At 49.7% G+C, this 142,394-nt stretch overlaps 16 protein-coding genes across 16 annotated transcripts; 11 read left to right on the top strand and 5 right to left on the bottom strand.

The window, feature by feature from the left end:
- Window positions 1-43,278: 43,278 nt before the first annotated feature.
- On the top strand, window positions 43,279-44,768 carry MIND_01149900 (Aldo-keto reductase; the record flags this gene model as incomplete). The annotated part of the gene is made up of 5 exons (XM_037368030.1): window positions 43,279-43,572; window positions 44,095-44,256; window positions 44,424-44,495; window positions 44,541-44,641; window positions 44,690-44,768. The coding sequence occupies 5 exons, from the start codon at window positions 43,279-43,281 to the stop codon at window positions 44,766-44,768; spliced, it is 708 nt and encodes a 235-aa protein (XP_037215862.1).
- Window positions 44,769-49,439: 4,671 nt separating this feature from the next.
- On the top strand, window positions 49,440-50,012 carry MIND_01149800 (Aldo/keto reductase; the record flags this gene model as incomplete). Its single annotated transcript, XM_037368029.1, has 5 exons — window positions 49,440-49,461; window positions 49,550-49,565; window positions 49,611-49,650; window positions 49,693-49,734; window positions 49,785-50,012. 5 exons carry the CDS (start codon window positions 49,440-49,442, stop codon window positions 50,010-50,012), a joined length of 348 nt encoding a protein of 115 aa, XP_037215861.1.
- Window positions 50,013-54,355: 4,343 nt separating this feature from the next.
- On the bottom strand, window positions 54,356-57,033 carry MIND_01149700 (uncharacterized protein; the record flags this gene model as incomplete). Its single annotated transcript, XM_037368028.1, has 12 exons — window positions 54,356-54,588; window positions 54,635-54,745; window positions 54,795-55,048; window positions 55,096-55,206; window positions 55,256-55,294; window positions 55,549-55,686; window positions 55,736-56,008; window positions 56,055-56,168; window positions 56,216-56,290; window positions 56,337-56,447; window positions 56,498-56,853; window positions 56,911-57,033. The coding sequence occupies 12 exons, from the start codon at window positions 57,031-57,033 to the stop codon at window positions 54,356-54,358; spliced, it is 1,938 nt and encodes a 645-aa protein (XP_037215860.1).
- Window positions 57,034-57,806: 773 nt separating this feature from the next.
- MIND_01149600 (Aldo/keto reductase) lies at window positions 57,807-58,373 on the top strand (the record flags this gene model as incomplete). Its single annotated transcript, XM_037368027.1, has 5 exons — window positions 57,807-57,828; window positions 57,917-57,932; window positions 57,978-58,017; window positions 58,060-58,101; window positions 58,152-58,373. 5 exons carry the CDS (start codon window positions 57,807-57,809, stop codon window positions 58,371-58,373), a joined length of 342 nt encoding a protein of 113 aa, XP_037215859.1.
- A 28,622-nt stretch (window positions 58,374-86,995) lies between these two features.
- MIND_01149500 (uncharacterized protein) lies at window positions 86,996-89,812 on the bottom strand (the record flags this gene model as incomplete). The annotated part of the gene is made up of 6 exons (XM_037368026.1): window positions 86,996-87,024; window positions 87,070-87,109; window positions 87,617-88,660; window positions 88,719-88,727; window positions 88,778-89,521; window positions 89,573-89,812. The coding sequence occupies 6 exons, from the start codon at window positions 89,810-89,812 to the stop codon at window positions 86,996-86,998; spliced, it is 2,106 nt and encodes a 701-aa protein (XP_037215858.1).
- A 5,415-nt stretch (window positions 89,813-95,227) lies between these two features.
- On the top strand, window positions 95,228-96,688 carry MIND_01149400 (uncharacterized protein; the record flags this gene model as incomplete). The annotated part of the gene is made up of 8 exons (XM_037368025.1): window positions 95,228-95,429; window positions 95,486-95,600; window positions 95,647-95,734; window positions 95,782-96,039; window positions 96,089-96,164; window positions 96,215-96,291; window positions 96,341-96,537; window positions 96,598-96,688. Exons 1-8 carry the CDS (start codon window positions 95,243-95,245, stop codon window positions 96,686-96,688), a joined length of 1,089 nt encoding a protein of 362 aa, XP_037215857.1. The 5' UTR covers window positions 95,228-95,242.
- A 514-nt stretch (window positions 96,689-97,202) lies between these two features.
- MIND_01149300 (Ras guanyl-nucleotide exchange factor) lies at window positions 97,203-99,049 on the top strand (the record flags this gene model as incomplete). Its single annotated transcript, XM_037368024.1, has 5 exons — window positions 97,203-97,243; window positions 97,292-97,414; window positions 97,474-97,690; window positions 97,738-97,889; window positions 97,939-97,942. The coding sequence occupies 5 exons, from the start codon at window positions 97,203-97,205 to the stop codon at window positions 97,940-97,942; spliced, it is 537 nt and encodes a 178-aa protein (XP_037215856.1).
- Window positions 99,050-99,084: 35 nt separating this feature from the next.
- On the top strand, window positions 99,085-100,076 carry MIND_01149200 (Ras guanyl-nucleotide exchange factor; the record flags this gene model as incomplete). Its single annotated transcript, XM_037368023.1, has 5 exons — window positions 99,085-99,089; window positions 99,133-99,527; window positions 99,597-99,658; window positions 99,711-99,811; window positions 99,860-100,076. The coding sequence occupies 5 exons, from the start codon at window positions 99,085-99,087 to the stop codon at window positions 100,074-100,076; spliced, it is 780 nt and encodes a 259-aa protein (XP_037215855.1).
- Window positions 100,077-105,862: 5,786 nt separating this feature from the next.
- Window positions 105,863-107,490, top strand: MIND_01149100 (uncharacterized protein; the record flags this gene model as incomplete). The annotated part of the gene is made up of 2 exons (XM_037368022.1): window positions 105,863-106,722; window positions 106,779-107,490. The coding sequence occupies 2 exons, from the start codon at window positions 105,863-105,865 to the stop codon at window positions 107,488-107,490; spliced, it is 1,572 nt and encodes a 523-aa protein (XP_037215854.1).
- Window positions 107,491-108,293: 803 nt separating this feature from the next.
- Window positions 108,294-108,996, top strand: MIND_01149000 (uncharacterized protein; the record flags this gene model as incomplete). Its single annotated transcript, XM_037368021.1, has 5 exons — window positions 108,294-108,326; window positions 108,372-108,436; window positions 108,483-108,714; window positions 108,765-108,920; window positions 108,967-108,996. 5 exons carry the CDS (start codon window positions 108,294-108,296, stop codon window positions 108,994-108,996), a joined length of 516 nt encoding a protein of 171 aa, XP_037215853.1.
- Window positions 108,997-116,079: 7,083 nt separating this feature from the next.
- MIND_01148900 (uncharacterized protein) lies at window positions 116,080-119,462 on the bottom strand (the record flags this gene model as incomplete). The annotated part of the gene is made up of 2 exons (XM_037368020.1): window positions 116,080-118,706; window positions 118,753-119,462. 2 exons carry the CDS (start codon window positions 119,460-119,462, stop codon window positions 118,613-118,615), a joined length of 804 nt encoding a protein of 267 aa, XP_037215852.1. The 3' UTR covers window positions 116,080-118,612.
- A 1,835-nt stretch (window positions 119,463-121,297) lies between these two features.
- Window positions 121,298-124,440, top strand: MIND_01148800 (uncharacterized protein; the record flags this gene model as incomplete). Its single annotated transcript, XM_037368019.1, has 6 exons — window positions 121,298-121,615; window positions 121,667-122,289; window positions 122,461-122,923; window positions 122,983-123,570; window positions 124,082-124,117; window positions 124,163-124,440. The coding sequence occupies 6 exons, from the start codon at window positions 121,298-121,300 to the stop codon at window positions 124,199-124,201; spliced, it is 2,067 nt and encodes a 688-aa protein (XP_037215851.1). The 3' UTR covers window positions 124,202-124,440.
- A 4,758-nt stretch (window positions 124,441-129,198) lies between these two features.
- MIND_01148700 (uncharacterized protein) lies at window positions 129,199-130,444 on the bottom strand (the record flags this gene model as incomplete). Its single annotated transcript, XM_037368018.1, has 4 exons — window positions 130,289-130,444; window positions 129,913-130,227; window positions 129,727-129,860; window positions 129,199-129,673 (listed from the first exon to the last, which is right to left on the bottom strand). The coding sequence occupies exons 1-4, from the start codon at window positions 130,298-130,300 to the stop codon at window positions 129,199-129,201; spliced, it is 936 nt and encodes a 311-aa protein (XP_037215850.1). The 5' UTR covers window positions 130,301-130,444.
- Window positions 130,445-130,834: 390 nt separating this feature from the next.
- Window positions 130,835-131,858, top strand: MIND_01148600 (uncharacterized protein; the record flags this gene model as incomplete). The annotated part of the gene is made up of 4 exons (XM_037368017.1): window positions 130,835-131,002; window positions 131,056-131,267; window positions 131,324-131,521; window positions 131,570-131,858. 4 exons carry the CDS (start codon window positions 130,835-130,837, stop codon window positions 131,856-131,858), a joined length of 867 nt encoding a protein of 288 aa, XP_037215849.1.
- A 1,087-nt stretch (window positions 131,859-132,945) lies between these two features.
- MIND_01148500 (uncharacterized protein) lies at window positions 132,946-133,984 on the bottom strand (the record flags this gene model as incomplete). Its single annotated transcript, XM_037368016.1, has 2 exons — window positions 132,946-133,664; window positions 133,717-133,984. The coding sequence occupies 2 exons, from the start codon at window positions 133,982-133,984 to the stop codon at window positions 132,946-132,948; spliced, it is 987 nt and encodes a 328-aa protein (XP_037215848.1).
- Window positions 133,985-139,676: 5,692 nt separating this feature from the next.
- On the top strand, window positions 139,677-140,126 carry MIND_01148400 (General amidase; the record flags this gene model as incomplete). The annotated part of the gene is made up of 3 exons (XM_037368015.1): window positions 139,677-139,732; window positions 139,783-139,925; window positions 139,987-140,126. 3 exons carry the CDS (start codon window positions 139,677-139,679, stop codon window positions 140,124-140,126), a joined length of 339 nt encoding a protein of 112 aa, XP_037215847.1.
- Between the last annotated feature and the right edge of the window lie 2,268 nt (window positions 140,127-142,394).

Raw genomic sequence — 142,394 nt, 5'->3', positions numbered from 1 at the left:
CGCGCACCTGCCGATTCCCCGCCGCGCACCCCGAAAGCGGCAAAATCTATTTGCCCCCAAATTGGGTGTGACATCGGCGCCGAAATGAAATTTTGGGCGTCCGGTGGCTCCGAGTGTGACCGCCGAAAATTTTCGGCATATTACGGCGCGGCCCGGGAGGGCCGCGCCACCCAAAAATGGTAAATCAGCCGAGGGAATTCGGCGTCTGGGCTGGGGGGTGTGACCGCCGAAAAAATTTCGGCATTTTAAGGCCGGTGTGACGCGTGACCGCCGGAACTGAATAAAATGCTACAGTACATGGGGAGGAGAGGTTACCGCGTGTGGGACCCGGCACGATCGCGGGTATACCAGGTCAGAGACGTCATATTCGAGGAAGGAAATGCCCACCGCACTCGTTATGCATCACCGAGATCACCTGCCGCGGATCGCGACCTCGAATTAGCACCCGCGGATCCAGTGCCCCTTCCCACGTCACCTGTCAGAGCCGAAATAACTCCACCTCAGCCTCTGCGTCGCTCCCCAAGAGTACTGAAGCCCACAGAAGCCCTGCTCCGCTCTGAAATGTACGGTCGAGAGGAGGAACAAGCCCATCGAGCTGGAGAGGATTGGACTTGCGATGACCCTCACCCGACTGCTAACTTTGGCGACATTGACAATGACATCAATTCTGTCGAGGAAATTGAAGAATTTCTCTCGTCGCCATGGGCCTGCGTCAGCCGCATCAACAGTGGACGTCTCCTGCCCGTCCCGAATTCGTACAATGAAGCAATGCGCGACGCGCGCGTGTGGCGTCCGCCGATGGAAATGGAGATACATCAGTTAGAAGATCGGGGGGTATGGATATTGGTGGACCCGCCGGAGGGCGCAGAAGTGCTTGGAGGCATGTGGGTCTTTTCCCACAAGTACGACGGTGAAGGAAATATATCTGGGTATAAAGCCAGGTATGTCTTGTTGGGGAACAAGATGGTGGCGGGGCGAGACTTCGATATCAAATGGGCGATGGTGGCGAGGATGGAGTCTGTGAGGATGGTATTTGCAGTGGCGGCGGTGATGGGCCCGCAGCTCAAACAGTGGGACTTCAAGGGTGCGTACCTCAATGGCGAGATGGATCGACCAATATACATGCGTCAACCAACGGGGTTTGTCAAGCAGGGGGAGGAGAACAAAGTATGCTTGCTCAAACACCCTTTGTACGGCGCGATGCAAGCTGGGCATATATGGTACTGTTTGCTACAAGACAGATACAAGTCCCTGGGATACACCGAGAGCCGCGCTGACCCATGCATCAGAGTACAACGCACCGGCGCCGAGTACACCATCACGTCCACTCACACAGACGACGTTTTGGGCGCCTCTTCATCCAAACAAGAAGGCGAACACGCAGTCGCCGAATGCGCTGACAAATGGGAGCTCAAAGAAGTCGATTGCAACTTGTTGCTCGGGCTCACTGTCGAAAAACTCGAAGATGGTGCCGTTTCCATTCGTCAAACGCAATACCTCGAGAAAGCGCTCGAACATTTTGGTTTAGCCCATCTCCCCCCTCTTTCCACTCCTCTGCCTCCTGGATGTCAAGCCCGCGCGCTGGCTGAACCGTTGACTAACGACGAGGCGAAATTCATGAACGACAAACCATATCGGGTGCTGCTTGGAGTACTCATCTGGGCTGCATGCGGAACCCGTCCCGATTTGTCCTACGCTTGTTGCGCGCTGGGCCATGTGCAATCAAACCCGTCCCCCGAACATTGGGAACTCTTGGTCGGAGTATTCCGATATACTGTCCTATTTCGATCAAGTGTCCGGGGGGTGTAACACGTAACGCACTCTGTCCGGAGAGACAGGTGTCCGGAGCCCGAGGGAACGCGTAACGGGTCAGAAATCTGACCGTGTCCGCGGTGATAAGCTCTGATCAGACATTTGGACGAAATTTTGAGCTAAAGCGGCTGAATTGAAGACTTGGGAGAATTTTTGAAATTTCATACCATTTTTGACCAAATCCGTTACTGTCCGGACCTAGTTGTAACGCGTAACGCTCTCCAAATGCGTCCTGTCCGGAGGCCCGCGTAACGCGTAACCCGGACAGTTGATCGAAATGATACAGTATTCGTGGCACTCTGGACTATGGTCTACGCTATGGACCTCCTGACTCGAAGCACAATCCCGAAACAGGTTTACGACCTGTCGGGTTTGTTGACTCCGACTGGGCGGGATGCCCCGACACTCGTCGATCAACTGCGGGCTATGTGTTCTTCATGGGAAATGCGCTGGTCTCATAGTCTGCGAAGCGACAACCCGTGGTCGCCCTGTCGTCAACGGAAGCTGAATACATTGCCCTGGCAAGGGGAGCTCAGCAGGCGGTATGGATGTCGAATTGGCTAAATGATGCGCTGCTTCCGCAGAAGCCCCCGATCGACATCCACGGCAACAACTTGGGTTCGATTGGCTTAACGGAGACGACGAAGGAGTATGGACTCTCCAAGCACATCGACATGAGATGGCACTTCATTCGGGAGAGAGTAGCGTCGGGGGAGGTTGCTGTGAAGCGTGTGTCTGGGAAGGAGAATGTGGCGGATATTTTTACGAAGGCGCTTGGACGACCACAGCATGAGTTGTGTGTGCGTTTACTGGGGTTGGACTGGCGGAGAAGGAGCGCCGTGCGCCAGGGGGAGTGTTGATGCGCGATGTGGGCGCACGATCTCTCGTTTCTTATCTATTCTCATCTAATCTTATCACTTTGGTTAAATAGCTCGTTCCCCTATTTGACACCCTCAGTCTCTTACCACGACGACTGAGGGTTAGTTCATATCGTCACCTCTTTACCACTCAGATACTGATTTAGTTCACTGTAGTCTAATCTGTTCTTTAACAGGTAGTGTAACAATAGAGTCTCTTACCACGACGACTGAGGTCTAATCTGTTCTTTAACACCATCGGTGTCACAAACAACACCAATTCAGAGGATGCCAGTTGGCCAGTGAAGGCTAGCAAGAAGCACCGTGAAAAGATATCGTAAAGATGATGCAATTCGAAGACTGGGGTACAAGACGAAATCTACTCTACTTATATACACTACTACCATGTGTTTACCATGCCTAATACAAGAGGCAATGACATCATACTTTAGCCATGCCTTTACGTGCTGTCTGCCTCATGTCCAACTCCACGCTGTCAATCAACATCAACATCGACATCTGATGATCCAATCACCATCTTATCGGCTATCTTATCTCCTCCTTGTCTTATCTTATCAACCAGGGCCAGAATAAAAGGTTTAAATGGCGAAGAAAAAGGTTTCTTGAACCCAGGGTTTGACATTACCCCCCCTTCAAGGTCGACGTCCTCGTCGACAGAGGGCATTAAGGTGCGTTCATCATCCACCCCCCCTTCAGCCTCCACAAAATGGCCAGTCTGATAATTAAAAAGTTTCCGGGACGGATATGGAAGCTTCTCTTGCGTCGGCTTATAACGTTTGACCAGGTAATCCCAATGACCCTGGGCAAGGGGACAGGCACGCTACGGGTCTTGACCACTGGGTTTTTCTGGTTGAACTCGTCTAATAATTCTTGAGAGTTCTCAAGCCTTTGCGCTGTCTCCCATGTATCCTCGCTATCACGGCGGACAACATGAAGTCCCTTGGTGGACGGTTGCCATGTGTCCTTTTGCCGTCCCTTGACACAGCGCTTTGACGAAGGTATTTGTCTAAGAATATGTCAAGTGAATAATGTTCTTTGTTTACAAAAACATGGCCAAAAGAAGGAGTCCAAAAATTTCACACGCTAGTGTCACTCTCATAATCTCCCTCGTCAAAAAACTCTCCATCGGCGTCCTCATCATCTCCATCGTCAGAAAGAAATTCCGTGATGCTGCCAGCATCTGACTCGCCTTCGTCCTCACCATCCTCTGTGTCATTGCTCCCTACACTCTCTCCTTCATCATCATCACTCACTGGCGCCGGAGCTGGAGCCGGAGCCGGAGCCGGAGCCGGAGCTGGAGCTGGAGCTGGAGCTGGAGCCGGAGCCGAGCCCGAGCCCGAGCCCGAGCCCGAGCCCGAGCCCGAGCCCGAGCCCGAGCCCGAGCCTGAGGAGGAGCCTGAGGTCGTTGAAGTTGAAGCTTGAGGCGCAGAAGATGTAGTGGGAATGTCGACAAGATCATAGAGCGGGAATACTGTGGGCCCATATTTCCGAGTCAATTGTTCAGTGCTCATGGAGCCGGTGTCGCTTCTTTTAGAGAGGTCCGTTGAGCCTGGTTGGAAAACGATGATCTGTTTTGGCGCGATTTTGGCACGAATGGCAGGTGGGAGCTGATTGAACTGGACTGGATCGTAGTATTGAATAGGCATTTGTTGAGGTATCTATCAGTCCTGAGTAAGATGTGGAGACACAAACATGTAATAGAACTCACCGTTACATAGCGAGAAGGGCCTCGTTTCGATAATTCAGGGACAGTGCGACGACTCAACTGGTTGGCGGTCCGCGTCTGATTGGTCATCGCCAACGTCTGAATAATCAGTCCGTCAATTGACTGGATGATGTCGTCGGCATCTGCAGATCGCTCCAGGCGTCGAAGGGCACGAGGGCCCGCAGGCGTAGACTCATCATCAGATGTTGCTTTGGGTTGGAAGAGGAGTCAGACACCTGGTGGAACACAAGAGTCAGGAGTATTAACATAAGTAACTCGTCGTTCACAGCGCTAGTGAAGAATCAGTCGTTGACCAGGACTGACTAAGTCAAAATAATGTACCCGTTGACGACCATGAGATGCAGTATTCCGATCTGCCTCCACCACATTTGCCCCCGGGTTTCGGATTTCCTTGGCCCACTTCTCGCGCATGTGATGGAAAATAAAATGGTTGAAGAGACCATTTATAAACTCAACCGAATTGATGTATGAGACATCGGGAAGGCCAAGGAAGTCGTATGCGGCGCTGGCGACCATGAGCCGGAATGTGTCAACAGTAGAAATGCGCATCGTGGCATTATAGAGGGAATCGGCAGGTTGCTCGAAATCAGGCGCCCATTGAATGATACCGAATCGTGCCAGATTTCCACGAATGGAAAACAGGGCAGTGTCGCCGAGCTGCGAGAACTTTTTGAGAATTTGGCTAGAAGAGCGAGCTGCTTCGGAAGGCAGGACACCGAGCTATTTTTTGTCAGCCATGGGCATTATATTCTGAAGAAAATGGACACTTACCCGGACTTCAGTGATATCAACAAACTTTTTCGATCCATGCATGCCGATTCGCGACATTTCTGTCACAGAGAAGCCTCTGAAGCGACGATTGAAGGCTTCGACTACCTCGCGGGTCGCAGACGAGGGTGCGGAGACAGACACCAGATTTCCCCAGAGAAACCGGAGATGGAGATAAAAACCCTTCTATAAGACAAGTGGTTAGTCAATGAATGCATTACAATCAGATAGTTTACCTTGAACGGGTCAGTTTCCTTGTCCAAGTCTTTCTTCATGATTTGGTGCTCCGCTGGCTTGCGAGCACGCTTCTCCTTTGCAGACTTTCCAGTTGTTGCAGCTGGTGAAGTACCAGTAGCAGACTTAGAGGGGGGGTGGTGATGTACCATTCGTCGAGTCTTTCGGAGGTGGAGCTGTTGTCGAAGATGTCGAGGCCTTTGGCGAAGCTGGAGGTGGTGCTGTTGAAGGAGCAGGCGTCGGAGCCCTGTAAATTGAGTTAGAAAGACTTCGAGTTAACAATATATGGCATATGGAGCAGTTCCTTTCGACTTCTTGGACTTGGGTTTGTTGCTCGATGAGGTCGGGGTCTTCGGTGCAGTGGATTGTTGCTGGGTCTGGGCAGTGGGTTGTTGCTGGGTCTGGGCACTAGAAGCAGCTGATGAGACAGCTTTAATAAGGAGATACTACATACCGAAAAGCGAAGGCTGCCTGAGCTTGCGCGTTTGCCTGCGCATATGCCGCATCGCGCTGGGCTTCCATCGCCCTGTACTCATTGTTCATCTGTTGGTATTGCTGCTGGTATTGCTGCTGATACATCGTCTCTGTCTGTTGCTGTTGGTGGTTGAACAAAATCTGCTGTTGCTGATGTTGACGGTCAAGCTCGTTCTGGTGAGCTAGCCGCAGGTTCGCCATATAAGCCGCAAGGTCGGGATTTGCATTCATTGCGTCTGCCACGTTGGATGGAATCTCGATGTGGCCACTGTCGTAGAAGGTCTGGGGCGAGTCGTAGTTGTAAGTGGTGTGCTGGTAGCCGTACTGCGGGTAGTTGTTCGTCGTGTAGTTGTCTGGATACTGCGACGGATGGGCATGGCCTTGATGCTCGAATGAATATGATGATGTATGGTATGTGTTGGCGGGCTGAGCGTGGGGAGGAGGTCGATTGGATGGCTGGTTTGGGTCGGGAGCATCAGCCCATCGGGACTGTGCGACACCGTCGTTGTAGTAGTGGTAGTCCATGAAAGAGAAGTGTTAGCTGACAAATTGGTCATTCCGGTATAAGAGCTGAGAAGACAAAGAAACCTACCACAAAGGCTCCGGGAAGCTCAAAGGGAGCGCTGGCTACATGGCCGTTAGGAAATGAGTAACGGTTGTCACGTCGATCACATGCACACCTGCACACACATTTTACTCTACATAGAATGTTGCTGAGTCGAATGCAATGTCTTCAAATCCTCGAGGCCAAAGTCAACTACTGGAGATTTTGCGGGCAGCTCCGCACCACTGGTACTCAGCGCAACTGGCGCACTCTTCACGTGGCGCGTGTCAGGCGAAATCCGAATTCCCTTGCCAAGTATATGAGTGCAGATGTGCCCCGACTCCTCTGATATTTCTGTCGCTACACTGGCTCCCATCTTGTCTTGTCGTATCGACGCTGTCACAGTGCATCGTACTTCCTGCCGGGCGGCAATACATATGTGAATTCTCCACCGCGAGGATCAGTGCTGCGAGCCTGCAACGGACTGGTGAACTCGATGCGTCAGTTGTGCCATGCGCCGCCACGATGACTCCGACTGGTTACGTTGGCCCTCGGACTCGGCGCTAACTGCTGCACTACTTACTCCCGCGCCAACTAGAGCTCGAAAGTCCAACCACCTGCAGACACCAAAGCTGCCGCGCCGCAAACCCTACAGGGCGCGCTAACTTGAACGTGAAGCCACGCAGGAGCAGGAGACCTCGCGGCTGCAGGCGCGCGCGCAGAGCACGAGTATGCCAAGAAGCAAGCAAGCACCAAGCAGCGGGTGCGTAGCACTCGCGCTTGCGGTCAAGGCGCGACATCGACGGCGGTGCTTGGCAACTCAAGCGGGTGTGGTGGCGGGTGGTCGCACTGGGCGCCGGGCGGCCGTTATCCCTTACTTGCCAGCGGGGCAGTCCATCTGGGGTTTCCGCGCGGTTGTGCTTTGCCGCCGATGCGTGGCACAACTCCTTCAGAGCTAGAAGTCACGGGAACGCAGAAACAGTCTGCCCAGCCACCGCCAGGTCCCCGCTGTCACGGCATTAATGGACATGCGGGTTGGGCTTAATTAAGCAGAGCCGTCCGAGCACGCCGCCGACGCCGACGCTACGAGAGGCTTACGAGCGACGGGTGGGCGGCGTATTCGCGGCGGGATGCGGGATCGTGGACAGACTGCGGCTGTCTGGTGGCTGTGGGATTGGGGATGGATTGTGTCAAGCATATGTTTTGCCTACGAGCGACGGGCGCGGGCGGGATGCGGAATCGGGCGGAATCATGTGGCGCCAGCCGTTAAAGTTGTCGAGTGGCTGTGTGGTTACACTTACTCACATTTCAGGCTGCTACAGTCTCCAGCACCGTGGCCGCGTTCTTCAGAGCCACACTTGTCTGCCGCGTTGGTCGCCCACGGTCTGCCATCCCGCGTGCTTGAACACTGCGACCGACATGGTGATGACGATGGAGTAGGTCTGCCAGGGCCGGGCCCAGAGGAGGAGGTGATCACGCGTTGGCCGCCAGCGCGTGGCGGTTGTGCTTGGTGGTGTTGCGCAGCAACATGGGATTGGGCTTAGAGCCTTGGAGGAGCCGGGGGCGGCCACAGCAGCCATCTGCTCAGATAAGCCGCGCTGGGTAAGAAAATAAGAAATTTGAGTTGTACATAAGTTATTTTTTCAAAATTTTATTACATGAGAAATTCTGTTTAGAAAAACTATTGCTAGTAATATTCTAAATAATAGCCACTAGTATGTACATCACACTAATCAAGTTCGGCCACGATGTAAGGAATCGACAAATATTGTGAAATCCTTCATAATTCCAAATGTTCCTGCAGGACGGTGGTGATAAGCCAGATGGGAAATGATATGCTGTGGTTCTATAACCACCAATGGGCAGGGGGTCTGTGGTGAAGAATATCTTAACAAGCATGCAAGACCAGGATGAGAAGCATAAGGAGTCTTGGCTTCATCTTCAGGAGACAATGGTTGGTGAGGCTTAGCTAGGATGAATGTGAAGAGCTTATCATGTAGAAGCATTGTAAATATTGCTTCAATAAAAGCAAAATCCTTCTGCCCTGTCTCTGGGTTGTTGAATGAGATTGAGCTATTTCCATGATGCTTCTGGTAGGTAGAAAAGACACGACTTTTATGATGAAAAGTCTTGAGTGGTAAAGCCCTAGAAGGAAATGCTTTAAGACCAGCTTCTAATGCCTCAAACCCATAATCAGCCTGTGAAATAAATGATCCACTATAATGGGTATTATGATAGTTGAGCAAGAGATTGTAGAGAGTATTCTCAAGCTGAATAGCTTGACGCCGGTGAGCACTTTGCTCCTCAGCAGGAATACTATGAGGCTCTAAAGGAATAGGAGCAGCCGGCTGTGGGGCAAGGATCTTCATAGCCTCAGCAACTGCTGGATCAGAGTCAGACTGGCTGATCTTGATACTATCATGCATTGCTGCAACTAATCGGCCTCGCCTACAAATCTGGCGAAGCATAGTGAGATCCATTTCCCCTATTTATGATAAATTTAAGAAAAGTTTATTTTTTTAAATAAAAAAATTATACATACACATATAATTATTAGTCTTGATTTTTTGAAGGGTCCCATTATGAGTTTCATACAAGAACTCAGCAAGTTGAACCAGAGGACCCCACCATTTTAGTTGAGCACCATAATGAAGTGCAAAATGATGATTAGGGCGTGTACTAAGTCCTGGGAAGAGGTCCTGAGATGTTTCTAGATAGTGCACATAGTATTCCATAAATTTGTCAGCTTCAGCTGGAGTGACTGAATATGAGAACAGAAGATTTGTTGCAGCAACTAGATCTGTTAAGTTCTGAAGAAGGTTTGTGTCAAAGATTCTGCGTTCTGGTAGACCACAACTGAATATCTCTGGCACAATCAAGGGAAAATCAATAGTGATGGCAACAAACCAATTGTCAGCCTTCAATTTCCCATGTGTTTTTTCTCCAAGATTAAGGGGAATTTGGTCAAGATAGGATGGCAGTACCACACCTGCAAGACCTGCATGAAGTTTAGGCATTCCAAAATCCTGTATAGTAAATTAAATATAAATAAAAGATAAAAGGTAAAACCAGATATTACCTTAGTGAAAATTGTGTGAGGAGGTTTCTCACTCTCATATACCATCTCCTCATCTTGTTCCTCTTCTGAATCTTGCTCTTCCTGATCTTCTGTAGTAATAGATCCTGTACTAGTTTGCTCTGTCTCAGATACTCCTTGGGGAACTTGTGAAGAGCTTGTGAAAAGCTCAGCTAAACCTAGTCCTTCAATTTCTTCTTGAATCTCTATTTCATCTATATCCATCATATCATCATTATCTCCTAGATTTTCTGTGACTTCTTTATTTTGAACAGAATTTCCAATTCCCCATTTCAACCTGCAATGATGTTGTACAACTCCTTCAAGCCATCCATGCATAATACCCAAGGTAGTATGCTTGATAGGGTCCCGATATTCTAAAAGATGAAATGCTGAAAATCGATGACCCTTGTCACGAACAATCTGCTCTCGCTCTCGTTTGGTTTTGGCAATAAGATGCTTATATGCTGCAAGCCGAGCCTCTGCACCTTTTCTGAGAATAAAGTTCTGATAATCTGTGCGAGTAATCTCATTTCTAGGAAGCTTGCATAGAAAACAGAAATTCTTGAGTGAAGCAAGCCCTGCAGCCCCTAAAAACTTTGCAAGAGCCAGAAGATCCCCTAAGGCACAGAGTATAGCTGCCCGATAGTAGATGCCCTCAATAGGATGATTAAATGTCCTCAAACATTTCCCTTTCCACATGTTAACAAACTCCCTAACTGGTGTCTCCATAAGACCATTAACAGTATCTACTGTTGGTTCATGAGGTGGTGGAGTAATTCCAGCAAAGTATGCATTGCCTGTGAGGTGCCAGAGCTCATAAGGCAAGTTTAAACAAACTGCTATAATAGCACCACATGAGGCCTTCTTCCCTGCAATCTTGTTCAGGAATGGGTTGAACCAATCTACATAAAAGCTAAAAACAAGATTGTGTGGCTTGGATGTAAAGTCACTAGGAAGACTCTTCCATGCTGGGCTATCCCAGATAGAGTGCATGCGACCAGAGGGATCTGGCTGATGATGAACAGATTTGCTAAGAAGCTCTTCCATTCCAGGACGGCCTAAAAAATGTTCTAAAAATGTTGAAAAGCTCTGTGTACTATATAAGCGCCGTGGGACGATCTTTGGCCCACCACGTGTTTGACGTTCTGTCCAGAGAGGTGTTGAACATGTAGTATTTCCATTCCGAGCAAGACATGTCTGAGGAAGATCCTGGATTGAATAGGCACGGAAGCATTTTGGGCAGCAGATACTGCGGACGATTGTGGGCTCTACAGATAAATGACCTATTGCAGTTCGAATATCTGTTGGAACATTATATTGCTGGGGTGATGCTGTGTTATCCTGAGCTGTCAGGCGGATAAGAATGTTGAGAACTTTCAATACACGGCTACTTGTTTCCCTGCTAACACCACCTACAAGATGCAGCCAAGAAGCAAGAGAACTTGCTAAAAACTGAATTCTCTGCTTAGAAGATACTTGAGATTTTTTAGCTATATACTGTATTCATTGTTCATATAAGCTTACCAGTTGGGCCACCTTGTGCAATTTGCAGAGCAGCAGGTTGCACATACTCAGCTTGAGCCTGTGGTATAGCAGGCTGAGGCTGAGCAGGCTGAGGCTGAGCAGGCTGAGGCTGAGCAGGTTGCTAAAGCAGAGTTAATCTCATTTATATATCAGTTGAAGGGGTACCTGAGCCTCATATTCTTGATCTGCCTTTGTGTGCTTAGAAACTGTTGACTTATGGAACCACTGCCCTCTGCGCAAAGAGCCATCAGCTGACATCCAGACTTTTGATCTGCAATCTTTAGAAAAGCAGGTGCAGACTTTATAATGTTCCTTGTTTTCTTTGGGATCTGGTTCTAATTCCATATAGGCAGGGGCATTACTAGAGCTTGCCATGGTGGTTGGGAGGAAGAGTGGGTCTAGGGCAAGATTGATAGGTGATAACTACTGTGTGCTTGATATGTCATCGGCAGGCATCGGTCCGAGCTGGCCCAAGCTGCGGACCTGTCACTGTGACCGTGACTCCGGCGTGACTCCGGCGTGACTCCGGCGTGACTCCGGCGTGACTCCGGCGTGACTCCGGCCTTGACCGTTCCGGCACATTGATTCAAAAGGGCCAAAAAGTATCTTTTTACAGTACAATCATACCTGAAGAACAAAATAATAAAGTAATTCTAATGGGCTTTGTACATTCAAAGCCCAAGCAAAGCATGTATTGTAGAAAGGGACGGCATCAACACATCAGCCAAAGGACTTGATGTTGTCCGCCGTGTATGCGGGTATCCCTTCCACTTCACCAGATACTGCCAACCACGACCACGCTTCCGCTTCTTCATGATCTCCTCAACCTCCCACTCCTCGTGATCATCCACGATGTCCGGTGGCGGCCTTTCTTCTCGCCGGTGGGGTGGTGGCTCGTGGTATGGTGTCAGCTCTGTCTCATTGTAGACTGGATGAGCCTGACTAGAACCTGGCATCTTGAGTTCGTATGCCGAAGGTCCAACCTTTGCCTCCACTTCAAATGGTCCCACTTGTCGATCATTGAGTTTCTCGGATGGTCGATTTTGCTGCACTTTTGACCCTTCAACGTACACCTTGTCTCCAACTTTGAACTCAGGTGCTGGTACACGTTTCTGGTCATAGTACTTCTTCATCCGCTCTTGGGCCTTCTTAATTGCCACCGTTGCATCTTCACGTACACACTGCATCTTTTCGAATTCTTCTGCTGCTTCGACCTTAGAGTCATATGGTCCTTCGACGCCTTTCCAGGGATGGTACCCATGATCTAAGAAGAATGGCGAGACCTTGGTCGAAGCATGAGCTTTATTGTTGTAGGCAAATTCGGCCAACGGTAACCATTCTGACCAGTCTGATTGGTGGTGGTTGACATAGATGCGGAGATAATGTTCAATCTCTTTGTTCATCCGCTCTGTCTGACCGTCAGTTTGAGGATGGTATGCCGTGCTGGGGTTCATCTCTGTTCCCAGCAGTCGATTAAGCTTCGCATGAAGTCGGATACGTGGCGGGGGTCTCGGTCCGAGATAATCTTCTGAGGAACCCCATGATATCGCACAATCCGATCGCGTGTCAAGCGTGCAATTCCCTCGCTGTTGATCTTGATGCTCACAGGCTCGATATGGATTCGTTTGGTGAACAAGTCGACCCAGACTTGAATAGCTGTAAAGCCATTACTTTCGGGTAGTGGGCCGATCAAGTCCATTGACACTGTCTCCCATGGTCCATTGGGGACACTATGGGGTTTCAGCAATCCATGAGTTCGTTGTCTCCATCGAGTCCGTTGGCATGCATCACAGGTTCGGATATACTCTTTGATTTGGTTACCCATTCTGGGCCACCAATATTTGCGTTCAATGAGTTCTTGAGTCCGATATTCTCCTGGATGTCCAACAAGCGGGGTGTCGTGATGCAAACGAATGATCCGTTCACGAAGAGTATCATCTCGAGGCACATAGATCTTATCTCGGTAAAGGATTAGATCGCCATCTCTTTGCCAATCAGGCAGCGACTTTTCAAGGGCCAGTTTGACACTGGTATCTAATCTTCTAGTCGTTTTAATAAGATCATCTTCTGGTCCCTCGAAGTGTACTTGAGTCGCCCTGAATAATTCTGGCTTTAGGAGGATGATGTCCTTATTATCGTCCTTTCCTTGATTATGATCAGCCCGTCGAGATAGCAGGTCAGCCTTCCGATTAAGCGCTCCGGGACGATGGTGCAGTGTGAAGTCATATTGTGACAACTCAGTGACCCATCGGGCTTGTCGGCGATTCAGCTTCTGGGGCTTCTTGAAATATTCGAGATTTTGATGATCAGTGAAGATCTTGAATGTCTCCTTAGCACCCATGAGGATAGCACGATATTCTTCCAGCGCAAACATGATGGCGAGCATTTCTTTGTCATAGATTTTGTAATTTCGCTCTGTCTCCGTCAGGCTATGTGACAAGAACCCGACGGGACGCCATACACCATTCTGTTCTTGACTAAGAATGGCTCCAATTGCGCCTTCAGAAGCATCAGCCTCCAGACGGAATTTTCTATCGTCTGTTGGCAGTGCCAGTACTGCGTCCTCAGCTATTCGCGACTTCAGTCCATCGAAGGCTTGTTGCTGTTCTGGTCCCCAAGTCCAACCGCCTTTGCCAGTGAGCTTGGTCAAAGGTCGAGCCACTTCACTGTAGCCCCGAATGAATCGGGGTAGAAGTTGGTGAACCCCAAGAAAGCTTGCACATGCTTTACAGTTCTGGGCTGCGGCCATTCCATGACACCTTTGATCTTCACAGGATCCATTTTCATTGAGTTGTGCGAGATAATCACTCCCAGATACTCAATCTCAGTGCGTTCAAATTCACACTTTTCGGGTTTGAGATAGAGTTTGTGCTTCTGGAGGACCTCAAGCACCTGGCGAACAATCTTCCGATGTTCCTCCAGTGAATCCGTAAAGATAAGGATATCGTCAAGATAGACGACAATGTGTCCTTCGTTGATCAGATCACGCAAGATGACATTCATCATTGTTTGAAATGTTGCCGGAGAATTGGTAAGCCCAAAGAACATGACTAAGGGTTCGAACAGTCCTCGGTTGGTTCGGAAAGCTGCCTTCCACTCATCTCCCTCCTTGATGCGCACATTACACTGGGGGCATTACCTAAGGTGTGCTGGAACACGCGGGCCGGCCGCAGAGCTCACCGCGTACCTACCGCGGGCTTGCTCAGTGACAACTTTCTTTGTCCTAGGACAAAGAAATTCTTTGTTTCTGGGTCCGCGCTAGCAACGCGGCTGGCCCGCGGTAGGTACGAGGTCAGCCACGCGTTTGACCCGCGTGTTCCGGCAAGCCGTAGGCTGTGCCCCTAGTGTTATTGTAACCCCAGCGAATGTCAAGCTTTGTGAAGTATCGGGCACCTTGGAGCTTATTGACGAGCTCAGAGATCAAGGGCAGAGGATAACGGTTTTTAATCGTCATCTCATTTAATTTCCGATAATCTTGCACAGGTCGAAGAGAGCCATCTTTTTTCTTAACAAAGAAGAAGGCAGACGCCATCGGTGACTTCGATGGTTGGATGCGTCCGCTCTTTAGGTTTTCTTCCAGGAAATTGTCAAGCTCCCTTTGTTCATCACGAGACAGAGGATAGATTTTGCAATCTACAGCCTTAGAGTCTGGCTTGAGTTCGATTGCATGATCCCATGGACGGCGTTCAGGTAGAGAGTCAAATGATTCTTTGGCGAACACTTTGACAAACTCTCGATACAGATTGGGAATCTTCTCCTCGGTCATTCGTTCTTTGTCTCGACCAGCTTCTTCAGCCATTCACTGCGCTTGGGTTTCTTTCAGTCGGAGATCAACCGCTGGACCAAAGTCCACGAGCAAGATCGACTCTCCTTCTTCCAGATCAGGGTCAGCTTGGAAGACTCCGGCGTGACTCCGGCGTGACTCCGGCGTGACTCCGGCCTTGACCGTTCCGGCACATTGATTCAAAAGGGCCAAAAAGTATCTTTTTACAGTACAATCATACCTGAAGAACAAAATAATAAAGTAATTCTAATGGGCTTTGTACATTCAAAGCCCAAGCAAAGCATGTATTGTAGAAAGGGACGGCATCAACACATCAGCCAAAGGACTTGATGTTGTCCGCCGTGTATGCGGGTATCCCTTCCACTTCACCAGATACTGCCAACCACGACCACGCTTCCGCTTCTTCATGATCTCCTCAACCTCCCACTCCTCGTGATCATCCACGATGTCCGGTGGCGGCCTTTCTTCTCGCCGGTGGGGTGGTGGCTCGTGGTATGGTGTCAGCTCTGTCTCATTGTAGACTGGATGAGCCTGACTAGAACCTGGCATCTTGAGTTCGTATGCCGAAGGTCCAACCTTTGCCTCCACTTCAAATGGTCCCACTTGTCGATCATTGAGTTTCTCGGATGGTCGATTTTGCTGCACTTTTGACCCTTCAACGTACACCTTGTCTCCAACTTTGAACTCAGGTGCTGGTACACGTTTCTGGTCATAGTACTTCTTCATCCGCTCTTGGGCCTTCTTAATTGCCACCGTTGCATCTTCACGTACACACTGCATCTTTTTCGAATTCTTCTGCTGCTTCGACCTTAGAGTCATATGGTCCTTCGACGCCTTTCCAGGGATGGTACCCATGATCTAAGAAGAATGGCGAGACCTTGGTCGAAGCATGAGCTTTATTGTTGTAGGCAAATTCGGCCAACGGTAACCATTCTGACCAGTCTGATTGGTGGTGGTTGACATAGATGCGGAGATAATGTTCAATCTCTTTGTTCATCCGCTCTGTCTGACCGTCAGTTTGAGGATGGTATGCCGTGCTGGGGTTCATCTCTGTTCCCAGCAGTCGATTAAGCTCGCGCATGAAGTCGGATACGTAGCGGGGGTCTCGGTCCGAGATAATCTTCTGAGGAACCCCATGATATCGCACAATCCGATCGCGTGTCAAGCGTGCAATTCCCTCGCTGTTGATCTTGATGCTCACAGGCTCGATATGGATTCGTTTGGTGAACAAGTCGACCCAGACTTGAATAGCTGTAAAGCCATTACTTTCGGGTAGTGGGCCGATCAAGTCCATTGACACTGTCTCCCATGGTCCATTGGGGACACTATGGGGTTTCAGCAATCCATGAGTTCGTTGTCTCCATCGAGTCCGTTGGCATGCATCACAGGTTCGGATATACTCTTTGATTTGGTTACCCATTCTGGGCCACCAATATTTGCGTTCAATGAGTTCTTGAGTCCGATATTCTCCTGGATGTCCAACAAGCGGGGTGTCGTGATGCAAACGAATGATCCGTTCACGAAGAGTATCATCTCGAGGCACATAGATCTTATCTCGGTAAAGGATTAGATCGCCATCTCTTTGCCAATCAGGCAGCGACTTTTCAAGGGCCAGTTTGACACTGGTATCTAATCTTCTAGTCGTTTTAATAAGATCATCTTCTGGTCCCTCGAAGTGTACTTGAGTCGCCCTGAATAATTCTGGCTTTAGGAGGATGATGTCCTTATTATCGTCCTTTCCTTGATTATGATCAGCCCGTCGAGATAGCAGGTCAGCCTTCCGATTAAGCGCTCGGGGACGATGGTGCAGTGTGAAGTCATATTGTGACAACTCAGTGACCCATCGGGCTTGTCGGCGATTCAGCTTCTGGGGCTTCTTGAAATATTCGAGATTTTGATGATCAGTGAAGATCTTGAATGTCTCCTTAGCACCCATGAGGATAGCACGATATTCTTCCAGCGCAAAACATGATGGCGAGCATTTCTTTGTCATAGATTTTGTAATTTCGCTCTGTCTCCGTCAGGCTATGTGACAAGAACCCGACGGGACGCCATACACCATTCTGTTCTTGACTAAGAATGGCTCCAATTGCGCCTTCAGAAGCATCAGCCTCCAGACGGAATTTTCTATCGTCTGTTGGCAGTGCCAGTACTGCGTCCTCAGCTATTCGCGACTTCAGTCCATCGAAGGCTTGTTGCTGTTCTGGTCCCCAAGTCCAACCGCCTTTGCCAGTGAGCTTGGTCAAAGGTCGAGCCACTTCACTGTAGCCCCGAATGAATCGGCGGTAGAAGTTGGTGAACCCCAAGAAAGCTTGCACATGCTTTACAGTTCTGGGCTGCGGCCATTCCATGACACCTTTGATCTTCACAGGATCCATTTTCATTGAGTTGTGCGAGATAATCACTCCCAGATACTCAATCTCAGTGCGTTCAAATTCACACTTTTCGGGTTTGAGATAGAGTTTGTGCTTCTGGAGGACCTCAAGCACCTGGCGAACAATCTTCCGATGTTCCTCCAGTGAATCCGTAAAGATAAGGATATCGTCAAGATAGACGACAATGTGTCCTTCGTTGATCAGATCACGCAAGATGACATTCATCATTGTTTGAAATGTTGCCGGAGAATTGGTAAGCCCAAAGAACATGACTAAGGGTTCGAACAGTCCTCGGTTGGTTCGGAAAGCTGCCTTCCACTCATCTCCCTCCTTGATGCGCACATTACACTGGGGGCATTACCTAAGGTGTGCTGGAACACGCGGGCCGGCCGCAGAGCTCACCGCGTACCTACCGCGGGCTTGCTCAGTGACAACTTTCTTTGTCCTAGGACAAAGAAATTCTTTGTTTCTGGGTCCGCTAGCAACGCGCTGGCCCCGGTAGGTACGAGGTCAGCCACGCGTTTGACCCGTGTTCCGGCAAGCCGTAGGCTGTGCCCCTAGTGTTATTGTAACCCCAGCGAATGTCAAGCTTTGTGAAGTATCGGGCACCTTGGAGCTTATTGACGAGCTCAGAGATCAAGGGCAGAGGATAACGGTTTTTAATCGTCATCTCATTTAATTTCCGATAATCTTGCACAGGTCGAAGAGAGCCATCTTTTTTCTTAACAAAGAAGAAGGCAGACGCCATCGGTGACTTCGATGGTTGGATGCGTCCGCTCTTTAGGTTTTCTTCCAGGAAATTGTCAAGCTCCCTTTGTTCATCACGAGACAGAGGATAGATTTTGCAATCTACAGCCTTAGAGTCTGGCTTGAGTTCGATTGCATGATCCCATGGACGGCGTTCAGGTAGAGAGTCAAATGATTCTTTGGCGAACACTTTGACAAACTCTCGATACAGATTGGGAATCTTCTCCTCGGTCATTCGTTCTTTGTCTCGACCAGCTTCTTCAGCCATTCACTGCGCTTGGGTTTCTTTCAGTCGGAGATCAACCGCTGGACCAAAGTCCACGAGCAAGATCGACTCTCCTTCTTCCAGATCAGGGTCAGCTTGGAAGACTCCGGCGTGACTCCGGCGTGACTCCGGCGTGACTCCGGCCTTGACCGTTCCGGCACATTGATTCAAAAGGGCCAAAAAGTATCTTTTTACAGTACAATCATACCTGAAGAACAAAATAATAAAGTAATTCTAATGGGCTTTGTACATTCAAAGCCCAAGCAAAGCATGTATTGTAGAAAGGGACGGCATCAACACATCAGCCAAAGGACTTGATGTTGTCCGCCGTGTATGCGGGTATCCCTTCCACTTCACCAGATACTGCCAACCACGACCACGCTTCCGCTTCTTCATGATCTCCTCAACCTCCCACTCCTCGTGATCATCCACGATGTCCGGTGGCGGCCTTTCTTCTCGCCGGTGGGGTGGTGGCTCGTGGTATGGTGTCAGCTCTGTCTCATTGTAGACTGGATGAGCCTGACTAGAACCTGGCATCTTGAGTTCGTATGCCGAAGGTCCAACCTTTGCCTCCACTTCAAATGGTCCCACTTGTCGATCATTGAGTTTCTCGGATGGTCGATTTTGCTGCACTTTTGACCCTTCAACGTACACCTTGTCTCCAACTTTGAACTCAGGTGCTGGTACACGTTTCTGGTCATAGTACTTCTTCATCCGCTCTTGGGCCTTCTTAATTGCCACCGTTGCATCTTCACGTACACACTGCATCTTTTTCGCGAATTCTTCTGCTGCTTCGACCTTAGAGTCATATGGTCCTTCGACGCCTTTCCAGGGATGGTACCCATGATCTAAGAAGAATGGCGAGACCTTGGTCGAAGCATGAGCTTTATTGTTGTAGGCAAATTCGGCCAACGGTAACCATTCTGACCAGTCTGATTGGTGGTGGTTGACATAGATGCGGAGATAATGTTCAATCTCTTTGTTCATCCGCTCTGTCTGACCGTCAGTTTGAGGATGGTATGCCGTGCTGGGGTTCATCTCTGTTCCCAGCAGTCGATTAAGCTCGCGCATGAAGTCGGATACGTAGCGGGGGTCTCGGTCCGAGATAATCTTCTGAGGAACCCCATGATATCGCACAATCCGATCGCGTGTCAAGCGTGCAATTCCCTCGCTGTTGATCTTGATGCTCACAGGCTCGATATGGATTCGTTTGGTGAACAAGTCGACCCAGACTTGAATAGCTGTAAAGCCATTACTTTCGGGTAGTGGGCCGATCAAGTCCATTGACACTGTCTCCCATGGTCCATTGGGGACACTATGGGGTTTCAGCAATCCATGAGTTCGTTGTCTCCATCGAGTCCGTTGGCATGCATCACAGGTTCGGATATACTCTTTGATTTGGTTACCCATTCTGGGCCACCAATATTTGCGTTCAATGAGTTCTTGAGTCCGATATTCTCCTGGATGTCCAACAAGCGGGGTGTCGTGATGCAAACGAATGATCCGTTCCACGAAGAGTATCATCTCGAGGCACATAGATCTTATCTCGGTAAAGGATTAGATCGCCATCTCTTTGCCAATCAGGCAGCGACTTTTCAAGGGCCAGTTTGACACTGGTATCTAATCTTCTAGTCGTTTTAATAAGATCATCTTCTGGTCCCTCGAAGTGTACTTGAGTCGCCCTGAATAATTCTGGCTTTAGGAGGATGATGTCCTTATTATCGTCCTTTCCTTGATTATGATCAGCCCGTCGAGATAGCAGGTCAGCCTTCCGATTAAGCGCTCCGGGACGATGGTGCAGTGTGAAGTCATATTGTGACAACTCAGTGACCCATCGGGCTTGTCGGCGATTCAGCTTCTGGGGCTTCTTGAAATATTCGAGATTTTGATGATCAGTGAAGATCTTGAATGTCTCCTTAGCACCCATGAGGATAGCACGATATTCTTCCAGCGCAAACATGATGGCGAGCATTTCTTTGTCATAGATTTTGTAATTTCGCTCTGTCTCCGTCAGGCTATGTGACAAGAACCCGACGGGACGCCATACACCATTCTGTTCTTGACTAAGAATGGCTCCAATTGCGCCTTCAGAAGCATCAGCCTCCAGACGGAATTTTCTATCGTCTGTTGGCAGTGCCAGTACTGCGTCCTCAGCTATTCGCGACTTCAGTCCATCGAAGGCTTGTTGCTGTTCTGGTCCCCAAGTCCAACCGCCTTTGCCAGTGAGCTTGGTCAAAGGTCGAGCCACTTCACTGTAGCCCCGAATGAATCGGCGGTAGAAGTTGGTGAACCCCAAGAAAGCTTGCACATGCTTTACAGTTCTGGGCTGCGGCCATTCCATGACACCTTTGATCTTCACAGGATCCATTTTCATTGAGTTGTGCGAGATAATCACTCCCAGATACTCAATCTCAGTGCGTTCAAATTCACACTTTTCGGGTTTGAGATAGAGTTTGTGCTTCTGGAGGACCTCAAGCACCTGGCGAACAATCTTCCGATGTTCCTCCAGTGAATCCGTAAAGATAAGGATATCGTCAAGATAGACGACAATGTGTCCTTCGTTGATCAGATCACGCAAGATGACATTCATCATTGTTTGAAATGTTGCCGGAGAATTGGTAAGCCCAAAGAACATGACTAAGGGTTCGAACAGTCCTCGGTTGGTTCGGAAAGCTGCCTTCCACTCATCTCCCTCCTTGATGCGCACATTACACTGGGGGCATTACCTAAGGTGTGCTGGAACACGCGGGCCGGCCGCAGAGCTCACCGCGTACCTACCGCGGGCTTGCTCAGTGACAACTTTCTTTGTCCTAGGACAAAGAAATTCTTTGTTTCTGGGTCCGCTAGCAGCGCGGCTGGCCCGCGGTAGGTACGAGGTCAGCCACGCGTTTGACCCGCGTGTTCCGGCAAGCCGTAGGCTGTGCCCCTAGTGTTATTGTAACCCCAGCGAATGTCAAGCTTTGTGAAGTATCGGGCACCTTGGAGCTTATTGACGAGCTCAGAGATCAAGGGCAGAGGATAACGGTTTTTAATCGTCATCTCATTTAATTTCCGATAATCTTGCACAGGTCGAAGAGAGCCATCTTTTTTCTTAACAAAGAAGAAGGCAGACGCCATCGGTGACTTCGATGGTTGGATGCGTCCGCTCTTTAGGTTTTCTTCCAGGAAATTGTCAAGCTCCCTTTGTTCATCACGAGACAGAGGATAGATTTTGCAATCTACAGCCTTAGAGTCTGGCTTGAGTTCGATTGCATGATCCCATGGACGGCGTTCAGGTAGAGAGTCAAATGATTCTTTGGCGAACACTTTGACAAACTCTCGATACAGATTGGGAATCTTCTCCTCGGTCATTCGTTCTTTGTCTCGACCAGCTTCTTCAGCCATTCACTGCGCTTGGGTTTCTTTCAGTCGGAGATCAACCGCTGGACCAAAGTCCACGAGCAAGATCGACTCTCCTTCTTCCAGATCAGGGTCAGCTTGGAACTAGTTCCAAGCTGGAGCCGTAGTGGTAATATATAGCCTAAAACCAGTAGGTGTAGCTAGGAAAACACTTGCCTAGGAGGGTAGCTGTACCTAGGTAGCCTTTTACATGTCTTTATTAGAGCCAAATGTGCCGATTTGTAACATGTGACATATATGTGACATATGTAACATATGTGACATTCTTGTTTAAAAAAAATATTATTATTCTTTATCTAGTATCCTATGAGTTGTGACAATGCCCCTATCTGAGTAATGTTTTTAATGTGGAACCATTTTTGATGGCCATCAGTACTTTTGATGGCTATATCATAGTACATCAATTTTGTCCTAATTAGGATTATTATTGATTCAGGCCATCCTAACTATAATCCGGGTCATCGGCCTGAAGAAAAGGAGTTAAAAAAGTATTATATATATATTATTATCAAATTATATGTATCCTATACCCATTTATCACATCATTGATGCTATTTAGTTATCTGCCTATTAGATAGAAAAGAGCCTGGAGAGCTAGGTGCAGATAGCCCTAGGTACAGCTACCCTCCCCGGCAACTATTTTCCTACCTGTACCTAGACCTGAAGGCTAAATCTTACAGCTACGGGTGTGGAACTCTTCATCACGTGCATTGCATTCAACAGGGCAGCGAGAAAACTTGATCTTTTGGGAACGCCAGTCAATTTCAGGGTTATGTTTGAGAAGCCAATCGTATCCAATGAAGACACGGGCTTTACCCAGTCCAGTGACAAGGAAGCGTTGCATTTCCCAGTGATCTCCGACACCCATGCGTAGTTCGACATAGTGTGTTATTTTGCCATGAGTATTCTTGGTGCCGTCTGCATTGTGGGCGATAATATGAGAGTCCAGCTCTTTCAACTCAAATCCTTCTGCTTGGGCATACGCTCGGTCAATGCAGGTTGTTGTGCAACCATTGTCAAGCAAAGCCTTTATTGCGCGAACCTTGCCAGTCTCGGGAACCATGAGAGTAATTGGGACCAACATCTCATAGCGTTTTCGTTCCTGTTGAAAGTCTTTCAGTTCCCGACTAAGACGATCTGGCTTGGCTCTAGCTTGTCGCGCAGCAGCCTCTTGCATCCGGATGGAGTCTCGAACCCTAGTGTGCGCCGGGACTGGAGGTACAGTCACATCAGCCTCCACCTCCTCACTTCCTCTCTCAGTCTTTGTTGATGCGGTTTTTTCTCCGCAGGCCTTTTTGAAGTCACTCCACCATGCTTCTTTATCAACACGTTTTTGTTCCTTTAAATTACGTAACCGAGTTTGATTCTGCAGAACACTAATACGACGAGAGTTGTAGAGGAAATCGTGTATGTCCTTGCGTAGAGAGTCTGAGTCAGTACCATAGAAGGAGTCCGTGGGAAGCATATCAGGAGTCGCAGTTAAATTACTGAGAATTGTGAATCGTCCATATTTCGTATCATTATCGGATCACTCCGTCTCCTTGGCCAGGGGAGAGGAGCGCTTTAAAAACCCGCCTCGCGCAACTTCTCGATCAACTGCGCCAACGTGCCATCGAACTTGTCACCCTCATCAACTTGAGCCATCAAGGCCCTGACGCTGAGTTTCTTCTGAGGGGGGTCCGGGCAGTTGCGACTAATGTGACCAATTTTGCCACAGTTGAAGCAGCGCAGAGGTTTCCACTTCTGCCGAGCACGGTCGACGTCCATGGCATTGGGGTCTTTGGCAGGCGCAGCAGCTTGTGGTACTGGAGCACGTGGGGCGGCGGGCGGAGTACGTTGGAACTGGGGAATAAATCCAAACGTCTGTCCGCGGCGGCCTAAACGTAGCCGTCAATCTGCATCAGACGCTCTTTCCATTCCAAATAGGTCTTGGGCAGGGCAGTGCCTCCCACATAGATAGGACCAGTGATCTCCGTATTGACCAATTCCTCAAGCAGCTGGATCAGGAACGCGTCATATGCACAAGGCTTGGCATTGGGACTATAGCCAGCCTGTTCTGCCAGCAATTCAAACGACTGGAAGAAATCGGTCAGCGACATCTTATTTTGACGAGTAGTCGTCAGCTTCAGATGCGCCGCCTGTGCCACGTTCGTGTCCTTGAACGAGAGTTCCAGCTCCGCAATGAGGTGGTCGAATGTATAGGTGGCCGCAAGCGCACCATTCTTGAGGGTTCGCTTTTTCCAATTGCGCACCCAGTCAGCTGCCGTACATGCAGAAGCATCCGCAGATCGAAGGTACAAGATCAAGAACCAGATTCGTTTATGATCCGTATCGAGCGCATCGGAATAAGCCGCAATATATGTAGTGACGGAATCGTAGAAATTTTCCCAAAGCGATTTCTCGCCAGAGAAGAGGGGAGGGGGGTTCGCAAGTACGACGCAGGACATGTTGGTTGGTGGTTGGGGTGCGGGTTGAGGTGCAGTTGCAGGGGTAGGAGTAATGGCAAGAGTAGCCAGGGCGGAGATAGGAGATGGAGGAAGAGAGTCGAGATAGAAGTGGTTGAATGGAGAGGGGAGAGGGGAGAGAGAGCGGGGCGAAGAATTTCTTGAAGACTCCTCAGAAGGAGCCCCTGACGAGAGGTCAGGGATCAAAGCGCGTGGAGAGCGCCACAAAGGATGGACCGGAGAGTCCGTTGTCGGGGGTCCAAGAGACCATCCACCGGGGCCTTCTACGACACACCCCGCGCTGGACGAACTAGGGTTCTCCGAAGATTGCCCCTGCGCTCCTTGTAGCAGCTATGACTCTACGAAAGCACCTGGGTTGGGCCAGACGTCTCTCTTGCAAGTACGAAGCGCGTGTCCTCTCGAGTGGGTCCCTTGGATTGTCGTCTCCGAGTGTACCTAGCCAAGAAGAAAGAACCTAGAGCAAAAGACCTAGAGTAACGACCTAGAGCAGAAGGGGAGAGGGCGTGGGAAAGTCGCGTGGGAAATTTGGCGATAGTTTCGGGGTAGGGGAGTGGTTTGGGGTAGGTGGTAGGAGGTAGGAAGGTACGAGGGTAGGAGGGTAGTCTTCGAATTATGTCACAAACAACACCAATTCAGAGGATGCCAGTTGGCCAGTGAAGGCTAGCAAGAAGCACCGTGAAAAGATATCGTAAAGATGATGCAATTCGAAGACTGGGGTACAAGACGAAATCTACTCTACTTATATACACTACTACCATGTGTTTACCATGCCTAATACGAGAGGCAATGACATCATACTTTAGCCCGTTCAGTGGAGGGGTATGACGTGTTTGTGCTTTCACGACACATGTTGCCGGGTGAGGATACATGGGGAGGTGTCGCAGCCTTTGTCAAAAAATCACTGGGGGCCTCACTATGTGAGCAATGGTCCTCCACAGATATGATGGTACTGTTGGTTGGCGACATGTATTTTGTCAACATGTATCTCCCTCCTCATGCGGCGCAGAGACGTTCGGCACACTTGTCATACCAGCCTATCCCTCCTTGGACTATGTTCCAGAACTTAGTTTGGGAGATGCGGGAGAGCGGGGTGGCTTTTTCTATCCATGGCGATCTCAATACTCGTCCAGGTGCAGAGGCTCCGTCTTTCGCGTTGCATCCTCCCCGCATTGCCTTTGACTTAGGCGTCAATGAGCGGAAGAACACCTTCTTAAATATGTGCAACGAGAACGAGCTTCTTATGGCCAATGGCTCTGTGGGGCTGCCCGGAGATCACTCAGGCTTCACATACTTTACGCATGCAGATACATCTATTGCGCGAGGTCGCTCTACAGTCGACTATGTGCTGATTCCGTCGAGGTGCTCATATCGTCTGCGTCAGCTGGATATCATGCCGCATGTACATGACATGGGGGACCACTCGGCTCTACGGGCTAGGATTCTGGTGAACGCGAAGCCTCGCTCGCGCCTCCAGTCCCGCAATGATACAGGTGCCTTGCAACGCTGCGAGTTGGAGGTGCCGTGCGAGTCCGATTTGGATGTGAAGCTGTGGAATGTGTGGTCAGAAATCATGAGCGCCAGTGAGTTACTGGAGCACACATATGGGAGCAAGGTCACCGGTTCGCGGAAACGGCAGCAGGTGTTTGTGGACGGTTCCTGCCGGAATCAAGGGAAGGTCAATGCAAAAGCGGGGGCAGGTGTGTACTGGGGACCCAACTGCGATTACAGCTTCTGCGCACGAGTGCCAGGTCAGCAAACGAACAACCGCGCGGAGCTATTTGCGGTGCTCGCAGCTTTGGCGTCGTGCCCACCCAATATCGCACTCGACATCCGGACGGATTCCGAGCATGTTATTGACATGGTTGTCCACCTGGGTCCGGTTCTGGCTCAGACGGGCTGGGACTGTGTAAACGGCGATGTGCTGCTGGCCATACAACATCAACTACGTCAGCGAGCAGGATCCGTGGTTTTTCACAAGGTCAAAGCCCATGCCGGTAATGCTTGGAACGATGCTGCAGACGCGCTGGCAAAGAAAGGAGCTCAACTACAGCACACAAGCGTTGAGCACTTAGCTTGGCTGGACGTGCCCTCGCCATTGCCGAGCCCGTTATGTGGCGATTCTGCGCTGGGTACGCGAGTGGCTTCAACGCTTCCACCACCGACTGGCGGCGCGCGTGGGAGTCCTGACTTGGGCCTCAATGAGGCGAATCGAAATATACAGCTGACGCACCTGGGGAAGCCCGCAAAACGCGGCTCACGGGCGTGGTTTTTGGGCCAGATTCGTGAGGCGAGTAACGACGCTCGCGCTCTGTGGAAGTTGGTGGACTCCATTCGCCGACCTCCATCCGCTGCTCCCCCTTCGATCGACCTCCAAGACCTGACAGACGACTATGTGGTTCGTCTGAATCCTCCCCCGGACCCTGCGCTGGCGGGATTCGATCCTATACGGCTAGCAGATGTCGTGGCACACGCGGCAGTGCTGCCTGAGCGCTCAGAGGACTCTGCATTTGCCGAGCTCAATGGGCTGTTGACGGTGGAGGACATGGAGGAGGTGAAGTCGTTCTTGAAGAAGAAGGGAACGAAGAGTGTCCCTGGCATTGACAGGCTGACGTACGATGGCTTGATGTCCGTCGAAAATGACACGCTGGTGGACTTGCTCAATGACTGTCTACGGAACTGCGATGCCCCCGCGTCATTCTACCAAACGCTTATTTCAAGTGTGCCTAAGCCCGGGAAGGATCCAAGCAAGCCATCGGGGTACCGTGGCATTGGCCTCCAGAGCTGTGTCTACAAGCTTTTGTCGCTGGCTTACAACTTGAAACTCAATCGAGTCTTGGAAGCTAATGGTTTACTTCCGGAGACCCAGAATGGCTTCCGCGCTGGCAATCGAACAAACAATAATCCTTTCATACTCCGGACTCGGACGCTGATCGAATCCGCTCGCGCTGACGGCGAGACTCTCTATGTGGCCTTTGTGGATATCTCAAATGCTTTCTCAGCGATGAGCCATGAGGTTTTATGGCTCCGCATGCAGGAGCTGCGTCTGACGGGCCCATATTTCGATTTCGTGCGCAAAATATATAGGACGATGACGCTGCGGGTCGCATCCGGCGGGGTGGTGTCGGAGGAGTGGAAGTCGCTGTGTGGAGTGCTGATGGGGGACCCGGTTTCGCCGACTTTGTGGAATATCTTTCTGTCGTCTTTCTCACTGGTGGAAGATCCAGACGATATGTCCTTGTTGGGCTATGTCCTGTCACATCTCGAGCATGCTGATGATATGGCATTGATATCACGCTCTTGGGAGGGCCTGCAACGGCAGCTAGACCAGCTGGGCGATTGGTGTGCGCGGAATTTTCTGCAGGTTAATGGATCAAAGTCGGGGGTGATGGTCTTTGGACCTATCTCCCCGCGCCCGAGCTGTCGGCCGGGGTCCTGTCTGACGTTGCGTGGGGAGGAGATCCCGTGGATCTCTCAGCACAAATATGTCGGCATTTGGTTTGATTCAACGTGTGGGGATATTTTCCGAGCACACTATGAGCGGAAGCACAATACAGCCTCCTATGTCTTCTGGAAAACCGTGCTGGCTGTGACTTGTATGTGGGTAGGGGCCGGATGCCTCCCGATGTCGCCTCGCAGCTTTATTACGCGCTGGTGGACCCTCATCTCACTCACGGGTGTGACGTGATGCTCGATGTGGACAATGTGTCCTTTGCTTGGCTCGACGATCTCAATCGCGCATTTCTGCGTCGCATACTGGGCGTGGGTGCACGTTCGGGCATACCTCAATTATACTCGGAGCTTGGGATATATCCATTACGGGTTCGCCGGGCCGAACTGGCCATACGTTACTTGCGCTACTTAGTTTCGCTGCCGGAGGCACATCTCGCGCGCAAAGCTCTGGTGGTGGCGGATCACCTGCGACGAAGGGGAAATCCGTCGTGGACAGGGGATTTAGCCCGCGTCTTACAGCAGTTGCCATTCGACTGCCCGCATCTCCCTTCTCTGGGTAACCTGTCGACCACTGGCTGTGATGAGCTGATCAAGAAGCTGCGCAGCCGCGCGCGTTGGTGGATCCACTCCGAAATTAACTCTCGGGTCTCCCTTCCCTTGCTGCATGGACGTATGGAACCCTCGAAGGACGGAGCGCTGAAGACGGTCCCCCTGTGCCGACGGCACTATCTCACGCGCGTGGCGCACACAAACCATCGCCTTGCGCTGACCCGTCTACTTTGTATAAGAGCAGTTTTCACAAAAATTTAGTTATTTGAGTCTGTGCTCTTTCCATCGAGGTTTTAAAGATGGTACAGCTTTATGGTTGTGGTTTTTTACCAGGTTGTGGTGGGTGGTCTACATGGTTTTTGCTTCTCAATTGATGGTTTGTGGTTGTGCTATGAGATTTATGATTATGTTCATTGTGTTTGAGCTTAAGGTATCATACATTAGACCACTTACCCATATTTAAATCACATACAAATTGATACTATGATGGCGATCAATCCCATCAATCTTGCTATCGCAGTTTAAGGCAACTACCTTCTACATATCTAGATTCTCCTGGTCTCACCAAGCTTCAGAGAGCCTCAAACATTTGAACTGCAAGATCCCCAGATAAATCACCTGGTAAGTAAAGCTTTCCAGACTTTGGAGTTTTGCAAAGAGTATTAACTTGTTGTAGAGCATTGATGAATTGATCTGAATCTGATGGAAATCTGAATTTTAGCTTCTAGACACTTACAATACAGCCCTGAAACCTCAACCACAGAAATCAAAACCTTAACCACGGAAATCAAAACCTCAACCATATATGCCACAAGCACAAAGATGGCCTCAACCACAGAAAGTGAACACAACTATAAGTCATAAACCACAAACCACAAGCAAATAATTTTTTGTGATAACTGGCCTCATAACTTTGCGGCTCTTTCCACTTCCGGGGTCTACACTCAGACCCCGCGTCTCACGTTCCGGCTTCGGTGACGTGCCGCAAGTGTGGGGAAGATCTGGAAACACCAGGCCATGTGTTCCTGCAGTGTAGGGCCCGCGATGCAAGGGGGGCGCAAGATGCCTATCACGGCTATGGGGCAGGGGGGGGGTCCAGAGCCTAGAAAAAAACTTTTGTGTTTGGTGTAGGGATGCTTCAAGAGGTACTTAGGAGGCCTTAGGAGGCCTTTCATATGTAGATCTTCCATGTTAAATGCCATTTTATACCTTTGAATGCAGTGAAACCCAGTTTTTTTGGTGAAGTGACTAAACTTGTCACAGTCTTTGATAGCATCAACATATCATCATGATGCAAGAAGCAATACAACTTTATATGAAAGTTCATTTAAAGGCATAGGAACATTATAATAGCCTAGTTACAATTTAATTTAATCACATTTTCCATTTTCAAGACCTCTATCGATCATTTTGATGCGATTTTGATCGCATCAGTCACGTTTTCGTGGGAGATCATTACTATATAAGGCAGGAGGGGGGGGAGGGGGGTCTGAAGGCCCAGAAAAAAAACATTTGGCCCTATGTACATAATTTGAATGTTGGGCCCCCCTTGCCGCGATGTGGTGGAATTGCGCGTGGAGTTGCGAGAGGAGCTGAGGCAGCGATTTGGCGTAACACTGGCAAGCGAGCCTACGTCACGGGCAGAGGCGGAGCGACAACTCCGCGTATTGATCTTTGCGTGGGAGACGGTGGTGCCAATGGCACGTTTTGTCTATCGGGTTTGCAAAGCCTGGAGTTGGTTCGGTCGCAAACTGCCATCGATGGCCTCCGAGCTAGCGCTGCTGTCTGACGACGAGCAGAGTGACGACGAGGGTACCTCGAGCGAGGGGGAGAATTCTGTGGGGGAGCGTGGTGACTGAGGCAGGGGGGTGGTGGTGTGTTTTGTTTTGTTTTTGTTTGGAGCTGCATGACTGCCAGTTTCGGGCCGGCGCAGGTGGACAACGGTGGATCCTGGGGATTTACACTGACGAGCCGCCGAGGCTCATCAGCCGTGCTTAGTCAGCATTGATCCGGATATGCCGTCTTTCCGGGCTCCTCTTGTAGTTATGTTCCTCAGTTCCTGGTTCCTGTTCCTCTTATTGAGTTGTCTCCTGTATGCTTTAGTATAAAAGGCATGTAGTAGAGTAGTTTTGATTATGATATTCCTTTCCTTCTCTCTTCTATTGAGCTGTTAGCTCTGGTTGCTGTTGGAGCCCTTTGAAGGACTCTGGCATTTTTCTTGTCTTTTCTCACTGTTGTGAGAAAGCATGTCATTTGGAGCCCACCGCGAGGGTTCTTCAAATCGCATCTGACACACTCTACTGACAGCTCTACATGCTATCGACACCCACTTGCGTTGATCGCCTAGTCTATTCATTGCTTTTCTCGACACATACATCCCTCTGCTACACAACACAACACCGTCTGCTTCACCCCATCCGCCATCATCATCGAACGAGCCACACCACATCGCAACCTCCACCCTACCGCATTCGCGTTCGCGTTGCAGCTGGCGGCTCGCGAACACATCTCCCGCCGTTTGTCCGGGCATCCGACCACTCGTTTGTGTCTCCATTTGCGCCACATTCACACAGACGCCAGCACACGAAACACCAAACGACGACAGGACCTCAGCAAGTGCCCGCGGCCCCAAAGCCTCCTGTCGCCGTCTCTCGCCCGCTCACCACTGCTTTGCTTGCGAAAATCACATCCAGCCGTTGCACTTCTGCGGTTCCCTTCCCGACTAGCGTCTCCGCTCGTCTCGTTGCTCCCAGAAATTGAAGGCACCTCCTCAGTAAACCATCTCCACCCCCGCCGCCTTCGCATTCCTGTTGCGGCTGGCCTATTCAACCAGTGCACCACATCCCTCGCTGTTCGCCCGGCTGGGCAGCCCAACAGCCACCCGCTTGTGTCTCCATTCGCGCCACATCTGCACACACTCAAGTCAGCGCGCGAGGAGTAATCATTGGACGAGCACTCACCTGGTCTGCGCGGGCCCTCGCCATTCAAAACTCTGTCCCCCCCGGCCGCTACTCGACCAGCTCTTGCCTCTTCGCTCTTCCGAGCCGCTTGTCCCGTCATCCATCGTCTCTGCTGCCATTTGAGCGACAGCGCTCGCGAACGGCCCCGCTTTGGGGTCCACAGTCTCAGTCTGGGCGCGCCAACAAACCACCACGCACCTGTGCCGTTTCCCGCACGAAAAGCGCACAGTATTTCCCACAAACCCAACGCCTTGCGTTCCCCGTTCCTACACTCCTCTGCCAGCGCCCCATTGCGCGTCTGAGAACAACGGCGGCCGGGGCATTCGTCTCACCCACTTAGCCCGCCGACAAAACCGCCCCAGACGTTTTGTGTCGCTCCAGCGCGGTCCCAACGCCAAAGCGGACTGCTTCTGGCCCGTTTCTACAACTCCAGCCTCAGTATTAGCTCCCTGATCACGGAGGACCACTCACCTTCGTCGTTCCCGCGCCAAATCGCACCGCCTCCACGATCTGCCCCCTCTCGCTCGACTCCTCGACTTCCTCCTCATTCCCGACCTCCCATCTGCTTCAGTCGAACATGGTTTCGCTTCCCAGCCGTTCTAGTCGTTGTCTTCTTCGGCGCAAACAACCGCGTGCTTGTCCACGACGATGGAAGACGAAAGCAAGAGATGACGCGTGACTGATGCGTGACGGCGACTCGGATCGCACGTCCGAGATCATCCGATTGTACACAGCAGCAACTATTCTTTGCCTCCACATTCAAAGACTTGACGGCACATCCTTCCCACCTGGTCCCCGCCTTTACTTTACATCTTATCTTCTGACCCCACATCCAACCCACATCGAAACCCCTGACACTTCCGCGCCTCGGCTTGGCGCTGACTCGAACGAGCTCCACGTAAAACAGCTCCCTCGACACTTCTAACTACAGTCCCACGACCATATGCTTGCTTGTGCAGCCCTCAGCTGTGATATCTTCCCCTTCTTTTACACCGTTTGGGCTCGATTGTCCGGCCACTTCCTCCGATCCGGATCAACCTTCTGATCTGCATTCGCACTGTTCGCTGATTCGCAGGCCAATCCAGTGCCTGGTCAGGCAGTGGTGCAGTTGCTTTAGGACTTCCTGGTTGGAAAAGTTTCCAGACTTGATGAAGTCTACTACTTATTTTCTCTGTTCCCTTTGCTGGGGATTGCTTGCTTATTTTCATCTAGTGACTGGGGACAGTCACATTTTCAGTTGGGAGGAGGTGACGAGCCGCCGAGGCTCATCAGCCGTGCTTATTCAGCATTGATCCGGATATGCCGTCTTTCCGGGCTCCTCTTGCAGTTATGTTCCTCAGTTCCTGGTTCCTGTTCCTCTTATTGAGTTGTCTCCTGTATGCTTTAGTATAAAAGGCATGTAGTAGAGTAGTTTTGATTATGATATTCCTTTCCTTCTCTCTTCTATTGAGCTGTTAGCTCTGGTTGCTGTTGGAGCCCTTTGAAGGACTCTGGCATTTTTCTTGTCTTTTCTCACTGTTGTGAGAAAGCATGTCAACACGCAGGAGGGGGGGACCCCGCCTGTGTCCTACCGTGTTTTTTCCCATGGGGTTTTTCACGGGGGTTTTATCCAGTGGTCCTGCCCTCCGAGGGCCAGCCGCTTCACGACGCTGATGCTGTGTTGCGCCGATAGCTCGTTGGCCTGAGCGGTTGGTTGTGTAGTGATGTTTTGTAAGGCTCATGAGCGCGGGTAGGGGGGTCGACGTAATGCCCTGGAGCTTACAGCTCACCCTCGTCAGCCTCTTGAGTTTGGCGGTACCCAGATTTGGGTCCATATGCCTTTATAATAATAATAATAATAATAATGCCCACAATCGATTCTGCCAGCTCCACTTTCTCGTCAGTTATATCGAAGGTTTGGGGCTGGAAGATTTGGAGACCCTTGAGCGTTTCTTTTCGCGCTCAAATGCACTTGCTTGGTCGTGCCGAAATACCAGCCCCTTTCATCGACAGCAGGAAATCACAAGTTTCTTCAAGCACATCGACACCTTCGAAACCTACGCTAATATCAGTGAGTAACCCGCATTCAAGGACGTTTTATGTGCTCAATCATCTCAGGCAAGTTTATATGCGATAACTATCGTCAAGCCATCCGTATCATTGCCTCCGAGCGTACCGTGAGGGAGTTGATGCAAAAAGAGGGTGTGGATGGTGTGGAAGACTTCGAGCGAGCGTTGGAGGAAGAGAAGGAGTTCCTCCTTTCCCTCAAAGACGCTGCAACCCCCCCATGAAACGGGGGCCACCATAAATTGGCGATTCACCGCATCTGGCGCTTCTTTTGGCGCTGCATCACCGCATAATCCCCGCACTTGGCGCTGCATTACGGCACATTGGCGCACCCATCAGATTGATGTCACCACCCTTGACTTCAAACCACCATCTACCCGCGGCCGCATAATGCTCTCCTGTCTTCTGGTGTGCAGCCCCCGCAAGCAAGACGGCCTCTTGCTGTACACCTGTGTCGGGCCTCGGCCGCAGCCTTGTATTCTTTTGTCGGCAACTGTATTGAATGAAGCCCAGTTGCGTACTCGGACACACCGCCGCTTTCCGTGGATTTCGAATTACGCCCACCTCTGTGCTTTCCTGGCCACTTGCCTACTACTGCCCCACCATCGACTCCTCGGCGTTGACGACTGCAGCACTGCTTCAGTCGGCCCCACTCTCGGCGACTCAGAGTCGATAGCATATCCGATCTCCGTGCTTGGCAGTCATTGACTGCCAATGCAATGACTGCCAATGACTAGGCGCGACCTCAAGAGTGAACTGCAGCCAGCATGAGCCATCGCGCTCGGAGCATGCCATCTGTCGGCGGACACTACTGGCGCTCCGCGAAGGATGCCAATTGCTAGCAACCCATTTTCGATATTGATGAAGACCCGTCGACGACATTTCTGCGCGCGGCACATGTAGTGCCAGAATTGCTCCGACCGTCGCTTTGAAGCACGTTTGAGAACGATCTCCTTCACGGGCAGGGTCGTCTGGGTGCTGGGGATCGAGGGCACAGCTGTCCCCGTTGGCACGGACCGACCTCTCCAGCATGTCGAGCAGGCGGTATTGGTGAGCTTCATGCCGCTCGTTGTCTTGTTGTTCACTAGTAAGACAGCGCCGAACACCTGGATGTCATTCTGGAGTATATGGCCATACCTAGCAAGACTGTCCACTGCCAGCCCATGCTTTTCGAGCTTTACGCCGTCACAGGCCGGCCGGATGCGGCGTACACGTCGTCCGGGAACAAAGCTCGCACTCAGGAACCTCTCCGGCACTTCGTCGCGTGAGGTGTGCCTGTTCTGGACGAGCGCGCCGAGATGTTGATTGCGCGGGTGGTCTTTCGGCCGGCTGCCACTCCTCAGCCTCCGCCTCACACTGCAGTCCTATCACCGTGCTTAGCACCACACCGACTGCAGGCGCTCTTCAGCTTTGCGCAGGCTCGGCTCGCCATGGCATTGGAACGCCTAGATGGCGTGACCGCAGTGCAGCTCTGAGAGGCGGAGCGAGTGGATCACATCACTGGTCGCCGCTGGGTGCGCCGGGCGAGAGGCAGACGACGTCAAGTGCATTGAAGTTGTCCTCTGTACTCGGCCGTGACCCAAGAACTCACTCACGCCATCCTTTTTGACGACCCCACACTCCATCTGTGCATGCTTGTCTATCGCTGTTCTGGGGGTTTCTTCCCTGCTGCTGGACGGTCGTCGTCTTCTACATCCTCGCCTCGACATCTCGCAGCAAGTTCGTAGAGCATGTGTGCTGACTTTACGACTTCGACTTCCCGGCGCTCCTGAACTCGAAATACTTGGAGCTCATTCGTTGCACCTACCCCGAGAATCTAGTCTCTCGTGGCCGCCATCCAAATTGTTGCCAGCACGCTCCAGGCTATCGCCGTGCGCCGGCTTCGCAAGGACAGCGTCATCATGATCGCCTCGCTACGTGTCGATGTCAATAGATATGAACTATGAACGTCGACACCATGAGTCATCGCACACACGACAGGCATAACATCCCAGCGGATGCATTCCTGCGATTTGTAGACATACTACTTTCATAGATATAGTACTTGGTTTATGTATATGCAAACATTGAATAGTAGTTTGCATTCTCAAAACTCTTTGGTGGCTTCAAAGTATTTATCGTTGTCCTAGTCTTCGGGTGAAACACCAAAACTTGGCGCAGCATCTGCAAAACATTGGCGCAGCAGCATGTAATGCTGGCGCTGCAATGAGGTTATGCTGGCGCTGCAGTTCCGTCATACTGGCGCTGCACTCACGCTGCATTGGCGCTTCACGTCACACTTCTGGCGCTGCATGTCACACATCTGGCGCTGCAGAGTGACATATAAGTCACACTTTGGCGCTGCAGCGTGACAATGTACGAAGTCAAAAAAAAATTAGGGTTGGAATAAATAAGCTCCCAAGATCCCTATTGTACCAATACATATAGCCCATATGAATTTCCACCCAAATTTTCAGCCCTTTGCATAGAAAATCAATTCTAAGTCAACTCTCAACACTGGGTAATGGCTGATTATAAGAAGATTTTCTGCCTAATTCTCGATAAAACAGCTTATTTCACTGGCACTCATATATATATTCATCTCCAGCATATCCCTGAGGTAAAACAACTTCAATCTCACGAGATGTCCAATAGTTTCTGGTCTATCAGCTCATATTGATGTGTGTGAAAGAAATGTGTCACGACTTTGGCGCCTCAGATGTCACAGCGTGGCGCTTCCAGCGGTGAAGCGCCAATTTCTGGTGGCCCCATGAAACGTTGACGATGCAGTATTATTATTATTATTATTAAACCCATATGGTCTCAAATCTGAGCACCGGGCAGCTCCACAAGCACATACGTGCTCTCAAGAAACTGGAAGCTACAAAGTTTGTTATATCTGTTCGCTCATTGCATTCTCTCTAACAAGCTTTAGCACGCTGGCTCTTGAGCGGCGCAGTGCTGCTCGCCGTGCTCGGGCGGACAACGCCAGCTACACTCCAGGTCGAACACGGGCAGAGATAAACGCTCAGCATGCTGATGAGCAATTGGCGCGAGACCTTAAAGCAGTACAAGAGCTGGAAGCGGAGTTGGAAATTGAGCAACGATGGCATCCGAACCAGGCCGAATACAAGGAGGCCGAGCGTGAGGGGCTGCGGCTGCAATATTGTCAAGCCCTCGATCGACTCGAGTTGCTTCTTGTCCAACGTCTTCTTGAGCTGTCAAAAATGAATCAATCTGGGATGGGTAAGAATATTCCGACAATGTACTTGTCGAGACTTGTCAGAGACTGACGCACGTGCCAGATAATCTGGCGCACTTGCGATCTAATCTACATATCGATCGGTCGGTTACTTGGAACCTGGGCGACGAGGAAGCCCCTACCGCTTCTCTCGTCGCACCAGGTATGACTCCTATTCTACTTACCCATTCATGTACTTATCTACCGCTTCTCTCGTCGCACCAGACATCATATCATATATATTTTCACAGGTTATGGGCCCCGCGTGAAATCTGTGCAACACAAAGTCTATTCAGCCTACACCAACTTGAAGAAACCCCTCTTGAACCATTCTACTTGACCAACTTCCCAACTCGCTGTTAATTTACTCAGTCCCGCACGCACAGCAACCACGTTCCCCTACCAGCACCTATTCATGTCGTTACCAACCGCTGACGAGAAGGAATGGCGAGCTCTCAAACTCACCCCTATAACTGAGAACAGTGACGGCTCCAACAACTACGCAGAGTTTCGCACGAAGTCCAAACACAAACTTGATGCTGCTGGTTATTGGAAGTATATTGACGGCGATGATTACAACCCACCAGTTATCCCGAAGCTTATTCCAAGCCAAACCTTCACTGGGCTCGACGCAACTGGACAGGAGACAACCGTGACTACACGCGGCAATGAAGTCGACGTGAATGTTGCGAAGAAGGCAGCCGAAGCTTGGCTGATTCAAGATAAAAGGGCGCTGTCCATTATTGTTGAAGCGACTCCAATGGCAAAACTCTATGTGGTAGACGACTGCAAATCAGCTCGCGAAGCCTGGATAGCACTAAAAGATGCATACGAACCGATGAATACACTCACGGCCATCACACTAAAGGGCGAAATTGCTTCGTATATGTGCGGCTCCAAGAATCCAATAGCGTGGAGGGTAACAATGCAAGGCAAATACCAAGACCTTCGAAGAGCCGACCCCGATATGATGCCCGACAAGGAGTTCGCAAAGTGTCTGGTGACCAACATGCCCCAAGATGACAAGTGGCAGTATTGCAGAGACTCTCTTCTCCAAGAGATGACGACAAGCGAGAAGTCCGGGAAACCAATGAGTTCTGCAGCAGTTGTGGCTCGTCTACGCCAAGAAGAAACTAATAAGAAGATTCCTGTGCCAACAACGGCGTCGACATCAGGGTCCAATGTGGAACCAGAAGGGAGCGCTGTACCAAGTGCATCATTAGCACAACCAGCGAACCAACAGCAACGAAGATTCGACCGTGCTCACCAACGCAATGACCGTCGTCCCGCACCATACTAATGACCGCGCGCGCCGAGCACCACAGCCTCCCCATACTTCACAAAGTCGTCCATTCTGCGAGAATGTCGAATGTGGTTCGCCAGTTGGACACACACAAGCCGATTGCATGGCTTACAAGGGAGGAAAAGAGGGTCAGTACCCGCCGAATTACCGGGGTTCGAAAGATATTCACCTGCCGCCACACCAACGAATTGCTGAACGAAGGCGTCAAGCACGATTGAACTTGAACCAGGGAAGACCAAATGGCGGAGATCGGTTTGCGGGGATGCTGGAGTCGACAGTTGATAGTGAAGAGGAAGTTCTGGAGGTAATGGGGAATGAAACTGTAGGCGTTGGATATGCTTTCTTCACTGGTCCGCTGGAAGTGGAGGGGGAAGATGACGAAGAAGAAGATGAAATCTGGGTAAATGCTGTCAGTGTGGGGCAAACCGAGAGTGACTCGCGCACCGACAACATATACCACGACACTGGTGCATCTCGCCACGTCTTCAACAAGTTGTCGTCGTTCCGAGGCTACAAAACTTTCCGAAATCCGGTGAACGTTTATGGTTTTGGCACCAATCTGACTACCCAAGCGTTAGGGAAAGGCAGCGTGGTACTGGAAGGAACTCACGAAGGTGACAAGAATTTCTCTATCAGCAGCGTTCTCCATATCCCCACTGCCCGTTGCAACCTCATTTCCGGCACACAACTCGATTTGAAGGGCGTCCAAACAGAGACGGGAGGGGGGCGAATCCAGTACTTCAACGCAGAAGGATTCCCGTTTGCGTCTGGGGAGATAGTGGGTGGTCTTTACAAGATGAGTGTCCGAGTCGAAGATCCTGATGAAATTCCCGCGGAGGCAAATTTAGCCCAAAATGTCGACATTCCGACAACAACTCCCGCGGGACCTGATTTCAGCCAAGATCTCATCAACTTAACAACACCATCCACCATGGCTGTACTCGGCCCAAGCAGCGATGAAAACGCCAAGCGAGCGGTTTTTTCCATCGTCTAATGGGCCATCTCGACGTAAAAGGGCTCAAGACTGCGACATCCGGCCTTCCCATCGACTCTGTGAACATCAAGGACTGCCGGGTGTGTGCCTTGGTAAACATTAAACGACTTAAATTCCCTTCTAAAGCGTCAAACCGCGCTGAACGGGTCTTATTTCGAATACATTCCGACATATGTGGACCTTTTCCCACCGGCTACGGTGGCTTCACTTACTTCATCACCTTCACCGACGACTTTCGTCGTTTCGCCTCAGTCTACTTTCTCAAATCCAAGGATGAAGCCCTCAAGTGCTTCAACGAATACCGAATCGCTGCCGAAAACTTATTGGGTGTCAAAATCGTCTTTCTCCATGTAGACAACGCCCCGGAACTCATCCACGGCCAGTTCAAGGACTACTGCCTCCAAAATGGCATTTCCTACGAAAAAACCGTCCCTGACGCGTCTCCTCAAAATGGCGTGGCTGAACGTCTGAACCAAACTATCCAGAATATGACGCGAGCAATGCTCATCGACTCCTCCCTTACGCAATGGTTCTGGCCACTCGCTGTACAAGCCTGTGTGCATATCAAGAATCGCGTACCACACGCAGCAAATGACGATGGCTCAACTCCGTTTGAGAGTTGGTTCAAGCACAAACCAAACCTCTCCCATTTACGACCTTTCGGCGCCTTTGTAACGGCTCGAAAGACCAACTCAATGGAGCAAATGAAGTTTCTGGCAAGAGGCGAGGAGGGGCGTTTTGTGGGCTATGCGCGAGATTCCAAAGGATATCTTATCTGGTTTCCCAAGGCAAAAACGGGCTAGACGAAATGGCCGCGACAGCCGCGACATGGCCGCGACACAGCCGCAGCAAGGCCGCAGCAAGGCCGCGACAAGGCCGCGACCACTGTCACGCTCCGGTGCACTTGGCCGCACAAATGAGAAATATCAAGAGACTAAAAATGTGCCCGAGTTGTATACCTTTGGTTCAACTGTTCCACTAGCAGTGCCATCCTGAGTGTCGCCCAAGTGTGCTGCCGCCTGCAGCCTGCGGGTGCCAGAGGGACTTGGGATTCAAGTTACTAGCCTGAAGTGCGACACTGGCTGGTCAGATTGGACTTTGAGAGTGTTCTGGTGGCGAACATTGATAGTGTGGGTGGCCAGCAGGAGTGCGAGCACCGCCGAGAGGCCAAAAGACTCAACCGTGGCCAAGATACCTCAGTACTGCCATTTGGACCAGTAAGAGTTGGGGTTTGCAATGGCCATACTCAGACAGCCGGCTAGCGTTGGCCGATCCGGGATGACTTGTATGTGAAAAGGCAGTCGAATATCAAGTTGCGGCCATGTGACTGATGCAGCGGCCATTTCACTGATGTTGTGACATGGCCGCAGCACAGCCGCGGACCGACCGCAACAAAGCCGCGTCAAGAATTTTGATGGCTGCGGCCATTGGTGGACAGCCACCAAGACTTGGCCGCAAGGCCGCAACATGGCCGCTGCACGGCCGCGACAACTGCTGACTTAGGCACCTTTGTGCAAGGAATTGGCATTGTAAGTGATATATTTTTATATTATATGCTACAGAGAGCCCCCACCAAGCATACCATGCATTCCACTGAGGAATAATGGTGCGGACGGGCTCGATGCGGCTGTGTGGCTGTGCAAACGCGGCCCTGCGGCCGTGTCGCGGCCATTTAGCGTGGCCCGGCAAAAACCATCCGTCCACGGCGAGATGTAGAATTCCACGGGTTCCCCGAAATACCACCTTCGACATCGATGTCTGGGGAAATGTGGGAAGATGTACCGTCGGAACTCGAACAACACTTCCGAGAGCGGGAACAGGTGCCCAAGGCCGGTGAAATGCCCGCCTTAGAGCAAAACCAAACCCTCGAGTATGCCTCACTGTTAACGGTGATGACAAACGTTGACCTGTTTACCAGGCGTCCCTCCGTATCGGATGAGACAACTATACCAAGAAGCGCAACACCCGAGTATGTGTTAACACATCGGGTTTATGCAGCTGACCATATCGCAGGCCTGTAACGCGGGTTCTTGACGAAGTAATGCATGATATACAAAACGAGTCAAGGAACTCGATTATGTGCGTTAACGTACAACGGATTCGTTATCGAATACCTAACTGTGAACAGCGACGATGTCGCAATGCCCGATGCAGAGCAATTGCCTGAATCCGAGCCTGTCGATGATACCCCCCTCGCACAACGAAAGACACCTCGAGTTCGTCGTGTACCTGCTCGACTCATTATTGAGCACGCGACATTGGACGAGGGGGGGGAGGACTTTGTTATTTCGGAGGATTACATCCTATCCGCCCTACTGTCGGGGGACGAACTCGAGATCGAATGCGAACCAGCTGACCTTCCTGACCTGGCGCAAGCTATAGAGAAATCAGAGAAGATCTACTCAGCCCTCTCGAAACCTATTGACGATCCCGACGCCAAGGACCCGAACTCGATCCCAGAAGCAAAAGCCTCTATTTACTGGCCTCAATGGCTTATCGCTATCTTCGAGGAATTAGAATCCTTAAGAGCAAAGGGGGTCTATACCGAAGTTGATGAAATACCAACTGGCCGGAAAGCTGTCGCTTGCAAATGGGTACTACATATCAAACGCGACCGAGACGGACGAATCTCACGATTCAAAGCGAGACTGGTCGCAAAGGGATTCACTCAGATTCCTGGTCAGGACTATAACTACACCTTCGCTCCTGTCGCTCGTTGGGAATCCATCCGGTTCGTTCTCACACTCGCCGCCATGAACGACATGGTCTTACGCCAAGTCGACGTCAAAACTGCGTTCTTGAACGGACCGCTAGACGAAGAAATTTACATGCGGAAACCGGATATAGCTAGGCCTGGGTTCTGGAGACTACTCAAAGGTTTGTACGGCCTAAAACAGGCCGGACGACAGTGGTACCTGGAGCTGAACCCGCGTCTCGAGCTCATTGGGTTTAAGCGAATCAAATCCGACTGGAGCGTCTACATACGGCGTCAAGATACCGCACTCACGATCATAACGACAAGTGTAGACGACATGCTCATTGCTTCATCGTCCCAAGTTGAGTCCGATGCAGTTGTCGCAGCACTCACGGCTCAATTCGAGATAACCGACAACGGCGAACCAAATTTACATTTGGGCTGCACAGTTGAGCGAGACTGAATTAACAAGATGATTCGCTTGCACCAAAAAGTCGTTCACCGAATCTATCCTGCGTGACTTCGGATTCGACAAGAGCAACTCTGTCCAGACACCCATGGATCCAAGCACGCGTCTCGTGGCCGCGACCGATGAAGAAGTTGTCAAGGCAAAGGACTTTCCTTATGCAGCAGTGGTGGGCAGATGCATGTATTTGTCGACATGCACTCGACCTGACATTTCTTACACCGTACGCGAGCTGGCCCGATTCATGGCGCGATATGGACCCGCCCACGTAACTGCGGCGAAGCACTTGCTGCGCTATCTTCGAGGGACAACATCGCATGGAATTCGGTTGGGCGGAGCACGGCAACACACACCAACTGTTACTGCCCTCAGCGACTCGGATTGGGGCATGGGAGATGATAGAAAATCGATCTCAGGCTTTGTAATATTCGTGGGTGACTCACCGGTGTCTTGGAGCTCAAAACAGCAGGCAGTTGTAGCCCTATCTTCTTGCGAGGCTGAATATCTAGCAACGACACATTGTGCCAAGGATATTCTTTGGTTCTGGAACATCCTCGAAGAACTCGGGTTCAGACAAGATCAACCGACATCGCTATTTTGCGACAACCAAGGAACTGTGGCTTGTACGCACGATCCACATGCTCATTCGAAGATGAAGCACATCGCAATACGAGAGCACTTTATCCACGACTGTGTCTTGAACCGGTGGATCGACGTGATGCACATCGCCGGCAACGACAACATTGCGGATTTGTTCACGAAACTATTGCACCGTGTGATGCACTCACGTTGGGTCAAATTACTACGACTGGACGCGCGTCAAGGGGGGGTGTCAGAGACTGACGCACGTGCCAGATAATCTGGCGCACTTGCGATCTAATCTACATATCGATCGGTCGGTTACTTGGAACCTGGGCGACGAGGAAGCCCCTACCGCTTCTCTCGTCGCACCAGGTATGACTCCTATTCTACTTACCCATTCATGTACTTATCTACCGCTTCTCTCGTCGCACCAGACATCATATCATATATATTTTCACAAGACTGACTTTAATTCAAGGGTATCATATGCGAACCCATTTGGTGAAGTCCATACAAGTACGATCAAAAACCATCCGGAAAGCCCTCGAGCAATTCAACGAGGCGGCTATGCTTCAAGATCCACCGAAGGCCCAAATCCCCTGGGACGATGTGATTACTCGAACGTTTCTGGCCGAGTTTGACCTGCTCCGTGATAGCAACAGCGAAATTCAGCACAAACGATGGGCACGGCCTACGTATCGAGAGGTCATGCATCGCTATTTCAAGATTGTCCGAGCACGGGAGGAAATCGAGCGGCTGAATGTGGAGATTCGGCGACTCCTGACTTGCATGCGAGATGATGCTGCCTTCTTGCAAAAGAAAGAAGCCGAGATGCGCGACGCAACGGGGAAGTCGGTCCAGCAAGCAGAGCAAGACTTGTTGATGGCGGCTCAGCTCTCTCAGTATGCTTTAAGCCGACATCGATTTGACGACACCCACATGGAGCGTTTCCGGAGCTTAGCAAAGATGGAAGGGTTCACTGGTTCTCTCGAGTTGGGCGAGGCTGTCAGGCCATGTGGTGCCTCTTGCGCTAACGACGACGAGATGGATGTTGACGACATCATCATAACTCCAGGCGAGACAGATCATGGTCATGGTGGTGCCTTTGCGGGTGGTGCTGATGACTCCGGAGATGAAAGTGAGTCGGAAGATGAAGGCGATGATGCTTATGATGCTTACATATCGGATATTCTGTATGATCTTGCTGGTCTTGGGCTTGATGACGAGGAGCGTGTAAATTGGACCTGATATGATATTTCCTTTTTTAGCAGTCAGCCTTCCTATTATAGTAGCTGTTATATTTTTGTGCCAAATGAATTGTTTCTCATTTATAGCAGATAAGGCTGAGAATTATAGCAGATATTGCAGTATAGACACCTATAGATGGGCACGAGTCTTGCAAGTCCAGAGCCTCAAGAATTATTGCATTTGTAGTAGAATTATTACTCTAACTATCACAGCATAGGGATTTGAACACTATCTCTTCATGTTAGAGGCACCACCCACATGGGGTGGTGCCTCTAATATGTGGGTGGGGGTGGGATTAACAGGTGCTTCTCAACAATAGATTTCTCACTCTCACACTAGATTGGCTTTAATTATTGCAAATTATATTGTGTTATAGCACATTATACAGCCCTCAAAATAATTATGCATAATTTGGTCTAAGTTACCTTGGGAGGTTTTTCCTGATGAGGTCCTCGATCGACGGCAAGACAGGTTTTCGAATCTCATGTGATGTGACATGTGACGCAGCGCTGCACTCTATGCCTCCCAAACGAAAAACGAACCGAGATCGAGGTCCAGGGCGCAAAGGGCCACCAGCAATGGAATGGCAAGAAAAAGCGCGCTTCAGGCTCCGACGATGAGGAAAAGCATCCTTCAGGCTCGAGGACGGTGATTGACCCTGCAGTCAAAGTGTGTCCTCCCCTGCTTAGTCTCTTTGTTGTTGACAATAACCAGACAGCCCTGAAAGCGGGATATTGACATATAGATGGCGCCTGGATGTACCGTGTCAGCTGGATTCACTTTCAGCTGGATTCACTTTCGCAGCAAAGACGCAATCCTAACGCAAACGATGACAGAAGGAGGAGGAAATTGGCCAAGCGTTGAAGGAGAGCGGGGTTCCGAGAGAAGAGCTTTGGCTGACATCAAAAGTATGTTCTTTACTATAGTTATTTGCGTGTCTGAACGACGAATAGCTATGGAATACTTTTCACGAGCCCGCAGACATTGAACCAGCGCTAGACGACACGCTGAAGAAGCTTGGAACGGACTACCTTGACCTCTATCTTATCCACTGGTTTGCCCAAACTGTTTCATGCTCTTCTTGTTATTGACTCCTGATAAGGCCGCTAGCCCAGAAAAACGGACAGCCATACAACAAGACACTGACGGAGGACCCCACCTCAGGCTACCACCCCCCCTAAACCTCTTAGGGTTAAATACCCCCCCCTGACTTCTAACCTAAGAGGTTCCCCTGCATGGGTTTAACCCGCATCCTATGACTGTTCCCATCACCATGGGTGTCTCCACCCCCTGTCACATCACACCAGCTATTTAGTGCCTGTGGTTCACCCATCCTAAGCAAATAGTATTAAATTCATTTTGGGCTGTATACTCGGGAAAAATATATAGAAATTATATAAATGGTCTGACTAGTCTAAGGTAGTATATTATGGTGATTAGGGGACGGGGAAAAGACTTTGATTAGTGTGAGGGTATAGTATGTAGGGGGGTTTAGGGCTCTGGGCTAGAGGGGGGTCTAGATGGCTATAGAGTGACTAGCATAAGTAGATAGAAAGGTATTCTCTGCTCTATCATAGTCTAGGGCTAGGAAAAGAACTACAGGTATATGGGTTGGCTTGCAGGGCTTCTATACATGATATCATCTTATATATTTATCTAAAAGAATCATAGAAGGGGGATGGAGAACAAGTCTGAGTCTATAAAGTAACTAGTCTAGACAGGTGGAAGGATATTCTCTGGTATATAACAGTATCTAGGGCAAGGAGAAGCACTAAAGGTAGATTTATACTATTATATATTTTTTTGCAAAAATAAATGCTGATGGCATGTTCAACCTAGGCAACACCCAAGGCTTCATTGGGTATACCAGAACACCTCCTTTGAACCCTCCCATGGTGTACCCAATCATGCCTGATGGGACAGGTGTGGGTGTATCCACCCATTAATGTGGGCACACCCTGGAATGCCCACCCGAAGCGGAGGGCATCACCCATATCTGATGGGATCACCCAGACAGTTTCCAGCCAGCACCCATGGGTGATCCCATCATCAGGCATGTGGTAATACCCACACCTGCCTGAAAAGGCAAGGCAGCACCCACCACAGGTGGCTACACCCAGCGTGCTTCCTGGCTGGGTATGTGGAACACCCACCCACTGTGGGTGAAGTCTAAAGCCAAGTTTTTGCTGAATGAGTATATAGGGGGTGAAGAAAGGTGAATATATGACATAGGCCCTCTAGGCCAAGTCTTCCGGAATCATACTATGTGATATGTTATACAGTGTCCCAAAAAGGAATTTTCATCAATAGACACTAGAGCTGGTAGTTTTAGTGACTGTATCATGTGGTTATATACTATAATATAACATGATATACATGACAAGTTTTCAAAAAAAGGAAATTTCCACAATTTGAGGATGTAATCATTACAGAATGTCACAGATCATCACAAAACCAAAGTTGTCTATATTGTCTATATAAACAACTTTCATTAAGTAACCTATAGTGACATTTAATTAGTTCTGTCTACACTAGCCAATCACTAGCTAATCTATTACTGATAAAATGATATCTCAACAACTAGGGTGGCTACAGAGCTGATTGAAGTTCTACTAAGGATACCTAACTGGTAGGGTCAATATCCCTGTCAATATGATCTTATCAGTATATCCATACTATCCAATAATTGTGCATCAGACTTATTAATCTAGCTCTATCTCTACAAGTTCTCCATGCATTCAGATGATTGTTACATTAGTAGGTAGGTGGTCATATTGTCTTGATATGGTCTTATATGACCATAGTCTTATACCTTTCAAATATACTGTTATATCATTTTTCTGTGGGTTTTTCTGTTTCAAACTTTATCCAGCACAATGAGGCCCTGATATCTGGGTGAGAAATGCATAGATAACCATGATCTAAGTTGTGTTATAGTCAATTGGACGTCCATTATAGCTCCAAAAGACACACACATATTTTTAGACAGCCTACACACCTGTATATATGGCATATATCCTGTTATTCCAATCTCCCAATAACTTACTTAGAGGTACAGGATCACTGATGAGACAAAAGTAGGAGGCATACAGAGGGGTCCCCCTAAGAGGTGGTATGCTCCCCATGATCCTTTATCTACATATGTAATTGCTTGTTCTTCTTCATTATACATATGACTACTGTTACATATGATATTGACAATACAGCCATGATCTGCTAGGTGATCATGAATCAAAATATGTCAAGTTCAGTCAATAAGGTGTATGCAGATCCCCTTATCTTTCCTTTAATTGATCTCTGAATGCTCATAGAGGATGAATTTGGATGGACATTCAAAGACCAGTGAGATGTGAAACTGGTTTCCATGAATAGTGGGGTATATAGACTGTGTACTGGACATTGAGATGCATGTATGGGGGATATCTGGATATCTACTAGGACCCTGTACTGTAATTAGTTGTGGTTCTGGCATGTGTTAGGGTTAGGGCTAACTCTAAACCCTAACCCTAACCCTAATCCTAACCTTCAAATAAACCTGTCCCGCACTTGAATTAACCTTATAGCTATTCTGGATCTTTCACAGTACTATTATCAGTGATATCTATTGCAAAGATGATGAGTTCACCATGGCATGACCTTTTTGAATCTGAAAAATCAAAGCATACAGACCAGTAAGAGTATGGTCCACATCTTAGAAAGTGGTGCCTTTGCCCCTCCAGCATCTCTCCGTCCTAAGTTATATAGCACCAAGGTTCTCTAGGAATTGACTGACCCTAACACTTGCTGCATGGTTGCCAATGGGTAGGATTATAGTAGACCATTACACAGAACTATATCAACTTGGATTATGAGATTCCATGCATGGGGACCCAAGACATCAGCAAAATGCTTCTCAACTCTATATTCAGTGATACTTGGCAGTCAACAGATTAATGTAATATATGATGAGTGAGGTAGATTCAGATGGTATACCCTTGAAATGAGCTCCCTCCCAGCCTTATCCACCCAGACTAGCTAAATATCCATGTTATCTTTCAGGGTTGATGGAGATCAAATACCACTGATGAGTGAATGCCTTGCCTTCTCAGTGTTAAATTCACTTGGGACTGCAAGTGGACACACTAAAGTCTTACTTTGGAGTTTCTGGAAATATAGGTCATCTACCTCATAATGTTGGAGTACCAGATATTTCCTTTTATATGACTAAATAGTAATTACAGTGGGTATATCATATAATGGTAATCAGGAGCCATAGACTATTAATAAGACTGTTGAGAATCTTCCTAACAGTGCTTAAATCATGTATTTCCATTAAGTAGTTATGGATATAGAAGCTCATCAGTTATAGATCTGCTAGGCACTAAAACTACCAGCTTCAGTATCTATTAACAAAAGCTCCTTTTTAGAACACTGTGTCACATATTACATAGTGTGACTCCGGGCAACTTGGTCTAAACTACCTAAGTCGTATTATGCACCTTTATTCATCCCCTACATACTGGACTTAGCGAAAAATTTGCCTTGGACTTCACAATTATTCACCCTGTTCACCACCATTTATTCACCCCTCGATAGATTCATTGTAGACAATGTAGATGTAAATGATGATAATGTATTTATTTAAATGCAGATTCTTCTTTGGTGTTTTGTCCTTCCAGCCAGCCTGCTGGGCGAAGAGTGACACGTCAAAACATATCCAATGGGTGAGAGCATGAGCATGGATTGGTATATAGTGAGTCTGCGGAATTAGATACGCTCTGATAGGGATGCCTATCCTGATCGACAGGCACGTGGGTGTACCCAGGCGGGTTCTGAGGGAAGGCGGGGGAGGACCCACAGTAGGTGGGTGTTCCACATACCCAGTCGGGAAGCACGCTGGGTGTAGCCACCTGTGGTGGGTGCTGCCTTGCCTTTTCAGGCAGGTGTGGGCATTACCACATGCCTGATGATGGGATCACCCATGGGTGCTGGCTGGAAACTGTCTGGGTGATCCCATCAGATATGGGTGATGCCCTCCGCCGGTGGGCATTCCAGGGTGTGCCCACATTAATGGGTGGATACACCCACACCTGTCCCATCAGGCATGATTGGGTACACCATGGGAGGGTTCAAAGGAGGTGTTCTGGTATACCCAATGAAGCCTTGGGTGTTGCCTAGGTTGAACATGCCATCAGCATTTATTTTTGCAAAAAATATATAATAGTATAAATCTACCTTTAGTGCTTCTCCTTGCCCTAGATACTGTTATATACCAGAGAATATCCTTCCACCTGTCTAGACTAGTTACTTTATAGACTCAGACTTGTTCTCCATCCCCCTTCTATGATTCTTTTAGATAAATATATAAGATGATATCATGTATAGAAGCCCTGCAAGCCAACCCATATACCTGTAGTTCTTTTCCTAGCCCTAGACTATGATAGAGCAGAGAATACCTTTCTATCTACTTATGCTAGTCACTCTATAGCCATCTAGACCCCCCTCTAGCCCAGAGCCCTAAACCCCTACTACTACTATACCCCCACACTAATCAAAGTCTTTTCCCCGTCCCCTAATCACCATAATATACTACCTTAGACTAGTCAGACCATTTATATAATTTCTATATATTTTTCCCACGAGTATACAGCCCAAAATGAATTTAATACTATTTGCTTAGGATGGGTGAACCACAGGCACTAAATAGCTGGTGTGATGTGACAGGGGGTGGAGACACCCATGGTGATGGGAACAGTCATAGGATGCGGGTTAAACCCATGCAGGGGAACCTCTTAGGTTAGAAGTCAGGGGGGGGTATTTAACCCTAAGAGGTTTAGGGGGGTGGTAGCCTGAGGTGAGGACCCATATCCGACATGGCAGAAGCTCGAGGAGCTGGTAGCGAAGGGGAAGCTTAGAAACATTGGAGTTAGCAAGTGTGTTAGTTGTTGTCGACATACATCTCCGTTCTGACATGCTTTTATAGCTTTAATCTCCGCAGGGTTTGTGTCGCAGCCATCTAATTTACTTCATCTCATTTGCTATAGACTTCAGAACCTCACTGCAAACCCACTCAAGATCCAACCCGTTTGGCTCCTTCACATCTCCCTCGACTCAACATATTTATAGGTTGAGATCAGCTATTGGGTCCCACAACCTGCGCTTCTCGATGTCTGTCTGATTTACTTTTCAACTTACTTTCTTACACCATGCTTCTGCAGTATTCCAAGAAGCATTCGCTTCTGCTCGAGGCGTATTCACCTTTGGGCGGCGATGGCAAAGTCGGAGACACGCTGCGCCTGCCTGTTGTGACCAAGATCGCCTCCCAGCTTGGAATGACGCCTGCTCAGGTCATCGTCTCGTGGAGCATCCAGCGCGGCACAGTCGTGTTGCCGAAGAGTGTTACACCGAGTCGGATCGTGGAAAATCTTCAAGGTAAGTTAGGCTAGACGGAAGGAACGTCAAATCTCTTGGGACGATATATATAGTCATCAATGCCTGTGACCCCGACAATTTCATCGCCTCCTGTTTTCATTAATACTGCTTTGTTCTCAGAAGTATCTGCATCTACCCCAGATTTGTCTGAATCATCAGCAGTTGATAGTCCTTCAGGCCAGCTTGAGAGAACAGTGGTCACATAGCTCTTCCAAGCAAAAACTTTAAATTTCATATTAGTAGAGTGATCAGGAAGCTGCAGAACATAAGCTGATGCAAAAGGAGCACCCATCTGCTGCATAGAGGTCAGTCCATTAACCATTTGTAATATAATGGTCCGATTATTTTCTCGTGCCACATCGGAGTTGCCCATAGATACAGATCGTCTATTTAACACCAAACGTGCAGTATTAAAAACGTGGTACATTTTCAACGCATTTTTTGAAATATAATCTGTGACATATGCAACTACTGCCTTTATAGATGTACCAGATAACAGACTAGTCCAATCAGAATTGCATCTAAGCAGATACACACCATCCGAGGCAAAAGTATTCAACATAGGCTCTAACTTCTTCACATTGATATGCCCATCGAGAGGATCAACCTCAGTTCTCTCAAAAACATCCCGAGGAAATCGAGCAGAACATGATCCATCTTTTCTAAGACATCCTTTTACTGATTTCCTAAATTTTTGACCAGCAACTGGTATTTTGGTAGTATCCGAACCTATGACTGAAGCACGACAAGAATGAACATTAGATCGAAGTATAATATCATCAACTGTCCGTTCTTTCTCTTTCAGCCATAACTGCATTGTGTTGCATTGTACAAAAGAAGCAGATTGCAAGCTACCACCATGTTTGGCACATAAAAGTGGAGGTTTTTCAGGTAGTGTCAAGATAGGATCAATATAACCAGGAACATATTCGTATTCTTCAACCGCTGAGCGGATTTCAGATAACGAACCATTAGTAAATTCACCTTGGTGACAAGATTCAAGATAAGCTATCAAAGTTGACTGGAATATACCATCTGAGTCTTGTAAGCGATCTCGAATCTCTTGTGGTGATAAGGCACCACGGATCCATATAAGCATATGCATATGTAGCGTTAATCTTCCCTGCTGTTCTACAGTACCATAATAAGCGTCTGTTTCACCTAAGAGTCCTGCATGATCTGTTTCAACACCCAGTATATGCTTGATAAATAATCTAGTCATATAATGAAAAAAACGGGCGGCAGCCACAGGGTTATTAGCAATTAATCGAAGTCGGTCATCAGAAGTTCGAAGATCAGGACGGAAAACTGTACTAGTGCCAGCAAAGTATATACAGAGAGGATGTTTTATGTCAACAGGTGCAAATGTTACAAACCAAGACGGGGCCCCTTTATAACTAATCAACGACCAGAGTTCATTGCGCATGTATTTCTTAGATGAAATTGACCCTTGCACTTTACCTCCCACATATTCAAGGTCATCCAGTAACGCGAAGCATGCTTTTTCTTCAGAAGTTTTAGGTATTATATGTTCACCACGTTCCATGCGAGTAGCCAGATTGCCTAACACATCTACATTCACATTACCTAAACGTTCTGCAATTCCCTTGACATTCTTTTTTTGTACTAAGAGAAAACTTCCTGAGGATGCCCGCTTAATCTGTGAATCATTGAATGCAACCAAGGGAAAGTAGAGGTCCAATTGAAATCTCTTATCATAGTACATAAGCAGTTTCTTCTTATGCATATCCTCACTGATTCGTCTCTTATGCGTTGGTTGTGCAATAGACCCAAGACCATATGGAAATAACCAAGGGAACATTTGTGGATAAAGATGAGGATTATGAAAGAGGGACTCTGGGTCTGCGGTTCTACCAATTCCAACCATTTTTCCACCTTTCTTTAGATGTTCAGCAGCTTTGGCTTTCAGAGTCTCTAAGTCTGAGACGGACAGTGCATCTGCTGTTAATGTGGACACAGCAAATGAACAGGGCCCATTTGAAGTACCTTCATCCTCACCAGGATCATCCAAACTCATAGCATCTGGTACTAAATTTTCCTCTGACCCATCTGTTTGACAAAATTCCACGCCACACACCGGACCAATTATAGGCAGAGAATTTAGATTAGATTCAGAAATTACTACATCTGCATAATCCTGATGATTAAGTTGAAGCCAAGTCAAGGCATCATGAACTACCTGCCGCCGAACGAGCAACGGTGTACGTTTAAAATCATCATCTGTTGGGGCTGAACTACCGAGAAATATGAAAGCCAGAACTTCACTCAATTGGTCCGTTGATGGGGGTAGTACATTATATATTTCTACAACGGGTGTGGCAAACATGACTGCATTAGCAACCAATTTCCCATGATTGGATGCAGCAACCCTAACCACACATCTGTTATGTCTAACTCGAGCAATCAATAGCTGTTCTGCATAGGTCAGGTTTTGCAGAGCTGCAGGCACTTCACCCAACCAGTTGAAATTTGCTAAAGAATGAAGTGGGACCTCCTTTTTAAGAAGCTTAGATTCACATACAGTACATACAAAGTCACAGTTGGGAGCCAGAACCGGACCTTCACATTCTACCAAGGGATCATCATTTGAAAATCGTTCTTGTCTAGTTCCACCTTTTGGCGAATGCAGAATCTGCCAGTCTACCTCCAAGTCACTCTTCCGTGTCATCTGATGACAAGGAGTTAATGCACCACATACTGCACAACCCGCCTCCTCTACCACATGAGGACTTATATCATTACAGAAATCAGTTATAATCTGGTGACGTAGTTTGAGACTGGCTGGCTGTGGAGGAAATGATGCAAAATGACTTGGTTTTGCTGGACGACTAGTGCGTTTACTGATTCTTAAGGCTGAACTCTGCTTATACACCGCAACTTCACCAGGTAGTTTGTGGGAAGTTTTTCTATCAGCTTTTCGATTTTCACGGTAAGCTCGGTTGTAGTCTCGTTTTTTTAGATAATCTGTGTGCTACAGCAGAAGTAGACGAATACACAACAAACAATGTACAATAATCGACACAAGAATCATCACATAGATGAGTTGATAATAGTTCACGTACAGACTTGACGCCAGACCGGGAAGGTATTACAACACAATGCGCCTGAGCAATAGGAATCAATTCTTTCATTGTTAGACGCGGCACTAAGAGATTTAAAGGCATAGTAGTAATAATATTAGCTTGATTTTCCTGAACATCACATAATCGTATGTGCCCAGAATATTGGAGTGAACCGTCAGGTGGAATATCAGGACTCCAAATGACCCATGCTGAAATTTGCTTGGAGTCAAACAACAGACTGTTTCTTCCACCTCCTTTGTCATCAGAAGGAACACTTGCAATGTTACAAGGCAGAGTAGCTAAGTCGGTATAAGAAGTTTCATACATAGCACCTAACCTACATATATTGAACATAACTTCCAAAAAAACAGAGAGCATGCAAGGGTGGTCCAAGAAATGCAGAGCCAAAGGCCTCACAACAGCCCAATCCCATGTCCGATACATGCCACGCATCATAAGCCATTTAGACCTGCGAGCGTTGTACGTGGAAGATACAACAGGATATGCACGCAGTTGCATAGATGATAAGTACTTCAAAAAATAGGAAAACCGTCTCCAGCCTGAGCTAAGTACGAACAGTAGTTCACAGAATCAACGGGATGATTTGTAGCCGTCCCATCGCATAATAACAAAGCTCGTTGCCTCACAGACACTCCTTCGAATGAGAAAGAGAGCGGAGCAGTGTACACAGTCTGACATGGAGTACATGTCAGTCCACGCGTCCCGAAATCGAATCGGGAAGGCCCTGAGGCCGGCCTACAATCATCGAGAATGTGGCCTTGAAAATAGACAGACATCCGAAGAGCCGTGTCTCGTGTGTTGTTTGGATGGTAGGTGGCAACATATGTAGTTGCGGCGGCAAAATGAGCAGATGCGAGTAGGTTGATGCTCACTTTGTAAGACAAGTGTTGTGCCGAAGGCAAAGGAATCAACGGGTTGGGATATCTGAGTGGATTGTGTTGCGTTGCCGTTGGATTACGGAGTGACGACAACGAGTATACAGGTGCAAGGACCCATACAAAAGCCCACAGCAACAAGACTAACTCCGCCGGACAGCGTAGACGGCGGTTCATGGTGGTAGAAAGCATAAGGAGTGTCTATTAGTAATATCGATTTGTCCGACTGAATGAAGCCGTCGCTAGCCACAGCCTGAGCGATACAAACCAATTTTCTACTGGCGGGCATTTGTCAACGTTCACCCGTACGAATGATTAACAGCGGCGTAAAAAAACAAATTTCTTGGCTATTTGAACAAAAACATGCCGACAAACTAATTAGTCGTATATTGAAAGTTTGCGCGGAACGTGATCCCCCAAGACGATGACCCAACGTATATTCAAGCTCAGTCCGTCCCCGCCATCCTTCTTGATATAAGAGACTGCGTTGTACCCAACCAGAACCATGGAATCGTGAGGGATTTCCAATTGCGGGAAGCGGGGGAGTTTTTCCAAGCGAGCCATACATTCTTCGTACGTCCATTTGGTGCTCCTACCGTCGTATATAGGTACTGAGAGAGATGAGTCACACATCGAAAACAAGTATAGAGAACAGACTGGTGTCATTGAAGTCGAGTTGGTCACGACCAACTAACCCGACTGGAGGCGCGGCACGAGCAGTAGGGGTAGGAAAGCAAGGGTTAGAAGTCTGCAAGTTTTCTGGATTTGCTGAATTTAGTTAGCAAGGAGATCACACTCTGAAATATGAGAGGCATACCTTCCTTAATCTCGCGATTGGTGGAAAAGGTGACAACGCCTGCACGGATCTGAACAGATAGAGCGGACTTCTGCATGACCATGCAGGTGAACGACGCAAGTCGTTCGGCTTCCCCACGAACAATCATACCGGAGATGCCTTTCTCCCTCGTCCCTCCTCCAGCCGCTTGACCAACCGATAAGAAAGAGGTCGATAGCCTCAACACCGTTGTCATTGTCGCCACGGCGTCAAACTCGGCGACACATATTGTATACCTAGACAAGCATGAGATAGATATGGATTAGCCATAAATCTCGATTACCGTGGTTTGAGTCCGGTCGCCGGGCGGACGGCAATAACTTGACGAGGTGAGGCCCGAGAGCCGTTGATGAAGGATCGGTATGTTCGAGCTTCCAACGAGCTAATTAATAAACTGTGCTCGAAGTCAACATCTGTTCAATAAATAAAAGCGAGCCACGTACTGGCAATTAGTATTGTCTGGTGTAACTTCATCACGAAGTCTGGCATAAGTGTAGTTGCACACGGCCTCCTGACTCCAAGAACTCCACCCTCCAGCACTGAGGGAAAGAGCCGAATGAGAGAATATTTAAGAGCAATAGATGAATAAGCTGACTTTAATGGAGGCAATGCCTGAAAAATAGGTCGCTGCGCTTCGGAAGAACATCGAGGAACACATTGATAACTCCACAAGATGGGGGTAATTCACTGGCAAAATCAGTGCGCAAATGATCGGTAATAAGAGAACGCAACTGACGGTAAAGGAAGGACGGAAAATGAAATATTGTCGATGTACTTTGAAGGTGGCGGATGGGAAGATCTGTTGTCGACAAGTTTGGAAGGCGGTGGAGCGTTCGAAGAAATGTCGTTGTCGGAAAGCTCTTCCGAAGGATCACTGACGTAGAGTTGGGTTATCGATCATCGCTCGACCACCATTCACATACCGCTTTCGTTTGCCCTTATCTAGCGGTGTCACTATAGCGCCTTCATGGACCGGAATCAACTCAGAATGGACTGATCCATGGGAGGAGGTCGAGGGTGCTGTCGACGCGTCCAACCCGCCAGAGGATAGAAGTCGCTGAGCAGGATGCCTCGGCCCCGATCTTTTGCTTGTCAGTTTTTCTATGGCCACCAGGAAAAGACTTGACCTAACGGGGGAACTATCGCCCTTGACAGCCTCAGGACGAGAGTAGCTAACATTACGAGCAAGATACTCACTTGAAATAGTCAATCAGAGGCTAACACGAACCATAGCGCACTCACGTAATGCCAGGGAAAATATTCTCCATAGATTGAAAGTCGAAAGGACGAGGAACCAGGTCACGAGATTCGTAATCGGTCGATCGGCGTGATAGTCTATCGTCAACAGAAGGCAAACTGTGAAATCATTAGTTCAATGCGAACGGATTGTAAGAGCAACAGACGATGATTTTTCACTGGGAGCAACAGAATTATAAGCAGAGGACTGGGCATGTTGGCCCTCTTGGAAACTTTCCTCGCTACAGCAGGTGAGAAAACACGAAGACGAGGGGATGTAAGACCAACAAGGAAGGAACAACCGAAGGGCGAACAATCAGATGTGTTTGGGTATCAGGACGTTGTTCCCCTGTGAGGAAAATAGGTGAAGAGAATTTGGGTATCGAAAGAGTGGATGAGCTTGAGGTAAATGTCAAAGCGCACAATTCGAACGACTTCTGGAACCGTACCTGGACACAGCAGAGGTTTCCAGAACCTTGCTCGGAGCTTCGACATGAAAGCTGATAATGATGATAATGTATTTATTTAAATGCAGATTCTTCTTTGGTGTTTTGTCCTTCCAGCCAGCCTGCTGGGCGAAGAGTGACACGTCAAAACATATCCAATGGGTGAGAGCATGAGCATGGATTGGTATATAGTGAGTCTGCGGAATTAGATACGCTCTGATAGGGATGCCTATCCTGATCGACAGGCACGTGGGTGTACCCGGCGGGTTCTGAGGGAAGGCGGGGGAGGACCCACAGTAGGTGGGTGTTCCACATACCCAGTCGGGAAGCACGCTGGGTGTAGCCACCTGTGGTGGGTGCTGCCTTGCCTTTTCAGGCAGGTGTGGGCATTACCACATGCCTGATGATGGGATCACCCATGGGTGCTGGCTGGAAACTGTCTGGGTGATCCCATCAGATATGGGTGATGCCCTCCGCTTCGGGTGGGCATTCCAGGGTGTGCCCACATTAATGGGTGGATACACCCACACCTGTCCCATCAGGCATGATTGGGTACACCATGGGAGGGTTCAAAGGAGGTGTTCTGGTATACCCAATGAAGCCTTGGGTGTTGCCTAGGTTGAACATGCCATCAGCATTTATTTTTGCAAAAAATATATAATAGTATAAATCTACCTTTAGTGCTTCTCCTTGCCCTAGATACTGTTATATACCAGAGAATATCCTTCCACCTGTCTAGACTAGTTACTTTATAGACTCAGACTTGTTCTCCATCCCCCTTCTATGATTCTTTTAGATAAATATATAAGATGATATCATGTATAGAAGCCCTGCAAGCCAACCCATATACCTGTAGTTCTTTTCCTAGCCCTAGACTATGATAGAGCAGAGAATACCTTTCTATCTACTTATGCTAGTCACTCTATAGCCATCTAGACCCCCCTCTAGCCCAGAGCCCTAAACCCCCCTACATACTATACCCCCACACTAATCAAAGTCTTTTCCCCGTCCCCTAATCACCATAATATACTACCTTAGACTAGTCAGACCATTTATATAATTTCTATATATTTTTCCCACGAGTATACAGCCCAAAATGAATTTAATACTATTTGCTTAGGATGGGTGAACCACAGGCACTAAATAGCTGGTGTGATGTGACAGGGGGTGGAGACACCCATGGTGATGGGAACAGTCATAGGATGCGGGTTAAACCCATGCAGGGGAACCTCTTAGGTTAGAAGTCAGGGGGGGGTATTTAACCCTAAGAGGTTTAGGGGGTGGTAGCCTGAGGTGAGGACCCATATCCGACATGGCAGAAGCTCGAGGAGCTGGTAGCGAAGGGGAAGCTTAGAAACATTGGAGTTAGCAAGTGTGTTAGTTGTTGTCGACATACATCTCCGTTCTGACATGCTTTTATAGCTTTAATCTCCGCAGGGTTTGTGTCGCAGCCATCTAATTTACTTCATCTCATTTGCTATAGACTTCAGAACCTCACTGCAAACCCACTCAAGATCCAACCCGTTTGGCTCCTTCACATCTCCCTCGACTCAACATATTTATAGGTTGAGATCAGCTATTGGGTCCCACAACCTGCGCTTCTCGATGTCTGTCTGATTTACTTTTCAACTTACTTTCTTACACCATGCTTCTGCAGTATTCCAAGAAGCATTCGCTTCTGCTCGAGGCGTATTCACCTTTGGGCGGCGATGGCAAAGTCGGAGACACGCTGCGCCTGCCTGTTGTGACCAAGATCGCCTCCCAGCTTGGAATGACGCCTGCTCAGGTCATCGTCTCGTGGAGCATCCAGCGGGTACAGTCGTGTTGCCGAAGAGTGTTACACCGAGTCGGATCGTGGAAAATCTTCAAGGTAAGTTAGGCTAGACGGAAGGAACGTCAAATCTCTTGGGACGATATATATAGTCATCAATGCCTGTGACCCCGACAATTTCATCGCCTCCTGTTTTCATTAATACTGCTTTGTTCTCAGAAGTATCTGCATCTACCCCAGATTTGTCTGAATCATCAGCAGTTGATAGTCCTTCAGGCCAGCTTGAGAGAACAGTGGTCACATAGCTCTTCCAAGCAAAAACTTTAAATTTCATATTAGTAGAGTGATCAGGAAGCTGCAGAACATAAGCTGATGCAAAAGGAGCACCCATCTGCTGCATAGAGGTCAGTCCATTAACCATTTGTAATATAATGGTCCGATTATTTTCTCGTGCCACATCGGAGTTGCCCATAGATACAGATCGTCTATTTAACACCAAACGTGCAGTATTAAAAACGTGGTACATTTTCAACGCATTTTTTGAAATATAATCTGTGACATATGCAACTACTGCCTTTATAGATGTACCAGATAACAGACTAGTCCAATCAGAATTGCATCTAAGCAGATACACACCATCCGAGGCAAAAGTATTCAACATAGGCTCTAACTTCTTCACATTGATATGCCCATCGAGAGGATCAACCTCAGTTCTCTCAAAAACATCCCGAGGAAATCGAGCAGAACATGATCCATCTTTTCTAAGACATCCTTTTACTGATTTCCTAAATTTTTGACCAGCAACTGGTATTTTGGTAGTATCCGAACCTATGACTGAAGCACGACAAGAATGAACATTAGATCGAAGTATAATATCATCAACTGTCCGTTCTTTCTCTTTCAGCCATAACTGCATTGTGTTGCATTGTACAAAAGAAGCAGATTGCAAGCTACCACCATGTTTGGCACATAAAAGTGGAGGTTTTTCAGGTAGTGTCAAGATAGGATCAATATAACCAGGAACATATTCGTATTCTTCAACCGCTGAGCGGATTTCAGATAACGAACCATTAGTAAATTCACCTTGGTGACAAGATTCAAGATAAGCTATCAAAGTTGACTGGAATATACCATCTGAGTCTTGTAAGCGATCTCGAATCTCTTGTGGTGATAAGGCACCACGGATCCATATAAGCATATGCATATGTAGCGTTAATCTTCCCTGCTGTTCTACAGTACCATAATAAGCGTCTGTTTCACCTAAGAGTCCTGCATGATCTGTTTCAACACCCAGTATATGCTTGATAAATAATCTAGTCATATAATGAAAAAAACGGGCGGCAGCCACAGGGTTATTAGCAATTAATCGAAGTCGGTCATCAGAAGTTCGAAGATCAGGACGGAAAACTGTACTAGTGCCAGCAAAGTATATACAGAGAGGATGTTTTATGTCAACAGGTGCAAATGTTACAAACCAAGACGGGGCCCCTTTATAACTAATCAACGACCAGAGTTCATTGCGCATGTATTTCTTAGATGAAATTGACCCTTGCACTTTACCTCCCACATATTCAAGGTCATCCAGTAACGCGAAGCATGCTTTTTCTTCAGAAGTTTTAGGTATTATATGTTCACCACGTTCCATGCGAGTAGCCAGATTGCCTAACACATCTACATTCACATTACCTAAACGTTCTGCAATTCCCTTGACATTCTTTTTTTGTACTAAGAGAAAACTTCCTGAGGATGCCCGCTTAATCTGTGAATCATTGAATGCAACCAAGGGAAAGTAGAGGTCCAATTGAAATCTCTTATCATAGTACATAAGCAGTTTCTTCTTATGCATATCCTCACTGATTCGTCTCTTATGCGTTGGTTGTGCAATAGACCCAAGACCATATGGAAATAACCAAGGGAACATTTGTGGATAAAGATGAGGATTATGAAAGAGGGACTCTGGGTCTGCGGTTCTACCAATTCCAACCATTTTTCCACCTTTCTTTAGATGTTCAGCAGCTTTGGCTTTCAGAGTCTCTAAGTCTGAGACGGACAGTGCATCTGCTGTTAATGTGGACACAGCAAATGAACAGGGCCCATTTGAAGTACCTTCATCCTCACCAGGATCATCCAAACTCATAGCATCTGGTACTAAATTTTCCTCTGACCCATCTGTTTGACAAAATTCCACGCCACACACCGGACCAATTATAGGCAGAGAATTTAGATTAGATTCAGAAATTACTACATCTGCATAATCCTGATGATTAAGTTGAAGCCAAGTCAAGGCATCATGAACTACCTGCCGCCCGAACGAGCAACGGTGTACGTTTAAAATCATCATCTGTTGGGGCTGAACTACCGAGAAATATGAAAGCCAGAACTTCACTCAATTGGTCCGTTGATGGGGGTAGTACATTATATATTTCTACAACGGGTGTGGCAAACATGACTGCATTAGCAACCAATTTCCCATGATTGGATGCAGCAACCCTAACCACACATCTGTTATGTCTAACTCGAGCAATCAATAGCTGTTCTGCATAGGTCAGGTTTTGCAGAGCTGCAGGCACTTCACCCAACCAGTTGAAATTTGCTAAAGAATGAAGTGGGACCTCCTTTTTAAGAAGCTTAGATTCACATACAGTACATACAAAGTCACAGTTGGGAGCCAGAACCGGACCTTCACATTCTACCAAGGGATCATCATTTGAAAATCGTTCTTGTCTAGTTCCACCTTTTGGCGAATGCAGAATCTGCCAGTCTACCTCCAAGTCACTCTTCCGTGTCATCTGATGACAAGGAGTTAATGCACCACATACTGCACAACCCGCCTCCTCTACCACATGAGGACTTATATCATTACAGAAATCAGTTATAATCTGGTGACGTAGTTTGAGACTGGCTGGCTGTGGAGGAAATGATGCAAAATGACTTGGTTTTGCTGGACGACTAGTGCGTTTACTGATTCTTAAGGCTGAACTCTGCTTATACACCGCAACTTCACCAGGTAGTTTGTGGGAAGTTTTTCTATCAGCTTTTCGATTTTCACGGTAAGCTCGGTTGTAGTCTCGTTTTTTAGATAATCTGTGTGCTACAGCAGAAGTAGACGAATACACAACAAACAATGTACAATAATCGACACAAGAATCATCACATAGATGAGTTGATAATAGTTCACGTACAGACTTGACGCCAGACCGGGAAGGTATTACAACACAATGCGCCTGAGCAATAGGAATCAATTCTTTCATTGTTAGACGCGGCACTAAGAGATTTAAAGGCATAGTAGTAATAATATTAGCTTGATTTTCCTGAACATCACATAATCGTATGTGCCCAGAATATTGGAGTGAACCGTCAGGTGGAATATCAGGACTCCAAATGACCCATGCTGAAATTTGCTTGGAGTCAAACAACAGACTGTTTCTTCCACCTCCTTTGTCATCAGAAGGAACACTTGCAATGTTACAAGGCAGAGTAGCTAAGTCGGTATAAGAAGTTTCATACATAGCACCTAACCTACATATATTGAACATAACTTCCAAAAAAAAGAGAGCATGCAAGGGTGGTCCAAGAAATGCAGAGCCAAAGGCCTCACAACAGCCCAATCCCATGTCCGATACATGCCACGCATCATAAGCCATTTAGACCTGCGAGCGTTATGCGTGGAAGATACAACAGGATATGCACGCAGTTGCATAGATGATAAGTACTTCAAAAAATAGGAAAACCGTCTCCAGCCTGAGCTAAGTACGAACAGTAGTTCACAGAATCAACGGGATGATTTGTAGCCGTCCCATCGCATAATAACAAAGCTCGTTGCCTCACAGACACTCCTTCGAATGAGAAAGAGAGCGGAGCAGTGTACACAGTCTGACATGGAGTACATGTCAGTCCACGCGTCCCGAAATCGAATCGGGAAGGCCCTGAGGCCGGCCTACAATCATCGAGAATGTGGCCTTGAAAATAGACAGACATCCGAAGAGCCGTGTCTCGTGTGTTGTTTGGATGGTAGGTGGCAACATATGTAGTTGCGGCGGCAAAATGAGCAGATGCGAGTAGGTTGATGCTCACTTTGTAAGACAAGTGTTGTGCCGAAGGCAAAGGAATCAACGGGTTGGGATATCTGAGTGGATTGTGTTGCGTTGCCGTTGGATTACGGAGTGACGACAACGAGTATACAGGTGCAAGGACCCATACAAAAGCCCACAGCAACAAGACTAACTCCGCCGGACAGCGTAGACGGCGGTTCATGGTAGAAAAGCATAAGGAGTGTCTATTAGTAATATCGATTTGTCCGACTGAATGAAGCCGTCGCTAGCCACAGCCTGAGCGATACAAACCAATTTTCTACTGGCGGGCATTTGTCAACGTTCACCCGTACGAATGATTAACAGCGGCGTAAAAAAACAAATTTCTTGGCTATTTGAACAAAAACATGCCGACAAACTAATTAGTCGTATATTGAAAGTTTGCGCGGAACGTGATCCCCCAAGACGATGACCCAACGTATATTCAAGCTCAGTCCGTCCCCGCCATCCTTCTTGATATAAGAGACTGCGTTGTACCCAACCAGAACCATGGAATCGTGAGGGATTTCCAATTGCGGGAAGCGGGGGAGTTTTTCCAAGCGAGCCATACATTCTTCGTACGTCCATTTGGTGCTCCTACCGTCGTATATAGGTACTGAGAGAGATGAGTCACACATCGAAAACAAGTATAGAGAACAGACTGGTGTCATTGAAGTCGAGTTGGTCACGACCAACTAACCCGACTGGAGGCGCGGCACGAGCAGTAGGGGTAGGAAAGCAAGGGTTAGAAGTCTGCAAGTTTTCTGGATTTGCTGAATTTAGTTAGCAAGGAGATCACACTCTGAAATATGAGAGGCATACCTTCCTTAATCTTGCGATTGGTGGAAAAGGTGACAACGCCTGCACGGATCTGAACAGATAGAGCGGACTTCTGCATGACCATGCAGGTGAACGACGCAAGTCGTTCGGCTTCCCCACGAACAATCATACCGGAGATGCCTTTCTCCCTCGTCCCTCCTCCAGCCGCTTGACCAACCGATAAGAAAGAGGTCGATAGCCTCAACACCGTTGTCATTGTCGCCACGGCGTCAAACTCGGCGACACATATTGTATACCTAGACAAGCATGAGATAGATATGGATTAGCCATAAATCTCGATTACCGTGGTTTGAGTCCGGTCGCCGGGCGGACGGCAATAACTTGACGAGGTGAGGCCCGAGAGCCGTTGATGAAGGATCGGTATGTTCGAGCTTCCAACGAGCTAATTAATAAACTGTGCTCGAAGTCAACATCTGTTCAATAAATAAAAGCGAGCCACGTACTGGCAATTAGTATTGTCTGGTGTAACTTCATCACGAAGTCTGGCATAAGTGTAGTTGCACACGGCCTCCTGACTCCAAGAACTCCACCCTCCAGCACTGAGGGAAAGAGCCGAATGAGAGAATATTTAAGAGCAATAGATGAATAAGCTGACTTTAATGGAGGCAATGCCTGAAAAATAGGTCGCTGCGCTTCCGGAAGAACATCGAGGAACACATTGATAACTCCACAAGATGGGGGTAATTCACTGGCAAAATCAGTGCGCAAATGATCGGTAATAAGAGAACGCAACTGACGGTAAAGGAAGGACGGAAAATGAAATATTGTCGATGTACTTTGAAGGTGGCGGATGGGAAGATCTGTTGTCGACAAGTTTGGAAGGCGGTGGAGCGTTCGAAGAAATGTCGTTGTCGGAAAGCTCTTCCGAAGGATCACTGACGTAGAGTTGGGTTATCGATCATCGCTCGACCACCATTCACATACCGCTTTCGTTTGCCCTTATCTAGCGGTGTCACTATAGCGCCTTCATGGACCGGAATCAACTCAGAATGGACTGATCCATGGGAGGAGGTCGAGGGTGCTGTCGACGCGTCCAACCCGCCAGAGGATAGAAGTCGCTGAGCAGGATGCCTCGGCCCCGATCTTTTGCTTGTCAGTTTTTCTATGGCCACCAGGAAAAGACTTGACCTAACGGGGGAACTATCGCCCTTGACAGCCTCAGGACGAGAGTAGCTAACATTACGAGCAAGATACTCACTTGAAATAGTCAATCAGAGGCTAACACGAACCATAGCGCACTCCACGTAATGCCAGGGAAAATATTCTCCATAGATTGAAAGTCGAAAGGACGAGGAACCAGGTCACGAGATTCGTAATCGGTCGATCGGCGTGATAGTCTATCGTCAACAGAAGGCAAACTGTGAAATCATTAGTTCAATGCGAACGGATTGTAAGAGCAACAGACGATGATTTTTCACTGGGAGCAACAGAATTATAAGCAGAGGACTGGGCATGTTGGCCCTCTTGGAAACTTTCCTCGCTACAGCAGGTGAGAAAACACGAAGACGAGGGGATGTAAGACCAACAAGGAAGGAACAACCGAAGGGCGAACAATCAGATGTGTTTGGGTATCAGGACGTTGTTCCCCTGTGAGGAAAATAGGTGAAGAGAATTTGGGTATCGAAAGAGTGGATGAGCTTGAGGTAAATGTCAAAGCGCACAATTCGAACGACTTCTGGAACCGTACCTGGACACAGCAGAGGTTTCCAGAACCTTGCTCGGAGCTTCGACATGAAAGCTGATGTAGACGCTGAGATGGAGTTTGCCGGACTATTAGGGGCTTACAAGGACTTCAACGGATCGGCTTTCTCCGTCTTAGAGTTGCTGGTAGAGGCTGCACTAGTGCCGGTCCTTGCTGATTTACTTGCCGGGGTAGGAGAAAGACTTTCGACATGTTTACCGCGTGCACTGAATGCCAGGTTCAACAAAGGAATTGAAACACAAAGGTAATTGGACCTATCTTTCTTCGCGTTTCTCGCTGTCGTCGAACGTGTGCTACGACCAACAGGAGCGGGGACGCTAGTAAAGATAGGCGCGCCACAAAAGAAAGTTGTGAATCCACGCACGGTTTAACTTTGGAAGGCGGTGTTGCGGGTGGGTCCGATAAGTCTGAGCTCGTCCGCACTGAAGTAGTTTTGCTGAAGGAACAGATGAGTGTTTAGTGTGGACGACAAGGAGGCACACTTACTCTATTTCTTCTTCAGCGACATTGGTTGGTTGGGTATCAGAGGAAGACCGCGAGCCGGCGCTGGATCCAATGAAAAAAGAGGTGAGGATATCTTCGGGAGGCATAGAGTTAGTTGATACCAGGAAAAGGCAGAAAGATGCGCAATATAACGCAATATAACCCACCGTTTACGAGTAACTAAGACGCAACCGATCGTTAAGACGAAACCGATCGCTGAGAGGATCCAAAGACTGGGTTTGTTCGTTTGTTAGTAGCCAGGAACGCATAGGTCGTCGTCAGGTTTTATGAGAGGTAGGGGCGCTCCTTAAATCCTTAAATCCGGAGCTACGACTTAGCCGCTCTTTACTTCGAGAACCGACATGGCTGCAATCCCCACTACCGCTGAAATGAGTAAGTAGGATTCAGGAGCACGATGCGCGTTAAATACTATCCTCAGCGGAGGCTATTATCAAATGGCAAAAGATTATGGACGACTTCCCCAAAGACGCCCAGATAGGTATTCCTGCATTGCAAAGTGATGTGAGTCCACAGAACTTTTGACATGCTGCCGACTTACAATGACTGCAAGATTAAGAAAATCTTCATAAGGAACGTGTCGGAGGGAGCTTTGTACAAGGCTATGGTTAGACAACAGAACGGTCCGGCTCAAGAGGCCATTTTCACCGTTGTCGGGATTCTGATGGACAAATCGCTACCTCCCGTCAGTTGGGATAAGTAAGTCGTTTATTCATCCATGTTACCAAGCCGAACGAAAGTTACAGTGCGAAACACGCAGCAAGCGGTACTTTGTCGCAGAAGGTTACTATAGCTGGTTTCGACACTGAAGCGTTCGCAAAGGCGATAGAGCTGGCTCATAATATTGATGAAATGTTCCACGACAAAGTTGACGACGCACCTATCGTAGCCTTCAGTGGACCGTCGACCTCGGACGAACACGGCTTTTTGCTCACTGCGGAAACTCGGTACTATACCCGTTCGATGAAAACGATTCCAGAAGATAGTCGCGCTCGACCAGAGCATCATGTGGACCCTCGGGGAATGCTCGCCGAACGAGAAACCGATAAACTTGCGATTTGTGCCGATAACATCGTCGCGTACCTTCAAAGGAACAATGCAGAGTGAGTATCAGTCATTATATTTGACTATAACTCACCTGCATCCGAGATTGGTTCTTAGAAACCCATCTGCATTTAAAATGCATGACATAGTGGAGGTTGGGTTCACCCTACACACTTTTCGCACGTTTTCGCCCGACTTAGGCCCGCGCTACAAATGCAAGGTAGTGTTGAGGAGTTTAGTGCATCTGGATGACACTTTTTCCAAGGTAAGTCGTTCGTGTCGTGGCGCGTTGCAGTATCAGACCATAACAGCGAATCGCTACTGCTAAGCGCCTGGAGCTCAAACGCAAGGTCAACGCGATGTTGGATGCAGCTACTGAAGATAAGCGATGGAAAAAATTAAAGAAAAGCGCCAACCCGATAGCAAGTCGATTCTCGGGGAAAGGGAAGGAGAAGTGTGTGGACAGTGAATCGGACGACGAGCAGCAAACAACGAGGATGGAAATGGAAGGCCTGACTTTGAGTCAGCAGAAGAGCAAAGAGTAATTGGACACTACAATATACGACAGACCTGTGTACCAGAGCCAACCGACAAAGACATTGAAGTGAAAGAGAACCTGAGAGTTGGAGCACCCGAGTATAGTCGTAACGCGTTACCTGGCTCTTCTGACGCCATGCAGCACTACCAATGGCTCTGGACGTAACTGACTCTTCTGCCGCCAAGCCGCAATAGCAGCGCTTCACGCTTGAAGCAGGGCATGCAGCAGCAATTAGAGAAGAGTGACCGCATCGATTGATTGCCTAGGTCACAATGCGAAGTCACAACGCATGTAGCAAACGACCAAGTCAAAATAGCATTCAATTTCAGATAACAAATTTCATGACGAGGGTTAGGGTTAGGTCAACAAATTTCATTACAAAAATAGGTGTACTCTAGTCTCAAGATCGAGGTTCTGAAACGCGGACGACAGATATTGATAGACGATTACATAAGTACTCGTAAACAAGTGCAGCACCTCAAGAAAAAACTTCAACACCAACAGCACGAGGAGCACTCAATGCTGGAGTGTATCTATCGCCTCCGCCTTCACCTGTCGGAAGAGATGGAAATACCCTATGAGTGCCTATTTGTGCGTCTTATTTTAGTGCTTTTTATACATTTTAACTGGCTTCTACTGGTTCTAGTCTCATAATGTGAAATATGAACTCGACGAGTTGACTTCAGATTGGGAAGATATTGACAAGAGGCAGATGTTAATATCGGAGAAGTATGCGAAAAAGATGTATGGTAGTGGATAATACTTGGACTACTCTATGAATCAAGCTAGACCTTTATAAGCTCCTCCAGTAAGCGCAAATCCAGTACTTGTGTATCCGTCTCAGTTTCGGCTAATATAACTGGGTAGCACTTCTTCCCATGTCCCCGACGCACTGCATAGTGAGAGATATTGTGAATTGCATGCGACACACAGCCATGACCAACACCAAGTGTATCTCCGATCTTCACCATAGTCCAGCCTTGTTTTCGTAAGGCGCGACACAATGCCCGGAATGCCAAGGTTCCATGTTTAGGTAGTTGACAAGAAACTTGCTTCGGAACTCTAGGAGCTATGACAGCTAGAACTGGAGAGGATGTGGAGGAGGATGTGGAGGGGGTTTTGGACGTGAGTCGGGAACTACGTCGGGGCCAAATTGGAATTTGGGGCTCACTGCAAAACATTGAAGGTCAAACGCCTTATCATTTGAACCCGATAAAGCAAGTCGCATCATCAAGTTCATCTAGTCAGCCAGCTAGTATTGCAGAGAAGAGAAAACGAAGGCCATACTCAAAGGATTAGGATTCTCTCGAAGGGTTCCAGAACATAGTAGTGTCTTGAGGAATAAATGTCCGTCAAAAAACTACGAGTTGTTCTTGCGTTCCAGCTTGCACCGTACCCAATGCGACCTCAAGTCTTCCACTCCAATCCTCGTAATATCGATCCCTAGTAATCATGTAGGCATGTTGTTGTGGTGTAGAGGACATTCAGTCACTCACCATTGATAAGGATTCGTCCACTAGAAGGATCCGTCTGTTGTAAAGTTAAGAATAAAGGTGGGGGTAAAATGGCGAATCTACAAGCGGTACAACCTCCCGAACCTCATCTTTCACAAGCTTTCGTGGTTTTTTGACTTCGCCGTCTTTGGCTTCGCCGTCTTTGGCACCATCGTCATCGCTGACAACAGCATCAGCATCCGCTTAAGCTGCGGATTTCTCAGCAGGCAGCAACTGACGCCGACTCCTTTTTGACTTCCACTGAGGCATCTTGCGTGATGTCGTCCAAAACGCCTTCGGTCCCGGAGGTCTTCAACGAGGCCTTGAGTATCAATATGGCCATCGAGCATGCGGACCAGGTAATGTTTGCTAGCACACGGAGACATTTATAGGACAGAAAGCGAGAGGTGTGACTGTCCTAAAGAATGCTGAGCCAAGATGTTGACAAGATTGAAGTGGACATACGACGGCGCTTAATGAATCATCCAAAAGAACATCCTTGGTCTTCGCATAGACCGCTCGAGCAAGGGCCACTCTGTGAGTAGATTTCGTCGTAGATGAAGGCCATCAGCTGAGACCGAACACCCCCCGACCGATCCACAGATGATGAATGTCGCATGGTGCATTGGCGACGGAGCCACCCAACTGAGCCATAGGCGTTATATTTTTACAAATGCAACTAGCTGCAGCTAGCATAACAGTTGTCAAATACACTGAGCAGGGCTTTTTGTCACATATGTCACATTCCTTTAAAGGCTTATTCTATTTATTTAAGACTACTATTATGGTAATTGATGATGGAACTGATGGCATCTATATAATGTCATCAATGTGGAAACATTTTTGATTGCCATCACAAGTTTTGATGATTGTAACCAGCTACATCATTTCTGTCCAAATTGGGATTATTAATTATTTTCTATATATATAGTCTTCCAAATTATATAACGGGTCTTCGGCCTGAAGAAAAGGAACTTAACATTCATTTATTAAGTGTAATAATTGTTAATACTGATGTTATATCAAAGTTTGATCAGTCTTATAGGGGAACAGAAGACAAATGCACTAACTGGACTCAGGCCTCAGTGGAGCTAGTGGATTTGACACCAGGTTGACTCAGTGCACTCAGTGCAGTTGTCAAATGTGCACAACTACAGGTGCCCAACTTGAGTATTGCGCAGATATATGCTTCTGCCTAAAGAGGGTGCTCTGACTGCTCATTCAATCAGCTGAAGAAGCCGCGGAACTCGCCGAAGAGCGCTAAACTTGAAGAATATTGGGCGGCTGCTGACGCTCGGGGACAAACCCCAGACGTCATCTTCGTTGAGTCTGATATTTCGGCCCTAACCAAACATCAGATTTCGTTAAGAATAAGCAGAAGGAAGACTGACGTTTGACATTTCTCGACCAGATGTGAAGGCAGCCCGAGGGGCATGCTGAAGATGACCGTGAGCGGTCCGACAATTTAAAGCGCAGCAAGGTTCAACGAGGGGCCGAATAGAAGGTGGACGCAATAGAGCGAGAAGTGGTCGAATGAAGGGGTTGCCGTTGGGTGGGATGATGATCAGGTAGCTCGTGCGTGTAAGGTGGCCGCGGGAAAGGCATGAGGTACCCGCTGGGTGAGGCCGAAAGCCGCTCCCGTGCTTTGCAGACGAAGCCAGAAGAGAGGACCCGGCCCGAAGGCCGAATCAGGAGCGGTGGCCCCACTCGACGCAACTGTGGAAGACGGGGCCAACTTGAAAACCCAACTGGTTACAGAGTGGAACTGCGTTGACGAGTAGTGAGCGTGATTGATCGTGACGCGGAAGTCACGTGATTGACCGTGACGCGGAAGTCACGATGTCTCATAATGATATAATAAACTACATTTTGCCCACCTTACCCACACGAGCTTGGCACAAGCTATACCTGGCGTTGAATTATGATCTCTCTTCCTTTGGGTATCAAATCACCCCATCAACCGCGTTTGATGCCATTCCACAGTGTTTACTGTTCTTGTGACGGGTGCAATGTCTATGTCTCCCTTACTGAACCTTCATCGAGCATTAATCCGCTATGTACCTTGTCGTGCAAATTCGTCGAAAGAAAAGTGGGCTCAAGGTATAAGACAGGCTCTGGAGGCGCTATATTTATTTATATCTGAAAACTGGTCTAGTTTTGAAATGCCTATTTTGTGGAGGCGTACCTCAGGCCATCGTTCCTTTGTGGTGCGAATCAGTATCCAGTTTCTATGGCTTACTTGAAGGAGGTTAGCCCCTGCATCCCTGGCATTGCATGCGTCGCGTGCCTCATTACTCGACTGTCAACCTGTACAGGTCCAGTTCAAGACTTTTGCGGTCGAGGCCACACTGTGGCTGTCATGGACCTTCAAGTTGCCAGAGGGCTCTACCGCTATACTTGCTTCATCGGTGCATCGGCCGCGGACCAATCCAATGGGAAGAAGATGGAGAACCGAGGAGCGGTCCTATGGAAACGTGCACAAGACCGCTATCGGATGGAGATCAAACATTACATTACACTGGTTCACCGAGATGACGACTAAGTAATTATTCCAATGTACTGAGGTACATATGAACTATCAAGGGCAGGGCATTCACCACATCTGGGATAGACCAGAGTGAAATGCTTAAGTCTACCCGTCGTCGAACTGCGGGGAAAGATGTCTCTGCGCTGCAACCTCATGGAAAAGTTAGAACGATCGAGAGGAAGCTATACGCACTGCAGTTAGGATGAATTGAAAGAGAGGTTTGAGTCCACTCGGATGAGCCAAAATGTCATGGTTGACGATTGACGTTGGAAACAGTTGAGTCCCTCGACTTCGGCAGACCTAACGAGGCTACCTCCAGCCTAGCCAGTACAGTTGCGAAAATATGATGAGCAAACTCAACCCAGCGAGAAAACTTCAAAATTCCACCTCTAAGCATATGGGCATCTCGGAAATCCGCCAACTGTGGTAAAACCACCACCGTTCGAAGCCTCATCCAACAGTCGGTAACCCACCCAGCAGAGGCAATAGTTACCGCACCATAATTTGACGAGAGTCCTCCAAAACCTCAAGCCGCATATTAGATACAACTTGAAAGCGGAAATGCACGGGGGAGCCCAAGACAGAGGGTTCGGGGAGTTGGGAAGCAGAATCGAGGTTGTGGTGGTGAGAAGGGCTCTTGGGTTGGAATGAAGGCGACTGCGAGCGAGGAGGTAGTGTAGACAGTTCGACGAGTTCCGCGAATGTAGGCTGCGCAACTGACCAGAGATTGACAAAGACATCCCGGTCCGCGGCTGCTGCCGACGAAGCAGAGGTGTGGAGGACATCCATAAGCTGTTGCAGAATATCTTCGTCGTTCAAGGGAGGCTGCTCGACTCGCTTTGGCGCAGCAGCTCAAATCGAATCCGTGTCCACAGATGCTGAACATCGCATGGTGCCTTAGCGACGGAACCCACAAACATAAGCATTGCGTAGATATATGCTTAGTAGCTCAATAAGGGGGCTCTGGCTGCATTCATTCAATTGGCTGAAGAAGCGCGGAACTCGCAAAAAACTCACCGAAGGGAGCTATAAACTTGAAGAATATAGGGTGGCTGCTGATGCTCCAGGACAAACGGCAGACGACTTGTCTTCGTTGAGTGTAGTATTTCGGCCTTAAACAAACATCAGATTTCGTTAAGAACGAGCAGACAAGACTGACACGTTTGACCAGGGGATAAACCCACCTAAACGAACGGAGCCGCCGATGTCGCTTTTCTTGACCAGATGCGAAGGCAACGTGAGGGGCATACTGAAGATGACGGCAAGCAGTCCGGCAAGCGCAGCAAGATTCCGAGAATCCGACTGGAACAAGAACCCGCCCAGTTGGAGGATGTCACTGACGAGGTGGACACAAGTAGAGCGAGAAGAAGTCGAATGGGTTGTGGTCGGGTGGGAGATGGGTCGCACGAGTGAGTAGAGCCACGTTATGGATGAACAAGCCGCCCGAAATCCACGCAAGCCATTGGCACAAGCTTATCCGGGAGAATAAGAATGTCCTCCACAAAGGAATAGTTTCCGGCTCCAATATGAGTGTGTCATCTGCTAACGTGACACCCTCCGCGTCGTGGAGAGGCAGGTATTGGGTGAACTGGCTCTTACGGTCGCCGAATGAGTTTTGGGAAAGGGTAGTGGAAGCGCGACACGAGAAGGGCGACGAAGCAACAACATTGGGTTATTGCCGCCCAAGAACCACGAACGTTCAACGCACGCGTCACCGGAGTCAGAAGCACCCTCGCAAAGCTTCATATCGTATACGAGTCTGGAGCCTACGACCACATGCCTGCAGTCCTGCAGTCGAGACGGAAGATAGAGTCAAAAGAGCGCAGGTGGAAGATTAAGTCATTTTACAAGTGAAGGTTTAATGAATGATGGCCGAGCAAGCGACCCAAAAATATATTCTTATTTACAAGTTCTGTACCGGGGTAAAATGGAATGAGTCAGACAGTGCGGGGCGATGTATACCAGAAGAGGGCTCCCAAACTAATTTATCTTTCCAGAACCAAGCCCTGCCACAGGAGGTATGCTCCTGCTGCTCGAAGGCCAAGAGTGGGCAGGTTGCATGCTGCTCAATTATTTGCATCGGACGGGCGCTGGCGGCAGTATGCAGGAGAAAAGTGAGGAGACGTTCCAGAGTTCCAGAGGTTGCCGATGCCACAAACCGAGGTACTACCAATAGACGCATGGTAAGAAGAGTGCATAGGTGGTAAAGGATATCGTAAAAGACTGATGGGTTGAGCATGTGACGCTGCTCGGCGTTGTAGGGGAAGAGGCCTTCGACATCGAGAAAATCCACGTGTGCGAGTTTGGGCCCCATCAAGCCCTGGAGGAGGGTTGAGCGAGAATGAGAACCTTCCACGTAAGTGACCAGGTCTCCGGCCAGATGCAGAATCGTTATAACCGACAGTTTGGCAGAGTTGAGTGCAATAAACGTTTGAACGTGGCGTTTTCTAGCTGAACCCAGGGAGAGCATCTGCAACTTGGGGGTTTGAATCATGGACACCAGGGACCCACATCGATGCGACCAAGGGACATGACAGTTGAAGGACAGGCTGAGTAGCTGGGGTAGTGTCACTGCCGTGCCTTGCCCTTCGAATTCATCAATGTCCCCAATCATAAGCATCGTAAGGCGAGGGGCGTGGCGCAGCACCTCTAACAACTCGGAAACAAACAAATACGAGTCCATCACCCCATGGGCAAAGTCTAAACTTGCCAGGGCCAGCGAGACTAGATTGCTGCTCTGAAGCGGGTCCACCGATGAGATAGGCATGGCTTCAAGATGAAGAAATCGAAGGGTAGGTGGAAGGCCTGGAAATTGAAGAGGGGGGAGGGCCATTACCACGGATGGGTTGTATCATTGCGGTAGCACAAAAGTGGCGAAGCGGCTTGAAGGCCAAGCCCTCAGGGACGGGAGAGTGGGCTCGGATATCCTCGATAAAGGCATTCCAGTCGACGTATGTTCCATACTGAACGCACAAGTGAGTAGTGGTCGCAGCGCCAGCAATCAAAAGTTGAGCCACTTGGGACGAAAAGTTTGGGTTTAAACCCAGATGCTCGTCGGTAACGTCGGAGACCAAGCTAATGCCCACCTGCTTGGCACTCGACTTGGCCAGATGGAATACCCGTTTGAGGTAGGCGTAGTTCATTTGGGGCACCACAATTATTTGCGACCATAAGTAGGGCGTTGAGTCGAGTGTATTTTTCCAGAAGCTACTGACGAGTCGAAGTCTGCCCTTTCTTTCGACATCAATACGCCAAATACTAGGCACATCAGGCGCAAGGTACGCGCCCAGGACCAAGCCCAAGACTTCAGGGATGTGCAGGCATTGAGTGCATGCCGCGCAAACAGCAAGAGAGATGTCTAGAAAAGATCAATAAGGCGTATTGGATGAAACTGAGGGCAGAAACCTGACAAATCTTTTGAGATAGCAGCTTTGACTGGAGGGGTAGCAATTTTTGAGATCCTAACATGAACTCGCACCAGTCGGAATCTGACCGCGACGTCGACGTCAACGAGGCTAAGATCGAGGGAGCCACCAAACACGAGGGTAAGATCGGGGGAGCCAAGAAACACAAGCCAAGGGCATCCCCGTCCAACAAGCGGCTGCCGACTCCAAAACCAGCTGCGCACTCGTACCCGAGCATTGCCGATGTTCTTGCTTTTAAAGCCGGAAAATCCAACAAAGTCCGGTCCAAACAGTGAGTCGACAGGGTTCGCTGCCTAGCAAGCAAATCACCTCTGAGATTACCATAAGCTCGCCATGGCTCAATCGCCAGCTCCGTGCCATCGCCCGAATTGTCTACAAAAGTAAAAAATTCAAAGGAAAATACAGCTACGCAAAACTAGCAAAGATCCTGGGAGTTAACTACCAGCAAATTATGAAAGCCGTGCAGAATAGCTACACAACTCCCGACAAGGACGATGATTATGCATGCCTCGGCGCTGATGGTGAAGCGTGGAAGAAAGCTTTCCCGCCACCGGTGCGTATGAACATTCATCCAGTGACAACACAACTTACATTCCATTTTATGCAGACAAACCCACGGAATGTAGTCGAGCCGGAAGCACCGGCAGCAAGCGGAAGCGGGCTCACCGTACCGGCCAATGCACCTGCGCGCTCTGGACCATCCCAAATGAACGCTGTGGATGACGAAGTGCGAGCATTCCTGGCCAACATCCTCGGCTTCGATTTCACCCACCACATTCTGCTCCTCCAAGCACAAGGCTTCACTGAGATGAAGTATTTTCGAGGCATGGCTGGTTGGAAGAATCGGGAACGTGTCAAGATTGCGGTGGAAAACTCGTTCGGTGGGGAAGGCAAAATGACTGGTGTGGAGTTGAACTTTTTGAGCATCGCAATCACAGAATTGTCGCCATAGAGTTGCTATAGAGGGTTATGGATAGAAGAATTACAACAATTATTTTTGCTGCTGCTACACTTGCCCCGAAGAAAAGTCGTTACAGCGTTGTGACCATTCTCTATCTAGAACTCCCTTCTTCACCAACAGGGAGACAACGCCAAGGAAGAAGCCGACAAGCAAGCAGAGCTCGCGCAAAATAGCTCATTCGGCTACACACCCAATGGGCCTGGATTTCGGCCGACTGGTTACTCGGAATGGGCTTGATGAACCCTCTCACTGCCCACCCCCACGATACAACTTTCGCGGACCTCAGTGGTGAACAGAAAGTGCGGTATCCCTTTTCAGTGACGCCCTCCCAAGCCGCAAAACCTGCATAGATCGCCCATAACATGTCAAAACCAACCTAGTGCCTATTAAATGGATGTTTTACATGCTAAAAACGCATACCGTGTTCTCTTCGCGATCCCCTGGCTCATTCTTCCACCCAAGTTTCTGAGCGATGGTCGCAACATGGTCCAAGAAGTTTGGCGCGTAGTCGCGCAAAGAATTGGGCGACAGCTGAGACGCGGACTGCAAAGACTCGACCACTTGAGCGCGTGAGAGGGTTGGAGGAGGGGCTGGAAGACGCGTGGCGTGGTTTAGTTTCGCGACCAAAATGCCAACTTCTCTGTTCGCGGCGTCGTTATCGCGGAGTTGCGCAAAGTCTTCTTCAGAGTATCGTCCAGCGAAGGAGCTAACAGCGCGCATAAGTTTTGCGGCCTCTGGCGCCAAGGCTGGACGAGAGGACATCTCTCTACTTGACGAAAATCGTCGAAGTAATAGAGAGCGAGTTGATGGTGTCACAGTGACACCATCAGTTCTCACCTCACTATCACTATCACTCACTCATGGCTTTCCTCGCTGTTAGCCGTTTCACGGCAGCAACGTCCCCAAGGCAAGAGACCCTCGACGATGCCCCTCATCCAGACGAGCACGTCTCGCTCGAGCACGTGCGTCTTGAGCATTAACTTAAGCTTTGAATGGTCTCTGACTTCCAGACTTCCACCGCAGTCTCTTATTCAGTCCACTGGCTTATAAGCCTGGCGGAGAGACCCCAGTAGTACATGCAGCTAGTCAAAGAGGAGGCCATGAGTCGCGGGGAAGAAATCCCTCTTGCCGTCGTCGCGAAAGACCGTAGCAAAAAGGTGGCGGTCCATCTCGAGGAAACAGATGCAGACATCTCCGCCTCCGACTCGGACCAAGTCGACCAGCTAGTCTCCGACTCGGAGCAAGTCGACCAATTAGTCTCGTCCTCCTCACCCGAGCTGTTCGACCCTGACCCCAAACTTGCCCCGCCCCCTCGCACTGCATCGTCCGGCCGCCAGCGCGGTGCCTCGTCGATATTCAAGAGCGAGGTCGTCAACTTGCTCTCAGAATTATCCCCAAACCTCCCCACTATCAAGAAATATTAGTGAGTTTTTTTGTGGGCATTCTCTTTGTCTTATTCATCTCAATTACAGTCCGAAGCAATTTCATTTCAGAGCCAAGTCAACTAGACCCAGCAGAGGCCTCGTTCGCATATTGGCGGCCGCATTTCACAATCCTGTGAAAAAAATACTTGCCGAGGCGGTTAGACTCGAACCTCACAATCTTAGCCATATTTTGGACAACACGATGAAAGACAGCCTAGGTATCGACGCACTGCTATTCACCGAGAACGATTTGGCAGTGTATATAAAGCTAACGGAAGTAAGTAACGCGCCTCAACTTGTGCTAGTTGCTCACTCTGTGCAGAACCTCCGCCTTCAGTCTAAATCTGCCGCTGCTGCTAAAATGTCCAAGAAGCCAAAGAACCTGCAGCACCACACGCAGTACATGGGGAACAAGGAGGATATCACCGAATTATTCCTCTTCCTGAACTCCTTCGACGAGTCTCTGCTTCAGGATATCCCACTCCTCCAGACCCACGGCTTCACCGGCGTTCACGTTTTCTATACTCTCACCAACAAGAATCTCCTTGGTCACCTCGAAACCATTTTCTGTAACCCCCATTCAGCTCTCGAGGGGGATGGAGTACAACCGATGGACATCGTCCGCTGCAGTAGCCTCTGCGTTGGACTGAAGACTCATTTCGAGCAATACCGGACAGTCGAAGAATGGGAGGAGAACCGTGACGCCTGGTTTGTCGAGATCGCCCAGAGCCGAAACTAGAAGTTTGAAAGTTTCATGATTAACGTTTAACTTCAGTCAATACATTCACTATGCATAAATAAGTCGACCTTTGAGACGACCCAAACATGGAATCTCAGCCCCAGTTCTCCTCTGCAATTCAATCTTTCAGCTGTGCCTCTTGCCAGCTCCTGCACGCGCCAACAGTCTGTGCAGGATGCCACATGGTGCGCTACTGCAACAGGACCTGCCAAAAACAACATTGGAATCTGCATCGCGAAGACTGCGAAACGTACCAAAAGACTTTGCGAAAAGGGACCAAGAAGGACGACAAACGCAAGCGCCGCGAGGAGGCTTTCTCCAACTTTCTTCGTCACTGGCGTGAAGAATTACCTCGTTGGGCGGTTTACCTCGCAAATCTCGGAGTGCAAGCTGACAACTTTTTGCAAACACATACGTGAGTTTCTATTCCACAGTTTTGATTCATCCTGAAGGGTTAACAGTTTCGTTATCACCTGTCGCTCAGATCCCGACGAAGAGCACTGGGACCCGTCCAAAGAGATACCGCGCAAGTGGCTTTACTCGTGCAATTATCTGATTAACACATTGATTAGATCGAAACTGCAGAGTTTATCCCAGCTGAAAGGCTCACAGCAGAGATTTTGGACAACCGTCAGGAGGATCCAGAAGTGGAATAATCTGCCCTGTGGAAAAGACATTGTTCGCATTGCGCTCGTCTATGGCCACTTCCGGTTAACATACTCGTCTAATGAGCTGAGTTCTATCTTCATCAATTATCCGTACCGTGCCGGCAACAAATGGACGTGCGATGTCCAGCTTATGGCAGCTATGGCTTTCAGAGATGCCATCCGGAGTGGTATAAGTACGTGTCAATGGTCTTTTCCTCATTAGTACTCATCGAAATCAGGGAATCAAGATGAGAAGCTGGTGGGGGCGCTTAGATCTCAATAGTGGCTATCAATCAATTTATCTTCTCGGCGTACTTTACAAACAAATGTTTATATCAAATCCTCTAGCTACAGCGATCACGATTTGTTCAGTACTTGGCGAAGGAACTCTTTTCCAAAAGCGTTTTGGTTTCGATAAATCTTGTACCCGGGACGGAAAAGTCGAACCGAGCTGTTCCAGGACTTATTGGTCAAGATCCTTAGCTTGTTGCCTGACTGGGCTTCGACCGTCATCTTACGGAACCACGCCTCATAGTTTGCTGACCAGTAGCCGATATTCAGGCCAGAGTCGTGCATGGCACTGGGCAGTGGCCACCAAGATATGTACTTCTCTTGCCGTTCTCCTGTGCGCCCATTCACATACTCTGAAAATTGTCGTTAGTCCGAGGAGGCAATGTACCCAGTTTACGGACCAGTTTCCATAACATAGACCCCACACACCAAGTCCTCTTCCTCTACAGTGAGTCGATGGTAATAAAGAGCTTCTTGCGTTCCAGGAATTCGGATACGCCCATCCGCCGTTGACGAGTCAACAAGATCAGTTAGCACTCTCGTGACAGGGTGGTCGATTATCTGTCTTGCCATCCGAGCTTGGACACCGCCGGAGTAGATAGCCAGAAAACCACGCGACGAGAGGAGAAACTGGTTACGTTGGTGCTCATACGCCTGGTAGTCGACCAGGTTCGGTTGGTAGTCCAGCGCGCGGTATCCCAGAGTTTGGCAGTATACTTGCTGCGGACGCCAAAATTCGGGTGCATAGGCTTGTCGAACGATGTGGAAGTCAACACCTAGATCCACCAGCTCCACTACAATGTCGTCCAAATTTGCCAGGCCGCCACGGAGAATGAATGTGACAACCACCACATTAAAAACAATAATCTTTTGCCCATTAGTTGGTTTAACGCCAAGCGGTTCTAGTAAGAAGACATCCTTCTTGTGAGCCACTGCCTCAGGCGGCTTTATCCACTGGATACTTATGCCAGGCGTAGACCATATATGGGCAGCCGGCTGTCGCAAATCGTAGAGTGTCTGCGGAACCATGGATAAGCACGTGGACTGGTGCAGCACCTGCAAGAGAGCCCGAACGTTGTCCGCAGGAGGTCTGGCGTTGTCGTCCCCGAGGGCGTATAGAGCTTCGCTCGATCCCATCAGTTTGCCCGTGGGCAGAGAATCCTCAATGAAACCGAACCAAGGGAGAAGCGGTTGATGGTCGTTGACAGGCGCTCCAGGTAACTCTTGCGGAACGATGGAAGCCAAGCTGTCGGCAAAAAATTCCTTGATATTTTCGAACGCACTCTTGCCATCATCGAGTATATCTTGCATCATCCGGGGAATCTCTTCTTCTTCGTCGTAGGGCACATCGACATCCTTACTATAATCGGCGAGTGGCGGATATGTTTCGAGAACGGCGTCAGGGGCAAAAGCTTTACACAAATCCCATTCATTAGAGAAGCTATCGTATTTGGCGTTGTTTGGGATGGAAATACCACCACAGCTCACAAACCTGGTTGACAGTTTTGGGCTTGCGAATGAAGAACCCATCATTGTGAGTATCCTCCCACACATAAACGACAGCTGTTGTAGGCGCCGGTGTAGCTGACACGTTCGTCACCGTCTTTTCCCGGTGCAATCGGCTCCACCGGTCTGCTCCCGTCTCGGCAGAGACTATGCGTTGGTTTGTCTGCTCGCGGCGCTGAAAAAACTCGGAGTAGGTTTCGTCAGGTAGCTGACCGCTTCCGAGAACAACGGGCCGGTGAGCGCGGGTAACATCGGGGGGTTGGTAATTCCAGTTTCTCAAAACTCCATGTATACGGATATTGGGGTCAACATATACCCATTCCTCGTAGTACGCGCGCTTCAGATACTCCAAATTTTGGCCATCGTAGGATATTTGCAAGGTTTTGATTGGAATGGCTTGCACGAAAGATTGGAAAGTCGATTGTGAGAAGCAGAAATACAGCGGAATGTTGATTTGATGTTTGAGTATCAGCTCTACCATCCATTCGATTGGCGCCATTTGGTGCATGGCCTCGGGAGTGCTGTAGTCGAAGATGCCGCCAATGCAGAATTGCATGCAGTGTTGGTATATGTGGTCGAGCTCGTCTCGTAATTGCGGCTCTATTCCAAGTTGTTGAAGGAGGTCTACGCGCCAGGGCTGTCCTTCAATTTGCAGCCAGAGTAGTCGCATCACAATGTTCGCCATCATGGGAACGAACGAGTCTCGGGATAGGATAGCGGCCCTCACGGCCAGGTCTTTCGTCTTGAACCCGCCGATATAGCCTTGTTTGGCCGGTGAGAAGGGCAATTGACCCAAGAATTTGGACTGGAAATGGTCTTCCGTCCTGCTGGTCACCCAGGCCAAAACGCTGCGCAAGAACGCCTCTGCTCGAACCCAGCGTTTGCACGTTGCGGGCTCGAGTTTCCATCGGTCTTGGCTCGTCAAACGGCCGTAAGCGTCTTTGATTTGGACGGTCTCGCTTATAATTGTCAGCTTGCTGGGAGCGACATCGAGATATTCCAGGAGAGGCCCGCGAAAGATATTTTCCTTTGGCAAGAGCAAAGTGTGGGGGTACAGTGGGTCGACCCAGGGTGTTTCGCCGTCAGAATTTGCAAGGAAGTTGTGAGCAGCGCGTTCTTGGGCAGTGGGAAGGCGAGTAATGAATTCGCGATCAGCATTCAAGGCCATGTAAAATGCCCCGCGACTATGGACGAAACCGTTGAATTCGTTGACGGGCTAATTTTCGTCAGTCCTGCGATTAACGAATCAACAAAAGGCATACAGGAGGTGTTTCGTGCTCTCCCAGCCCAGCACGAGGAACGAGACGCTGGGCTTCCTTGACCATGGTGTGGCAACGTCTACCGGACGAAAATCGTCTCAGTAGTTGGCTTCAAGAGATATTAGATGGTGTGACTTCTTGTTGTCACACCCCTGACGTGCTTCTTCCGTCCGCACGTGCCCTCTTCCCAGCTCTGCTCTTTCCCTCAACTCGGCCTCAGCAATTATCTTTGATTGTTCGCTAGCACCCCGAGACTAGGAACCCTCGCTGTTAGCCGTTTGACGGCAGCAACCTCTCAAGAGTTATTGTCGAACAACGGCGCCTTGACTATCGTCGAAAACTGCGTGAGCCGACCAACGGACGGACGAAGGAATCGGATCACTCCGAAATATTCTAGACCTTGATGGCCAATCAAGTATGACGTCGGTTTCTCTGCCTAGACTAACTGACGTCATACTTCTACAGGATCAGTTAACTCCAGAGCAGCTAGTCTGCAAGTTTTCCTCATTTGTCGTGAATTATAAAGGAGCGGTAAACTGGCGCAACGAGAGCACCCCACTTTATCTTTCACTGGCGTGCCTGGGTCGTCCTGCTAAAGCCCCTCGCGATCTGACCGACGAGGCAGCCAAACATTTGGCAGCAGTCTTTTATAGGGCTAGCGCAAAGATCAACACTACCACGATAGATGTACCCGCACGAAAGTTCTTAGCTGGCTTAAGTGAAGCAGGCCGCGGAGCCCTGCTTCACCAGCGCCAGGAGACCTATGCATTGCGAACTATGTTGATCAGCGCTCTCTTTCTAGACATCCATTTCGCTTATTCATTGCACTGCCTGGAGAACCCATCCTACCTGCGCGAGGATGGTACGCCGGATTTACAGGCAATCCTCGGTATGGCAGAGGCTATCCCAAATGACCAGGTTAAGGCCGCCAGACTGTCTAAGGTTAATAAAGGTTTTGGGCTGGGTCGTCATTTCTAACACCAGGCAGATCTTTCCCAGCAAAACCCTTCAACAGCTCGTCAGCCGCACGACCAGATCGTGGCTTGGTATTGTGAAAACTACGACAGACAGCCTTGTGAATCCCAACAATACATGGCACAAGGACGAAGATGCCGTAGCCTGGTTAGAAGCCTATCAAAATCCCCATGCTGCAAAGGGAAATCAAGCTCGCCTTAACTTTGTTTCGCTAATCTTCACGCAATATTTGCTGCGTCAGGTTAGTCTGCTCATCTACTTTCAATTGTCTAGAGATCACATCTCTTGTAGGACATTGACCTTAACGATCCTAAGCAATGCGCTGAAGCTCTGAGAGTGTTCCATTGACACTTTTCACTAGATGTTTCGAAATGGCATCCTGCTCGAGTCGCCAACAAAAGCGGGGTGGCTTCTACCGTGCTCGCTCTCGGCTCTACTCCTTTGGCGCTACTGGACGATAGACGACATCAGCAAAGCGAGAAGAGCAGCTTACCCAACAATGTTACCATCGTAGACATCAGTTTTTTTATTTTGGGGGCTTTGCTCAGTTATATGCAGCGGCGTTAAACTGGTTTCAGCTTATTCAGTCGCCCCAATTTAGGAGTTGTCCTAACACACTTGTATGGAGGATGGAGCAAATTGTCTGGGAATTGATAGAAAGGGCGCTCAAGTTTGAATTTTACCCGTCGTTTTTTGTTTCAAAGCTGCGTCAACATGCAGAGTTCACAACGCTGGCGATTAGATATCATGAGCTTATCAAAGCGGTGTCCAAGAAGGATCTGAATGGCTGGTATGGCTTACCACCCGAAGAAGATACGGAGTTGAGCGATTCCGAGGAGGAGGAGGAGGAGGAGACAACAATTGACGGTTGGTGTAATCACACGCCAGTAGGATGTACCACTGAACAGTTGTAGAACACGGGACGGTGCGAAAAGCCAGGCCCTGGGACGACTTGGAGGAGGACGAGCACGGGCGCAAACGTCAGAGGACAGGAGAAGAAGAAGAGATAGTTTCGCCACCAGACGGAGATAATTCGGGGCATCTACCGAACAGCAACGAACTGGGCCCCATTCCACCGAACCAGGACGAACCTCCCGTCAACCCAGACAAGGAAATGTCATCTCTCCCGAACCAGGACCAGGACAAACCTCCCGTCAACCCAGACGAGGAAATGTCACCTGTTCCAAATGAGGACCAGGACGAACCTCCCGTCAACCCAGACGAGGAAATATCGCCTGTCCCAAATGAGGACCATGAAGATCCTCCCCTCGACCAAGATATCATACCGCTGAATCAGGGAAGATCCTCCTCCTAACAAGGATGAGGAAATGAAGCAGGAGGACCCGCCCAACCAGGGTCCAGGAGCAAGACGGCGAGGAGTCACAACAGGAGGAGGATTCTGAAGACGGCGAGGATGACACCCAGCCAGACGGTGAGCCAGACGGTGAGGAGTCACAACAGGAGGAGGATTCTGAAGACGGCGAGGATGACACCCAGCCAGACGGCGAGGATTCACAAGGGGAGGAGGATTCAGAAGACGGCAAGGATGACGGCGAACAGCAGTCGGATAAAGAACCTGTGGCAGAGAATCCGCCTCCCAAACCCTCCATCCAAACGATTACACTTGGAGGACTGACGTTTCTCAAGCCTCCTTATAAATTTCATCAAATCAGAGCCAAAGTCAAAGCTCAAAGTCTCTTCGCCGTATATTCGCACACGCCGAAGGAAACGCAGGAACCCCAAGTACGATCAGATAAGGGTAGTATGCTCAACTATACCCCGGCGCAACTGGCCGCTTGGGAGACAGAACGCTGTGAAATTCACGGGAGATATGAGAAGATTCAGGAGGAGCGAGAGAAGCTGGCCGCAGCAGAAGCCCAATTGGCTGCGTTGCAGAGTAAACCACAGCGAGAACCAAAGTCCCATGGGCAGCGGCGTTTAGACAAGATAGCCCGCCTGAAGAAGCAGAATGCAAAGACACTGCAGAGTATTCAGAAGCTCAAGAAAGAGATCGACACATCCCAGAGACGTGAGCAGCAGCTTGCCAGAATGCCCCGTCCTCGATTGGACGAACCTGTCAAAATTCGACTGCAAAAGCCTAATTTGCGGTCGCACGTCGGACCCGATAACGAGGTTAGCTTTGATTGGCGTCCTTACACCGAGGATGAGCGGGAGGTGCTGGACGAAATGCTGAGCTTGACACCTTATGGCGTGGACACAGATGGAGTTCGCAAGCCACTTCATCTGCTAGCCTCTGCTCGCAAAACTAGAGATTCCGCCAAATACGACCGTCTCAGAATTCTTTGTGGTCAGCCATGAGGACCTGGCACAGCATCCAGAATGGGCAACAAAGGCTTTCTCCAAGCGGTCGATCCTCATTCTCGATGCCCCTCCTATCTCTCGGACAGGTAGGTTCGATCTGGAGCTTCCAGAATATTGTGCTCTCTACCAGAAAGCCGAAATTGCCGACAACTCCCTGGCGCAAGATGGAGAATCTGGGCTGGTTCGGGAGTATCCCAGCAGACTTATCTCCAGGGCTTCATTTCGTCAAGGAAACTCGTCCGGCAACGCCCTTCACAATCCTCTGCCGGATCATTCTCTCCCCGCCTTGCCAGGGCAATCCCATATCAGCTCCCAAGTCGCGGCTTTGTTACATACTAATGCAATTCCGGACATTGGCAAGTTCTCCCCACCGCGAGCAGATTTGCAATGGATGATTGCAGGGAACCCGGGCGTAAAGACTGATCAACATGTGGACGCCATGGGAGTTACCTGCATCCAGCCAGTTGTTGGGCAGAAGATGTGGGCTGTGGCAAACGACTCAAAGGAGCTGAGAGGAAAAGATGAGAAGAGTAAGGATGAACACAGTTTTTCGTCCCGTAACTTCTTTGCCGATGGTTGGGCGAGTGACGATCTGAACGCAGACCAATATGTCATGGAATGCGTCCCGATTGATCCTACTATGCGCGTGTACGTGTTTGTGCGTAGTTGTTGCAAAAATAGGACTAACTGTGAATTCCAGAATTATGCGGCCTTGTTTGCCTCATTACGTCGTGGGGCTTGAGCGACACTGTCATTATAGGCAGTCATGACTTCCCCGTGGGCTGTTTATATCGGCTGGTTTGTGCCGAATTGCATTTCGTGTTCGCAGGTCGGTTGGCCACCAATGTCGAGCGATCTGCAGCTAGACCGTTGTTGACATTTGGCAGCTGGACGCGATGATTGCAGGCAGGACAGGTCCCGACGTCTTGAACCTGTCAAAGTCTGCAGGTGTCCAGTCTTTACTGTCTCTCATGGCCTACGCCATAATCATGCCCGCGTTGGACCGGGAGGCGTACGCAATTTCTACGTACCACTCGCAGCACCCAGGAGCACTGCCCATACCTGTGGAGCGATGGACAGAGTTGCGACATGTCTGGAAAAAGATGCATCTCTTCTCGGACCGCATGGCCGAAAAGCCAAAAAATATCGAATGCGATACCAAGCGTGCGTCGTCATTTGCCAGCTGTGTGATGGTATGAGAGCATTAGGCATTGAGAGCGCATTTACTGACGTTTTCTTCCCCAGGTGATTGCATGCGCCATGGCGGGCGCCTGTGTCCGATATCGCCAAAATCCTCCAGATCGCTCCGTGTCCGACTTGTACCCCGAGTTCACCGTCAAACGGCTCTCAGCCCATCTGGCTTCCCTTCTCAGAGCTTACGACAAACAGGGCGCTTCTGGGGAACTGGAACTCTGTTGCGAAGAAAGTGTGCCTGTCGTAGAGAATTGGGTTGAGGAAGTCCGCATCAACAACAGGAAGAAATTTCCTTTCAAGGAGTTCTGTCCATGGTACGATCCCTCGACGCCTGACAACGAGCGTGGAGTGCCACTGCTCCAAGTACACGCTATGCCTCGCCCTCTTACCTAACCAACCACCGAACGAAAATCGTTTCAGTGGCCTACGTAGCTGCGCCGCGGCGGAGTATCAGTACGATTTTACAAGAGATGTACGGGTTAGTAGTCGTCAACTGCTATACGAACAATCAGTAAACATCAGTAAACATGAGAGATTCGGAGATGTCTGAGAATAGGTGAGAGTGATCATGATAAGTGGAGCGTGGAGGCGAGCGGGAGGGGGAGAAGAAGAAGAGGGGGTTGAGAGGGGGACAGAAAAGTTATTTGGCATCTGTGAGCCACCAGAGGCCGGGGTGGGTGGTGAGGGCTGAGAAGGGTGGGTGACGACGGTAGGTGACCATAGGCTGCTAGCCTTGGGGGTTGGCTGAAGATAAGATGATTAAGCTGATAAGTTGGAGGCTAACAAGGAGGGTGGCTGACAAGGGTGGGTAACGATAAGATCGATATAGAAAAGTATAGAAATTGGGGGACGTTTCGGGTCCTCGGATCGGACACGTAACGAGTCTAACTTAGTAACGAGGATGTACCTGATTTACCATAAATAAGTGTCCATTATTTCGATCGGCCACTCATCGGCCACCTGTCGGTCAGTTGTACTAGTCAGCAAAAAATTCGTTGTGCGATGGTAAATGTCCAAATACACAAAAAAAAAACTACAGCAGGCCTTGGAGATAATCGGTAGCGAGATGGTTCTGAGACTTGAAGATGCGCAAAGACTTCTGGTGGAACCGAGTTCTGTTCTTCCACTGCATCTGGCTACGCAGCTCTCCCCGTCCAGCTTCCATCTTTGTAAGGAGATCTTGGAACCACTCTTCACAGTCAGATGTCCACCATCCTACATGTAACCCAGATGTGTAAAACGAAGGCGGAGTAGGCCACCATGAGATGTGTTTCATGTCGGCTTCGTGCGATCCAACCGATCTGAAAGAAATCGGCCCAAGTTCAACCACACAGAGCCCCACTTACCCAATTGTACTGGATAGACGCCGCAAATAAGGCCCTCTTCCTCCGGGGTGAGGCGATTGTAATACAGCGCACCACTAGAGGTGGGATCCGGAATCTTTCCCTCAGCATGCTCAATCTCCACACGATCACACATCAAGGAGAGAGTGGGTTTGTCGATGACATGGCGTGCGATTCGAGCGATTAATCCGCCTGCATAAAGGGCCAGGACACCCCGAGGCGAACGCAGGAAGTGGTCTCGATGGGTTACATAGGCCTGATAGTCCAACATCGTAGGGACATAACCTTCATCGCGAACACCTAGACCAACGTTGCTGGGGGGCGGAAGAACATAGTTGAAGTCCAGGCCTTCGGCAACAAGATGATACTCTGAGCCACACTGGACAAGATGTGCTACGATGTCCTTCCAGTCGCTGAGCTGCAGTCGAATGATATGGAGAACATTTGCGGCACTGAAGAGGAGCAGCTTCTTTCCATCCGTTGAATTATTGCGAGGGGTCAGAATAAATGCTTTGGATTCGTGTTCGTCGGCATTTTGTTGCACGATGACCTTGATGTCAACGCCTCGATCTTCCCACAGCGTGGCTCTGGAATCGGCTCGGCAAATGTCGATAAGATGCTCAGGGATATCGTCCAGTTTTTTAGCATCAACCAGAGTCAATAGCAATGCTTTTGCAGAAGCCGTAAGCGGCTTGGTGGATTTGCCGTTCCCCAGAGCCCTGCGACAGTCCCTTTCATCCAGCACTTTGTCAAAAGGCTCGTCAATCGATTGATGCCCAAAACGGAGTTCGAGGGTACTTTGAATCTCGTCGAGCTGGCTCACGCGCGATGGATCATCTTCGTCTGTGTTGCCGACTTGAATTTCTTGCTCGAAGAATGTCTGCACGTCCTCCTCAACTGCCACGCTATCTTGAAGAAGATTTTGAGTGGCTACTGTAAGACTGGTAGTCTCTTTCACTACCACGGCGCGTGTTTCTTCAACGAGATGGACAACGTCACTATATAGACCACTGTTTTTGTCATTGGCGTCGTCGTCGTCATCGTCGTCGTCAAAGTAATTGAAGGAGGATAAATCTCCAGCCGACTTGATTGCTCCGCAGAGATCCCACTCGTTTGAAAAGCCATCGTAGATGCGTTGCTCGGGGGAAAATGTATTCCATATTTCGACAGCATAGCTGTAATTCCGAAGCTCGCGCACCCAAAACCCGCCCCCTTCATCACTCCAGACAAATACACGAGCACCTCTTTTGCCAATCCCTCCTCCCTTTGCAGCCAGATTTTCTCGTCGCAGTCGCGCTTCTCTTTGCGAATGGAGTTCTAACTCTTCCTTTAGCGCATTGTCTATCCGTCGTCTGGCAAAAAAAGCATCCCAGTTTTCCCCCCGGTTTTGGCCGCTGCCTCTCTCAACGGCGGGTGGTTTTGGAGCCGCAGGAAGATGATGAGACAGGTCGTCAACGACGCAATCGTGGTTGGGAAGGACACCCCATCGGCGAATATTGCTCCGCACGAGCAACCACTCGATATATGCGTCCCGACCCGAAAGCTCTTTCCTCAGCCGTTCAACGTCGGCATCCGACGGCTCGAAATGCACAATCTGCATCGAGGAAAGTGAGGCTAGCTTAGCGACACTTGTCGAACCCATCGAGAAATACAAGGGCACCCTGATGTTGTGGCGAATTAGGATGGAAAACAGCCAGTCAACCTGGGACACCTTGTTTATGGCAGCTGAATTCGAAAAGTCGATAATGCCACCGACTGGCGCGGATACGATTTGAGTCACAATGTTTTCCAATTCGTCCCAAATTTGTTGCTTAATTCCTGTTGCAGTGAACAAGTCATTTCGCCATGGATTAGCTGCGCTGGAGGATTTGAGAGCCACGGCGTCGAGAGTGAGGATTCTCAGCGAGATGGTGGCCAGAAGCGGAAAAAACGCGTCGCGTGAATTAAGGACAGCAGTCACCAAATTGTGCTCGGATTCATAGCGATGACTGTATCCAAAAAACACTGGTGCACGGTGCCGCGCTCCACGATAGTCATGAGGAGCAGCCGCGCGTACTCGACTTTCGAGCCAAAAAAGACATTTTTGTAGGAATGCCTCAATTCGCAGCCATCTTTTAAGAGGCTTAGCGGCCATGACCCAATGTCTAGTCGACACCATTGATTGCGAGGCAACCGAAAAGACATGAGTGGTACGACGCTCGATTGGGACCGTCCGTGTGGTCATCTTCAAACTTTGCAGCAATGGTCCCGTGAACACGTTGGTGCGTGGAAGGAAGAGAAGATGAGGCATTTCGAGGTCGACCCAAGCTGTCTGGTGAAGTTCTCCGTCGAGCGTTTCGGGGGATGAAGGAGCTTTTAAGTCTCGAGGGATCTTTGTCATGAATTCTCGATTGCCATTGAGTACAGTATATACTGCGGGCAGGTTGCGGACAAGTCCATGATAGAACTCGGAGTGCTAACATTCTGATTAGCAATAATGCAGCGTATGAAGTATATATTGACTGACCGGTGGTATTTCTTGGGGGCCCAATTGGCTTCGAGGGACAAGAATCCAGGAGTGCGAAGGGAGTTCAGGATTCATAACTTCGCCGTACTCCTCCATTGTGAGAGGACGGGGCTGGGGTTTCGAGGGTTGCGGGGCGCGCCGTGAACGCGAAGGACCGGCTTGAGGGGTTCGAGATCCCTCAACGTAAGACGTTTGGGGGGTGCTTCCCGAGCCATGGCGGTCGTAAGATGATTTGCGCATGATGGTTGGAGCACAAACGCCGATCAGCGTCACGCCGGCTGATGGCCGATGGATCCGTGCCGTGACATCCATCGTCACAGCACTTCCAAGGTTGTTTCTTCGAAGTCGCTGTTGTCAGTTGTCTTACAACGGCACACAGCTCGCTAGTCTCAAACCCGGCGCTGATGTCAAAGCCCGCCGCTACTGCCAGTTGTCTCACAACGGCACAGCTCAGGCGAGATCTCAACATCGGACATACGACAGGCTCGACAGCAAGATTCAACTTGGCCAAACTTTTCAGTTGCAAGTAAACGATTCTGAAAGTCTTTCAAAATTACTGACAAATCAACTAGCTACTCAGATTACATACGACCAGTCGCCGTGAACGCCTCAGCTGAGACTTCAAGCTCCTTCTGGAACACGATGGACTTCGACGCGAGCCATGCACTATTGTACAGCACTTTGGGGGAGATCTTCAGGCGGGGCTTGAGTTCCCGGTTCTTGGACTCGCTTTCTCTGTTATCTTCGTGGATGGCCTGGCGGTTTGTGCGTCGATCAAGCGCATGGTGATAATGCCTAATTCGAGCCCTCCTTGTCATCCGCGACGACAATATACCCTCCTTTTCAATGGCGTTCCAAGCAGATCTGACATCCCACTGGATAAGATTGATGGGCTTGGGCACCACCATCAACTGCGTTGACCTCGCTCTGGAAAGCCGGAACGTGAAAGACGAACTCCGTGGTTTGGTCGACGCAGAAACATTGCATAATACATAGAACTTAACTCACCCTCGCCTCGTTAGCGATATCTCTCTCTACGGGTTTAGCCCGTCCTATCTCAACCGTGACCTTTCCACCACCCTCAATCTTCAATCCTATCTGCTTAAATATGGTCTCCAATTGGTCCCCATGGTTATCGTCTTATCTTCCGCGGCAACCTTTTGTCCTGGTGACGTCTGGAATGGGAGCGGATCGAGTGGGAGCTGCGTGGTGGGCGTCTTCTCCTTTCGGGCCGAACTGAGCCGTTCTTTGTGGCCAGGGGCGGCTACCTCGCAGTCGTCAATCAATGTTCCCGAGGACATTCGATGTCGGCCTGAATTCATGTGGATTAGCATCATTCTGGGGCCGGACGAAGCGAGTTCCGAGGAAATCGACCACTACGTTCGTCCTCTGGTTGACAATTTTGTCAAGGGGTGGGAGCATCTTTGCCGGAAAGCCTACGCCGACTCGGGTCCAAAAAACCCGCAAAGACTGCTCCAGCGGTCCTTTCTCGAACGACAAAACCGAAGCTGTTCATCAACGGGCACTGAATGCGCAAGCGAATCAGTAGGATTCAGACTTGGACGAAGACAAGGACGAATCATTTCCAACGACGGCTCGCGTAAACCGCGGTACCGCAACCTTCGCGGCAGCAGCACCAGCAACAGCGCAGGTTTGGGACAGCCAGATCAGAGTCTTCGCGAGGCGTCTATGGGGGGTGTGGAAAGGAAGATGAGCTGGAGCACAGGAAACTTGGTGGCTAGCGTGAATGGTGGCAATGTTACTTGTACGTGGTCTTTCTGTCCTTGTGCTTTCCGCGTTTTGCTGACTTGACTCCTCTTTCCCTTAATTTTGTGTCCTTCTCTCGACGGTTTCCCTCTCCAATCACGCTTTTGCATTCGACTTGCTTTTCGATATTACCTCCCACCTTTTCCGAGTCTTTGCCTGCCTGTTTCCTTGCTCTATTCCACCATATAACGCCTCCACTTTTCCTGTTTACTCCTCAGTACCTCTTCGACATTGGCTTGTTTTTCGTACTATGCATGTTCCCCACACTGCGTATTACACTTCTTTGGACTTTCCTTTCTACATTCCATCCGCCTTTACGTTTCCTGGGCGAACCGTCATTCATCTCGACATCCCCTTAACCTCATTTACGGACACGAATATGATCACCAGTGGCCCAATGGTCCTCCCTTCCATTGTTGGACAAGCGTGAACGCTTATGACATCACGTGCCATCAATCAAAACCCACTCGGCAACGTTGTCCATATATTAGATAGATTCTGCCATACAGCCAAACCACTTTCGCGAGCGCAAGAGCTGATCAACGATCACCTCGGGGGCAATTACCGCCTTCCATGGCTAATAGCCGGTCAACGACAAACTTGCCTACAGCTTACTCGGGTCGCCGGCGCCGAGAGACCGGTAGGGGATGGACCGGCTGTTACTCCAACCAATCCTTCCAGCTCGACCTCGCAGTCGTTGGCAAGTACAGGCACAAGACTATTTCTTGCGCCACCCAATCGTGCGTGTAGGCTGCTCGTTGGCCTCTCGGACATGAACGCAGTCGCTGCGTGCTCATGTGTCAGCAAATAAGACAAGGCGAACTAAAACCCACTACTTGCACGACGACTCCTCGCTGAAATCGCTATCAAATCATCGAAAACAAGCACGACACTACGGTTTGTCCTTTGTCTCCATTTTATGCATCTTCCTCACTCGTTCTCCATCTTTAGGACATCCATTCTGACGTGGACCTATTTCTCGGTTGAGCGACCATGCCCACGGTGGAAGCCGAAACTAGAAACCCCAAAAGCCACCACTGAAACTTGTAACGGGTTCCAGCGACATAGATTGCAACTCAACTCTGGAAAATTCGCCAGTGACCTAAAGCGGCTTCCCAGCAAGTTCTGGCCTTACCCCTCGTTGCAGTCGCAGCCGCAGTCGAAGTAGGCTTAAGCACAATGGGGTCTTTTTGGTGTAACGGAAACTTGAAGGCGACCGTCGATTATCTCAGTTTTGCAACAAGATTTGTGAACGCACCTCCACAGCAAATCTTCTGCTTCTGGGCCTGTGTTCCTGTAGGCTATATAGCTGATGATAAGCCTGCTTATACCCGTCTTATCGATGTCTTATAGGGTCTTGCGGATGGACTATGAGATTAGGAAGTCAAATTAAAGCCTTACCAAGATCTTATGACCCTTACTAGTATCGAGGTCTAATGAGATTATGAAGGCCTTATAGGTTGCTTAGCGTGGTCTTATTGATGCCTAATGAAAGCCTTGTCGCTTGCCTACAGAGGTCTGATCAACATCTTATTGATGTCTAATAATCTCTCGACACCATTCATCGATTGCTCTTCGACAAGGCCAAACACGGTTGGATGAGCACTATATATGCATTTCACAATAGCGACATCCTTATTGAGTATCGTGGAGGCTAGCTCCATCATGTCTTTGTCTGCGCCGCTCGGGGCTGCAGCCATCGCGTGGCTCGGAAGTTGGAACCAAACAACCAAGGACAACAACTCAACGACAAATTTCACGAATCATGCAAACAAGTGTTGGGTACAGACACCGTTGAGGCTGCGGCGGAAGTCGGGTCAGAAGAGAAAGCTCAGAAACTTGTGTCGGAAAGACTCGGAAAAGGTGTGAAGAATCAGCGGTCAACGGATATCTTCAAGCGCCACTCCCCGGCTGGAAATGTCGAGAATTTCTCTCATGTTCCTCTCAGTCGGAGCAAAATTCGGTATGTTAAGTGAGAATTAGGGAGCCTCTCCTACGCACATTTTGTCTCAGCGCTAGGGTGCTGTAAGTTGATCTGGTTTACAAACCAGTTAGAAACATGTTTTTAAAAACAGTGTTAGTTTTTAATTCCTGGAGGCGGGAGCTGTTTGTAAACAGCCATGTGTGACATTATATCACATCAGTCACACAATCCACACTACTAAATATCGTAATTTCCTTCTGGATAGTAGAGACCTAGTTGTTGAGATGAAAAATACTGTTGCTATGAAGGGGCAGTCTAATGATAGGGTGGTACCATGCCATAGAAGTGGTACTACTGAATAATTATTATTGACACTAAAGTATATTAAGTAATCCCTGCTTGTTTCAAAAACTGTTTATAAACACCCCTGTTTTTAAAAACTGTTAGAAACACCTGTAAGTATTGGTTGGGGAATTACTTACAGCACCCTACTCAGCGCTGACGCTGAATAGATCCGTACGATTAGAAACAAGATCATCAACCAAATTGCTTCCTCAATGGCGTGTAGTTGCGATGGAGAGTGTCTGCCAGAACATGTTCTTCCAGGCGGCGCCTCTGATTCTGAACCCAGATTGTTATTAGCATCATCGGCTTCCGGCCGGGGTTCGCGCCTGTTATCGACAGCTGCCTCTAAAACCATATGTTATTAGATATAGATGTAAGTAGTAAATTCAAAGCAAAACCAACCGTTATCTTCCCCCAGTCTTGTAAACCTCCGAATGGGCTGAAACGGCCGGCAGTCGGCCACAAAGTTAGGCCCAGGCAGTTGAATTGCTATGATTTGACATTAGCAATCTACATTGGTGTGCGTGTTGAACAAACAGAGTGGAACCAACGTTGGGCATCTATAACCTGTGACTCGGAACCTGAGCTCTGTGAAACGAGATCCCCCATCGTTGCTAGAGTCAGGCATATTTCGACATCAATTTTCAGCCCCAGGATCCAATTCTAGCTGCAAGGAAAGCGGCGGCAGCAAAGGCAGCACTCGAGAGCTCGATAGGGCTCCAACCTTTTCCATTTGTAAATATTTACAAATGGTAATAAACATTTAAATGACCATTTTATTTGTGAGCGTGGACAAACAGAAATTAAATATAAATAAATAGTTCAAATGGTTTCCACTTATAGTGGACTGAAATCAATATTGACAGTGCAGTTCAAGTATTTCGGGGCTTTAAAAACACTTTGACACTGTCTTGAACATCCTATTTCATGTCTCCCAAGTTCAAATTCTATTTGAACAAAATTTTATCCTTCCTGATTTGGTAATATACTCAACAGGAACTTCACTTTGATGGTTGAATTAGATTGAAAAGGCTATTACAGCTTAAGTGATTATGTTTTCTCTTTGTTAATATACACTAGATCATAAAGATAGACATGGTATGTGCAAAAACTTGAGAACAAAGTGCTTAATTTGTGTCTGATTACCAGAACCATTTATAAATAGTTTCAAACATTTATTACTGTTTGTGTTTGTGTTTCTATTTTATTTGAAATTTTCACAAACAGAAATAAAATAGTTGGAGCCCTAGAGCTCGAGCGTCTTCTGCTTTTTTCGTCAACAAGCATTGAACCCCTTAATGTGGAAGTGCCTCCCACAAACAGAGCATGGGCGTTGAGTAAAGTCAACAACATCCAACATCCACAGCTGCCTGCAGTTCACACCGGATTTAGCAAAATATATCTTGTTGATGAAACGGTCGCTGAAACTGTCGGGGAAAGCCGGAAGCAACCCGATTGGAGTGGCTGAGCGGGCCGAATGCGCCGTTCCAATCGGGTCGCTTCCGGTTTCCCCCGACAATTTCTTTCACCAGATATATTTTACCTAATCCGGTGTGGTTGCCATAGGGTTGTCGAGTCAACATCAAGCAACACGTGATTTCAATCCTTTATTGAAAGGCTTTCGTTTGTCTTTTATGACCGATCCCTCTGGGTCACCAGGCAGGCTCGCAAAAGACGTTACTCAGCTGCAACAGGCTCTCCCTCTTCTCAACTTGCAAACCACTCCGAATCTGAATCTTCTCATGAGCAACAATTCGGACTCAGATAATTCTGAATCAGATGCAGTGGCTCTCGAGCTATCTGGACTTGGACTTGGCTATGGTGCGATTATCTGCTCTATTCCCACTTGTCCCTCCTAATAAGCTGCGCCGGTCTAGAGATACAAAATCTCAAACCGCAGCTGCATCGTAATCGTGCTTTGAGCGAACGGGTCGCTCTACTGACAGCGCAGCTGAGAGAGGTTCAGAGAAGGAATATGGTTGAAAGGGAGAGGTTGGTGATTTCAGTCATATCATCCGTGGCTGACCTGGGATTCCAGCGCCAGGAAGCGTGAAGCCATATTCGTACAGCATCTCTGCCTCCTCAACCAGCAATTATCAGCACATCCAGGCCTGTATGAGATCTCGGTGCGTCGAATGTAAAAGCTTCAAGCTTGGCTAATGGACCTTTGTAGCTGCCGTTGATCTTCACTGTTATCAACGGCGATATGCTGTTATTCCGTCATTTAAACCGTGCTTTTGACGGTGGTGTCAACACAGCCGCTTCTTTCAAGTTGACGCGAAGCATCCTCACCTACCCGGAGCATAATAACCCTGAAGCTTATAGCTCAGCTTCCCACTTCATGACGGTGTTTTATAACCGTCGACAGCTCCTAGAGCGGTTGAGAGTCAAAGCGATTTGCACGATCCAGCAATTTGACCAGTTTTTGACGGTATGTTTATTTCGTTTAGGTCAGATAGCACACTGATATCACTTATCAGGGATTCAGTATCTCCCATGAGGGTTTCTCTTTTGTCGATGTCGGCGGTCTCGAACTTACAGAGATTAAGATCAGCAGTGAGTCCCGTTCCCGTAAATGCTCAGCATATCGCTCAAAAGATGTGAAGTGTACATCAACGCATTCATTCGACTGCCTCAGACTCTTCGGATTTTTTTTGGTGGCCGTACGTGTGATCTTTTCTTTGTATGTTGGGCCTCCAGCAGCTCAGTCTCCAGCTAAGTCCAGATAATAGGCTGCAATGACTATCTGTGCCAGTCGTTCTCGAAGGCGCGTCGAGAAGGAAATTGTGGATAAGCTTGTGATGATCAGCCCAAACCCGCGATTCAACACCATAGTGGGGGTTCCCTTGTTGGTGATCCATAACGTCTTTGCGGGTCCTGGGCCAAACATGAGGAGTCAAAGTGGCTCAAAGGGTACCCCAGCCGCTAGGTTTGTTGCCATAATTTACACGTTAGAGCTCTGTTGATAACGCTCCATTCCATTGTCCAGCGCTCACAATACGGCTCCTCCGAACCCAACGACCGCAGCCTCGCCGAGTAGCAGCTTGCGCAAAGGCTTGGACGGCTCCTTGCTGCAGTAACTAGTCGAGTAAGAGCACAAAAGACTAGCGGTCAAAAAAAAATGTCAATGAATTCGTGAGCCTAGATTATCTGTTACAGCCCAAGTTGCAGTCGCTTTACCTCAGAATACATACCATGACTGTATAGGCTTTGAACACAATCTGAATCACAAACTTGAACGATGGCCAAACGCTCGTTTTTTAGATCAAATTGCCATTCAGACTCGGAGCCTTAGTTCGAAGACCGATGTGGTCAACGACGAAACTCAAGACTCGAGAGGAGGAACCGGACTCGGTTGGTCGCTGGTTCTGACTGAAGTTGGTAGTGACTCTAGTGAGGAGGAGGAGATTACTGAAGATTCCATCGGCTACTCAATTGCCAATAGAGTGGGCTACGAATAATCTTTTTTCTCTCAAACGCTGAAGTTTCGAGCCTGGCAAGCTGCCTAAGCCTTGCAAACTGCTTCAGTCACTCAAATTTGACGATGATTGACGACGTGACAACTTGTTGCTTGCCACCACCAACCTTGGCTCCATGATACTCTCAAAGCCTGTGGGAGATACATTTCGTGAAAAGTGAGCATCGCTTCATTCTTTGTGTTTGGTCTCCATTGACTCTGCCAGAATGATTACAATACCATTGCGAAGAAACGACGACAGTTCCTACTGGGAGCTTCACCTACACCGCCATCTGCTTTTGAACCGACTCGGGGAGCCAGCGTCTCTTCTACGCAATATCACCCCTCGGTAGATTACGATGTCGAACATGAGGCTTTCCATAAGCGATACACTGCGACGGAGAATAGCAAGCTTCGAGGCGGAGACCTTCCACTTCCACCAGGAACAACCACTCTCAGTTCGACTTCCGGCTTGTCCATCATCCTCAGCGTCTCCACTACTTCAAGCACCGAAGATGGCATCGATATTCGACAAGTACCACGGCCACCGGTAACATCCAGAGCCCGTAGTGGAAGTCTCAGCATATACTCTTCCGCCAAGTATAGCCGTATCAGGTTGGCCGAGGTGTGTTCCTTTTTTCACCGAACAACGTTATGCTCACTCTTTTGAAGCTTCAGCCTGCAGCTCACGACACACTCACTCTTCTCGTTGTTGGCACAGCGAAGTGCGGCAAATCCGTTGTCGTGAAGAAGGGCCTCAAGGGCTATGGCCTTTCCGAGCCCATCAACCACTCTTTCCAACTGCTTCTCTCAGGCTTCCAACTGTGAGTTACCGGCGCGGAACTACCCATCAACTCTGACACGGCCCCACAGATAGATAGTCTTCGTGTCGGTGGCATCCGAGATGGGGCTGACGAGTATCCTGTGCATGTTATTGAGGCAGAGGTCTCAAGGGTTGCGTGGGAGGACGCCGTGTGGCTAGAGGGCTCTCCCACTATCGACGGTGTTATAATGTGCTATGATGCCTCGGACGCCGACTCATTTTTGTTCGTATGTCCTCTTGTGTTTTTCGTGGCTTCATGCTCATTTTTTCAAGGCCGTTTCCGATCCAAGATGATACCAACACTTGCGCTCGCCTGCAAGTCGGACTTGACCGGCGGGTGGACCCACAAGGAGCGGCAGCAGATTTCTTGCAACTGTATGACGATGACCTAGTCGAAGTCTCGAACGTCCAAGGATCAGGAAAGAAACAGATGCGACAGGCTTTCGAGTGGTTGATCAAAGCCGTGTTCCGAGGACGACGTCGGTGACCTTTTCTGCATCCATTCCATGTCTTCATCTGCTTATAGACTCGAGTCGCAGTGAATCTGACCTCAACTGCCGCAATCCCTCATTGATCCCACCGCTGCCCTGGGAAATATCAATTAACAGTTACTCCGGCGGCCTCGTCGTCGTCGATGAGTACAGACACTTTCCCATCAGGGCGCTTCATCTCGGCTGTCAAACCCTCCTTTGCCCACAATACCCGCTTCACGTTTTCCCACTGTTCCCAACTCCCCCACCCGAGCCCGCTCAACGGGCGACCTTCTCTCTGAGCATGAGAAGTCCCGAACAAGAGACTGGCAACTTGACAAAGACTCCGGCACCATCACAAGAACTAGCTCTAATTCAGTGTCATCATTGCAAAAGCCGCCACAAACTGCTATCGAGCCCGTCTTCGACCCTCCGCCAATTCCTAAGGAGACGAAGGAGAAGGAAGCGAGTAGTAGACCGTGGGCCGCTCTTGACGAGCTTTTGGACAAATTGTTGTTCTTGGCCGTAAGCGGCGATGGTGAGCAGTAGCCGTAGTCATTTCTTTCTCTCCATACTAACTTGATTCATAGATCCAACTTACATAACCCATTTTCTCCTCACATACCGGCGGTTTGCGAGCCCAAGAAGTGTTCTGTTAGCTATGCAACTACGGCTTCGACAATTAGACTAACCTTCTGGTGACCCCATGTCGCTTGTTTTGCCCAGATGAGGTATACAGTCTCTCTTTGTCCATTCAAATCTTGATTTCTGTAGAATATGCCATTTATTGGAAGAATGGATAAGAGACTATCCTTACGACTTCAAGGTCCGCGGTACACCCAGCGCCCTGTCTGCCCTTTTCAAATCCATGACCTCCAAAACCTACCTTCTCCATTATGGCGCTGATTTTCTTCCTTTCCATGAGCTACTTCCGAACTTGGTCGACAAGGATGCCGCTGATTATCCCGAAGACGAGAGCGACTATGATGACGACGAGAAGAGCGCTGTTCTCACGCTCGGCAGCCCCCATAGCTCTGATCCAGAGCTCCCGGCCGCAGCTCGCTCTCCCTCTAGTAAAGTCAAGACTCCCGCTACCTCCAGAGAGCACAAAGGAAGCATTCCGTTTTCCGCCAAACTCGTCTGCGCGCCGCCTGCTCTCAACGGACCAGGTCTATCGGACAGCTCAGAGGCGGTCGACATTGAAGCACCTCCTGAAACTCGCATCAGATGTTAATAAGGCCTCGAGTCCGAGAATATTGCCCAAGAAATTACGCGACTGGAATTGTTCTTGGATATCAAGGTATGGTTATTGCGGTTGCAGCGTCAGTCAGTCATTTGACGGTGTCCATTAGCCCAGACATTGGTTGCGGTACCCTTTTGTGTCAGGCAAGAAGGATCCAGCAACTAATTCAATCGCTCGGCTCAACGACTTCTCTAACCATCTAGCTGTCTGGTCAGTCTAAACTTATCCTTTGACCCTTGTTCCTCATGCGGGTTATAGGGTGGTTTCGATGATTCTATGTCACGACAAGCACAAGATGCGGGCCAAACTGATCGAAAAGATGGTCAAAATTGCCCAGAAGTTGCGGGGTCTTAACTACTACGCTGCACTGCGAGCGTTTGTCGCCGGGATCAACCATTCAACATTTCCTGGCGATCCAATCATGGAACATATCAAAGCCAAATCGCCAGACCAGGAATGGACGACTACATTTTGACCATCGACTCGCATGTTATGTTAAAGACGGTGGACCAACCACAAAAAGCAAAGACGATGCCGACCTTGCTCCTGACTTCGTGTTGGATCTCTCGGGGGACACCTATGTGGATATTGGAGATGCTGCTAGGTTCGTTGACCTAGTGAAGGAGGGACGGAAACCAGAGCCTATATCGGATGAGGACATCATTGCTCGACGAAAGCAGGGTGTAAAGAGGAAGAGGGATGAAGATGAGTCGCAGTCGGATTCGAAAGGCAGCGAACTACAAGAGGAAAATGAGGAGGAAGAGAGCGATCCACTAGCAACCTCTGATGAAGAGAGTAACCCTGATTACCCTCAGACGAGGATGGCCCAAGTGACCAAGGAGAGGATGATGAAGACGAGTCAGAAGAAGAAGAAACTCAGGCCGAAAAAAGAGAGGAAGACAACGCAAGAACCCTCGTCATTTCTTTCCATGATCCTTTCGCGGCCAAAGCGCTGACCAACACTAAACCAATGCCGATTCAAGCTGCCACCATTCCTGTCGTGCTATTAGGGAAATATATTGTTGGAGGTGGCCAGCTACAGGCTCCGGCAAGACTGTGGCTTTCATTATTCCCATGATTGAACGACTTCTATATCGTCAAAAAGGCGCAAGAGCTCTTGCTACGCGTGGTCTCGTTCTTGTACTAACCCGAGAGTTGGCCCAACAGTGAGTCGAAGCCAGCAGAGAACTAGCTACCCATACAGACATCCATTCTGCCTCGTTGTCGGTAGGTTTGAAGGCAATCTTGTCGTCTAATTACTGATCTAGAGCGCCAGGTGGGCTATCGGCCAGGTCTCAGGAAGTTACGTTGCGGAATCGACCAGACGTAGCGATTGGAACTCATGGGCGACTTACTGACCATATCCACAACTCTCCCTCTTTCGCTCTAACTACACTGGAGGTTCTCGTCCTCGAAGAAGCCGACAGGACGCTCTCTGACGGATTTACCGACGAGTTGGCCGAAATCATTACAAATGTCGCGAAGAGACTCGCTGAGGATAGTGGAGCCTTTTTCAGAGTTCTTGATCCTAACTCCTTCTAGATCTTTGCAAGCTAGCGTAACGTTCCAGGTTGTTATATGTAGTGTATTGGCACCCGTAACAGTTTTTCCGGTTCTCCTCCCTCATTTTCGAGTCGATTTGCCTCGGAGGAGATGCATTGCAAAGAGGAGATGAATTCTGAAATCAACATGTCTGGAATTTGGGTTATCGCTGTGGGCTCAAGGCCAAATGATTACACCACTTGCCTTTTAGCAACAGGAAGATCCATTTGGATTTCTTGATGCATTGTGTGCGACCGTTAAGTTCATCTATTTGGTATGTTTCAATCATATAATTATTCACATCTAATGACTCGCTAGATTGTTTGTACTTACCCCACTTGCGATACCATGGCCCGAGGACGCTCCCGCTCCCTCAAAACGCCCAAGGCAACATATGCTGAACGTAAGTCGCGTGTTTTCGTCGTGCCACTCGGTCCTCTGCAGTTTGGGATTATGCTGACCTGTGATTTGCAGAGGTTTTCGGCTCTTCCATTCAGGATACAACGCGACCATAAATGACATTCTATTCACAGCTACGCTCCCGGGCACTCAGGGTTTGTCCCAACTTGAGTTGCTCGCGCTAACAGTGGCGTCATACATCAACAGTTCAAAAGAATGCCGCTGCGCAGAAGAACAAACTTGGGCCTCATTGGAAAAGCTGGGTTGGGACAGCCGTCCACAAACTTGTGCACCATATGCTCCTTTCTGCATGCTGTTATTGATGAGATCTCGCGGCCTAGCAAGACGAAGGGTTCTTCGTACCTTCCGAGCCAGTAGGTTCGGTGGCATTGACACCAGAAGGCAAGAAAGCGTGAGTTATTCTATCATCGTTTTGTCATTCAGACATAACTGAGATGATTTAGCATCCAAGCTGCTCGACGAGCCCTCGACGGAAACCTTCTTAGCAAACTTCCTACTCCAGCCCCGACCGAGATCGATCTTAACGAGCAGATGGATATGCGGCTTGACGAACAGATCGCGCAACAAGCTATAGCGTTCGACAATACTCCCGTCACGGACCGCAATCCTTCTCGCGTCGGTGGGCTCGAATTTGACGACCTCCGAGCCAAGTATTCTGGAGTCCACACGTCCTCGCGAAGCTCAAGACCATGCCGACCTCCTCCAAGATCGCGAGGCTGAACTTGCAACTTTGAGAGATACACTTGCTGAGCGTTCTCACCAGCTCGAAGTCGCCAAAATTTCTGGAGAGGAGTTGGCGGCAGCAAAAGGTTTGTTGCAGAAGGAGATGGAACAATTGACAACGCGGATTTCCGACTTAGACCGCATCAGTGCATCTCTCGCTGCGGGTAATAGCGGTCTTGAAATGAAGCGGGGTCAACTGACTTCTCAACTCGAAGATGCCCAAGGGAGAGCTAACAAGCTTTCCTCGCTCCTTGCTGCGCTCGAAACACAAGTCGGTGAAGCTGAAGCGGAGAGCACTCGACTTGTCGATGAGAAGAATGAGCTTCTACAAGAACGCGATAATGTCGTTGCTGAAAACGCCAAGACAGAGTTCGATTTCAGAAATATGAAGATTGAACATGCTCAGATGCAACCACGTCTGCTGGGGCTGAGACTGAGTTTAGCGCGCCACTATCGAACAGAAACTTCGCCCAGAGTTGCTCCCAAATGAGCACCTCCCGAGACAACGCTTCCACCCATTGAAGAACCGCGTCTACCTTCACTCCGTTGAAAAGTCGTTCGTCACGTTGTGCCCATCGTCACCATCGTTGTCACCACCGCCGCCGCTACACCAGTCACCCACTGCCCCTCCATATGCAAACGCACCCACACTCCCCGTCCCTCCGAGTGACTTGGGCGGCACATAGCGAAGACGGGCCTGGTGCCGTCTACGTCCTCGCAGCTATCAGTATGGACACCGGCCACTTAACGATTAAAATCGGGCAATCGGTAGACCACCCGCGCCGTCTGCGACAACATCGTTCGCAATGCAAGAGTCAAATCTTTGACCTTGAATTAGCGTTCTGGGTCCCCTTCCGAATCCGCTTCGTCTATTCTGGCTTGTCCCTTTGCTAAAACAGTACTAGAACGTATCATACATGACTTCTTGGACTTTGTCTGCCACGCGTGGCTTGGCCAAGTCTTCTGCGCTGATTGTCGCCACTTCCATGTCGAGTCTTTCGACGCACAACGCTGTGGGAGTTTCGAAGACCTGGGCTTCACGATACATATGCTGATTAGATTACAAGGATGGATTGTTGAAAGAATTGATTGAAATAACACTACAGAATCGCTCGAAGCGTGTAGTAAGCATATTTATACAATACTCGAGACGTATGCAATGCAACTTAGTAAACTACGTTTACAGCCCTTGGAAAGGGGCTTTCAATCAATTCGTGTGACTACATCACTTGCCATTTGTCTCAGAACCACCTCAAGTCGAATCGTATCCGAAGCTCCCGCTGGCCTTCTTCCTCACACTCACTACCGGCAGCTTTTCCGCTTTGCGACCCGTCGTTGCTAGCGAGGACAACGACGACGACGAGCCTTGACCCTTTCGGTGCGTTGTCAAATTCCACCCATCGTCCCTTCCCTTCTGCCCCCACGCTCATTTGTCCTTCTTAGGCTGTCTAGAACGTCCTCCGAGTTCCTTTCCTTAAAGCGTTTTGCCAGCGCCAAGCCATCTCCCCGGCCTTCCGAACCCGTTTCCCCCCCCTTCACCTCCAGGTGCGTCCATCGGCACTTCCTTGTCCGGCGGGCTAACCTGTCTACAGCGACCTCTGACTAGGCTAGCGCGTCAGAAATGCCGCTTCTAGGTGGTCTCTTCGCGCGAAACTCTAATGGAAGTGGCGCCACCAGCAAATCCAAAAGCCCAAGCGACCTCTCTCCCTCCGCGTGCCTCTTTCCCTTCTCTCACCCCCTTCCCTGCCATGCTAATGCTTTGCTGCAGCTCACATTCCCACTCGGCAAGCATCAGTAGTGTCCAGCTCGGCAGCAACCTCTCCCCCCCCCCCGTCTTCCCAGCCATCTCCTACAAGCGAATACGTTTCATTCGCTCCAGGCCCGTCGTCTCCAAACGGCAGAAGCTTGGCATATGCGGGCGAGCCCCAGAAGGACAAACGCGGGCTGGGCTTTTTTGGGCGTAAACGAAGCGCGACTCCTTTATTGGCTGTCGACACTGGCGAGCCTTTTGAGCCCCCCCCGCGACCCGCCTATCTCGGACGACTGAGCACGTCGTCCGATATACCGCCCTCCTCAGCTTCCGCATCAACCTCCCCCAACTCCCTCCGCCCACCACAGAACCTCTACACATCTTCTACCCGAAGTCTTCCCCCTCCGGTAACCACTGCTGGCGCCTCTCCTTACGCTCACCAAACGCCCTCCCGAACGCGTGATAGAGACCGCCAATATTCTTTATCACCTCTTGCTCCCCAAATCAGCCCGACAAGAAGTACTGCTTCTGGTCTCACAGCCGCGTCAGGGAAGACGAGCAAAACGAGCAAGAGTACGGGCGCGAAAAGCGGGCGCAAGTTTGCGTTCTGGGCGAGGGGAAAGGACAAGGAGGTCGAGCCATTACCACCCTCACCCGCCAAACCCTCCGACTTCAATCTTCGAGCCTTCCGACATGTCCGCGAGGAGCCTGCTGGGAAGAACCAGCTTACGGCGACGAATCTGACAAGCTTGAGTCAGCAGATCGAGCGAGAAGGACAGGCTAGCGGGCTGGGGAGTGCCTATGAGCACGAGCATCTGCCTCCTGCCCGACTGCGACCGCGGGGAGGCAGCGATGCTAGTGCGAGTAGCTCGCGCATTAGCGTTGCGGCCTTCCGAGAAGTTCAGGCGAGGAGAAGCGCTGCTGGGAGTCCTGTTATGGGCGAGAGTAGTGCGAGAGCGCCAAGTCCGAGCCCATACGGTCGACAACCGCAATCATCACAACGACCTACGCCGACTCCCGTTCAGAAGCCCCCCAAAGAAGACGTCTTCTCCACCGGTCCCTTCCCCAACGACAAAGCCGAAGCCGTATACGGTATACGACTGTTCATCGAAGGGCGCCAAATGCGCAAGTGAATCAGTGGGATTCTGATGAAGACGAGGACGAATCATCTCCTGGGGCTCCAGCGACGACCCGGGTAAACCACAGCCTTCGCGGCAGCAACAGCAGCAACAGCGCGGGCTTGGACAAGCCAGATCGCAGTCTTCGTTGGGTGTTTATGGGCAGAGTGGGAGCACGGAAAAGAAGATGGGTGGGAGTACCGGAAACCTCGTGGCTAGCGCGAGTGGTGGCAATGTGATCATGACTTGTGCGTGGTCTCTCTCTCCTTGTACTTTTCGCCTTTTGCTGACTTTGAGTCTTTTCTCCTCTTCCACTTCATATTACACTTTACTCTCGACATTCAACTTACTCCGCGATCTTTTTGCCTTCTCTCCCCTACTCTATATCACATTTTGACTTCGACATTACCTCCTCCGCATATCCGACCCGCGTTTCGATATTTCCTCCCATTTTCCCCCACCTACTCTATTACCCCTTCGCCTTTAACTCGATTTTCGACTTTCCATCCCCTTCTCTTTCCTTGCGGTCTCTTTTCTCTGTTTCTTGACTCCACCTCTCTGCTTTACTCAACCCTACCTCCATCGCCCTTTTGCATTGGACTTCCTTTTCGTACTCCGTTCACCTTCCTTATCACACCTCTTTGGGACTTACGTTTCGATATTGCCCAAACACCATTAACGGATACCCTACGATCGCCATCCGGCACGATGCTTCTCCCTTCATTTGCATTCTGCCGAATAGCCAAGCGACTTTCGCTCACCCGTCGGCCGACAAATCCTCACGATTCGGACTCAGACGAATCGACAAGTGAAGAGTCTTCCGATGACGACGCGCCGTTAGCGACCCTTGTTGCGCCGCGCCGCCCGGGCTCGTCGTTGTCAATGGCCTCAAACGGGAGCAACCCCAACCTGAAGCTAAAACCTCTAATCGACATAAACGAGGTCACCGGCTCGCGGCCGGTCCTCGCCGGCCAGAAGAAGACCGATGACGGGTTTACAGGCGCGGGCATGCTCGCTGTGAGCTCGAAAGCCAGTTCCAGCTCGCAACTCCCGAGCCCGGTGTTGACGAGCAGATCGCCGCCGCCACCGAGCAGCGGAAGGGGTGGATTTGTGCAGTTCCCTCGCCCACCGGGAGACGCCGCCGCCGCGCCGAGATGGAGCCCGATTAGGAAGGAGACCGGCGGGTCTGTGGCGAGCGTCAGCTTGGGTGGTCAGGACAAACGGGAGGGGCTGAAGGCTGTTTCCGCCACGAGTGGTTCAGGATCGACCTCGCAGTCGTCGTTGGCAAGCACGAGTACAAGACCGACACTTGCGCCGCCCAATGCGGGCTCGCCGCCGAGTTCGTTCTCGAGTGTGACCGCGAGGAAGGCTTTCCATCGGCGCTCGTCGAGCGATATCGTGTCTGCTTCGGGTCGCTACCCGAATTGGCTGGACGATGCGGGCGGTAAAAGTGCAGAACCCGATGGTGGGGCTTTGGGGCGGGACTTGGCTGACATGCTTGGTGGTGGTGGGCTGGCGTTCTTGCTGGGCGAGGAGGCGAGCCACCGAAGCAGTCAATTAGGAATACGGTGGAGAAGGACAAAGAGTATCAAGGCGACATTGTGCCGATTGTGATCAAGCAAAGGTCGCCTTTACCTAGCTTCAGTGTTACGAGCAGGCCAGCAAACCGCTCGGTGGATTTGGGGTCTGCGTCTGCAACGGGAGGAAGGCAAAGGAGCAGCACTTTGATCCCCTCGACTTCGACTTCTGCGACTGTTTCTTCGACCGCCAACTCGACAAATACATCGACTTCAAGCAGCTCAGCAAACGTGTTACAGAAGTCTGCACCTGCTCCTTCTGGGAACGCGAGGCAGCGGAGCAGCACCCTTATGACCACACCCGCGACGACTTCAAATTCCCGTTCCGCCCCTGCGACTTCTACTTCCTTCCCTCGCCAAACCTCCTCCCAGCCAATCCCTTCTTCACGATCATCACCACCTATAATCGCACAACCCACTCCTTCACCCTCACCACCTTCCCTGCTTGGCCCGCAACGGCCTTTTGCGGGCAACGGCGGTATCCGCGGCAACTCGCCCGCAAGCTCCACAGGCACAAACGGCACGGGTAACTCGAGTCGAAGCAGCGATGCCCTTGGCCCGCTTACACCCAGAGACAGGAGCGAGGTTGGCAGTGCGATGAGTAGTGGGAACAGCGGGAGCGGGAGCGCCGTATACCGCCCGGGGGACAAGAATGAATCAGAGGGAGGAGAAAGTGAAGGACGATTGGAGCGGGGGCGCGAGCGGGCTGTTGCCGGCGCATGTCCAGAAGGCGAAGCAGCGGAGGAGCATCAGCTTTGACTTTGACGAGAGCGAAGTTATCGTGCTGAATGGCGAGGAGCGGAGCCGGGAGAGGAGGCGGAGCCAAAGCCGCGATTGAGGTGTGTCTTATGTAAAATCAATCATTTCAAGTTTCTGTGTGGCTGATTTTGCAAAGCCGGGGAATATCGTAAATGGCCCCGGGCCCGTGCCGGATGACGAGGAGGAGGACGATTTGCCGATTAACCAGATCCGCAACGCCAACCCGATGATGCAGCAAATGCAGATGCCGATGGGGATGGGGATGCAAATGCCGATGGGAGGCTGGCCGCAAATGCAGATGTCCATTGACATGCAGATGCAAATGCCGATGCAGGTCCCCATGATGCCCAACGGGGTCCAATTCATGATGCCCCCGTCGTCCGACCCGAGCATGATGGCTCTCCCTTCATAAGTCCACTGTATAATCACGCTAGACTTACTACTATGTACCGTACTATAAACAAACAAACAAACCAGTAGCGTTTGTAGTCTCAATATCTTTGAATTTCTAACCATCAGAAAATGATAGATCAGCGCACCTTGTCTTTCACCGTGACCACTACGTGACCACTACGGCAATTCGGACTCTCAGCAATCCATATCCAATCTTCAACTCCGTCTCTCGAACCTATACACAAGAGCGACCGACGACAATTCTATTCGGAATTTTCGTTCAAACATGCGACGAAGTATCTTTTTAGACTTCCTATTCAAATCACAGCCACCAGCTGCGGCTTGCCTTCCTTTAAAAAGACTCCCTCCGACCCTAACTGTTCACTGCAAGCCCCATCGACTCTGCAAGCATGTCTCGTGCCACGAGAAGCAGTTCGGCCAAGGTAGGGCCAAATCCTCTTCAGTTATCACACTCTCACCTCTTGCAGGCTATTGGAGACTCCCCAACGAATTCTTCGAGCAAAAAAAGCGGTGTTGTGAGCTCCGACAGACGGTATGCCTTCGGTTTGGCGTCGTCTAGGTAGTAACCACGTCCTCAGCCCCAAGGCCCCGCCTGTCACCCATTTCGAACGTGCTGTGTTTCGCAAACTCAGAGATCGATACACCGACGAAGAACTTGCGACAGTTATGCTTCGTCATCCCAGCACAGCTCTCCGAGCATACAAAAATTGCAATGACCTGAACCCCAAGGTGAAGGGACCATTGCTTGACAAAGTGGAAGACGACGAGAAAGTTCTACGTGATAATTGGCAGGAATTTCGACAAATAGAGGTGTGTGGACCTCCCATTTTTTCTTCGACCTCATGTTGAAACACATGCAGCAACAACTTGAGCTGCTTTACCCTAAATCACAATCCGACTCGGAATCCGGGGACGAGTCCAACGTTGACCAGCTGTCAGACACCGAGGATCAACTCATGGACCAGTCCAGCGTCAACCAGGCGGAGCAGGAAACCGAAGAAGTGGGAATGTCCCAGGTAACCAAACCTTTTCACCCTGATTTAACGATGACGGGGTGTTCAGGACCGACCCATCAAGATTGAAAAAATCTGAGAAGATCAACAACCGTCTGTGAAGAAGGAACAATAAGAGCCACGCGCTTAGGACGCGCTGTACCATGCTCTGAGACTGAGTAAAATTTCGTGAATGAAGTCAATCTAGTGCGCTGTGTAGTCAAAAGCTGTATTCTCATTTTCTATCCACATTGAATCTACTCAATAACACGTCTGAGCCTGAGTCGGATGATAAGATTACATTACGAGTACTTATGTAATCGTCTATCAATATCTGTCGTCCGCTTTTCAGGACCTCGATCTTGACCCTTGAGAAATTCTATTTTTGTAATGAAATTTGTAGTCTTAACCCTAACCCTACAGTAAAATTTTGTGACTCAAAAATAAAGGCTTTTTGGACTTGGTCGTTTCACTTGTTGATTGTCAATTGTCACCTGAGCAGATTATGTTGTAGCAAGGTCACGACACCTTTCCAGCCTCAGCTTCACGTTCTTCGTGTTGACGTTGAGGTCGCACGGTACAACGAACATTGGTATTGTAAGTAGGAAAGTATCCGGTTTCTGTCCAAACTGATTCAAATGCCCGAGATAGCGAAGCATCTCCATTGGCTTGACAAGCAAAGTCCAAGGCTACTTCCGGCGGCGACGCAGAGAAAATACTACACTCGCTTGGCGGCGTCAGATTATTCCACCAGAAACCCTCCAAAAAAAACTTCCGCGGAGTTTATTCAACCAGGAGTGGTTGGCAGAACAGTGCAAATTCAACCCCATGTTCGAGGCACACCTCCAGCTGTCGCAAAAATCCTTTGAGCTGCGCCAGTTTGTAGGCTAGAAGTAGTAGAGGTGTACGTAGATATAGGACTCGGGAAACAACTGATGCATATTTTACGCTCAATGATCGCTACCAACGGCAGTCGGATTAAGTACTATTCTCAGCTCTCAAAGAGGGCGGTGAGCTTGACGACAAACTTCAAGTTGTAGACATCGAAACTGCGCTGCGGCCCGGCGATGCCCTACCGCCGAGCGACGAGGAGATCTCGCCTGACGAGGACACGCCCGCCGGACCGCTCCCAGAGCTTATATTCATGGGGAGGACAGACGACGAAGATAAGCGTTTGGCCGAGTTCTGCTGCTGCCCTGGGAGTCTCGGAGTGTCAGAAAGCTTTAATCACTGACGAAATTGCCTCTTATAAGGACTCTGTGGCGCATATTCTTCATCTTTCGGGCCCTTCTTGTGCTTCGAAAACATTAGGAGTGACTTTGTACGCGATTTCCCCCGTTGCGAGCCCTTTCTGCCCACAAAAACAACACTTGTGAGCTCAGGATAATGTGTAGATTCACTTTATGTACTATACCAACCCAACAGAGCGTACTTATCTTTCATAGAGTTCTTCAAGAGTTGCCAATAAGCTCTAGTTCATTTACTGACGAGGCGTTTACTTCGGCCGCTATGCGCTCTCCCCCTATCTTTCTCTCCCTTCCGACTGGAGCGCTTTCCGAGGGTTGGAAAATTTCACGATTGCAAGATCCTCTAGCTTTTAACTGCGAGGGAACATAACAATGTCGTCCGCGGCCACACTTATCAGCCTCTTCGCAAATGCATTCGGGAGGTGTTTGCGCAGCATTTTCGTCAGAAAGGCCACATGTTTCGGCGTGTCTTGTCCTGGGTCCTGCTTGGGATGACAGTACCTCAAGAAAATTTTCCACTTGACTACGTGGATGGCAGGGTGGCGGCTCAGAGCACTATCCAGCAGTCGGAGCACGTCGGGGGTGAAGGAATAGTCCTTGCGTTTTTGTTTGACGGATGCAAGATGTTCAAATGAGAATTCGAGGTAGGTTAGCGACGGCGCCGCCGTTTTCCGAGAGCAACGGGATGATACCCGGAAGTGGATCACATGATTTGATCGTAATGATAAGGATATGCAGGCAAGGAAGTCTGGAAGGGAAATTTAGATTTGTTTCGAGGAGTGGGTCAAAGCCTAAGTAGAATAACGTCAACTTGTGAGATTTTGAAAACTGAAACCCACAGGAAGCGGCGATATTGAGCTCAATCCGCTCAAGTGTTGCGGCGGAAAGAAAACACGGTGAGATATCCTCCTGGGTCTCGATCCAGTGAAGCTCCAGCCCACGGGCACGGTAATGGTGTTTGTGGTCCCAAAGGAGCAGTGCAGAAAATCGGCCAAAAAGGGAAAGAGGAGAGAAAAGAAAAAGGGGGAATTTCCAGTTTATAATCTATCTAGCGATAGAATTACACCAGTCCTCATTGAAATTCCAGGCAAATACTGATTACATTATTGTGCTTATGTGTACTGATACAGATCTGATGTAGCAAAGAAACAGAGGAATTATCCTTGTCTAAGTAACCTAGTAAATTGTCAGGCTTCCTGTATTAATTGCTATGGGGTTGTGGCATGTGACAGCATACTGTAGTCGTCTGTATGACTACAACGTCACGCATCACGGTCAGCCCGTTGTGTTGTTATCTGAGCGTGGCGTCATGCACCACACTGGTCTGGTTGTTGAGGTCCAAAGGCGTGACACCAGGAAATATGCCCTCAAAAAATCAAGTAAAACCATGGCCCAGTTGTAATTTTTTTTTTTGTCGTCATGCATAGAGATGGCGAGGTTCGGTTCGGTTCAGGTTCAGGGCGCTTTTTGGCGAACCCCGAACCTGAACTTCGGTTCAGGTTCGGCTTTTACCTGAACTCTGAACCGAACTTCGTGTTCAGGTTCAATCCGGTTCAGTTCAGGTTCAGAACCGGTTCGAACTTTGAACCTATGTGTTCATAATGGGCCACCCCAGCGCACCCGCGGGCCCATCCGGGGTGGCCCACACTCATCCCCATCGATGCCCCGGGCCCGCGACGGCGGCGCGCTTTAGTTAGCAGGCCGCGGATGGCCTTGTGTGCTGGCTGCCAGTTGCTGTCAGATGCATTCGGGCTACGGTGTATCAATTTTGTGGGGATAACAGCCACAGGATCACCCACCTTCCATCAGCGGCTGTCGGGAGGAACACTGATTGCTCCCGGCATGCAACCCCATTCGGCATTTTCGTCCTCCGGAGGACCTTATGCCGGGCGGTCCGGCGCCCCCGGCGTTCGGCGTTCGAACACGTTCGACCCGGTTCAGGTAAAGCCAACACCGGCCGAACGCCGAACTGAACTTCAGGTTCAGGTTCAGCCTTGCGCTGAACTTTGAACCTGAACGCGTTCGGTTCGGTCCGGTTCAGGTTCGAACCGGAAGGCCGAACCGGACGCCGCCATCGCTAGTCATGCATCACACTCACTCAATTGTTATTGTTCCGATGCATGATGGCACATGACGGTTGTAGTCATATTGACGAGTACAGTACAGTATGATATAATTAAAAAATCTGACACAGGGTTACAAGGTCAGGTTGTCAGGCTAATTTACTATTTACTATAAGGGCAACCTCAGAGGTCTGAGATCAAGGTCCTAGCAGGGGAGACTAGAATCCTCTCCAGAGGGCCAAAAGGGAGGTTTTCTGACATTACCCTCCCCCCCTTTAAATGTGGCGTTCTGATGCATAGACCGGAAAGGTATTGATTGTCACGGGTGGTGTGACCCGTGACGGGCTGCGAGGATGGCCAGTGCAGGTATGGGTGCAGGCCTGGTACCCCAAACCCGCTGGCCTGCAGTTTGGCCTACTGGTTTGCCAGAAGTCAGCAGTCAAGACCAGGGGCTGTCACGTCAATCTTCAGCACCAAATGGGCATCTGGCCAAGGACCGAGGAGCCCAGACTGTGTCGTGACACCGTTGTCCTGCAATAACCCAACATTGATGCATATTCGGCGGTGCATCCCCCTTGGTTAGATGTTGCGGGCCTCGGATGAGTGGGCTACCTGTCGCCCACTAGCGAAAATGTGGGTACCCGTACCCATGTCCACAGGCCCGGGCCATCAGCGGGGACGGGTATGTGCCACCCCGGACTTACCTGCGGGTGGCCCGTGATATGAACACTAATTGTGTCAAACAACATGGAGGCGATGTGTTATGGTTTGCCAGGGTACTTACAATAGAACTCCACAATTTTCTCCAGGGCATAGACATGGTTGAAGCAGACCCACTGGTCGTGCGACGTGTTGCAACCTGACAAAGTAATTCAGCCACTTATACCTCACCCTAGCATGCAAGATTTCGTCTACTTCCCATTCCAGAACTCCATCATCAAGGTTTGGAGGGGCTTGTCATAGCTGGGATATCACAGTTGGGTATCAGTGTTGGCATCAGATGGCAATGTAATAACACAAGCACTTGCAGCTTGATCATTACTTATTATATTGGAATACAGACTAGTTCAGTTCAAATAAGTGAATTTTACATGATATATAATTCGAGTTATAATGAGAAAGTGTAGTATTTTGCAGTTATTAGACTTAAATAACTCTAATCAGACATTCATATGATATCTCACACTGCCATCACAGGTATTTGCATTTATATAGCTGAGAAACTGCTTTCTGTAGGGCATAGGTATGTATACTTACACCTATGATACATAAAACATGTCAGATCAGCTATTTGCACAAGAGATCACACTGACATCACAAGGATCACACAACTATCACTTGATTTGTAGGCCCATCAATTCCTGATTGGGACCGACTTCCGGGGTCACTTCCAAATTGGGCCTGTCCCTTTTAGGAGATGCCTAATGCGGCCTGTCCCTTTTGGGAGATGCCTAATTAGGCATGTCTCTTTTGGGAGATACTAAATGGGGACAAATGTCACCACAAACACCATTACCGTGCCAGCCCACGCAGGTGTTGTATGTACGGCGTGAAGTGAGCATCTGTCAGAAGCCGGCGGTAGAATATCTGACTTTGCGAGATGATTAAATCGGCAATGGGTTTTGGTGGAGAAGGAATAGCAGCGCCAATCGCGTTAGATTCGTTGATTGTGACGTGAAAAACCGTAAGAGAAGGGGCAGCAGTTAACACGCGGTGGAGAAGGTTTTCTGTGAGGCTGAGACTCCAGAGCATCAACTCCTGTAGCTGTCCGCGCACTTGTAGAATGCTCAGCAGCGAGTCGATGACGCTCGCCTTCAAGTCCACTGCGGTTGAGCGAAAATCGCGGTACTTGCTGGGGCAACTCTCGTAGCTCTGGTGGTTTCGGATAATGACCTTGCGAACGTTGGTAAGCTGCCGGAAAACCGACTCCGCAATGGGCCATTCCTGCCGCCATACCTCCTCGTCGTTGGGAGGGGCTATGCGAAGAGTTGACACGTAGCCAGCCATCCATGGCTTCTCTTCGAAGAGCGCAGCGACTTGGGCATATGAGCGGCCATGTCTCCACACAGTCGAAATCGAAAGGAACGAGTATAATCGCTTTTGCGCCGGGAGGAGGAAGGAGGCTGAAACGAGACAGCAGGCGTAGAGGGTCTCGACGTCCTCATTTGAAATATGCTTGAGGATGGACTCGTACAGCTCTGGAGGAACCTCAATGGTCATGTGTAGAGCGCTAGCGAGGGTCAAGTCAAAGCTAGGCGCAGCAAGCAAGCGCAAACAAATCGATTACGCCGGTGCCGTGACGTTAACCTACCGAATTCTGCGGCGCAATTCCACGTATTTACTTGATTAGCGTTGCTAATTAGCTGACATTACATAAGCTGCTCAGCCGCAGTTGCCTCTACCCCCTCTACTTCACATCGGGGTTTCCGCCAAAAAAACGGACCCCGAAGCAGGATTTATTTAGCGTAAATAGTGGTACAAAAGAAATTCGCTTCTCGTGGATCTGATTGATAAAGAATAATGGTATCTAAAAGTGGACCCGATATGTAAGAAATACGGGGATGTTTCAGGTCCTCGGATCGGACACAAAACAAGGCTCACCTTATTAGGGCCACGATTTGTGAGCAATCAGGGGACCCGATTCGGTCCGAGATAGTAGTCAATTTGTTTTGCTAGTTTTTGTCCTCAATATACAACAAATCGAGTCGAGTTTACAGGCCTATAATCTGACCCAAATCGTGGTTACAATAAAGGCCCCGGAATCGACCCCGATTTGTCAAAAATAATGTCATATTATTGATATCGGCCAGCCATCGGCCAGCCATCGGCCAGCCATCGGCCAGCCATCGGCCGCTACTCCAAGTACAAAGGTATAATCGGCCAACCCAAACGCACAATCATGCCCTCGACCGTGTGTCGCACGTCGTCGATCGTGCCGCAACGAGCGCCGATGAAATATTCGTGGTGGTTCTTTCGGCAATACGAGCAGTGGACGCGGCCGGGCCACGCACGACGATTATGATCGTAATAATCGTGTAGAACACGTTCTGTGTAGCTATTAGCAAGTCTAGACGATGTGTATTGGGAAAACAAACCGAATTGAATCCGCTCAGGGACATAATAGGCCAATATCGGGCGGCAACCGTTGCCAGCACATTGACGGCGATGTTGCTTCAACCGGCGTTGCCCATCGATCGAGTGGCCGATTTTGTACATGGTGGGATGGGCAACAACAGCACGAAACGGCCTGCCAGGGATTTCCGAAAGATAGATACACCCCGGTCCATCCAAGGTATGTGGGCGCCTATCTGCACGGCAAGCAAGTAATTGAAGGCTAATGAGGACGCGTGCTAGCGTTTTCGCGAAACGGGGACGGCGTGGACAAGCGGGAGCCCCATTTGTGGCCATGTGGGTCCTGTGGGTCCTGCTGATGGAGCCGTGACGACTCTCATCGACAGTAGTCGTCACCTTCGATGATCAGAGGTGATTTTTGGTGGTGGAGGGCTTCAAGTCCATGGAAGAGCGTGTCAGTGTTGTGTGCTTGGGGTATTGGGAGATTTTTAGGCAACTAGCGCGAGAAAACTAAAATATCGAGGGAACGTGAAGGTCTGGAGATGAACAAGGACAATTAATCGAGTTTGGAGGATTAGGATGGCGGAGAACGGGGATTTCACGCGTTGTAAGGAATGTGGAATGGTATATTAACTTCGAGAGAGATCAAGCACCACAGATCTCCCCTCCGAGAAATCATATCGAGCGTAGTGAGATAGGACAGCCGTTATAGGCACTTTGTCAGGATCTCCGACTTGCAGAGTGGACAAATATGTGCGGGCCGGGAAATAACCCCGGTATCGTTTAAAAGGATCCCGCAAGTTAGCCGGCAAAGGTGTCTGCCGACGAATGGTTAATGTTATCTCCCCTCCCCACACTCATGATCTCTTGGATACTCCCAGGGATTGCCGTGGTGGAGTTGGCCGGATAGTAGAATACGAGGCTGTTACCAACGTGTACATCCGCACGAGAGAAATTCACGCCGTTGTATTTATAATGCGCGCACGGTCCATCTGCTGCACGTGGAGGAGAGTCGGAGGGAGGGTTGTAAGAGGGAAAGGTTTGGTCAAATAACTGCTTGAGCTCTCGAATGACCTGAGGGCAATCAGGCCGGCGAAGCCAGCGACGCAGATAGGCACCACGCATGAAAGATTTCGTGAGCGTTGCTTCGAGCTGTCCGCCAACATGATGATTGGTGTTAACTCTTTGCAATAAACCAATGACTCGCTCGAAGGGGAAGCACCACCAGGAAGTAACGGGGCCAAATGCGATGAGGAAGTCGTAGATATGGAAAGCAACATGAATATTGGGCCGCATTGGTTGTGTTTTGGTGTGAGGGTGATGTACAGGAAGGCCGTCGACCCATTGCTTGAGTGATTGACGATATTGAGTCGCCCGCGTGAAACTCATCGTATTTCGACAGACGATGGTAACCGCAGCGAACAGTGCCATTGTATGGTCAAGCAGCGCCTGTAAACGACCATTTTCTGGGACGAGATCTCCCCAGAGGAGAACCAGCGCAATCGGTAAGTAGACTGTGGCCAAAATTCGCCACTCAGCCGCCTTGATGGTCCCCGCATTGCTTTCCCCGTAGTTATGCGGGACGGATCCAATCCAGGAAGGGGTATGAGTGTTGACGATGACGGTTTGAATGAATTTGAGATCGGGAAGATTGATGGATCTGCGAATGGAGTCGGGGTTGAATCGAGGCTTGGTGAAGCGCTAACGAATGGTCAGTAACGAGCTTGGGAGTAAGATCAAGCGTCTTACCCAGGCAAGAAGCTGATCGCAGCATAACTTTTTTGTTTTGACTCGGGTCAAATCAAGTCCAAGGGAGTTGACGACGAAGCGAAGGGCAGGGAGATTGGTGTTCATGAGGCTCACACGCATTTGGTCGACGTTGACCGTAGGGATGTCGAGCATCTCAGTATCACCCTCGTCGTCGTTTGGCGTTGACAACGGTTGTTCAAGGATTTTGTGAATACGATGAACTTGGTCGACCTCCTTGGCTGGATTTTTGAGGTGGTAATCTGGATGGCACGCAGCAGGGTCATAGTCAACCCAATCGTATTCAAAAGCAGCACCGAGATGCTCCTTCCGTTGAGCGGCAGTGGCGTCGATACGAAGAACCTTACGGCAATGATAGTGAACCAATCCTTCGAGAATGCAATGCATTGAGTCAACAGCAGTCATTCGAGTGGGATCCCAATAAGGTAGTCGCCAGAACTCGGACCAGCGGACCCCATGCTCAGCAAAGATCTTATCGCGTGCCGCTTGCGTAGGTGCATCGCGCCACGCGTAAGCTTGAGACCGTAGAGTGTCGATGTCCTTGTGGTTCCAGTTCTCAAAGTCTGTACGATGCATCTGGTTGACACCATAGCAATCGCAAATCATGCAGAAATGATGTGAAGATGCCGCCGCCATGCCGGTAATCTTCCGAGTCGCCGGCAGATCATTGATGCTGATGGCCAGTATGATATCGACCCGTCGGCCCGCCGGGTACAGGGCGGTTCGAGACAGATAGATTCCTCGCTCCCATCCCTTGACGAAATCGTCAACAAGAGGACGAACATAGTGGTTGATTTCCTCGAAATTCGCTTCATCGGGCCCTAAAATGATGCTGATCCACATAAATTCAGGCCGATATCGAATGTCTTCCGGAAGATTGAGATTAACGACAGCGAGAATACCAATCGAGTTATGATTACCGCGTTTTCTCGTTCCATCGGGGTTGAAGAAGTCAAGCATCACCTCGAAAGCGAGCCTCAGACGGCCATCCTGTTCGATGAAGAGTTGATCGGGGACAGGTCCTTGGAAAGTGCGTAAAAATTCGGCTTCGAAGACGTTGGTTACCGACTCCGCTGATCTGGGCGCATCGGGATCGTCCGCCACGATATTCTGTACAGCTTGAAAGGCTTTGTCGCAGGCATTTTGACACATAGTTTCGACTTCGGGATCGGAGAGCGTGGCTGCCAAATAATCCAAGAAGGGTGCATAGACGAAGGGTTTGATGGGGCGAAGCTTCCCTTGTCGCATTTCGAGGATTGGCTTGCCACACACCCTAGCCGGACCACGCTGCGGATAAACGTAGTTGACACAATTTTCTGGATATATTGGGTCACCAGTAAGTCGGTCTTCAGTTGGCGCATGAGTACAATGGCAGGAGGGACATGTGGCGTAGATGATGGTTTTGGAGTCGATTTTGAATTTGTTCAGTGCGGTTTCCAAGCTAGTGGGCAACTGCTTCAGAACATCATCTTGCCGTGGACTACGCTCATCTTCAGATGACCCAATCGACATCGTGAGTTGGATGATAGCGGAGACGAATTTGAGGATAAGGTCGCAGGGGTTGGTGCTAATTCCAATGATAACATGGCAGATTACAGCCAAGATAATCATAACTTGCGCCACCGTATCGTAGTCTCCAATGGGGTTTTGGAAGTGGTGATCTGAAGCGGATTGAGTTATAATTAGCGCGAGAAGATATATGATAACATACCAGAATCGTATTGGACTTCGTCCTTGACGACAGATTTAGGAACCAAACGACCGACTACGTCAATCAATGAGTCCAATAGACGGGCTTCGTCTTTGACCATTTGTAATAACGATTTGAAGGCTTCATTCTCTTGGACAGAGAAGCCTGTTTTTGCCTTGCTGGGTGGTTTGATGCTCGCCAATAGCCTTCCTGCCTGTAAGACAGTCGAAGTCGCCATTTCGAGAGACCGTCTCAAGTCGCGTATGTCGTCGTTTAGAGCGTGATGCATGTCCAAATCCCGGTGAGCGGCGTGAATACGTTGTAATGTGTCTTTGAGAAGAGCTTCATTCTCATGTCGAGTTTGCCGTGCCATAGTATGGAGAGTCAGCTTCGGAGGGAGTAAAGATTGGATACTGTCGAACGCATCTGCTGCCGAGACAGGAGTGTATTGGAGAGGTATATCCGGGGCTGTGGCTTGAACCTCATCCCGCGAGCTGAATAGTTTCGAGTGAAGTTGATTCCGCGGATCGATCCCATCGTCCAAGGTAACGACGGTGGTCAAGAGATTGGCAAGGTGATCAACCGTGAGCTCTGGCTGAGCTTGCGCATCCCTTGCCTGCTGAGCTTTCACATCTATTTGATGCAGCACTCGATCAAGCTTGGGTACTCGATGATTTTGTCCACCATTCAACGGACATCGCTCGCATGTATAATGGGTCGGCGCCATTTGTCGACGTAAACGTCTGGCAAGAGCGGGCGAACCTTGTAGTTGGCACACTCGCTCGACCCTTTTAAATTCGCTCGGTTAAAAGGACAAGGGCATCTTTGTTCTCGATTTGGGATGGATATAAGAGTTACAACTTGAGACTATAGATGCAAAGAATGAAAATGTATTCCCATACGATGCGGCGCCAGTCGATGTGATGTGACTGTAGCAAGAAGAGTGTGAGGAGGATATGGGGGGGCAGGCGGGGGAGACGATCAACTGGGAAGATGTTAGAAATAGGAACAAGGGCTTGAACAACAGACTTACTCTGATCAGCAGCAGAGCTAGCCGAAGGATGGGAAGCGGGCGGATAAGCGCCTGGTGCCTCTCGCGGATGAGTACCGCAGGTTGGACAGATATCGCATTTGCGACAGAAGTTCGGGTCTGGATAGGATTTAACATCTGGCGTCTGCAGTACTAGCAGAGGACGGCAATGGTGCGCAAAGCAACCTATCGTCGTTTCTGCGTCGACCAAACCACGGACTTCGTCTTTCACGTTCCGGCTTCCCAGAGCGAGGTCAACGCAGTTGATGGCGGTGCCCAAGTGCCCATCAATCTCATCCAGTGGGATTTTAGTCCAGGATATCTTAGATCGGCTTGGAACGTCATTCAAAAGGAGCGCATTATGGAAGTTGTTGTCGCGAATGACGAGAGCGGCTCAAATTACATCAAGGATGGCATTATCACCGTCAAGTATCTTGAGTTGATGATGGACAAACTGTTGGAGAGGATTCGAGGTGAATGGAATAAGTTTCAGCCCAAGTACAGTCAGGCGATGGGTCGGTGGGAGACTAAAGCCGAGGCAATTGCGCGCGCCAAGATTGTGCTGGAGTGTCAAGCTCTAGCAAGGAGGCAGATTAACGTTCAGCACTATGTTCGTGTTTATTTGCCGTATTCTCTTCTAAACCAACACGTTCACAGAAGAATGGAACTCGTATTCAAACCGTTAAGGCTACTATTGCCTTCAAACAGGCTGATGGTGCAGAGGACGTTCCAACCTGGGAGAGACTGTTGGAAATGCTCCTCTTCCTAGGTCCCGGTGGCATGTCGGAGGAGGTTAAATCGTATGACATCAAGGAAAATGGGGAGAAGACCACCGTTTACAGGATTTTGATCTGTGTATGGCGAGAACCCGCCGTGGCAGATTATATGCGCTTGATCGACGCACAAACCGCCCGTATCCAGGACATCCACGGAGGTCCCAAGCCTGCTACGAGAAAGCGAGGTCAAGAACCGGGAACTCGAGCCCCACCTAAAGGTCTCCCCAAGGTGCTGTACAATAGCGCATGGCTCGCGTCGAAGCCCATCGTGTTCCAGAAGGAGCTTGCAGTTTCAGCTGAGGCGTTCGCACTTTTTGTCCCAGCGACTGGTCGTATGTAATCGGAGTAGCTAGTTAATTTGTCAATAAGTTTGAAAGACTATGAACAATTGTTTACCTGCTTTTTCCGATGTGTTGAATCCAAAAAGTAGTAATAATAATAATAATAATAATAATAATAATAGTCGCGTCGAGTTTGGCCAAGTTTTGCATCTGTCGTATGTCCGTTGATATCTCGCCCGAGCTATGCCGTTGTAAGACAACTGGCAGTAGCGGCGGGCTTCGACATCAGCGCCGGATTTGAGGCGGGCGAGCTGTGCCGTTGTGAGACAACTGACAACAGCGACTTCGAGGAAGATAACAACCTCGAAGTGGTGTGACGATGTCACAGCAGGTGATCTATCGGCGGCCATCGGCCATCGGCCATCGGCCGGCGTGACGCTGATCGGCGTTTTTTCCCCTCATCGCTCAAACCATCATGAGCTCCCACCGCAAGTCATCCCACGACCGCCATGGCTCTTCGAGAGGCACCCCCCAAACGTCTTACGTTGAGGGATCTGCCTCTCGCCCCCAAACGTCTTACGTTGAGGGATCTCGACAGCCTCAAGCCGGTCCTTCGCGTTCACGACGCGCCGCGCAACCGTCGGCCGCATCGACTAGCCGCAGCCAAAATGCGAAACGGCAGCCCCGTCCTCTCACAATGGAGGAGTACGGCGAAGTTATGAATCCCGAACTCCCTTCGCACTCCTGGAGACTTGTCCCTCGAAGCCAATTGGGCCCCCAAGAAATACCACCGGTCAGTCAAAATATACTTCATACGCTGCATTATCACTAACTAGAACATTAGCACTCCAAGTTCTATCATGGACTTGTCCGCAACCTGCCCGCAGTATATACTGTACTCAATGGCAATCGAGAATTCATGACTAGGATCCCTCGAGACTTAAAAGCTCCTTCATCCCCCGAAACGCTCGACGGAGAACTTCACCAGACAGCTTGGGTCGACCTCGAAATGCCTCATCTTCTCTTCCTTCCACGCACCAACGTGTTCACGGGACCATTGCTGCAAAGTTTGAAGATGACCACACGGACGGTCCCAATCGAGCGTCGCACCACTCATGTCTTTTCGGTTGCCTCGCAATCAATGGTGTCGACGAGACATTGGGTCATGGCCGCTAAGCCTCTCAAAAGATGGCTGCGAATTGAGGCATTCCTACAAAAATGTCTTCTTTGGCTCGAACGTCGAGTACGCGAGGCTGGTCCTCTTGACTATCGTGGTTCGCGGCACCGTGCACCAGTGTTTTTTGGATATAGCCATCGCTACGAATCCGAGCACAACTTGGTGGCTGCTGTTCTTAATTCACGCGACGCGTTTCTTCCGCTTCTGGCCACCATCTCACTGAGAATCCTCACTCTCGACGCCGTGGCTCTCAAATCTTCCACCGCAGCTAACTCATGGCGAAATGACTTGTTCGCTGCAACAGGAATTAAGCAACAAATTTGGGACGAATTGGAAAACATTGTGACTCAAATCGTATCCGCGCCAGTCGGTGGCATTATCGACTTTTCGAATTCAGCTGCCATAAACAAGGTGTCCCAGGTTGACTGGCTGTTTTCCATCCTAATTCGCCACAACATCAGGGTGCCCTTGTATTTCTCGATGGGTTCGACAAGTGTCGCCAAGCTAGCCTCACTTTCCTCGATGCAGATTGTGCATTTCGAGCCGTCGGATGCCGACGTTGAACGGCTGAGGAAAGAGCTTTCGGGTCGGGACGCATATATCGAGTGGTTGCTCGTGCGGAGCAATATTCGCCGATGGGGTGTCCTTCCCAACCACGATTGCGTCGTTGACGACCTGTCTCATCATCTTCCTGCGGCTCCAAAACCACCCGCCGTTGAGAGAGGCAGCGGCCAAAACCGGGGGGAAAACTGGGATGCTTTTTTTGCCAGACGACGGATAGACAATGCGCTAAAGGAAGAGTTAGAACTCCATTCGCAAAGAGAAGCGCGACTGCGACGAGAAAATCTGGCTGCAAAGGGAGGAGGGATTGGCAAAAGAGGTGCTCGTGTATTTGTCTGGAGTGATGAAGGGGGCGGGTTTTGGGTGCGCGAGCTTCGGAATTACAGCTATGCTGTCGAAATATGGAATACATTTTCCCCGAGCAACGCATCTACGATGGCTTTTCAAACGAGTGGGATCTCTGCGGAGCAATCAAGTCGGCTGGAGATTTATCCTCCTTCAATTACTTTGACGACGACGATGACGACGACGACGCCAATGACAAAAACAGTGGTCTATATAGTGACGTTGTCCATCTCGTTGAAGAAACACGCGCCGTGGTAGTGAAAGAGACTACCAGTCTTACAGTAGCCACTCAAAATCTTCTTCAAGATAGCGTGGCAGTTGAGGAGGACGTGCAGACATTCTTCGAGCAAGAAATTCAAGTCGGCAACACAGACGAAGATGATCCATCGCGCGTGAGCCAGCTCGACGAGATTCAAAGTACCCTCGAACTCCGTTTTGGGCATCAATCGATTGACGAGCCTTTTGACAAAGTGCTGGATGAAAGGGACTGTCGCAGGGCTCTGGGGAACGGCAAATCCACCAAGCCGCTTACGGCTTCTGCCAAAGCATTGCTTTTGACTCTGGTTGATGCTAAAAAACTGGACGATATCCCTGAGCATCTTATCGACATTTGCCGAGCCGATTCCAGAGCCACGCTGTGGGAAGATCGAGGCGTTGACATCAAGGTCATCGTGCAACAAAATGCCGACGAACACGAATCCAAAGCATTTATTCTGACCCCTCGCAACAGTTCAACGGATGGAAAGAAGCTGCTCCTCTTCAGTGCCGCAAATGTTCTCCATATCATTCGACTGCAGCTCAGCGATTGGAAGGACATCGTAGCACATCTTGTCCAGTGTGGCTCAGAGTATCATCTCGTTGCCGAAGGCCTGGACTTTAACTACGTTCTTCCACCCCCCAGCAACGTTGGTCTAGGTGTTCGCGATGAAGGTTATGTCCCTACGATGTTGGACTATCAGGCCTATGTAAGCCATCGAGACCACTTCCTGCGTTCGCCTCGGGGTGTCCTGGCCCTTTATGCAGGCGGATTAATTGCTCGAATCGCACGCCATGTCATCGACAAACCCACTCTATCCTTGATGTGTGATCGTGTGGAGATTGAGCATGCTGAGGGAAAGATTCCGGATCCCACCTCCAATGGTGCGCTGTATTACAGTCGCCTCACACCGGAGGAAGAAGGCCTTGTTTGCGGTGTCTATCCCGTACAATTGGGTAAGTGGGGCTCTGTGTGGTTGACCTTGGGCTGATTTCTTTCAGATCAGTTGGATCGCACGAAGGCGACAGGCCATCAGATGAAACACATCTCATGGTGGCCTACTCCGCCTTCGTTTTACACATCTGGGTTGCATGTAGGATGGTGGACATCTGACTGTGAAGAGTGGTTCCAAGATCTCCTTACAAAGATGGAAGCTGGACGGGGAGAGCTGCGTAGCCAGATGCAGTGGAGGAACAAAACTCGGTTCCACCAGAAGTCTTTGCGCATCTTCAAGTCTCAGAACCATCTGGCCACCGAGTATCTCCAAGGCCTGCTGTAGTTTTTTTTTTGTGTATTTGGACATTTAACATCACACAACGAATTTTTTGCTGACGAGTACGACTGGCCGATGGATGGCCGATGAGTGGCCGATCGAAATAATGGACACTTATTTATGGTAAATCAGGTACATTTTGGTGGCCATTATTGGAACCCCCATTTTTGTCAAAAATGAGGCCACTAAGTGGTACCTGATTGACTGAAAATCGGGACAATGAACACGGGCCATAATTTGTCACAAATATTGGGCCGAATCAGGTCCATTGTTTGCCTGTAAATTATGGTCCCAAAACGACGAGGTGATGTCAGCCTCGTTACGTGTCCGATCCGAGGACCCGAAACGTTCCCCGATTTCTGACAGATCGGGTCCGCTTTTAGATGCAATTATTCATGATCAATCAAATTCACGATAAGTGAAGGTTTTTTTGTACCACTATTTATGCTAAATGAGAGGGGATAAGGCCGCAAGCGGCAGAGAGCCGAACCGTGACTCTGCTGGACGCATCATGTGATCCTTGTGATGCCGTCCCAATAAGGGTAATCAAAACACAGCCACTCCCAATTTGGGGGGGCTGGTTTTCATCTTCACATATAGAGCCGAAACTTCGGTTCGGCAATAAATCCTGCTTCGGGGGCCATTTTTTGGCGGAAACCCCGATGTGCTTAGAGGGGGGAAAATATATATTTACCACCTCTATTTAGAGGGGGTAGGTGGGCTATATAGGTGAAGATGTGTGACAGTCGTCCCTGCCCTCCTTCTTCTTGACCACGACGACCATCTGCTCCACCGTCACAATTGCCCTCCGTAGACCCGCTCCATGCACAGATGCCCCGGAACATAAAGCTAACGTCGGGTTAGGAAGAGCGGAACCGCAAGGTGGTGGACCATGAAGGAAGAGCTGCACGGCAGAGCCGCTCGCAGGCAAATGGTACGTCAAGCCTCTATCCCTTCTCGTTCACCATATCTGACGCCCCCCTTTATTCTCTAGGCTCCGCTGGACCGCCTCGTTCCAAAGGGTCCCATTCTGGTCGAAGTACACATGGTGCGCCAAACAACTGTCTTTTCTCTTCTCGTCCTCCGCGGCTGACAGGGCCTTTCGCTCTCTAGAAACCCCACCAACACCACTCTCTGTTCCACGCTCAACTACCCACACCCCTGCCCTGCCGCTTCCCCCAGCTCGGTCGTCGGCGAAAAGCATCCTTTGGACGACATTAGCACCCAAACTCCCCACCCTTCCTCCCGCTCTCTTGTCCTTTTCCACGAGCGACACCGATGCCGACCCGCCAGCCTGCGAGCGTGCCCTTCGCCGCGCCACCACCATGCACGCCAACGTTCCTGTTTTCGTCAGCATGTGGCGCCATATAAGCGCCCGCCCTCTTCACTTTACGGGCCCAACCTCGTTTTCCAATGCGGACGATCAACGCAACGCGTGAGCGGGGCCAGAAAACAAACGTGCTCGACATATATTTCAAGGATAACGATTCCGACAGTCGTGAAGCCGCCAATAGTCCTGTGTCCACCACAACCCCGCCTTAACTCAACGCGGGCAATTCCCTTTCCTCGAAAACCTGCTTTCGCGGCCCATCCTCACTCATCTCCCGACTCCCGTTTTCCCATCCACGCCATCGGCCCCAACTCTGCCCCGCGCCCGCGCTCGATCCACCACCCCTCCGGGCCACCCTTCCCAAAACGGCAAGGTCACGTGCCGCCCGTCGCCGCAAACGCCCTCGATGTACCTCGACGAGCGCGCGCCGTATGGCTCTATAGGCTGTGATTCGTGCTGCCCCCCATCGACCTCCTCCAATATATCTACTGTGGCGCGGCTATGCGCCGCGGAAGGCGGTCGTTGGCGCGGTTTTCGTCGAGCGGCGCGGAGGTGGATTTGGGGCGGAGGTGGGGATGGTGTGGGCGGGTGGTGTTTGGCTTGGTACGGAGGAGAGTGGTGGTGTCGCGGGTGTAATTTAAAGCACTGGAGGGGCGGAGTAGCCTTAAGAAATGGGCTCCAGGGCTCTGAGCCTTTGTCGTCATTGTGCGGCGACAAGAGGTTCTTTACGAAGACTCTCCTTGGAATCGCGATCCCGTTTGCTATTTCCAGTTCCCTTCCCCTTGTGGCCTTCGACGACAGGTATATCTCGCTCGCTCGAGTAGGAGTGCATTTACTAGTACTTATATGTATTACTGGGACTTACTTTACTCCATTTTTCCTTTTGCGTTCCGTATACGATACGAGTAACCTCTCTCGAGTAGCACTGGCTCATTTATTTCCTTAGTCCTACGACTTACCAGTACTTGCTCTAGTTCTGTATACAATACGCGTCTTCGCTACTTACTGTATCCCTACCAACTCCAACGCCCACCACGCTTCAAGCTGTGGTCGTCTCCCTTGATTGCGACGAGGATGTTCTGCGCCATGGTCAGACTCACGCAATGGAACAGCAGAAGACGTGCGCCTCGATGCGCGACACGCACGCACAGCTTCAATTGTCTTTCCTTTCGCGGCGCGGGCTTCCGGGAACAAGAACGCGTGTACTATTAGCGTTCTCTCTTGACACGACCAGTCCGTTGCGGGGATCGCGCGAGTTGATTGGGATAGGACGACGAGATTCGAGGAGACAGTGAAAGCGATGGTCCTGTACATGTACCGCTAAGTACGGAGGGGAGGGGAGACACAAAACACAATACTTACCCGGAACATGCATGACACCTCGCGGAGCGTTGTAGAGTTGATTGGAATGGGAAGGGGAAATACAGTGAAAGCGACGATTCTGTCTATCTATCGTCAACGCTGAAAGGGGGAAACAAGACTCGACACCGTGACTCACCAAAAGCATGAATATGCTGGCCCTTTACCCACACCTCTGACTTGAAATGACGTAGCCCGAAATTCTGAGCGATGACCCGCATGCGAGCGCAATCTGCAACGCACATACTAAGTACTTCCGACTAATATGCTGCAACCTTGAACTTGGATTATCGAATCCTTGCAGTTGGCCGCCCGCCTTTCGTTCGCGTGTCAGACGAGCAGGTCGAATTCATCTCGGGTTGATGCACATTTCGTCGCTCTTTTCGAAGAGGACCAGACACTGGCGGGGAGACCAACGTCGAACCAACAAGAATGCTTGGAAATGGTGAGCTGCGTATATCTTTACTCGTTGATATCGCTCACCTGTTTGCAGACTGTCTCTGCGCGGATTCGCCACCCGTCCGCCTGTGATCCATCCAAACAAAAGATTTGTCGTCGATGGGCTTGTTGCGCGTGTTTCCTCCTTCTAGTGAGGATGGGGAGAGTCGTCCGAGTCGACAAGCAGCTTCTCCGTGTTTGGAGGCTACGATCGGCTTCATGCAATTGAAGCTTTGGAGCAGGTGAGTTTGTGGCCAACGAGTTTTGTTCTGTGAGCTTACCTGGAATATTAATAGGGCCTCCGAACCCAAACTACCTCTCATCCTCAGTTCCAGCTCATCACCCGCTCGCACTCTCAGCCTGAGAATGCCCACCTCAGTTCGCGTCGAGCGCGACGACTAGCGCACTCACCTGCTCGACAACAGTGAATTCCTTCCCAGCAACACCATCGCCGCCACCCACGGCCTCAGATCGCCGAATCCGCACCGCCTGACCCTAAATCGCCAGCCGCGAGCCGTACTATCGAGGACGAAGGTTAGTGCCATACTTCTTGGTAAACAGACTGACCTCGTGATGGCCCACACAGCTGCGGCCCCATCTCTGCCTAGCCCGCTGGTTAATCCCGCTTGCCTCCCGTGAGCAGTCTTACCAAAGTCTTACTAGTATCGCTCCCAGTCTGCTCCAACCCAGTCGAGATAGAGGATTACGCGCGATGTGGGAGTCCGCACAGGAGAGCTCGAGCGTTGTTGGCCAAGGATAACCACGTTCTCGCGGCGCTCTGCTCCTCGTAGGCAACCGTGCTTCACGCGTTTTCCCTTCGCTCGCGGACCGGGCACTGCAAAGACTAAAGTTGCGCAGAGGGAGATGACGACAGTGCATGTAGTGCTAGCAAGCAAAGGTCAGTAAGTATAAACGACGAGGCAGCAGTATAGCACTCAGGCTCACCTGCGCAGTGCCAAGTGCCCTCGATAGCGACAACTTAATATAGAACGGTATGGCAATGACAAGAACCTATTGAGGAACGGTTAGTGGGGCAGCGATACAAGAGCTATCCGGCTGACCGTCACCATGGCCCAGTTAGCATATGCCCGAGACAGAAGGAGCTCGCGCGCTCGCAGTATCCCAGCCAGCAACAACAACGACGCGCGTGAGCCACGACGAGGCTGGAGCCCGTGGCAAACCCGATGAGAGAGGCAGACCGCACCCGACAAGCTTGCTAAGCGCGCAGGGGCGGGCTCGTTGGGGCAAAACTGCGCAGGGACGACGCGATAGCCATGGTGGTCGAGTCTAAAGCAGCGTGAGAGAACGGCCGGCGCGATCGGGCGTGTGGCCCGGAGCACGTGCTGCTTATCAACCTCCTCCGCCTCCTTCATCTCCCGCTCGCGCCGCCCACTTGCCCGCCCATAACCCGCGCCACAGGGCACGGCCGTCCCCCGCTACGACGTGAGCCACTTCTGCTCTCAAAAATCTCACGCTCGCATGCTGGGACCGCTACCCGCAAGACTGACGATTCACGAATGTCGCTGCTGCGGCCAAGCCATCGGCAACTCGATCTGTCCTAGTACTTATCTAGGACAGATCGAGTATGGCTAGAACGGCCTCCAATGTCGCGCTTGCTTTCGAAAGTTGTCGGAACCCTACTGCAAAGAAACGAGACGGAGCGGGCATGAGGAAGGTCTCGTCCATGATTTTGAGCGTTGGGCAGGGTAAAGAAGCGGGGCTGAAATGGGTGATTGCCGACATGGGCGGATGGTGGTGATTTTTGAAGAAGGTGGTTGATTGGGAGAAGCACGCCTTGAGACGGCATTCGATTGGGAATGGGATAAGGTACAATATATGGTGCCGTCTTGGATGGACGTGCTTGCAGCTTGGTAAAACGGTGCCCAGTCTTTCAGGCTGAAGAGCAATCCGTGAACCCGGTGTAGAGCGAGCTTCGAAGCTTGAAGATATAGATGGCGATAAGGAGGGCTCGACCAAGAGCAGAAGGGAGGTATGCAGGCAGCGAAACGGCGCAGGGGCATCATTGCTTGAGGCAGCGCGTGGAGGTCTTGAAGGGAAGTCTTGTCAAGGAGATGCAGTTGAAGTATGACTGGTTCAGCGAGTGCACTGGCCCTAAGATACGCGTAAGCCCCGGTAGAAGCAGAAGAAAAAGCAGCATCGCGCACCGTCCTTCCTCAAGAATCAAGATCTCAGCTCTGCATTTCCCATCCTTCCTCCCATGTGCGTGCGCGCGGCCATCGCTCCTCCTACCGGGGCCGTTGTCGGTCGTTGAAGAGCACACTACAGTGGCAGTCAAACCCTGGACGAAAAGGTGAGCAACAGCAGAGAAGGAAGCTTCTCGAAAAACGCACCCCACAACCCGGGCCTGGGCCAACCAGCTTCCTTCCGCATAGCTTCATCGTCGCGGGGCTCGTCAGCAACGGCGGTTGCGCGATTACGGGCAGGGCGGACGTTAAGGGCGCGGCGGGCATTGTCGATGGTCGTGGTAGGAAACAGAGAAGGCGAGATCGGCCCGACGCCACGTCACACGTGATAGCGCCGATCTTGGCTCCGCACAACGACGACGACTGGCCACCGCTGGCTAGCCCTCCCTGCGCAGACGCCCTGTCCCGCTGTGCGGGGCGGTACTTCGCTCCTCGAGAAGAGAAGCGTACTAGTTGCCCCGCGTAAGTCCATTCACTCGAAGTCTGAGCGCTCTGCTTTTGGCGTGTGCTCACTGCTTGGCATTGCAAGCGCCATTTCTATCACCCGGACAGCCTTCGAGTTGCCTTCGAGTTTTGTTATGGCGAGCGGGACGAGCGCGTAGAGTGCTGGAAGAGAGTTGGGGAACGATATATGGATATAGAGGGCCCAGGGTGCGTTGACTGCAGGTCTCCGTTTGTCAAGGTAACTGACGATCTCTTTGTCTTCACAGCTGCTGGCGCACTCTAATGCGAACACTGTCGCCCCGTCAGGCTCATCCATTTGTAACGATAGGAGACAAGACTCTCTGGGAGACTGGGGGGGCGATAACGTCCGTTCGACTCCGTTGTCTTTGGTCTCTTCCTGCCGCCAAACTTGAAAACGCATAACCACTGTGTCAAGGACGCGTCAAGACACGGATTACGACTATCCCGCGCACATTACACACCACGGGAGCGCAAGGGAAATTCACCCGCACATCTTTTGACCATGTCACTGTGTCCTTCCCGAGCATGATGCGCGCTAAACTGGGACGCTGTGGTTGCCATGGGACTAGCTTGTCTCTTCCTCCCTCCACTGTGACTCACCACCATGTCTGTCGGAGCCAGCAACCCTCCTCATGGAGCGCAGCTCGCCTCCTCGTCCCCTGCATCCGACCAGCCTGGCGTCGCAAGAACAAATGGCACTCCAACCCAAGAACAGTCCATCAACGCCTCCAGCAAAGCAGCACGATACTTCATTTTCACGACATGGACTATAGTAAGTTTTCCAATATCAGCGGCACTGACACATAACGATGTGCATGACTGTAGGAACACCTCCACGCGAGCCGTCTCACCGGTAAATGGCGCTTCCCGGACGGTGACGGGTCCGAGCCCGCCGTCCCGGGTGGAATGCTGCAACCTGCAGACGCTCTCCGCGCTGCCCGGCTGCGGAACATGCTAGCATGGGCGCTTGACGTCGGGATAGAAGTGTTTGCGATATTCCTGGACCAAAATTCGCGAGAGCTCTATGGCTATGCCCAGTACGCTGGCTTCCCTCCCTGCCCCCAGCAATGAAATTCTGGAACAAATCATATAGGATCACCGGTATGAATCCGCGCTCCTTTTTGGCGAGCGGGGCCGTGACGCAGGCGTGCAGCCACGTGCACGGGTTGCGCACCACCACTCAGGAAGTGACGCGGCGAATAGAAAACCCATCTGCTAACGGCCCTTCTCACGCTCCTGAGCTGAACCTCTACACTGAAACATTGGATTCCGAGCAAAGGCCCAAGATGCGGTGCGAACCTACGAGCATCACCCTTCCAATATATCTGACTTCACACAGAGAGCTAATGAGCTTCGACCCCGACCATCTACTGGCCATAGTGCCGCGCAGTGACTTGCGCTCCGCAAGCCCCACGGACCGCGTAGAAGAGCCCGCGTGGTCATCAATAACCCTCACTCTAGACTTGGAGTGGATCACGACGCAACGAATGCCCCTACGCGAAGTCGTCTACCTCCACAACCTAGGCTGGCCTGCGGACCCCTTCGCAATGCGTATAGCGGGAAACAGCTCCCGCGCGCTATCGGTGCAGCGTTTCTGGAGGCATGGGCTCGCTATCGCCCTACTGTGAAGACAGATGAGGCTGGCGCTCAGCCAGTTCATGGACAACAGATTCCGGATGCAGCTCATGCCAGCCCAGGGATTCTCCAGGCCTCGAACTTCCCGCTTAGAGGGTGACAGGCTATCACATGAAGTGACATTTGTGACATCAAATATTGGCCGTAAATACGGCTACGGATGGCACGTTCCGGCGCTGACCGTCACCGTACTTACCCTCACCACGGCTCCGGTATGGCCGTACCGACTTGATGGCCGCGTTGCTTGTGCCCCGAGTGAGGCGTGAGTTGCTCGGAAGTCTCGTGAGTAGCAGCGACCGCCTGGCGTTCCCGGTCTTCACTTCGTTGCGTTGCATGTTGCTGCATGGGACGGGGCGGGGACGTCACATCACTAACCATCTGTCGCGGGCGGCGGCTCTTGGCGCCGTATCGTATCTGGCCGTGAACACCGAGTCCATGACCCCAATTGGTGTCGCCGACCGTAATCGCCGCAGCACGGCCAGCGTCTTCCCGGACCGTACTATACTAAGAGGGAGGCTGGCACGGTCCGGCAGCCGTCCCTCGGCCTACAGCGCAGATCAGACAAACTATGTGATTTTTTTTAAAAAAAAAACCTGCCTTTTCTGAGTTTAACTGGAATATAATATATACAGTAGAGCCTTACAATACTCCCTTTTTGGACTGAAACCTTACACAATAATCATTTTATGTCTATTTGATGATCACTGAGCACAAAAACCACCCAGTGTTGTGACACGAAACCAGAAGTTTGGTGATGGAACCACTTTACAACGATAAATACCGTCATAGGCAAAACGCAGCACCGAGGAACCCCCTCTGCCTTCGCAGCTTCGGTAGTGTGTTCTCAAACTCGAGCTCCAGCACCCGCAGCCGACAAGGACGTATTCGAGGAACCGCTCGACACTTTCTGTATCTGGGTCTATTCTGCAGTTCCAGCGCGCCAAATGAATCGAGAACTGCTTGTGTCCAAGGCGGTGGGTACCCTTCGACAAGAAGGGGAGGTGCTCTCGGAAGTATGAGCAGATGGGTCGTGCAATCGTATCAGGGGAGGGGGAAAACATGAACGGCCTTTCGAACGAGCTACCAATTTCGCCTGTGAGCCCGGGCGGGCAATGCAGGAGCATGGTATTGTGTACGGGCCAGTCGTTGCGAGTGACCTATAAGGAGAACACCCGCGGAAAGCGATATATGCTGTTTTTGCAATATGACGCTTGAGATAAGGCAAGAATGCCGACTTTGGGCCCCGTTATTGTCGATTGATGCATTTGCGACCTCTATTGTGCTGGAGGAGGAGTGTGAGAGCTGGAGGAACGCTGGATGCGGAGATATGGTCGCGGAGAGGAGGAAGGAATAAGTGAGGTCTGTAATGACTACATATAATCGCGCCGCGACCACATAATGGAGTCGCCATGTGAATGTCGGGGAAATCGTTTGGAGATGCATAAGAAGCTTGGAGATGGAAAAAGGTCGAGTTGGTGGTATTCGTGTCGGCAGACAGAAAGCGACAGTGTCGGTGGTAAACGAGCCGGGTGCCGTTCTCCTGTGATGACCATAAGTCGGTTCGTACTCGTGATTCGGTCCCGCAGCAGCGAACGAGATGCGGAAGCTGTACATAGCATGTAGGACGAGGAAGAGGATATAACGGGGCCGCTTGGTGTTTCTGGAATGGCGGGGCATGATAGAAGGATAGGACAATTGGTCGGGAAAGCTGTTACTCGAGAAGAACAGGGCTCGGATGATAGGGAAAAGTCCAGGCGTCGGAATATGTGAATGTGTAGCAATTGAGTAGACGCATCTGGCTAGCATACGCGTAAGCATGGATGGGGTGGAAAAAGGAGCAGAATCACGCACGATTTCCACCACCAAAGTCCCCGTTCTTCATTGCCCACCCTGGAGCCAGTCCACAAGTGCCCATCCACCGTCCTTCCAACCAGAGCCGCAAGGAGTTATTGAAAAGTAGCCCAACGCTGGACGGGATGGCCAGCGACAGCAGAGAATGAAGGTTCTTGAAGGACGCGCCTCGGCACGGGTACCATCTTCCTTTGCACATGAGATTCCCAGTGGTGCTCGCGGAAGACAGGCGTGCATTGGCGGGCGGGGCCCACGTTGTAGACGGCATGGGCGTGGTTAACAAGAGGAAAGGCAAAATCGGCCCGACCAAGCGCCAACCCGCCTCACGTCTCCGTCCACCTTCTCCGCAGACAGCCTTGAGAAACTTGTGGCTCTTAGAGCCATATTTATGCGAGGAGGGCGTATGAGCAAGCCGGTATCGTCGGTGGTGGAGATGGTCAAGACGAAAGAGTGTGATGCTGTTATGAGGGTTCGTTTGTACAAAAAATAATTTGCGCGCGCGCACATGATTTCCCCGCGCGCACATCATCTTTTGTCCCATTTTGCCCTTCAAGTGCAAAACCAGCCCAAACTGGCCATTAACTCGTCGAAAGGGCTCTACTTTGGCGGTCCAAGTGCCGTTTCCAAGCTTGCCCCCAATTTTCAATGGACGGTGCCCGGCCATCGGCTATGTCGGACTTTGACCGTCCCGACGTCAGGACACGTCATCGGCTAGGCCAAATTGATCCGACTTTTCGGTGCGCTCAGCAAAAGGACCTCCTTCAGAGAAGAAAGTGTACTGGTTTACTAGGTTTAGGCTTCCAAAGGCGGCGAAAGAACTGAGTATGTCTATATTTCTCTGCTCAGTGCTGACCTTATTCACAAACTGACTTTAGTTTGTATACACCTCTGAGAATGGCGGTGATTGTCACCACCACCGCATCAGTGCATGCCGTGTCACATTTTCCCATGTCAACGGGTGTATTCGGACCGACTCTCACACCGGGGTTTCGGGCAAAAAAGGTGACCCGAAGCAGGACTTTTTTGTGGGAGATACAGGCCTAAATCAGTGGGACCGATCTTTACGTAAATCATGGGCCCTGATTTCTTTGCACGTGACTGGGAAATTACCAGATAAGGTAATTTCCGAGTCACGTGCAGGAAAATCCGCAGCCTTGATTTGAATGCAATCAGTTGACCACATTTGGCACTGGTTTTCCCACAAAAAAGTCCTCCTTCGGGCCACCTTTTTTGTCCGAAACCCTGGTGTGTCTCCAGGCTCTGAAATTTTAAGTCTGAATCCTGCAAAAAATATTGTTTCTGGGGATAAATTGAGCAATAATAATAGTACTGTTGAAACGCGCGAATTCGGTGGGGACGGGGAAAAAGAGCTATGAAGCCAAAAACCAAACAAAAACTAACACAAAAACACTAAACCAAACACGCACACGCTCTAACCAGTTGGTCCAAGAGTGCTTTGTAGCTCAGCCGTCGTAGTCGATTCCGTATGCGCGCGGGTTCGGGGTTCCAATCAAAATATATGATTGTGGCAATTCAGAGGGCGGATTCACAGGGGTTGGGGTGTAGATTGGGTGGGGGGGACGTAGGCGACGACGAGCACGACGATTATGTAAGCAGCGAAGCGTTCTACCCGTTGGTAGAGTTGAACGCGGGACAGTGATGGGTTCGATACAAGAGCGCGACAGACGTTCACAACAGCGAATTTCAACAAATAGACACAGTACCCCACTCGGCTGGGGCCAACCTCGATTCTCCTGTACTGTACATACATGCTGCTAATTTATACTAATTTCTACTGCCCGATTCATCGCAAAATCTCATCTTTTTGAGATCTGGGATCTCAGATTTGGATCTAAAACGCGAGCAGCCCATCGGGGCGTTTCACTCTCTTATCTCGATGGTCCTGGGCGCCCTAGGCGATGGGCCTCTCCATTCTTATCCACCATATTGAGGCCCGATAGTGGGCATTCTTTGGGCACGGAAGTTCGTCCCGATTCGGACCGGCCGGCCGGTCGCCGATCGCCGATCACCGCTGCCCGGAGCTCGTTCCCCGTTCCGCGCTCCTCGTGACGCTCCTTCTTCTTCACCACCACCTTACCTGGGCGCGCAAAGCCAGCGCACTTCACTGTTGCTGCAGATTTGCTAATAGACCTGTAGTTACATTTACTCTGAGATGATATCTCATCAATGATAAACTCCATGATTTCATGCTTTAGAATAAAATAATATTCCTCTTGAATGAAATAAGATCTCCATGAGCCCCATTTCAGACTAGTTTCAGATCTGAAAATGAGCACATTCAGGTCCAATTGCTACTTATTTGCAACAATCAGTGTAAGTATAAGTCCTTATACTTGAAATACTAGTGTCATTTCAAGTCACTCTTACTGATTCAGCTTCAATAGTCACTGGTCACCATGTATTCAAGTTGAACGCTCAATATTCAACCGATGTTACAGTACAGTGTTTTCAGTCAGTTTGTGCTACGCCGCTTGTCAGCCCACCTTAAATCATCTGTAGTCTCAATTATCAATCAATGGGGGTGTGACATTTTTACTTGTCACGTCGGCCCTTCTCCTCCGGCCACATCACACTCAACGGCGCCGTTACGGCGGACGCGGCTTGCCTGAGACCAATCAGGCCATTCACAGCAGTTCGAAAACAGTGGACTCGGTAGTGTTTACTGTATTGTATTATTTTATACAGTTGTTTTATATACTCGTGTACCAAATTTCAACCAAATTTCTGTGCGCGCGGGGAAATCATGTGTGCACGCGCAAATTATTTTTTGTACAAACGAACCCTCATAGTTGTCAGCAATGCCTCCACCACCATCATTTCTTACCACATCGCTCCTTCCACATAACTGGCAAGAGAAATTATGATGTAATCATCGCAAACAGGCTCAACTGGACTCCATACCATCTGAATGGATCTTGAAACCCCTTCCTAAAGAACAACTGAATGTTATGGCCATTCCTCGACAATGCGGCTTGTTGTCCCAACTAGAACTTGAAATCACGGAGACAGTCGACATCGCTATACTCCTGGAGAACCTTTGTCTGGGACTTTGGTCTTCTGTTCAAGTTACAACCGCATTCTATAAGCGAGCGGTCATCGCACAGCAATTAACCAACTGCCTCACGGAAATATTCGTGGAGCGAGCACTTGTGTGCGGGCTAAAGAAGTGGATGACCATCTTTCACGGACGGGGACAGTTTTGGGGCCTTTACACGGGCTTCCTATATCTTTGAAGGGTGCGTCATTGGTGAGATCCGTTTTATCTCACCCTCACACTACCAGTAACGCAGACCAATTCAGTATGGAGGGACTCGAAACTATAATGGGTGTGGTTTATCTAGGACTCCAATCATTTAGTTTTCGTTTGTGGCAATTCCAAATCAAATGAAAACTATTAATAAACGTTTAAAAATGGTTTAAATCATTTACAAATGATTCCATGGATGGATAATTTTCTGAGCAGATATTAAGGACAAAAAACTTGAGTAATCTTCCTGCAAGACCAAATCATATTACCAGACAATATCAATTCCCAAGATATCATATTATAAGATAGCTATATCACTAAGATTAGGCAATAATAGTATTATCTAGTAATTCAAAATATTCCAAAAATAAAAACTGCAATATAAATGGTGTTGGAACAACAAATCAAGTTCAGGGGTCATACCAACTTTGATCCATAACAGGGTTTACCTTACTAATGGCTAATTTCCACCTGCTAGAGTCTTCTCAGTGAACACAGGCATTGTACAGGGCCTAATGAGCAAGATACTGCTTAGAGTCACTATGAGTCTTAGGGTTTTATCCCATTATAGAGCCCCAATCCCAGCAAAGACACTCAAATTGAGTATCTCACAGGAGTAATGTTTGAACCATTTATTTTCATTTGTCTATTATTTGCCAGTCAGCCAAACAAAATGATTATTTAAACGTTTATTATTGTTTACAAATGATTTCAAACTAAAATGAATGGAGTCCTAGGTTTATCAGCTGCCATCCGGTTATGCATTTCAACTTTTTGTCGACAGGCTACGCCAAATGGATTGGACGAGTTGCAACCTCTGACTGTGTGCTTGTGCAACTGTTGTACGAATGCGGCACAGTTCCTTTTGTGCGGACCAATGTTCCTCAGACCTTGATGCATGGTATTGGCCCTCCTTCCTCGAATCCATAATACTGATACACTCTCGAAGGAGAAACTCACAATCACATTTTCGGTCGTACATTGAATCCCTACAATACTTCGTTTACTCCCGGTGGCTCTTCCGGCGGAGAAGGCGCTCTATTAGCGATGAAAGGCAGCCCCCTCGGGGTAGGCACCAATATTAGTGGGTCGGTCTGATTTCATCTTGATTACTACGTCAAGCTGAAATGGAGGTACAGCTCCCTCCGAATACCCAGTGCTTTCTGCGGTCTTTATACCCTCCGTCCGTCTTACAGCACCTTCCATCGACAGCAAGAGATGTATGTGCGACTTCCCTACTATGGTGCTGTGAACGCACTTGAAGGGCAAGAGTCAATTAATTCTGTTCTCGGGCCCATGGCAAACTCGATGTCTGGTGTCAAAATCTTCACGAAAGCCATTTTGGGGACAGAACCATGGCGCCGTGATCCTTTAGTACTGAGAAAGCCCTGGAGCGAGAGCGAGTATCAACTCGAATATCATGGAGGCGGTGGGAGATTATGCTTTGCCATAATGTGGGACAATGGTGATTGTCTCTTTCTTGGCTGGAAAGATGCTCTCCTGACGTCCTATTAGGTGTAGTCAAGCCTCATCCGCCGCTTCATCGAGCAATGCGAACAGTTAAAAGTGCGCTCGAAGCAGCCGGGCATCAAGGTCAGTATGCCACATCTGAGCAAGTAAAAAATGTCTCAACTCATTAGTCATTGACTGGGAGAATCACCGTCACCTTGAAATATACAAAAACGCAGTGTGAAAAAAATCTTTAAATATCAAATAAACTTGACTCGAGGTAGGAAACAATATTTGCGGCCAATGGTGGACACGACTACCTAGCAGAATGTGAAGGCGCTGAACCACTTATTCAAACAATGCAGCTTTCGGAACATGTTACCGATCTAGAGGTGCCTAAATCTAGCATCCCCATACTTGAGGAGCCTCTGGTCAAAAAGCTGGTTGGGAGGCCTTATCATCGCAGCGCTTGGGAGGCCAGTCTAGAGTCATTCACATTCCACATGATATCTTAAAAGACCTCATAGCTTTGGCAACTACACAAAGAAAAACGCGAACTTAGGAAATCCCATCTGGAGTATATACAAAAAGAGTAGGAGTAGGACTGGCTGCATAGGACTCAGTCCCATGGAATAGGACTCAGTCCCATGGAATAGGACTCAATCCTATGGAATAGGACTCGGTCCTATTGATTACAACACTCCGCTGTCAAATGTTGATAATTAAATCAATCAACAAATGTTGTCAACAGCAATCAATGATGATATCTAAGTACTCTCTATCCATTCTTACCCCTTATCCAAACACTAACTAACCCTAACCAACCCTAACCAAACCCTAACAAGTTACAGCATTGACTCAGCACTTCCCCCAACAGCATATATATACGTTCATTGCCCCTACCCAAACCCTAACTAACCGAACCCTAACTAACTGAACCCTAACCAACCCTAACCAACCCTAACCAAACACTAACCAACCCTAACCAATACTAACCAACACACAGTAATACTAATTATAACAAAATATTTATTGTTGCAATCAATTTATCATCATACTATGATGGCATTATCATCACATCAAGCTTTCACACAGGAGTGACAGGACTGAGTCCTACTAGAATGGGACTGAGTCCTACTCCATAGGATTCCCCCAGTCCTACTCCTACTCTTTGTGCCATTCCTCTCCCATCTGGATCACTGGGAAGCAACCGTTGTGCGGACAACAACTGGACGACCTGTCAATGCAATTATTTGCCCTGCCGTCGCATATAACAGCGGTTCCGCATGGCGCTAACACGTATGTACTTGGACCAAGTTGTCGGACGTTATGTAATACCATCATTCTAGAGACTCTTTCTACACAACTTTGTGCAGCGCACTTGATCTTACCTGCTCTGTCTTCCCGGTAAACTCCGTGGACCCCACTCTGGATGACATTCACCCACCACATGAATTCTACAATCACGAAGATGAACATATATATGGTATCTGTGCGTTATCCCTTTTGAAGGTCTCGGCTGACCCTTGCTAATCTGGTGTCCGATTGGAAAGATGAGGCAGACAAATTTCCGGGGTGTCCTGTCGGACTGCAGTTAATCGGATGCGTACAGGAAGAAGAGGCGGTTATCAGGATGACAGAAATTGTGGCTGAGATTCTGAAGGCATCGTTTATGGGGATGTCGGACTCCTGATAGAAGAATCAAAAGAGGGCGAAAGAGCTGGGGGATCTTATTATTGAATTTGCCCAACTTGAACTGAAATAGAAAGCTGAGAGTCACGGTGTTTGAGCGCTCTCTGCTGAGGTACTACCCCAGGCCGAAACGCGCGTTCCTTCAAGTAGAAGTAATTGGGCGTTGACCGAGATTCTTGGATAAGACACGGACATGTAGACCGAAGAGAACTTCAAACTTGATATGGAGGAAATTTCACAGAGAGATCTTGCCATTCTAACATCACAGACGTGCAGCTGGCAGAGCGGCTTTGCCGTTGGCGGCGACATTTCCAGTGCTACCGTGCTACTGAAGAGTTGGTCTGCATGCAGGAGGATGATACTTAATCCATTTGTACACTTGCTCAGGAAACATTGTGCCACAAAAATGATAGCAGCAGGGGAGAACCAAGTCTTGCTGCTTGCACTGTGAGCAGGCGATGAGGATGCAAGGCAGCGATAATGAGACAAGGTAGTTACATACATAAAATTCTGTGGGTGGTGGTTTGTGAACAGACAATTGTCTCCCGGGCAAAAAGATTTTGCCGCTTTCGGGGTGCGCGGCTCGGAATCGGCAGGTGCGCGGCTCTGTGAAATTTTATATAGACAAGATCTTTGTATGTACTTAAGCTAATGCCATTATGTTTGAGCCGCTCGGTAGCCCCCGTCGAGTCCTTCCAAACGTGCTACTGCGCGGCTCGAACGGTGCTCTCGTTGTTGAGCACGGGCCTTCGACTTTTTTGGGTGCGCGGCTCGACGCGGCAGTGGGCGGCTCGCAACCTGTATTTCGCCGCGTACTTTTGGTGGTGCGCGGCGGGTGGCAGTTTTTGCGCGGCGCGGCGCGGCTCTTATGCGGCGCTCGTGTGACAGGGCGCGGCTCCCATATAAAACGGGAGCGCGGCGATGTACACCACAGTATGCGGCTAGGGCGGCTCTCAGGCTCTCATCATCATCAAGTTCCCGGGCCATCCCTTGTTGGTCGTCATACTCCCATATGTCTCATTCTTATCGTTGGAAATACGGCTGGTCCATGGCCATCGTCGTCGTCGTTGTCAACAGTTGCCGTCGGGCGACGACACGCTGACACATCAATGAGATGACAGGTGATGCTTACCCAATGCCTCTCTCTCTCTTCCGCTCCACCACCACCGCTGCGATTGTCCGCAGCTTTCACCAACGCGCACAAAAAACCGTCAGCGCCCTTCTTACCGGGCCTTCAACACACTATCACAGTGCTGGGTCTGGATTCTTCACCCATCCTCACCCCGCGACGGCGCGGGTCGCCGCAAGGCACCGTTCGACATCTTGGCCTGACGCTGGCCAGCGAGTCAGGTGCGACCGACAACTGTGCGGGCGCTCATGATCATCACGGGCAACAACCAGCTTGGGAACCCTGGGCCCTAGCACCACGCATCGTTATTGACGCGGCATTGTCTCCGGCGACTCTCCGCGCGGTTCAACTTTTGTGCATACGCATTCAAGGTCTCGAGTGACTCCGCCGGGAGGCTTCTGCCCGGCGGACTTGGCGCGATGATGCCATGCGATGAGGTGCTAGAGCTTTCCCTTCCAAAATACTAGACTCCGCTGCATCACAAGTCTCTCGACGCGCAGTATGCTCCACACCACTGCTAGCGACCCTCATCTCTTCACTGACGCCCCACACGATGAATAAACCACGCCGGGGAGCTCCGGGCTAGGCGGAAGTGTCCCCGCTACAACAGCTGCCGGCCTTATCATTATCCATTCTGCGACATAGCCTGCATACTTACCACTGGCCCGTTTCTCACTGCCGCGTACCGCGCTCGACACGCTTCGGCACTCGCAAACAACAACCTGCACTCACTTCACCGTCTACTTTGCTTGAAGATTCAAAGTGGCCCGGGCTGGGCTTCGAGTCTTCTCGCTCAACAACATCTCTAAAGCAATGCTCGACAACGAAGCCACCATTCGAGCCGCGCAATGGCGCGTTCGAAAGGGCTCGTCGGGGATTATTGAACGGCCGAAAGAAGTCGTTATTCGGTGATGTATTTACAAAGATAGTGTCTACTGATTTTTCGTAGAGCCGCCACCTGCCGCTTCCGAGCCGCCCACCCTAAAACCGGCGAAATCTTTTACACTACTGAGGTTTATGCGCCGCCCACCTCAATGCGTCTAACCATCAACAGCACAGGCAGCTGGCGCGACCGGTAGCAGCGGGCACAGGGGGAAATACTGCTGAAGTGCTATTGAACCATGTTAGTCTTCGCACTAC

This window comes from Mycena indigotica, assembly GCF_014461135.1.
Source record: "Mycena indigotica strain 171206Taipei chromosome Unknown Mind.scaff0010, whole genome shotgun sequence".
Taxonomy (NCBI): domain Eukaryota; kingdom Fungi; phylum Basidiomycota; class Agaricomycetes; order Agaricales; family Mycenaceae; genus Mycena; species Mycena indigotica.
This window is presented reverse-complemented; position numbering and strand designations above follow the sequence as displayed.